This window comes from Trichosurus vulpecula, chromosome 6 (genome assembly GCF_011100635.1).
Source record: "Trichosurus vulpecula isolate mTriVul1 chromosome 6, mTriVul1.pri, whole genome shotgun sequence".
Taxonomy (NCBI): domain Eukaryota; kingdom Metazoa; phylum Chordata; class Mammalia; order Diprotodontia; family Phalangeridae; genus Trichosurus; species Trichosurus vulpecula.
Genome location: NC_050578.1, coordinates 87,883,420 through 88,027,598, shown reverse-complemented (window position 1 = coordinate 88,027,598; position 144,179 = coordinate 87,883,420).

The window sequence follows — 144,179 nt, the reverse complement described above, 5'->3', positions numbered from 1 at the left end:
TTGGTGAGTTTGGGAGGGAGATTAGGATTAGATATACAGATCTATATAATCATATGCATAAAATTTGTAATTGAACCCATAGGAGCTGATGAGATCACCAAGTTAGATAGTTTATAGTGAAAAGAGAGCTCAGTTACAGAACTTTGGAAGACACCCATACGTGGACATGATCTGGATGAAGACACAGCAAAGGAAATTGAGAAGTAATGGTCAGTCAGATAGAAGAGCAAGGACAAAACAGTGCCATGAAAACCTAGAGTGGACACAGGACTAATGAGAAGAAAGTGATTGATAGTGTCAAAGTCTATAGAGATGTCAAGAAAAATGAGGATTGATATAAAGTTGTCAGATTTGGCAGTTAATAGCTCACTTTGGAGTGAGCAATTCCAGTTGACTGATGAGGTCAGAAGCCATACTGCAGTGAGTTTAGACATGAGAGAAGTGGAAATACCTAATGTAAAAATGTAAACTTTAGGGGAGAGAGAGGAAGAGAGAGAGAGAGAGAGAGAGAGAGAGAGAGAGAGAGAGAGACAGAGAGAGAGAGAGACAGAGAGAGAGAGAGAGAGAGAGAGAGAGAGAGAGAGAGAAGTAAGTAGAAGGGATGGTCAAACCAAGTGAGCATTTTTGTCTTGTTTTGCTTTTAGGATTGGCAATACATGCACGTACTTGTAGGCAGAACAGAAGACTATAAATAGGGAGAGATTAAAGATTAGTGGGAGAATGAGTATTATAGTATAGAAGAAATCTGCTGGAGAAGATGGAATGGTGAGGGATGGAATTGAGTGAACATAGAAGAGTTTGACTTGGTAAGTGGAATGTCTACCTCTTCTCATGCAGAGGGATAAAGAAGGATATAGTACAAAAAGAAGCCTGAGTGATGGGCGATGAATGAAAAATAGAAATTTCTTGGCATGTGGCATCAGTATTTTCACTGGTATCAAATGAGATTTTCAAATTTTAGAATGAGGCAATGCATATTGATGGAGGAAGGAGAAGTTTGGAACAGCCACTGTAGCAAGAGTGGGATAGAAAATTGATTAAGGAAGTTTAAAAGGATTCTCTTACTGTAGTGAGTACCTATTTGAGATTATGTAACAAATTTTTGGTGGATCCAGTCAGCACGGTTTCATGATTTGCTCCAGCTTGGTTAGGTGGCATGCAGATAGAAGCAGAGGAAGCAGATGGTCAAAGTAATATAAGGTTCGGGTTTGGGAAAGTATGATAACAAATATACAAAGGACTCAAGGGTAGCAGATAATATAGAATTGAATTGATTCATCAAGTGATTGAGACAAAGAAGGGAAGAGAATGGAATTTCAGATCTCATTAACATAGAAGTGCTAAACTTGTGGGTGATGTCAAGATGAATAGTGTTATTTTCTCTGTACCTGGACTGGTGTGGAGGTCATGGGAACTGAGTATTGAAGAACTGTGAAGGTAGGGTATATAAGGGAACATTGCTATATGTATTTTGAGTCCTAGTATGAGGGCAGGAGTTGGGTTCAAAAGAAAGACTGTGAGCCAAGCATTGAAGGAAGGAAAATATTCTGAGGGTTGATAGATAATGGCCATTAGAATCTGACTAGATAAATTTGAATAATGTGGACCTCAGAAGAGGAGGGGTCACTGAGTGACTGTGGTAGAGATTAAAGTTATTACATCAGCTAGGAAGAAGAGGATTTCCAAACTACTTGGAGACTTCCCTTGTGGCCTCACCCTTAAATAAGCCTTTGACTACCATTTCATTTAACTTCCCCCTTGCAGTGTTTACCCTGAACATAGATGCACCACCAAGGGACTAGCTTCAGATCTTGATTAGATCACCAGCACTATCTATGTCACATCACTGTATCTTATTGCTAAAATGACTCCTTTCACTAGCTATAGAGATTACCCCAGTAAGAGCATGACCCATCTGTAACTCTGCAGGTGTTTGCAGTATCTGTGCTTCAATTTTCCTATCTCCCAATTTTGCTATTTGCTACATTGCTGGGCAGGCATGGTTGCTGCTGTTTGCTTATGATCGTGTTGCTTCCTCTACTGCCATGGCAACCCCTTTCCACCACAGCTTGCTGGACTGCAGAGGCATCATTTTTCTGTTGCTGTGGCAATTCTCCATGCCACTTGCTCTTATAGGATGGAAGATGCATTCTCTGTAACACTGGCAATCTGTCACAGGTCTGTGTATCTAGGAAAGGATGGGACTGATGCTTGATCTTCTTGCTCAAGCTCAGGTTGCTAGGGCTTGCTTTGTCCTCAATGCTGTTGACAGCCTATCAGGAAACTCCTTCCTTGGTTTCAGTAATACTGCCAGCTCCAGGTACTACCTTTCTGACCATTTGTAGGGTTTTCTTTACTGGCTACCTCATCTCCTGCAATCCCCTAAATGTCAGTTTTCCCTAAAGTTTGGTCCTCATTCCTTTTCTCTTCTTAGTCTACATTTGTTCTGTGGGTAGTCACATCCATTTTGATAGCTTCCAGTATAACCTCAACTCTATATTCCTAGCTATGATTTCCAGACTTGCATTTCTATCTATTCTACTTCATGGACATCTCCACCCAAAAGTCTCCCAGACATCTCACTCAACATGTCCAAAACTAAATTCATCATCTTTCCCCTCAGACCATCTTCTTCTGCCTTCCAAATTTCCCTGTTCATGATAAAATTAATTTTCTTTCACCTAGATTCTGAACTGCCATGTCATCTTTAACTCCTTCCCTCCCGCTCATAAAGTCATTAAGACTGGTCGGTTCTACCACTGAAATATCTCTCACATCTGTCCCCTCCTCTTCATTTCTACTGCTACGACAAGCTTTAATTACCTCTACATTTAACTATTAAAAGACGTCCCAACTGTTTTCAGTCATCTTTTTTTTTTCCAAATTAATCTCACAAAAGCCTAGCTCTGGTAATAGCAATAGCCTTTCAAGACACCTTTAGTCTATTACCAAATTGAAGTCAGAACTTTATCTCCAGGCATTCAAGAACGCTTTTGGTCTGTCTCTGATTTATCTTTTTAATCCTGTCACTCACTACTCTATGTAACCTATAGTTCAACCAAACTGTATAGATTATGGCTACTCAGAGCTAGGTTGAACTTGCTGGAATTTGAATTCCCACAGCATCATTTCTCCATCTGGAATCCTCTCTCCCCAGCACCACTTTTGATAAATCTTACCTGTCCTTCAAGACCCAGTCCAAATGTCACATGCTTTACTATTCTTTCTCTAGTACACCAATATAACTAACTTCCTCTTTTATTGTCTGAATTAATATTGAACTTTTTTCATATGTCTTTCAATGCATTTTCATGCTTTACCTTAGATCTTGTTTGTTTGTCTATCTTTTATTTTGACTATGAAATGCTAAAACCTGTGAGCATGAGGATTGTGTCTCCTATTTCCATATAACCCTTGCAAAACTTTAGCACAATTAGTACCATGTTACTAAAGATGAAATAAGAATTTGTTGTGTGGTAAAATAAATGACTGGAGAAGGAAATGGCAAACCAATCCAGTGTCTTTGCCAAGAAAACCCCAATTGGGGTCACAAAGAGTCAGACACAACTGAAACAACTGAACAATAAAAACAAAATGAAGAAATATCTTTGGAAAATAGGAGAATAGTGACTGCTCTAAATTTAGAGTAGAAGAGCCCAACAGAAATTTGCTACCCTTTTCCCAACTAGTGAGGGATTTTTTTGTAAAAAGGATTGGATTTTATTGTGTGATAACAGCTATTCAATGAAATTAATATTTGGAACACTGGCAAATTAAAAAAAATCAAAGGAGTAACACAATTAATTAAACAAGATTTGTCTGACAAAAGACCAGGAAGAATGGAATAGAGACTTAGCTAGACTTGAAATATGGGATGTTCTAAGTCAGTTTTGGTGAAAGATTTTATTTTATCATGGAATATGAAGAAACAGAGGGTATTTAGTGTAGAGCAGAGAAGACTTAGCTGGGACATAATTACTCATTTCTATTATTTAAATAGCTGTCATATAGAAAAGATGTCATATTTCTGCTTGCATCTGTAGGGAAGAACTAATAGTAACAGTCATAAATTACAAAGAGAAATTTACCCTTGATATAAGGATAACTTCCTAAAAATTAAAGCTACACAAAAATGGGCTGCCTTAGGAAGTAGGGTTTTTTCCCTCCTTGGAAGTCTTCAAGCAATTGCTATGAATTGAATGCCATGAGAAGTATCAATATATAAAACTGCAAACAATAATTTAAGAAGGAAGCTAGCCTGCAGAGAGCTTACTGTGCATGGAATCAAGGTAAGCCCAATAACAAGATCTATAGATAAAACTTGATTGATCACGGACATGAAATAGAATATATCTGCTTGTGTTTTTTTTAGTTATGAGAATGGAATCATCACATTTATACTCAACCATATCACTACTTGATGAGCTGTTGGAAGAGGCATTGGTGGCAATTAGGCAATTGCCTATTGCAATTGGTATATTGTAGAGGGGATTGTTTCTTAGGTATGGGTTGAAATATGTACTGAAGTCAGTCAGTTCAGCTACTTGTGAGCCTTCCATTTCTGCAGTTCTAGATTATGTGATTTGACTTTTATATGTCATGGTTCTTAATAAGATACCTCATTTTACTTGTCTATCAAGGGGTTGTGTTTTTCTCTATCATCCATCACATAATAATAACAAATATTCATCAGGGTTATGTCTTCAAGTAGCTATCCCAGGGTGTTCTGAGAATCTTACCTATATTAATATAAGCAAATGCTACCTCCCAGATGGTGAGTCTGATCTGTGGTGTTTGGTAGCCCAATATGTCACTGCAAAAACACCCAGTGATATGAGATAGAGACAATAATAAATGCATGCATAATTCAAGTTTTAGGAGAGGGTATATGGAATGAAATGCCAACTTATGGCCACTATAGCCAAAGGGGAAAACTCCATACATAGTTTGAATAGGTTTTCAAGAACAGCAGTTGAATAATTATGCAGCAATAAATGCATCATCTCCATAGTTACAGGCAAAAGGTAGCAATAAATAAATTTCACCAGAAGTTCAGCACTCTGCCTCATATGCTCTGAGCAACTACAAGGCTATTAAGTTTGAACATTGCAAAAGGATACAGCTCTATCTACAGCTCTATCTTCGAGCTTCAGGTTTCTATAGGTGTCCAAGATAGTTTATGTAGGAGAATAATTTTATATAAATGGACTAATCATCATCTAACTTTTATTGTCCTTAAATGCTAAGATAAATTTGACTTAAGGTTGATGCCACTATACACATCTGTTAACAATGCAGAAGTCTGCATCTGTAGCTTTTTTCACAAACACTGACAATCTAGCCTATCTTCCTTTCTGTAAAGGGGTTTTAAGTCAGTCACTTCATCTACTTGTGAGCCTTCCTTACTCTTTTCACTTCCCTTTATATTTTCATATTATTTATGGTGAAGTTTGTGCAATAACTATAGCTGAAAAATTCTGCCTAAACCAGAATAATATAATCCCATAAGATTTAATACTCTTTTTTAATGTGGCTTTTCCTTTTCCTGATCTTATTTGTTCCAGGGCTATCTCTCAGGTCAGTTTTCATCAAAAGTACTGTTTCAAGTCCAGTAAAGTTCACAGTTATTGATTTAGCCAGGGTTTTGTGACTTCGACACAGCAGTCACCCAGACAGCATTTTTCTTATTTCCAGAGATTGTAGTCTTAAAGAACACCTAACACAATCTTCAGCATCATCCAATCTGGAGTTACATTCAGTCATTATTCTGTGCCCCCTCTTTGTTAAATGTGTTTGGTAGTTTGCAGATGAAAGAATCTGTTCTGATTTTCCTTCCCACCTACACACAGAGAGTCTTACTGAGTGCTTATTCTCTGTGGCAGAAATGCTGGAGGTCAATTAGTAATCTCAAATGGAAACATTCCCAAAGACAAAATTTCATTTCAGAAAACCAGTGAGTTTTGTCAGCAATGAAGGTAACAAAGACTTCAGGTACAGATAAAGTGGCAACTAATTTTGTTGACAAAAGAAGAATAATTTGTATGTGTGTGTGTTTGTCCTTACGCATGTTTTTAACAAGTAGGGAAATTAGCAACTAAGTTCTGAAAGTATTCAAGGATTGCCACTATGGACACTTCATCTATTTCTTTTCTAGGCACCACCAACTACTCAGTATGGCGTGTGCAGAATAGACAGCTAGATTTGGAATCAGGAAGACTTAATAACTCTGGGTTTCAGTTTTCTCATCTGTAAAATTAAAGGGTAGAACTAGAGGATCTTCCAAGGCCTTGCAAAATCTCAGTAGCTGTTCAAAGAACCTCTTTAATGTCTTTGATCCTGTTCACTCTACCCACACATCAAGTCTTGAACATGACACCAATAGGGCAGGTAGGTGGCATAATGGATAGAGCATTAGCCCTGGAGTCAGAAGGATCTGAGTTCAAATTTGACCTCAGACACTTATTAGCTCTGTGATCCTGGGCAAGTCATTTAATCCTGTTTGCCTCCAAAAAAATTAAATTAAAAAAAATCATGTCACCAACTTCCCACCTCTACTGTCAAGGCTGATTATTTCTTAATGATTGTGACCCTTGGAAAGGATTCCAGTTATTCTTTTTGCCTTACTTTCTAATTCATCCTTTCAGAAGTCTTCTGAAAAGTCCTTAACTGACTACTCATAAATGTTATTCCTCTACCTTAAAACTTTCAGTGTCTCCCCAGTACCTATGCAATATGCAATAAAGTACATATTGGCTATAATTACATTAATTACCCTCCACAAATTTTCTAACTTATCTTTCCAGCTTTATCTCAAACTGTTTCCCTTCAAACTTTATCCTCCAATAAAACTAAGCTACTCTTCTTTCATTCCCTAGTCTTTCTTCTGCTGTAACCTTGCATATTATATTCCATGTATGAAATGTACTCCTCCCTATCTTTTCCTATAAAAATCCATCCTTTCTTTTAAGAATTAACTCATTAAACTTACCCTCACCTGTTACATTCACATTCCCATCTCCAGTTGAAAACCATTTCCCTGGTCTACTTTTATGTCCTGGTGACAGATTCTTGAACACAAGCCCCAAGATTGTCCCAGTTACAGCAGGAAGGATATGGGAGGTTGAGGTTTATAACTGCCCCCATCTACATGGTAAATAAAAGTTTGTTAAATGTCATTGAATCGACCTTTACTTACCCATCTGAACTTCAGTCTCACTATTCCCAAGACAAACTTTCTTTCCAGAACATACTTCCTGATGCTATGCTCATTTTGCCATCAAGTCTTTTCTCCTATTCACCATTCTTGGGATATCTCCAATTCAATTCACTTTATTTCATACCCACTGCATACAAAGAACTTAGCTAAGCGCTGAAAATACAAAAACAATTGAATAATCTTTGCCCTCAAGAAACATACATTCTGTGAGGAGATAAAACATATACACACATAAGCAAATACAATTTGAGAAGGCAGAGTGTGCTAACGAATGGGGCAATCATGAAAATGTTAAAGGTAGAACCTGAGATGAGACCTAACAGAAGCTAGAGATTCAAAGAGGTGAGGAGGAAGTACATTCCAGCCATAGGGCTGTAACCATGCAAAGGCGCAAAAATGGGAGAGGAAATGTTCAACATAGTAAACGTCAAAAAGGCTAGTCTGGCCAGATCGGAGAGAATGGCTGGGAAGGAATGAAGGAAAGATTTATCAAGTGCCTACCCTTTTCCAGGCACTGTATTAAGCACTTTATAAATAGCATCTCATTTGATCCTTACAACAACTCTATGAGGCAGGTGTTATTATTATTATCCCTATTTTACAGTTGAATAAACTGAGGCAGACAGTAGTTAAGTAATTTGCCCGGCTCCACTTAGCTAGCAAATATTTAAGGCTGTATTTGAACTCAGGTCTTCCTGACTCCCGACCTAACACACTCTATCTTTCCACTGCACCACCCAGCGGCCCCCAATAATAGCTAGCATTTAGATGGTACTTTGTTTACAAAGCACCTTACAAATATTACATCATTATAGCCTTAGAGTCAAATGCTTGTTTTGCCCTCACTTTTATGGATAAAGAAGCTGAGGTAAATGAAGAGGAGGAAGAGGAGGTTAAGTGACTTGCCCAGGGTCACACAGCTCTAAGTGTCTGAGGCTTAATTAGAATTCAAGTCTTTTTTCTCCTTGGCCCACAATCTATCCATTGAGCCACCTAGCTGAAAGAAAGACTGGACGCAAATTATGCAAGGAGTTAAATGCAAAACATTCTTCCCACTTTGGTGCTATGGAAGGAGTAATATATTTGAAGTCAGAAGTCTTAGATTTGAATCTCAGCTCTTCCATTTACCAAACATGTAACCATTACTTCACCACCTTCAGCCTCAGTTTCCTCATCTGTAAAATAAGTTCATCTAAATGACTATTGAGTACCCTTTTACCTCTAACTGTATATACAGTGACACCAAACCCTGTATTCCCTTTAAGGAGAGGATTCATATATAGATTGGTAGATAGATATATAGATATATTAAGCACTTAATCTCTATAAGGCTCTGTGGTAAGCACTGTGCTAACCCTCTATCTCCATAATTTTTCTCCGAATTCCAATTTGTAGTATAGAATCCAAAAGACTTATAGGTTGGGTAGTGGACAGAGTTCTGGACCTGGAGTTAGGAAGACCTGAGTTCAAATCTGGCATTAGAAACTTAAGTCACTCAACCTTTGTCTGCCTCAGTTTCCCCATCTGTAAAATTCAGATAATAATGGCACCTAACTCCCAGGTATGTTGTGAGATAATAATTGTAAAGCACTTAGCACAGTGCCTGGCACATATTACACACTATATAAATGCTAGCTATTGTTATTATCTTAAAAAATAATATTGTATATGGAGAGATACAGAGACATAAATGAGGTTCTGTGTGTTCTTAGTTATTTGTATGTGTGTCTGTCTATCTTGCCTTTCCAATTAGTCATAAGCTACTTAAAGAAAAGGATCATGTCTTATATTTCTTTTGTAATCCCATAGTGTCTGGTACAGCTTGAGACACATAGCAGGAAAATAGACTGTTGAATATATAAATGAGAGATTTCCAAAATGTTGAAATAGATTAATTGATCCATTAATTAATTGCTTCTCAATTACTAAGAACTTTTATTCCATGCACAAGACTGATTAAATATAGTAAAGTTTATTATCAGAAGTTTGGCCACCTTTGGTCATGATGATTCATGAAATAGATAAAAATACAAAAGAGTCTTCAATTCAACGTACCTCTTTCAGCTTCTACCATGACACTGTCAGAGTAGTGGAAAAGGGAACCGAGGATTATAAGTCAAGTTACATTGTCTATAAATATTGTCAACATGTGATTTTGTCTGATGACCAGTAGCATTAATACACTACTAGAGAAACTGGACTGCATCCATATTGACATTCTTCTTGTAAGTGAAACCAGAAGATATAAAGATTTATAAGTTAAAATGAGGAAAGGGCTCACAAGTTCTCCTGAGAGAGGTAGATAAAAGAGCTGGCAGAGTTAGTTCCATCTTATGCCTGAAGGCAATAAGAAATATCATATCATGTATGTAAAACTCTCATAGACCTTTTAAAGAAATCAGAAAGTAGGCATGCAGGTTGTAGTTGCTTATGTCTTTTTGGTCAATATTTTGAGGTCTGTGCTCTTTTGTTTTCTTTCCATAATATTCCACTTTGAGATACCTTGAAAATGATTCTTGATGCCTGTAAAATCATGTCTGCTTCAGCAGATTTATTCTAGGTGAATTTTTGGGGGGGGGGGCGGGGGAGTCCGGTTGCATTTTCCAACACAATGCCCAGCACGTAGGAAGTACTTAATGTTTTTTGCCTTTTGCCATTGACACCTCTTCCGATAGTACATTAAATAGTGATACGGTAGAGTACAAATGTGGCTATTCCACCCTCATCATCCATGAGAATAGATAACTACAGAAACACAAATAACTATCTTCTATTTCATGTCTGCAGTGCTTCAAGCTTTATCTACAGATTTTATCATCTGGCTTACCTTCATACCATGCATGTAAGCATTCTACAGGCTAGCTTCCTCTTTAAACTGTTATTTGCACTTTTGTGAGTTGAAAAAAAAAAGATTAGCTCCTCTCCTCTTCTCCCCTACTTCCTATCTCAAACTCTTTTCACACAAATGTTGGAAAGAAAAGACTTTCTACATTAATCAGCTTAGTCAATAACATCTATGTAAAGGAAGATCTCCATTTGTTTTGGATATCTTGTCCCCATTATTTATGTTCCAAGACTAGATTCCTCTCTTCTTGTGAATAAAACTTATGCTTCCATTATTTATTCTCCTAACACTTCACAAATCTTTTAAGATTGGCTGAAATTAAAATGACTTGTTGCAAATCAGACAGGTGAAAGTGAAGGTGCTCACTGAAGAATATTGCAGACATTACAAATGATTTGGAGATGATAGTCATTCAGTTGATTAAAGTAGGTCACTAGTGACAGGATTTTTTAAAAATGGGTTTCTTTTAGAAAAATCACTTGTTCCTGTCCAAATTTTCCATTTATATAACCAATGCTTGATGTGCTACCTTTGAAATCCTTTTGATGTACTATTATTCCCCTTTTACCTAAACAGAGAAAGTAATGCGTAGTTTTTGTTCTTTCCTCCCCACCCCCAACACACCATTGAGATGACTGTTGGAAGAGTCTCAGAGTAGGTTTAGGAGTCTAATTATTAATCAAAATAACTAGACAGTTGCTGAAGTTTTAGTTTACTTTGTACTGTGGAGACACGGGCTAAAGAAACCACTACATGAACAAGCAATCTTATATAGCTGGAGGTAACACAGAAGCTAGCAATCTAATCCTCTATAACAAGGACAAGTCCTGTATTGGCTATAAAGTAGCAATTTGTATTGGCAATGATCATTGAAAAAATACCTGTGTGAGAAACATCCTTTTTTCCCTAAAATACATGAAGATTGTGTATATGCATGTAAAATTAATATAAATAAATACATATACTTCATTTTATACAATAAATATGCTCTTGAAAAAATCTATGTATGTTGATTTATATTTTAATTCTACAAAGGGACCTTTAATGGTAGAGCTAGCAATTTAAAGAAATAGTTGAAATATAAAGAATTATTTTGGAAAGAGAATAGCCACCTTATAATATTCCTTTTAAAATATAAAATATTCAAATTACGGGTTTGCTCAGCTTGGTGCAGAACTGCAGTGAATCAAAATCTAAAATTTCAAACTGGCAAAAACACTTTTGTCTCAATTATCTTTTTTATTTGCTTAAGTTATTCAGATAGGACCCCCAGTCTGCCCTTTTTAATGGGTCCAGGTTTCAGCAAACAAATGTTTTGGCAGATATGTTTTGCCCCTTTTCAATTTTGCTTCCAATATTGCTTATTTCAACATGTTTTTGTGCAGGTGTTGAGTAGGGAATTTTTTTTTCTCCCCGGGACGAAAGAGTCTGGACAAAAGCTCTGAGCTTTGACTTAAGTCTTAAAGCTTCAAATCAATGCCAGAATCAGAACCCAAACTCAGGTGGATTGAATCAGTTCCAATTAATTTACGATATGACAAAGTTGAAAGCCTGTATCTGATGTAGAAAAAATAAAAATAAAAATGAGTTAGGCATATGGATTTTCCACAACGTTTTGTTGTCTTAAAAAAACCCTAATCCTTTCTGGACCTCAGTTTCCCCTTGTGTAAAATGAGGAGGTGACAACAGATGATTTCTAATGTACCTATCATTTAAAATAATCTGAGCCTGGATGTTTCTGTTAGAAACGGCTTGGTTGGAAACTTCACTCTCCTGTAAATGTCGTTGGTTGTAAGCTGTTACCGTAAAGCTTCAAGCCGAACAGGACATATTCAGTACAGAGGAAAAATAAAATAAAATAACGTAAAAAGGTTTGTTTTTTACCCTCCTGCCACAGCGTGTTCAGTGGATTATCTTTTTTGATTCTAATTAAGCAGTAGCAGGAGCGAATGAAGCCGGTGAAGAATTGCACGTTAGAGCAATCTCACAGCAGCGTTCTAGGAAGACAAATTAACCAGTGGCCTTAAATCTCTGAGCTAGACCTTCGCCTAGATATCAATCAATGAACAAGTATTTACATAGTCTGGATAACACCCTGGTCCATAAGTTGAATCAATAAAGTAGCACTGGCAGGCAGAGAAAACAGTTTTCTTTAAAAAAAAATAAGTAATCCACTTCCCTAACTCTGCTTGCTCGGGGTGAGTTAACTCCCCGATTGCCCAAGCAGCACGATGGTTTTTGCTATCTTAAAGTAAGCCTCTGGTCTTGAAATAAGCTTCCATTCAAGGTTTGGACCGATCATAGGAGTGAACTGCGGGTGAGGGGCGTGGTGGTTTATTTATCCATTAATCCAAATTAACTCCTTGTGCTCAATCAGCAACAGACGGACACCTTTGAAAGCTCGGGGATGATTACATTTTCCAATTACAAAAAAGTTATCTTTTATGGAAGCCAGTGGCAGGGGCATGCTGTGAGGAAAAGCAACCAGTCCTGAATCTACTCGAGCTCTGAGAAACTAAACGCACCAGCACCTACCTGCCAGGGTTGAATTTGGCCAAGTTGACTGAGACAACACTGTGAGAACTATTTAGGAGAGAAGACAAAACCATAAAGGAGCCCCACAACTGCGGGGTTTGCTGATTATTTTGCGCTTGCTCCATCCATTCTTTGAGCACTGTCTCTCTAGTTGAAATGACAAAAAACAACAAAAAAAAAAAAACAAAAAAAAAAACAAAAAAAAAACATCAGAAAATATAGAGTAGTTGAGTCAAACACTTTTGTTCATAAAATGTTTTTTTTTTCAGTTGGGCCTGGCTAGAGAAAATGGTCCAGAGACCTGTTTACTGTACAACAGCTTAATTTTACTTACTATCTGAATAAAGCCATACTTTTCTAATACAAAACCCTCCCTTGGGACTCCCAGGATGCTGAATGCTATATCCTATCTCTCTCTTCCAAATGGCTGGAGACTTGTTTTAGTTTTTCTACTAAGAGCTGCCTCTCTTTACTGTCAAAGTGTGTTAATATATTATAGAAGCAATGCTCTTTATTTTACATCAGGAGAGAGAATTTTAAATCCCAGTTCTGTAACCCTAGGCCTGTCACTTGGAACTCTGGTCCTTAATTTCCTCATCTGTAAAATCAGGAGTGTGGCTTTTAAGGTGCTAGCCAGCTTTAAAATTCCATAGTGGCTCCTGTTTATCTTTTCTAACATTTGCTTCTGTGTTCTAATTTTTTTTCTTCTATTACTTTTCCTTATGTATTTTCTGAAATATTTTGCTTTTAGTGAGAGTAACTTAGCTTTTATAATCATAAGACAATGTCAGAGAAAGAATATTGCGGTTAGAGGAAGACAATTTGGGTTCAAATCCTGAGTTTCCTATCTATTTTACCCGTGTGACCTTGTACAAGTTATTTAACCACTCTGGGCCTCAGTTTCCTCATCTATAAACGGACATGATTTTATTAATTTACTTCTAGTAACACATAGGATTTTAGATCCTAGGATCTCCAGGCAATGAGAGTTAGTTGGTCAAAAGAACAGTCACAGTATGTTGTGTGTAAGCTTAAGGTCTTTGACTTATCTTGCCCATTGTTGCCTCTGTTCAGAAATTTCTTAATTGCCTTAGACTTTCTTTTTTTCTCTTTCTCTCTCTCTCTTTCTTTTTCTTTCTTTCTTTCCTTTCTTTTTCTTTCTTTTCTCTTCCTTTCTTTATTTCCTTCCTTCCTCTTTTTTCTTTCCTTCCTCTCTTTTTCTTTCTCTTCCTATTTCTCTTTCTTTTTCTCTCCTTTCCTTTCTTCCTTCCTTTCCTCTCTTTCTTTTTTTTCTCTCTCTTTCTTTCTTTTTCTCTTCTATCTGCCTTTTTAGAAACTGTGGCTGTTTTTCTGTCTCTTTTAATTTTTGCATTTGGTACTTACTTCAGAGGCATCAGACTGTTGAAAAGCTAGTTGAAAAACTGAGGAATTATATTACAATTAAAAATAATGATAAAGAAAAAATCAACAATTCAGTAATAACTTATTAAATACTTACTTTATTATTATTATTATTTTATTAAGTACAAGGCTTTTTGCTAAGAGGTTTTGTCTTTTAAGAGGAAAATGTAATCCTCTATATTCAAATGCAGGAAGGTAGAGAATTTCTTGTACCTACATAAAGCCCCAGAACCCTAAATATTTTATATTCTATATGTTTATGTGTATCCATTTGTAGATCCATAAATATACATTTGTATTCATATGTACATAAACACACATATCTTTGTGTATAAAATTTGTTGTTTTATACATTTAAGATAACTTTCTAATCAAGAAACATTTTGAGCAGGTTGTGCCTTCCTTTCCTTTTACAGATCTAGGAGAATTTTTAAAATATTGTAGATAAGTTTTCTGTTTCCTTCTGCTCCCCCCACACACATTATCAGAAAATTTATATACAATGCTTTGATTAGCAGCTTTGTCCCCATTAACTAACAGGCAAACTGGGGATCTAGATATAGAGTGATTTCCTGTAGGCAATCAGACCCAGGGAACACAGACTGCCAGACTCCATAACCCCCAAAGGGTATGCCACCCTTTTATGTATGTTAGTATTTATATGTATAATACCCAGGATCCATAATTATTATATTTCCCACAGCATAGCATTTGAACAGCTATCCCTCGAGTCCACCCTGACCAGAACAGAATTATTTTCTCCGATGCTACAAAGCTTCGGTGTAATTGCTAGCAACGGCTGCTGCATTCTCCATAAACCTGATGCTTCAGAGGGAAAGCTAATGCCATGTAGGGGAAACAATACAGCACTAGGGTTCAAGTCTTGGGTCTGACAGTTTCTATCTGTGTAACCATGGGTAAATCAGTTAATCCTATCTGAGTCTCAGAGTCCTAATTATAAAATAAGAAAATAAAGCCTGTGCTACCTACAAGTAGTTGCTTTGTAAATCTAAAAGCATTATAGAAATAGAAGAGGAGAGAGAAAATTTTTTTCCCTTAAATATATAAAAAAGGAACATGGAAGATCAGATGCCAGATCTATACAGATCTATATGGTCTGTAAATGTCAGAATTCTAATGATAAAAATGAATTTTTTTTTCCCTACAGTGGAGAATAAAATGTTTTAGAAATGTGTATGAAATGATTTCTTTTCTCCTAAGGAAGCAGAAGCCGAGGTGGAAATTTTTTTCCCCTCTTTAATATTCAGAGTCTGGGAATTACATACACAAGTGAAAAGCATAAAATCAATTTTATAATATTAAACACCCCCTGTTGCCAAGTGGTTAAATTAGAAAAGGTTTGTGATAACTCTAAGGGATAAATGTCACTTACAAGAAAGTAAGTTTTACCTTTCAGTAACTGAAAAACACAATAATTAACTGCAGCCACAGAACTGAGAAGGTAATGATACATCTCCAGAAATGTCAGTAATTAGCAAGGATTTCTAAGGCAGTAATCAAAGGATAATGCAGAAAAATGACAATAATCTTCTGCCACTGGCTTGAATAAGCCAAAACTGAAAATATGATCCATCTTGTCTTCAAGAAAGTATGTAAATTCATACCGACTTTCTTGGCAGACCTTTACTTTAGATTAATATTTGTGTAGCTATCACAATGTTTTTTTTGTGTACAATTAGTGATGACTTGTTCTTCTGTCTTCCTAATGAAGTTCTGTTGACACATCTATTCTCAAGGTTGATTATTAGTTTAAATAAAGCCTTATGACTAGATGAGAAATGTCATACATCAAAGTAGTGGCTAGTCTTGGCAACTTGGTATGAAGTACAAGATGTGAAATCCAAACTTTATAAAGAAATCCAAAACACTCTATTTTATTAATGACTGACTAATGATTACAATCAAAGTCTGGTAATAACAAACCTTTACTTAACATAAAAGGATGGCCTTATTTGAAATAATGATGATGGACATCCACTTGTCTATCTACACTCTCCAGTGCCAATCTCCAAGTGTCCTGTACCTAGTGAGTATTAAAGTAATAATCCATATCCAACAAATATAGGGAGAATGACTGGACCATAAGATAACTGAATCCAACACTTTGGCTTCATACTATTGGGGCACTAATGCATTTAACTAATCTCTTAAACCACTGCCTTTAGGAATATGGATGCAAATAGAAATTCAGATAATGGCTCTGTCCTTGCTTTTGCTTGTCTTGTGCAACAGTCAACATTTAGTCTTAAGAAAATGTGTGTACACAATCTCCATGAAAACAAATCACTATATTTTGTGTTCATTTGTATATGGCTGCAAAGACCAATGTATGACTCAATTGTTATTTTTTAATATAATAACATGATTAAAAGGAAAAAAAAATATGTGCTCAGGTTTACCATCCCATTTCAGTTTACCAAATTTAATTTAAGAAATACCTATTATGTTCAAGAGGACAATGTGCAAATGCAAACTACAAATACAAATACAAAACTACAAATACAAACAAAAAAGAAGATTGAAAACTGATGTATTTCCTCCCCTTAGAGTTTAGTAGAAGGATGAGAAAAAGATTAAAAAAATTCTCATACAAGTTAAAATGGGATAAGTGCATAGGAAAGGAAAAGTAGAGAAGCACAAAAGATGTGAGGAGAGATCACTTCTACCTAGAAGAGTCAAGAAATTCCTCCTGGGGAAGGTGGCAGCTGAGCTAAATATTGAAGGAAACAGAGTTGACAAAAGCAAAGCCAAATGTCATGAGAGCAAGAGAGGGCAGGTAAGAGGGGAATAATTGTAGTAGTCCCTTTTGCCTAGAAAACAGAGTACACAAAGTCAAGTTGTATGAAAGAGGGATGAAAAAGGTGGATTGAATCCAGAAGGTAGAAAGCACTGAAGGACAGATTAAGTAAGGAGTTTGTATTTTATAATCTAGGAAATAGGGAGTCCTTGATGGTTTTTGACCAGGGTAATGATGTGTTCAGATTTACTTTGATCTGATTTACAATGATTTAATTTGGCAGCTGTTTAAGGAAGGATTAAAGAGAGGAAAGGCTAGAGGTAGATCATAAGGAAAAGAATTGGGATGGTAGCATTGAAAATGGAAAGGAGGGAAATGGTATGAGAGATATGGCAGCATCAGAATCAACAACACAGTTGCTACTTATAGAGGCAGGAAGCATTTCTAACATTTTACCCCCAAAAGGGAGAGATGACAATATTCATTATAAAAATCTGAACTGCTTAATATTAGGGATGAGAAAAGTGGCAGTGTTTGGAAGAGGAGAATATAATTAAAATGAAATTAAGAATGATATAGAAATGATCACTAATAATGAAATCTTATAAGAACTACTGAAGTGAGAAAAGTGAATATATTCTTAAGTTTTATGTAACAGAATTTGGAACCACTTTAAGGTTTTCAACTAAGAAATGAAATTCACTCCATTAAATTTTAGCTAATTATCTAGATTAGAAGCCCAGGAAATCTTAATAACACTTTTTAAACAATGTAGCACTTAAACACATTTAGTAATGTATCTTATTAAGTCTAAATAACATGCTATTAAGACACAATTAAAAAAGTGCAGCTGAATTATTCATTAAAATGAGGTAGATATCTAGTACTTTGGAAACTATGTCTTGCCTTTGTTTCCAGTCTCTAAGGATTTTTGATTTTTCTTTTTTGCTCAATTGATACATAATCACCAAAAGGCCCATCTATCCCCTGCTAATTAATGAGTGCTTGAGAGCCAATATTCTGAAGATATCTCATTTTGCTAATTGTGTCATCTCATGAAAGTGTAAAGCAATTCAGGATTAATGAATAATCAGTGGATAATATTGATGTTTATCCTTGGAGTATCAGTCCCTTTAGAGATTGGCTCCTAAACTAAAAGAAAAGAATGTTGTCTCATGGTGACTGTGAGGTGGGACTGAGAATCCAAAAAAGAAAGAAAAGTTCTTCAGTATTTTAACCACCCACCAAAAAAAGTGTAAGGAAAACAGTTTAAAACTGTTCAATAAGCTTGTTAACACTCTCTTCAAATGCTGTGCTTAAAAAGATGGTGAGGAAAGTGATACTAATACTGTTAGAAAAGTATTTTGGAATTTTTGAAGGTTGCCTTCGGTAAGAGGCACCTTTTCCCTGGCTTTTACCTAGATTTCCCCACTAAGAAGTTATGGGCAAGCAAATACTCTACCTTTTGGCTCCCAGGTGGCTTTATTTCTTAAAGGAGGCAGTTTAGCTAAATTACACTTAAGATTCTCCCTATTTTTGAAAGTTTTTAAAGAGACATGAAAGAGAGAGAAAAGATGGAGAAGAAGAAGAGAAAATAGGGGAGAGAAAAGAAGGAATAAAAGAGAGTCAATAGAAAGAAAGAAATAAGGCAAAAGAAAGCCAAAAAGGCAGAGAATAGAGAAAAATTGGAAAAATAGTAAATGAGTGAGAAAAATTACAAGAAAAAGAAAATAAAAAAGGAGAGGATGGGACATTAAGAAGAGTGAAAAGAAAGAGAAATAGTGTAGTGAGGAGAGGGCCAAAAAGAGAGAAAAGAAGGATCAGAAAGGAAGAAAAATGAGTTTAAAAAGAGAAAGAGAAGGCAGCAAGGAAAATGTACAAAAGAGAAACAAAAAAAGAATAAAGAAGATTAAAAAATAAGAGAATTGAGAAGGAGAGAAAAGAAGGCAAGATGAAATAGGAAGATAAGAGAAAACAGTAGAAAAACAGAGAACAGATGGACAAAAGAGAATTTTCTAAAAATTCAGTTAAAAAAGATGGACAGATGGACAAAAGAGAATTTTTTTAAAAGTTCAGTTAAAAAAAAAGACCAAGAAGAGAAGAGAACAAGGACAGTAGGAAAAAGATAAAGGCAGAGACAGCAAAAGAAAAAAAGGAACAATAAGAAAAATGACTAGGGAAAAAAGACAAGGACAAAAAACCAAGGACAGAAGAAAAAAGGCAAACCAAAGCAGAGGAAAAAAAAGAGATGATAGAGGAAGGAGAGGGAGAAAAGAGGATAGGAAAAATCAGGTAAAACAGAAATTAAGAAAAATAGTTTATATTCCAGTCATCTGTCAAAGTGATTTTCCTACAGTACCAGTCCAATCGAGTTACTTTCCTACTCATTAAACTGCAATGGCTTCCTACAATTTCCAGGATCAAATAGAAAATCCTCTTTTTGATTTTCAGAGACCTTCATAACCTCCCTTCCCCACCATTCCAGTGTTCTTATATCTTACACTGTCCCATATACACTGAAATGCAGCTATTCTGGCCTCCTTGCTGTTACTTGAAGAAGACAATCCATCCCCAGACTTTGGGCATTTTCACTGGTTGTCTTCTATGCCCAGAATGCTTTCCTTTCTACTCTCTGCATGCTGAGTTTTGGCTAAAATCTCATCTTTTGCAGGAAGCTCTTCCCATTCTAATGCTTTTTCTCTCTTGATTATTTCCCATTTATCCTGTATGTATCTAGGTTGTACATAGTGGTTCATATGTTGTCTCTCCCATTAGACTGTAAACTCCTTTGAGATCAGGGATTTTACCTTTCTTTATCCTTAACGTAGCACAATGCCTGGCACATAGTAGTTACTCAATAAATGCTTATTGACTGGCTGATTTATTGATAATTAAGACAAAAGAGGAATAAAAGGAACAAAAACATAAAAAAGAGATAAGAGAAAGACAAATTGCAAAAAAAAAAAGAAATGGTACTTTAGAAGGTAAAGCAGAAAAGGAGGAGAGAAGGCTAGGAGGGAGAAAGAGAAAAGAGAGGGGGAAATTCAAAAGAACAAAGACAAGAAATAATAATAAAATGGGCAGTTAAAATAGAATAAAATAGTGGGGAGAGGAAAAGAAAGTGAAAATAAGAAAAATGAGCAACAGAAGAAAAAGAGGAAAGAGTTAAAAACAAATAAAAGGATGGACAAAATAAAAGAAAAACAAAAACAGAGAAAAGAGAACAACAGAGAGAGAGAGAAATGGAAAGAGTTTAGAAAAGATAAAAACCAAAAAAATTTAAAAGTACATAGAAAAAAGAATAAATCAGAAAAGGGAAGAGAAAGAAGAAAAGAGATTTTTTTAAAAACCAAAAGAAAATAGAAGACAAAAGATAAAAGGGTAAATAAAATAAGTCAAAGATATAGAGAGAGAATGAAGAGAGAAAAAATAAAAATTAAATAAGGAAAAGAAGAAGGAAGGGAAAAGAAATGACCAGAGGTAAAGATTAAGAATAAACTGAGAAACTTTCTGGAATCAGAAAGGGATTTTGATTTTCTCTGCGGCAGCATTTTCTCTGCTTCGTGACTGTTTCACTCTGCTTTGAACATATGGCACAGAAAATATCGGTCAGAGAACACCTAGTAAAATACCTCTCACTGGTGAATGGGTTAAAAACTCAAAGCAAGATTATCCTTTTAATTATATCTAAAGGCATAAATAGGGCAAATATACTATTATGATTGTCTTGAATTCCGACTAAACCTATCAGGGCATTGTGTTTACTGTCTTGGATGAAGTCTCCGACTGCACCTTTTCTCGGGAAGGTAATTTTTCTGAGCCGTGTTAATTGTCCTTAATAACTAGTACATATCCTGTCCTATTGCCCCTGGTTGGTGGGGGTCTGACAAGTCTGATTCCAAAAGGAGTGGGTTACAACAGGATGAATTAGGAAGAAAGCATTTTAATCAAGGTCTGGGGGATAAAATCAGGATTAGAAAAAGGCTGTTAAGGATTAAGAGAAAGGTGCTAAAATGTACTTTCTGTAGGTTTCTTTAAAATCTAGCTTTTCTCACTCTCAAAAAATATATACTAATGTACAATGTAGAATATATTCTTTTATGTATTTACATATACATATTAAAATTAAAGTGCATTAAAATACAAATTTTAACATAGTATTTAAGATCTTAGAAATACTGAGAAACAAGAAACTGCTTTGCATTAAAATCATGAGCTCTAAAAGACTGAAAAGCCATCAGGATCCAGAGAAATAATAAATCTCTCTCTTTTTTAATAGCAGTAGTTTAATTAAATGATAAAGCCCTTAACAAACAGGAAAATTTCAGACAGTGGTAGAGAGCAAGGTTTATGATTGTTCTATAGACTAACCTTGGGAATAAACATTTCATTTTCTGTGAGCTTCAATCCTCAAGTTGCTGAAGGAGCCTTTAGATTTCATTCGCTCTCGTCTAGTGCAAAGATTCTCATCCACTTTATGTTTGTCAAAAGAATTGAGCTGTTTTCCTTCAAACATTAAAAAAAAACAAGTAAAAAACAAAATCTTGTTAATTTGGGTGGATTGTTAAGCCACATGATAAAGGATACTTAGGGATACTTTGGGGTTGGGGTCTCTGCCCAACATTCCTTAAATCCTATCTAGGAGATTTATTCAGAAAGACAGCCTTTGATATAGACTCCAAGAGGGACCATCTTAGCCTCACCACCACCCCATTCCACTCCCCCTTATGTGAGGATATCTGCTCTTGTGCTAAGAGTGGGCACTGAATAGACCCCAACCAGCATCCTATGGAGCTGGAGAGAGAGAAAAACTCTATAAAGGAACTGTTTGTGGTACCAGACTACCTTGGCTTGCCTTTTTCAATCTTTTATTATCTTGTAGTTGTTATTACTGTTGCCAATGACACTCTAACCACATCAGCATCCATATTTTTAATAACAATAATTTGTGATGTACATTTGCTAATGTAAAGTTTCTCTGGTTTAAAAATCTAAGGAAAATTTCTAACAGAAACAACCTGAGCTCAGAAGCCACTTGCTGCATTTTATTTTTCCAGTGCTTCTCTTACCTAAAGCTAGATGACACTGTTTCACCAGGAGATCTGCCTGCTGTTCTACATGAGAGGTTGCTGCTTCTTTAAGGCAATTTTTTTAGCTGAGAAGCAACATGTTTTAAAGATTTTTTTTCCTTTTAAAAAGTTAACTTTGAGAACAAGTTCAAGAATGACTCAGCATCTGAGCCAACTTTCTCTGCAATGTTGAGATCAGCCATCTTTGACTCATAGAAGCTTCTAGAGAAAGGAAAAATCTAGACCTGAGCATTTTACACATGTACATAAACAACCACATACGCATGCAGATTAAAGAGAGGCTAAGTACTGCCTTTTCTTCCCCACCCCTCCATCTCTCATATTGTTTTATTTCTTTTTCTAATTCTATATGATATCCTATTTGTATATCAGAGATGTGTTTGCCGGTCCTGATGAATGTCCTGGACTTTCTGTTCTGCAGAAGCTGAGATTAGAGTTCAATATTTAATTTCTCTCCTGCTTGTGCAGATTGTAGCTCCATGTTTCAGAGCTCATCTCTCAGAAGAAATACATTAAATCTTTTTTCTCTTCTCTCTTTATCTTGATCAGCCAGAGACTCTCTCTAGTATATGTATGTGCATATGTATACACACATATACATATACTATATATATGTATATACATACATATATACACACACATACATGTGTATGTGTGTATGTATGCATATACTAAAGTCTCGATGACTGACACTTTGGGAAAAGAGACCAAGGAGGTCCCAGAAGCCCAGATTACTAGTCACCAAATGTGCATAAACTAGCCAATAGCTAGGAAAATAATGATAATAGAATTAATTAGTGTTAAGATAGAGTCTGTCTCAAATCCCATTTGTGGGAGGTTAATTACTAAACTTCCCCCCTTAGACCTCATTATAAGGCAGTTTCACCTGTAAGAGACTCAGTTCCATAGCATATTCATGAAAAACTAAATGTATTTCCCCTAAAGAAATGGCATCTTGTGCTAAAGACTGCAGATCTTAAAGTAGTAAAGAGTATGCATTTTTAAAATCATGATTCTTCATTTTTTAAAAAAATGGTAGTGGTACATACTTAAAGAGAATTTGGAAAAAAGGTCTGAGGGTCCTATACCTGCCCCTTTGCCCATGGCTAATAGTACAAAATTATTTTAGGTTTTTTCTTAAATTCCTTTTTTCATCTTTTCCTCTTTTCTCCCTTTTCTTCTTTTCTTCCTCTTTTCTCTTTCTCCCCTCTTTTCTTTCTTTTTTCTTCTCTGCCCTTCCTCTTCCACTTTTCTCTCCCAATTTCCTAATCTCTCTTTTTTCTGCCTTTCCTTCCTTTTCTGTCTCTTTTCTTTTGCTTTATTTTTTTCTTCTTTTTCACTTTCCCTTGATTTTAGTCTTTTACTTGATAAACAGAATGAATTCCAGGATGATTCCAGAGCTTCACATGAAGGATGAAAATTACAAATCACTAATAATATCTTCCCAGCAATATCAAAATAAGTGTCAAGTTCTTTCGGGTATGAAAGTTCCTGGTCAAACCAAGCCATGAAAAGCAAATTATTGTATTCTGTTGCAACAAGAATATAAGCTGCTCTCTACCTAAGGCAGATGGTCTCTCAGGCTTAGGGTCCTCTTTCTTCTAGTACGACGTGCCGGCTGCCTCTCGGCTGTTTCCTTGACTGTTAAAATCAGATGAGACTGATGTACAATATGCATTATGTTTATCTCAATCAAACAAAAGCAAAAACTGAGGAAATCATCTGAATAATTCAAGTTCCCAAATTTCATTTTTGTTCCAATAATCTGGATGCTCCTTATTTGGTAGGAACCCAATAAGTTCTTATTGATTAATTAATTTCTAATATTTTGTTCTCAAATTATCTGAATTATTGCCTCAATTCCATATTTTATTTTTGAGCAAAGTAAATGTAAGCAATAATATGCCTTAATATAATAACTTCTGTACCAAACCTATTTTAGTTGGTAACACATATACAAATGTATATAATCATTTCTTAACTTCTTCATTTTTTTCCTTCTTCCTTCTCTGAGAATTGTATTTAAATTCAGGAAAGAAACTTAATTATCACTCTCCTATCACAGCAAAAACAATAGCAAAATTAACTGTAGCTTCATGGGTGAATTAGATACCAGCTGCAATACCAAGAAGGTCAATTTCTTTGTGTTTTCTGATAGAATGCTGTCTGTATCACAGGACACTGCTATTAACAGAGTAGATTGATTTGTGATTTAAACAAGGAATGCTTCTTATGTTTAAAAAGCTGTGATATTTGATTCTTTTGGATTTTAAATACAGATAGATGAATTATAAATATTTGAAGCATTCTAATTCAAATAAAAAATATTTGTTGTTGGATTTAAGTTACAAAGAGGCTCCTGCAGGGGAAGAAACCAATACTGAATTTTTAAAAATATTATTTCATGAAAAAAATTTACACAGCTATGATATATATTTATAGTTCATTAAATTCACTAAGTTATGTTAAAGGGAAAAGTAAGACTTCCTTCATGAAATCGTACTTTTGCTACCCAGGTTACTAGTACCTATATTTTATCATCTTCTCAAATCTTATGATGGTGTACTACTATCCGCTAGTTTAACAACAACAACAATACTTTTCCCCGCAAAAAAATGCAGGGTAAAAATTCCAATCAATGTGCTATGGCACTCAGGTTTACATAAAACACCACACAAGTAACCAGAATCAGATTGACTTCTGTTATGGCCAATTTTTGCTGTGGTTTTATTCTGGTAACCCTAGACTCTAAGACATCCTCAATTGAAAGAAGCTACCAGATTTTTCTATTGACACTTAATTTTAACTGTCACAGCAGCAAAACCTGTCATTTTGGTTACATACAGACTTCAGTGAAACTCTGTTTTCCCTCACCCACCTTTTCTTTCTTTTTTTCCTTTTCTTTCTTTCTTTTTTTTAATGTGACATCTCAAAGCTAGAATTGTTCATGTCTTCAATTGATAGGTAAATTGTTCTGGAAAGCTGGTATATCATTCATTCTTTCAGTTCTGTTCTTTACAAAGTTATACATGACTAATAGTAATAAACCATTACTATCAGAGTATTTACAAAAACTTGATTGTGGGTTTTTTCTTTAATTTTTCTTATTTTGTTTGGAGAGGTTGGAAAGATTTGCACAAAACAATGTAAGAGATTGAGATTTCCCTGTCTCTGATTCTCTGATCCATTCTTTTGTATGGAGGAGTTTTAAAATGAGATTAGACATTTTTGCCAATGTGAACAGGCCTCATTTTTGTAATTATATGTGAGCAGTTGCTAGTTCCAAAATGATGCAGATTTTTGTAGGATGGGAGAAAGGAACTTTGTTCTACTGATGGAAGGCAGAGACTTTAAATCAAGGATAAGGGTAGTTGACAGGAATTCATTAAGGTCTCAGAATTAACAAGGTAAAAGGACAGCTGGGCCCTATAAAGCAATGAGCTCATATAACTGCTTGGAGGAAATAAAGAGGCTTTTTACTGTAAAGATTGCTCAGTTTGAAACTGACCTTCCAGGGTAGGGAGCTAGAAGTCTCTGTATGGCACATGTCAGAAATGGCATTTTCAGTGACACCTGGTCCGGTCACCATCATCACACACACACACACACACACACACACACACACACACACACTGCATTTATGAATGACTAATCCTGCTAGTGAGATCCCCTGTCTACTACCACACTCTCCTCATCAGATATAAAGGATGGGATCTTAAGGCAGAGTATTTTCATGCCCTCACTTGTGCAGTACAAGTAAGAGGTTGGAATGTTGGTACCAAACTTTTGAGAGGTTTTATACCCCCAGCTCCCAGAGTTCTGTGATCTCTGACATAGCATTTGGAATTGGAAGGGATTTAGGCTGAGTTCAGTTCAGTTTCCTCATCTGTAAAATGGACAATATGACCCCTGAGGTCCCAGCTGTAAAACTGATATTTTAGGATATTCACCCAATATCCCTCATTTTATAAATGAGGGAAATGAGGCCCAGAATAGTGAAGTGATTTGCCCAAAGCTACCTAGCCAATAAACAGTACAACAGGCATTTGAGCACTGGTCTTCAGACTCCAAAAACAATGCTTTGTTTCTTATTTATCATGCTGCTTTCATCGTACCTTTGAGAGACTAAAGAAAGGCTCAGAAGATATTTTGAAGAATGCATTTGTCATTGATCTTGTAGTTACAGAGTAATTATAGCCTAAATCCCTCTGTCTTCTCCCTGCCTAAGATCCCATAGGATGTTCTAGCATGCAAGGCTTTCCAAGGGAGTTAGGCAATAGGAAGGAATGGAAAGTCTCTGGGAAAGGTCCCTTAGAACAAGACTCCCCCAAACTACATTACTTTGTCACAGAGGTCTCACCAAGTACTTTATGTGTCTCTGCTACAGAGATCTAGCCTAGTATACATTTTATTTCTCTTTTAAGTACCTCTCATCCCCCTCCCCAATCTTACCCACGGATGTTTCATCTAGCTTTCTCTCTTTCCTGCCCTCTGTTCTTGCCTGTTTCTTTCTGGCACAGCGTTTTCACTCAACACATTCTACCATGAAAAGATCTCACTTGGAAAAAATTCTCTGTCATGGATGTTTTACTCAATTATGTTTTTATTACAAAGAGATCTCATCTCTAAAGGTATCTGTCCCTCTTTGTCTCTGTGTCTCTTTTTCTGTCTCTGTCTCTCTGTCTCCATCTCTGTCTGTCTCTGTCTCTCTGTCTCTGTCTCCCTTTCTCCCTCCCTCCCTCCCCACCCCTCTCTGTTTTTGTCACACACACACACGTTGCATCTAGCATACTGTCTACCTTGAATCTTGTCTAGCAAAGATAGAAGTCGGTCATAGAGATTTCTCTCAAAACTCTCTACTCCACAGAGATCTTATTTCTCCATATGTGTCATCACTGTCTTCATCTGTCTCTGTCTGTGTGTCCCTCTCTCTCCTTTAGCTTCCTTTGCCACAAAGGTGTATCACCTCAGTTTCTTTCTCTTCATTTTTTTATGTATCTGTCACAAAGGTCTCACTCCCATTGGGGGCCATCTTCAGTCCTGATCTATATTTGCCATTTGACTTGGATGGCTTCAGAGGAGATAGTGAGGCTGGTGACCTTGCACAGCCCTCCCTCACTTAAATCCAATTCACTTGCAAGTCATGATGGTCTTCTTTGTGAACAAACAACAAAGGTCATGAAGAGGTCTCAGCTCTGTCTTTCTATGCTGGTCTGTCCCTATCTCTTTCTCTATCTCCATCTCTCTGTTTTTTGTGTCTTTCTTTCTGTATCTGTGTTTCTGTTTCTCTTCCACAGAAACCTAGTGACAAATTTTTCTCTATCATTACAAGGTCTCAACAAGCACAAACATTTTCTTTGCTACAAAGGTCTCACTCAGCTCATTCTATCTCTGCTATAGAGAATTATTTGTTTCTTTCTCTGTGTCTGTGTCTCTCTTAGTCTGTTTTATGTCTCTGTCTAATCTATCTCCCACTTCCTTTGTGTTTCTTCTTGATTCTGTCTCTCTGTTTCTGTGTATCTGTCTGTCTCTCTCCGCCCCTTTTCTCTTTTCTTCTTCATCTCCTCAATTTTGATCTGTTCTCTGCAGCCTGTTTCAGATTGAGAGTGTCTGTTTCTTTCTTTAGGGCTACTTGCAGTTGTTGATGCCTTCCTGCCCCAGTAATACAAACCTATCTCTTTGACTGTGTCACTACACAACACATGAGGTTCTTGAAATCTACTCTTGACAGTAGAACCCCATAAGAAGGTAACTTTAGATTTCCAAGAACTTTAAATCACTTTGATCACCACATTGTAAAGAGGCAACTGAACTTCGTAAACAAAGACATGACTTTGATGCATCTATAGCCAACAATTCAACCACATACTGCCACCCACCCTCAATCCTGTATGTTCTCTTATCCTGCAACTGTTTGCACTCTACTAACCCTCAATCTACGATTACTCCCACTATGTACCTTCTCTGCTCAATTCTCCTAAGCAGTCAAATGCTATTGGAAAGTAACGAATCTGTGCCAACCAGATATTATTTAATATCAGGTGGGCCTTCATGATTCTATAGCAAACTTGTTATTTCTTCCTCAATTAACTTTCTCTCTTGCTACCACAATAGTTATTCCAATATTTCTGTTTCCTCAATAAGCCATTTCAATCCTTAACCCCACTTCTCTCTCTGTAGATAGTCTAGCCTCCTAACTTACTGAAAATAGAGAAATCATGTTTCTAGCCAACCAAACTAAACTACTGGTTCAGGCATGGGGAGTGTGCAGCCTTAAGGCCACATATGGACTTCATAGGTCCTTAAATATGGCCTTTTGACTGAGTCCAAATTTTACAAAATGAATCTTTTTATTTTTATTAATACATTTTTTGTTCATCTTTTATATTTTTGTTTTATTTTTTGAAATGAACATATTTAAAGTACCAAAGAATAAAATAAGTTTCAATGAAATAATCCTCCCACTGACTGGCACAATTAGAACATTAGTAAGGCATATGGGCAAAATTGGTGGCTGCTATGTTCATTATTTAGTTCTAACTTCCCTTGCCTAACTGGCACCACTACCACACCCGCCAGTTGACAAGAGTTTATGGGGGTCAAATACGCCAGTGTGTTATCAGCTTTTGACAATGGTGCACTGCACTTCTGTTTGAAGTGGGCTTTATGAATAGTTGCACAGCTTGATAGTATTTTTGAAATGTATTTATTTATTTTTAATTTTCATCATTCACTTTCATAAGATTTTGAGTTTCAAATTTTCTCCTTACCCCTCCCCTCCACCTATGCCAAGATGGCATGCAATATGATACAGGCTCTACATATACATTCATATTAAACATTTTCACATTAGTCATGTTGTAAAGAAGAACTGGAATCAGTGGGACAAACCATGAGAAAGAAGAAACAAAAATAAATAAAAGAGAGAGAGCAAATAGTATGCTTCAATCTGCATTTAGACTCCATAGTTCTTTTGCTGGATGTAGATAGCATTTTTCATCGAGTCATTTGGAGTTGTGTTAGATGCTTACATTGCTAAGCAGAAATAAGTCTATCAAAGCTATCTATAGTGTTTTTTTTTAATTCTGTCTGCTTAACAGCCTGTCATGTCAAGGAAGACCAACAGAATGCTGAAGGAAGAAAACATATATTTTTAAAGAGGATTAGGAATTTCAATATTATCTTGTTTCTGCTGAAGATCAGACAATATGCTTGTTTTGTGATACTGCATTATCAACATTAAAGAATTCAGTGCTCATCAGCATTATAACACTCATAAGGACCATAGATATTTTAAATTAGAAGGAGAGGTGCAAAAGGTTATATTGCAGCAATTAAAAGATGAAATGCAAAGACAGTTCTTTCAAGCAGCAACAAGACCTAGAAATAATTGCCATGGAAGCAACTTATAAAGTAGCTTATATACTTGGGAAAAAAGGGAAGTCATTCAGTGATGTAGAAATTGTGAAAGAATGCATTGTCAAAGTTGGATGCTTAGATCCTGATAATGTTTCAAAGTACAAACAGCTGTCTCTTTCAAGGAGGACCATAACTGATGAGCAGCATGAATTGGCCTTCAACTTAACAGAACAACTTTATGCAATACTTCAAAAGGAAAATATGTATTATTCAGTTGCTTTACATGAATCAGCTAATACTACTGACACAGCACAGGTTTCATACTTCATTCAGGTCATAAAAGAAGATTTTCTTTGCTATAAAGTTACTCGCTTTGGGCACTCTTGTGAACAGAACACAGGGAATAGATATCTTCAACAACTTTCAAGATAAATGTTAAGAAGTTAGACTGAATTTGATAAGTTTAGTGAGTATATGTACAGATGGTACATCTTCCATGACAGGAAAACATGAAGGGTTTATTGCACAGATTTTAAAAAAGTATTAACATATTCAGATGCTCTTTTCATTGTATCTTACATCAGCAAAATCTCTGTGCTAAAGCTATTTAAGTGACATTTTGCAACAGGTTATAAGTATTGTTAACTACATTTGTGCAAGTACACAGCATCATCAGTTTTGTAACACACTAAAGTCGAACGTTGAGGTAGTCAGTGTGGATTTGATCATTCCAAAGTGCATTAGCTATCAGGAACAGGTGTTAGCCAAAATTTTATCTTTGCAAGAACAGATAGTTAAATTTTATGAAGAACAGATTCAGCAATATGAATTGTTGCAAGAAAATTTCTATAGGAATGCTGCATTTCTGTGTGATGTCATGTCAAATCAAAATGACTTGAATATTTCTTTGCAAGGTAGAACTAAGTCTATATATGATGTGGGGCAAAAAAAAATCCAAGCATTTTGAAAAAAGCTATCTTTTTTCAAAACACTTCTTCTTCAACAGGAAATTTCAGATGAACATTTTTCCAGTTAGCAAAGGTTTGATGAGTAGGATGATATATGTGAATAATTTCAAAAATACACAGCTGTTACAGACCTATTAAGTAGACTAATTAATTAATTGTATTCACTGATTTTGAGAATCATGACATCACACTCAAATTAGTATTTCAGCCTCACCTAGTTGATATCACCGAGGCACCTAAAGAACTACAGATAGAATTTATTGAGCTCTCAGTAGATGTCATTTTAAAGTCATTGTCTGACACTAAGAAAGATCCAACTGAAATATGGAAAAATGCAGTAGAATACCCATGCCTCCAGCAACACATCTGAAAAATGCCTTCTTTCTTTTCAGCCATTTATTGCTGTGAGTTTACATTATCCTACCTAACCCAAGTCAAGATGCCTTTATAGTCACAAATGACTAATACCCATCTAGAGGATCATCTGAAACTGTGGACCTCCATGCTGCAAACAAATATTCAAATGCTTTCCAACAAAAAGCAGACACAAGTCATTAAAAGGTTAGTTAACTTTAAAATTAACAAATGGTTTTCATTTTTATTATTAAGTACATAGTAGTTAGATTTTTACCAAATAATGTACATTTTTAAGTATATCTGATTGAAGTTTCTTGAATGCGGCCTTATTTCATTACAGGTAAATATTAATGTGGCCTTCCAACATGAAAAGGTTCCACACCCTTGTACTAGTTACTACCTGAAATTATCACTCCATCTTCCATGTCTGTAACATACACTTGTCTCATTCCTACCTCTCAGGATCCTTGTCTTCCTTCTTAGTTGAGCTGCCACCTCCTGTGGAAAGCCTTCCATGATCTTCTTAGTTGAATGCTCTCTCCCTCCCCATGTTACCTTGTACATATTGTATCCTCTTCCAAACACCCAAAATGTAAATATAAGCTCTTTGAAGAAAAAGACTATTTCAAGTGTCTTTGTAGCCTCATTACCTAGCACAGTGCCCTGCACATAGTAGGTGTTTCATAAGTGTTTGTTGAGTTGTTGAAAGAAACATAAGCTTGTATTGTCATACATAATAACTTATAGAATGCTGGAATTCATTTATTCATTGAATAAACAAGATGGGGGGAGGAGGATCAAAAAGGACTTTCTACAGAAATTGGCATTTGAATTGGGCTTTGAATGATGAGTAAGAAATCAGCTTGAAGAGAGGGGAGGGAGGATAGTCCGGGAAGAGGGAACAGTGTAAACAAAGCAAGGAGACAGCAAAGTGTTCAGAAGACAGCAGGCAGTCCAGTTTGACTGCAGGGTAGAATGTGTAGGAAGAGTAATATGAGATAAACCTGAAAAGGTAGGATAATTCAAGATAGTGAAGCCTTGCATCTAAGACAAAGAATTATAAACCTTAGTTGGCAAACCTTAAAATTAGTTAGGAAATGTGAGCGAATTGAAAGACGTAATAAGTCCTTAATAAATCTTTGTTAATTGGTTAGTCGACTATTGCATTAGCCTTTCATTAGTCTCCCTGTTTCTAGTTTTTCCTCCTTCCAATCTATCCTCCTAGAGGACTTCCCTATGAATCATAACTATCCTTAGCACAGACTCAAAAGCTGAGACTGAAGGAACACCAACCAACCTTGCTATGTGTAATGCTTAACCCCAAATCTCCTCTTGATAAGTAAGCAAATCTATATTAAATATGATTTTTCCAGCAATGAATGAAGGCATTTAGCACCTTCTGGTTTGGAGAAAAGGAATGATAATTGTCTTCAATTGTCTAAAGGGATTCAAAATAATCAGAGTTTAAACCTGTTCTTAACCCAAAAAGATATAACGAGGAACACTCAACAGAGTTTGCAGAGAAGAACTAAGTTCCCATTTGTGGGAGGTTTTCGAGTGAAGGCTATTTACTTATTATGGACTTTGTAGAATGGAATTTGATGGTTTCTAACATCCCTCCCAACTCTGAGAATTCTGTGATTCTATGGGACCTAGAGTATGAAAGGCTTTAAATGCCTAGTTGAGAATTTATATTTTATCCTAGAAGCAATAGGGAGGCATGGAAGATGCTTCAGTATAAGTATATCTATATACACATACATACATACATGTATACACACATGTATATACATATATACATTATATATATATAGATAGATAGATAGATAGATAGATAGATAGATTTTTTTTAAAGAATATCAACTGTATTGCTGGATGGGGGAATGACTAGAGAAGGAAGGAAGGGAAACCAATTAGGAAATGATTTCATTAATCCAAGAAAGAGATTATGAGGTCCTGAAATAAGGCTGTAGTATATAGCTCTTAGGAAAGGGCTTAAGGAAAGAGATGCTGTGGATGTAGCTTAGACACAATTTGTCAACGGATTTGATGTAAAGGTTGAAAAAAGAAGATTTAGGTAAGGATCTCTCTCCAATTGTAAGCCTATCTGTCTTGTGGGATAGGAGTTCTATCAACAGAAATAGTAAATTATAGAACAATCGAAAAAAGGAATGGAAGGGAAGGGAAGTGGTGTTCTGAACATGTTGCGCTTGAGAATATTATAGGACACACATGGGGAGATGTCCAACATGCAGTTAATAATGTGGAATGAGAATTTATGGAAGAGGTAAGGGCTGTAAATAAAGATTTAAAAGTTATCAGCTAAGAGATTAACTTTCAACCCATGGAGGGTGAAGAAATCACCAAGGAGAGGTAAAGAGAAAGGAGACTCTGAAGTCCTTAAGAGAAGGGCTTATTTGAGGGGGTGGGGTGGATTGGCCTTTCTTTGTATCCCAGAACAGTGCCTGGTGCATGGTAGGGGATTAAGTTGAGCTGTTTGTCTGGATGTCTGACCATATTCAGTGAGCAGGAATACCATGATCTTACAAAGGACAATGATAAGGAATACTCAGACAGGTAAGAGGTGAACAAACATAGAAAAGTACCACAGAAGCCCAAATCACCAACTGCCACATCTGGCATCTCCACTTGCATGTTCCATGGGACTGTTAAACTCAACATTGCTAGCAGTAGAATAGAACTTGTTATCTTCTCCTCTAAATACACACCTTCTCCTAATTTCCCTACTTTTGGCCAATCATCTTTGTTAATAAACAAGAGTCACCCTTTACTCCTCATTCTTACTTATCCTTTCTCCCATATCCAATCAGCTGCCAAGATTTGTGAACCTTACTTCCATTGTATTTATATAGCCACCACTCTTGTTCAGATCAACCTTGTCTTGACTATGGTAGTCTCCTAATTGGATTCTTGGTATACAATCTCTCTCTCCTCTCCTCCATTTTTTGCAAAGCTACCAGGTCCCCTGCTTGAGCAGTCCCCTGCTCAAGAAGCTTCCATGATTTGCTATTGCTTTCAGGATTGAATACAAATTATTCTATCTAGCATTTACAGCCCTTCATTCTTTGGCTCCAGCATCTCTTTCCAGACAACTGTCATATTATTCCTTCCAATGCACTATTTATTCCACCCAAACTATCCTGTTTGATGTTCCCTTTACATTGCATCCTTTTCTCTCCCCTGTCTTTGCACATGTATGTATCAAATATTCCTAAAATATTCTTTCTCCTTGCCTCTACCTCTTTGAAACCCAGCTCCTTTCAAGGCTCAATTCAATTGTTATCTCCTACAAAAGTGTTTTCCTGATTCCCTCAGATGTTAGTTCTCCTCCCTCCCTGATTTTAGTTTGTATATATTTTATATTTAGTCAACTCTGTACATGTTTTTACCCCAGTAAAATATAAGTGAGCTCCTTGAGGGCAGGCACAGTTTTGTTTTTGTCTTTGAATCACCAGCATATAACATAGTGCTTAGCACATAGCACTTAAGTAATGGATGTTTATTGAAGTCAAGGGAGCAGAGAGTATCCAGCAGAAGGGGGCAGTTGACAGTTTCAAAATTTGCATACAGGTCAAGAAGGGTAAGAATAAAAAGAAGGGCATTACATTTATCAATCAAGAAATTGCTTGTGATCTTGTATAGAACAGTTCCAGTTGAGTAATGGGTTGTGAAGCCAAACATCAAGGGACTGATAAGTGAAAGTAGAAGATGAGGAACTGTAAGCAATGAGTATACATAATTCTAGGAGTTTGAGAATGGGAGAAGAGATATCAGAAGAGACCTCAAGTGAATGGCTAGGTGAAGTGAAGATTTTGTGGGCAGCAGTTAAGTAGCCATAAGGATAAAGAGAAATTGTAAAAACAGGAAGGAAATAGCATGATTGGTGAGTGGTTATTAACTCTCAGAGTAGATGGAGGGAAGAAGATCAAGAGTACCAGCCATTATAATTAAACTCATGGGAGCTGATGAGTTTAAAGAGAGAATGTAAGGGCTGGGGGTGGAAACTTTGAAGTTGACCACATTTAGTGGAGAGGAAGAAGATGAAGATTAGGCAAAGAAGATTATGAAGAAATGGACAGGCAGGAGGAGAATCAAGAGAAATCAGTGTCAGAAAAATCAAGGAGAGCCTTTGAAAAGATAAAGGCCACCTCTCCATCAAAGATTGGAGCAACAATGGAGAAAATGAGACTGTTAAAACTTTTTTGAGGTGCGAAGTAGGGGAAAATTCAATTTCATTGCAACTGAAGCAGGAACTGATGATGGATTACCTCTATTTTCTCAGTAAAGTAGGAGATAAAGTCCTTTTATAAGAGGGAGAAGGGGAAGGAGCTTTTTAGGGTGTCTGAAGAGAACTTGTTTGCTTGGGGTAATAGAGGAAGGTTTGAAGAAGTAGTAGGTAAGACTGAAAAAGCACGTTGGAGAGTGGCAAAGACAAATTTCATGGAATCTGAGAATACTGGGGATGTAAGAGAACTTGGAGATCACCTGATTCTAACCTCTTTTATTTTACAAATAAGGAAATAGAGGCCCAGAAAGATGAAGCACTTTGCCTAAGGTGACACAGGTAGTGAGCAGTGGAGCCTGTTTTACAAATTTGCTTTGTTCTACAGGACCATATAATGGCCCCTGGAAAACCTTTTCTCATTTCCAATGAGTAAACATCATTGTGTGGACCCCTACAAATTCTAGGCCTCATTGTTGGTGACTGATTATTTGGGTTACAGCAGACTCCTGTCAGCTAAGAGGTCCATGTATGGGGGAATTAAGGCCAGGTATAAGGGCTGGACTTCGATTTTATTAGTGCAGGTAATACCTAATGCTACCAACCAGTTCAGGTCAGTAGCTTCTGATCTTAAAAAGAGTTGACTAAATGTTAAGTGACTTGCCCAGAGTCATTTGACTAGTTTGTGTAAGAAGCTGGATGTGAACCCAAGTCCTCCACACTTGCCTAGGGAAAATCATTTCCAGCTAAAACAAAAACAAAAATCTAAACTCTGAAAGAAATGTTTTAAAGTTTCTTAATAAGTAAGTAATATACTACCATTCCTCCTAACCCCTTACCCTCCACCCCCCATGCCATTTAGAAACCTTGGTGTACTGGACATAATGCTAGATTTGGAGTCAGAGACTTGTTTCAAGTAATTTACTAACAGTGTGACTTTGGGCAAATCATTTCCTTTAAGCCACAACCATCTATTAAATGATGGGAATGGACTAGATTCCTTTCCTTCCCCCTCACTCCCCATTCCTCCCAACACATACTGCTAATGCAATCTTGTAGAGATGATTATCTCCAATTTACACTGTATATGATTTATAATAATAATAGGTAGCATTTATATCATGGTATCAGGGTTATAAAGCACGTTACAAACATTTATATAAACATAACATTTATATGGTAATTTAAGTACTATATATAGTGCAAAGTACTTTACACATACCTCAACAACTAAAGGTAATAAATGCTATTATTATCCCCATTTCATTGATGAGATAACTGAGACAGACAGAGATTAAGTCACTTACTCAGGGACATATATCTGCTACATGTTTGAGGCTGAATTTGAACTAAGGTCTTCCTGACCTATTCACAGTGCCATCCTGTTATATGTGCATATCTTTTTTGGCATATTGTTTACCTTTATTTTCCTTTATCCTTCATCTTCTCAATTGTTGTTTTGTCACTTAGGAGGTTGATTTTTTGAACCTTAATACAGAATTTTTTATTTATTTCAATCATATTTCACTTTTAAACTCTATTAGTCTAGTGTGTCTCTCTCATGCAAAATATTAGATAGCTCTATGAGCTTTGTGATGTCTGTGACTTCATCCAACTCATTTGTACAAATATTAAATAATATAAGCCAAATGAGCCTGAAGCTTTCCATTAAAATTGTTCCTCCAGGTTAATTTTGCTTAATCAATGACATCTCTTTTGGTCTAATTATATTCAGTCAGTCCAAATTCCACCTCCTTGAATTACCATTTAACCACATCTCTCCATTTTCTCTTTAAGGCTATCATGAAAGACTTTATTGAATACATTACTGAAATCCAAATATGCTTCTGATTTATGAGTCTAGTAACTAGATGAAAAATTTTTTGTGAGGTTAATCTGATATGTATGACCCACCAGTTCTGTCTGAATGATGACTGCTCTCTCACTTTCCTATGAACAATTTTTGATCTATCTTTTCTAGTCAAAGGGTCATTCTAGTTGTTTAAGAAAAGAGAACCAATATAAAAAGAGTTAAGTAGTTCAACCTTCTTTCCATCATTCTTTATCATGAGTAGAAAGTAAGGAGAGGAAGATTTCAACTGCCTGTCTTAAAAAGTTTTCCAATGGTTAGAGCTGGCCAATAATGGAATTGCCTGTCTTGAAAGATAGTGAGTTCCCTGTTAATTGAGGGCTTCATATGAAGTCTGGTTATCCATTTCTTTAAATTAATGAGGAGATTCCTGCTCAGATAAAGATAGTACACTTCTAGCCAGCCTGTCAACGACCCTCCCTTCAGGGTATGAAATCATTCTTTACCAAAGAGATTCCCTTCACTTAACCTAACATGGAGACCTGTTTCTCCCTATTATATAGAAACCCTTGTCCATCAAAAAAGTATTACTATTTATAAACACTTTTTTTAACAGAAGAGAAAGAAAAATTCAAATGAAGATATTTTATAGCATTAGAATCAGAAGGGACTTCAGAGGATAACTAGTATAGAGGCAACTAAGTTGGGACACTGAGCAAGTAGGTAGCACAATGGATAGAGTGCCAGGGCTGGAGTCAGAAAGACTCATCTTTCTGAATTCAAATCTGGTCTCTCAGTTGTGTGACCCTGGGCAAGTCACTCAACCCTTTTTGCCTCAGTTTTGTCATCTGTAAAATGAACTGGAGAAAAAATGACAAACCACTTCAGTATCTTTGCAAAAAAAATTTTAAGAAACCAACAAAAATTGGGCTTATAGAGGGTCATAGAGGGTCAGACATGACTGAAAAATGACTGAACAGCTGAAAGATGGGCAGTGGATTGAAGGTAGACCTGGAGCCAAGTAGACCAGGATTCAAATCTGGCCTCATTCACTTGCTAGCTGTATGACCCTCTGCAGGTCATTTAACCTCTGCCTCAGTTCCCTCATCTGTAAACTATGGATTATAGTAATACTGTCCACCACCCAGAATTGTCATAAAGTTAAAATGAGAAAATATTTATAAAACATTCTGTAAACCTCAAAACACTATATAAATGCTAGCTGTTATTAGTACTCTCACCCATACTTGAACAGAAATCATCTCTACAGTGTTCTCAACATCTGGTCACCTAACCACTACTTCAAGGCTTCCTCACAAAGGGAAACTTTCTAGGCATTCCACTTTGGACAGCTCTAATTTCTAGGTTGCTCTCTTGTGAACACAATTGTGACTGCCACTTTACCATGTTTAAGATCATAGATACAGGGCTAACATAGACCTTTAAAGTCATTTAATTGAACTCTTTCACTTTTTTAGATGAGGAAACTGAGGCCCAGAAAGATTAAAGTATTTGTTAATGAACCCAGTGGTTATACTTAGAGTTCTATGTTTTGGAACCAAGCAGAACAAATCCTATCACACTATTCCATGAAAAAAACCATTCAAATTCTTGAAGATAACTATCATATCCTCATCAAGTCTCTCCTTCAAGCTAAATAGTCCCTTCAGCAAGTTCTCATATGGTATAATTTTACAGTCCCGCACCATTTGAGAGTCACCCTCCATTGAAATTTGTCAAAATCTGACTCTTCAAGGAGAATACCCAGGGAGCCCAAATCCCCAAGGGGCTCCACTTGGATGGAAACTTAGAAAACCAAATATATTCACACTTCTTGAGGGCAGGGATCATTTTTGTCTCTGTTCAATCTTTTGTCACTTTTGTAGACTGCAGCAGAGTGCTGAGCTTGGGAAGAGATGTTCAATATCTTCTTTTGAATGATTACAGACAAGGACAGTGATATTACCTGGATTGTCAGGATTGATTCCTTCTTAATACGTAGTGCTTGAAAAAATTCTGTGTGTTTTTTTGTGCAGTCTAATTAGCACAACCTATTTTCTTGGCAGTGATAAATACCACTGAAGCCTTTCTACTGGAACAATTTGTCAGCTATTTTCTTGATAAAAACAAACAAACTGTTAACTATGCGAAGAAACTTAGAGTCCCCAAGTATAGAGAATTGATTTCCTGGCTACAATGTGCCATGTAAACCATTATCCAGGAAGTCATTGTAAATATGCATTACTTGGATTAACCAAACCTACCTTTTGCAAGCCATTGCTATAACTACCCAAACAAAGTACACACAGCCAAGTTACTCCAGCCTCCCCTGTTTGCCAAAGACTGGAATCCCCAGGGAGTCCAAATGGCAGTTTCTCTGTCCTGACCTTTGCAAGTAAAGCAGTATGCCATTTCTAGGGAAGAGTTGATTGATACATTTGCCACAAAGTACAAATATCAGCCAAACTCAGCTCACTGAGCATTTTACTGAATATTAACGAAACAATATGTGACTGCCAGAGATATGGCTCATCCATCTCTGAGCCTGCTGCTGTCAGCAGCAGACACAAGCCCACCCTGATTAAGTTTCCATTAGCTTATCTGGTGTGCAAATTATTTGTTCTTTATTTGCCTGAAAGGAAAAAAAATGAATCATTATTTGGCAGACATAGCCCCCTGCTTCACTGGTCTGCATAAAGGACAGAGACCCAAGAGCTTCACCTTGTTTGCCTCTATTCTAGGTATAACAGAAAAAGAAAACAAATGAACAAAAAAAAATGAATTTCACTTTATCCAGCTTGCTAAAGGTGAGAAGATGTAAAAAGAAGAGAAGAAAAGAAAACAACTTCTTCAGTGCTAGTAAGATGAACATTTCAATGGGAGTCAATCTTTTAGAGGGCAGGAAAGGGTCTCACAAGAAAGTTCTTCATTATTTTCTTTATAACCTCTGTGAAAGGGAGTATAGATCTTGATTCTCCTATCAAGACATGGACACCTTAGGAGAGCAAGTAGAGCAGAATTGGAAAGAGGATTTAGAATACTGAGACTGAGAAGCAATTCAGACGCTTATTTTCTGGTCCAAAAGACACCTGAGCAGTGGATGTAACTCCAACTGAGAGACTCTTTTTTCCATCTTTACACATATAAACTAAATGTATATATTGTCAAAAGGTGAGTCTATCCTTTTTCACTAAACTTCACCCTTTCTCACTACCACTTATCTCAGAAATGTTTTACTCACTCTTTCTTCCCTGTCTGTGCAACTCTTGGCAATTCATTTAACCTCTCAGTGCTCTAGGCACTATTCTAAGATTATAAATTGTTGAATTGGTAGAAGGATTGTCCTCATCCTGAAGTTCCCTATAGATCAATGAAATCGCCACTCCAGTCACTACCCCCAGACCCCACCTTACTCATCAACATTATGCTCCTTTCATTTCAGTCATACTTGTTTTCCTGCATACTCCTGATTTTCAGAAACTGTATCCCATTATTGCATACTCAGAATGCTCATATAAGTTCTTGATGTTCATTTCCCAAACAGACAAAACAATAATATTATATAAATCTGTCCCTAAAACGATCAGATGCTTTGTCGCAACAGCTAGTTAAATGTGGAAAGGCTCACCACTAAAAGGATAAACCTTAGATAACTATTTAGTATGTCAACCTATGAAACAAATAAAAGTAGCCCTCAGTCCTCTGTGGCTCTTCTCCCTTTCTGCAATGACAGTGGCAAAGTGTTCAAAAGGGGTCAGAGGATGCTAAGAATTAAGTGTATGAGCTCAGTGGCAAAACATTACAGAGAAGGATAAAAGATTACTAGCAGCATTAACTCAGAAAACAGCAAAAATCTGTGAAGGAGAAAATAAGCCTGCAGAAAGATTGGTGTGAAATTTAGCTAAGCCAGATCATCCTGAGTGCATTTGTAGATGAAACTGGAAGGAGGACAACAAATAGACATGAAATGGAACAAATCTGCCGGTGTTTCTATGGCAATTGATTCTTGTCAGCTGGAAGAGTGTAACCACTACATTGGACTCCATGACCTCAGTATCTGAAGTGGAAAGAGGACTTAAGAAGATGAACTCAGGAAGAACAGAATAAATACACAGGAAAAAATGTGCTGTAGGCAATAGAATTTTATGAAATCTTGGAGATCAATTTTCAAGCTATTCAAAAGAGGTGATAATTGAAAAATAATTTTAAAAGCATGGGTGGTATTCCCATGTAACAGGCAGCCAAGGAAGACATTGGCAATTACTAAACCATATACATTCTTTTTGATCTTTACAAAATCTATATGAAAATGGTCTACAGCTGTGTGGAGAGTATCCTTGATGAAAATAGAAGAGAACTGGAAAGGCTTTGCTAACTACGTGTTTCAGCATCAGTTGACTAAGATGTGTAGTGAATATACTGTCCCATTGTCTTTGTTTTATTCATTATAAAAAAAGCATTATATTTGATACTGTAATACCTAGTTCCACAGGGTGTATTCAGTTAAGGTATCTTCATTGTATAAGTTAAGATCACACAGGATGTTATGACAGATGCATCAACAGAGCTTTGTTTGACCATGCTCTCACTATCAATATCAAGCAAAGGATCACATGTGGAGACATATGGTCTAAAAGATGTTCACAGGCATCATGGAATATGTCCTCTACAAAGTTCAAATGGAAGTGAGATTCTCTTATTCAGATATTTTTGTTTGTAAATAGCATTATGTTAATTTCAATGAATTCTAGGACTACTATGAGGGCTGATCAATGAAACCCACAATCTAATAAATGACATTCAAAAAATCAAGTAAATGTTCATAGTATCATAGGATTATAGGTCATAGGGTTTGTAGGATCATATTTAGAGCTAGGAAGGTCCCTCATGGCTAAGTTGTCCAATCTCTTCATTTTATAAATGAGGAAACTAAGATCCAGGGAAATTAAGTGACTTACTCAAGATCATACATAGTAAAAGAGGCAAGATTTAATCCAACACCTTTGGCTGCCAAAGTCCACAAAGAAAGAAAGCATATTTTCCAAATTATGACATATATTCAGATCAACAGCTCACTATGTCAATTCATTATATTAAATGAGTGCCAGACAAATGAACACCTGAGCTGAGAATTTAATAGGAGGAGAAGATTAGATTTGAGCACATTAGCGAAATTGTGCTGGGCTTTCAGTGAACTCGGAACTTCCCTCAGTACCCCAAATTTGGGGGAGAGGTTTTCAAATCAAATGAATCTGAGGACAAAAGCTAAGAGGAAAAGGACATTGTCTTCTGTCTAGTCAAACTTTTTTCACAAACACATATATAAATACTCACATACATACATACATGCATACATATATATATACACACACACGTATATCCATATTCACATGCACATAACACTTTTGTGTGCAAATGAAGAAATATATTTTGTATGTTGCCTCTACACATGCTCATGTGTTTATAGCAGGTCTGTGTATTTATGTTATATGTCTGAAGACATTTGGGCCAGAAAAATAGAAGGCAATGAACTTTTTTTTAAATTAGTTTTTTTTTCCTTACTCACATTCATTTGATTGGCATGACATAGAAGATTTGGAGAGCTAAGGGAAGTCATATGTATGTTTGCATGTATACATATATATATATATATATATATATATATACGCATGTGTGTGTATATGTGTGTGTGTGTGTATATATATATATGTACCTACATGTATCCATGTGTGTATTGTGCCTTTATGCATATAAGAATATATAATCTATATAAAGAAATTTGGGCTAGGAAGGTGGAAGAATATGTGTATATATGTGTGTGCATACACACACATACATATATATACACACATGCATTTTTATGTATATCCTATATTTGACAATGAATCTAAGAGTCTGTGAACTACCCTATTTTCTTATCCGTAGTAAAGAATTTATAAAACATGCATGCAAAAAATTACCATGAAAGTTATTGGCAACCTTCCCAATTACATAGTTCAGTGCTTATGTCTGTTACATGGTATTCCCATTACATTCAGCTAGCTACATTCTGTGCAACAACCATAGTATATCACACATGATGACAGCATGTATGACCACATTGCAAAAATAAGACCAAGACAATAAGCCTGAAATACATGAAGAAAGAAATGTGTATCTGTATATATCAGCAGTACCTGCATAACATTGCATGCTAAGATATGTTATAGTTAAACCATTTAGCTTTCCCTTAAATTAGCCTAATAAATGAGACTAGTGTTTTCATCATTAATTAGCTTATCTCTAATGTAGACTATTTTTATGTATAATATACAGTATACACACATATATGTAATGTTACATATAATATGCAGTCCACATTAAACCTGAAGAGAAATTGCAGAATATGTGTATATGTATTCACACACACTCATTTACATACATACATCTATATCTATATCTATATCTATCTATATCTATATCTATATCTATATGTGTGTGTGTGTATGTGTGTGTATATATGGGTCATTTGATTTATATGTTTTACTATCTAATTTGTTGTTGTTACTCTGTTACATTTAATGAATATTAGTTTAACTGGATACACCTGAGGGAGTGTAGGACTGAAGGCAGGGACAAAAGTGGCTAATAGAGCAACATAGAGACAATTCCCACACTTGGGCCAAGACTAATGTCTCCAAAATATGAATGGGAAATGCAGGGAGAGTGCGTAATCAGGAATGTCCCCAGGGAGCTTTGAGCATGGTGGTCTTCAGGATATCGCAGGAGGAGGGCATCCACAGTAGTTTTGAAAGAGTGTTCCCATTAGGGCTTCTGGGTCATCTCTGTTCTAAGCTTAAGGGCAGTTTCAGGTAAATGGATGAGTTATAGGTATAGAGGTGCTAATCATTTAGGGTTCCCAAGTGAAAATAAAAGTACAAGAGAGGGGTATCAGACAGGATAAGAGTGCATGGTTAGGGCTTAAAGAGTTTATTGGGTTCTGAAAGATTGATTTCAGTTCTATAGAAATGATGTAAGATTTTAATTACATACAAAATATTCATCATATGCAGTCCAGCAACAGGCATTATCTACCTACCTGACCAGCCATTCTCCCATTTTCCCTAAAGCAACAGAAATAAGTTTGATAGCTATCCAAGTAGTGCCTGTATGTCTGCTACAACCCTCTGAGTTTGTGGATAATAGAAGCTGACTCCTGGTAATCAACAGACTAACTGGCATACAGTTCCAGTAGCATGTATTCCCTTTAAGGGCAGAGACTATACAATTTTGTATTTGAATTTCCAGAGTCTGGTACAATGTGTGGGAAATAGTAGATGCTCAATAAATGCTTGTTGAATTCAGAGCTTATGAATGGCACAGGCTGTCTACCAGCAACCACAGACCTCCGGGCATGGAAGCTATATACAGAAGCATTGCTCCAACATCTTAACAACTCTACATGATTTCTGGCTCACAATTAAGTTATTATGTGCATTCCTGGTGAAATGCTCTGTCACCACCAGGCTGTTAGTTATATTTTTCCTCTCTTCTGTTGAGATTAAAAACTTTATATAATTAAGTTTCACTAGTTTAATAGTGTTTATATTCTCCAAATACGCAGCATAGATTGGTAATACTTTCCTTTAAAAGGATCAAACATTAGTTTCACATTTCTTATTAACATGGGCTGCCATTTTGGCCTAGTAGAATCTATTTCATATAAGTTCTAGGGTTTTCTCTTGACTCAGGTTTCAAAAGCCATAACATAGTACTTTCACAGAAATAGATCAAAGTACCTTGGACAGCACCAAGTGCTTTTGGGGCCATGTGTGGGCTCAGTTACACTCTAGTACAGTATTCCATTTCATAGCTCAAACATCTACCATTCTCTTAACAGTAGAACACCTTCTGGGAAGTGAAGCTCAGTTCCCAGGAGCTACTCCTTTGCTCCTTGGCTTGCACAATATTTCCTAGCCCTTGATGTTACTCTTGCTGTTAATTTTCAAAGAAAACAGACTCAAAAGGGATTGACTCAATGGAACAAAATTAAACAAACTCTAATGGTAAACTTAACATTGGAAATTTCAGACTTTCAAGTGTAGTTTCATGCAAAAGAGACAGAGCTCCTTTGGTGTTACAGATTGCCACTGCCACATCTATGAATGTCACTGTAATGCCTATCTCATGTGATGTATGGGATAGATTGTCTGCATCCACATTAGTCTTCCTTGGCTAATTCACAAAGAATTCACTGTTGGCAAGTGCTACACATCCCTATCAAGGAACATCCAACTTTAATCTGTTCAGAGTATGTCAGTGGATTGTTGTCATTCTCACTGTCAGCAAAGTTATCTACCAGAAAATGAGACAGATTTCTTGTGACAATCATTTTCAGTACAAAACTACTTCCATGTCTTCCAGTGTATCATCATTCTGCAGTACGAAGGGCTTACCTGGGTCTTCATAAGGCAGAACTGAAAGCAACTGACCAAATTCTTGAAAGCATGCTTACATTCCTCATCCCAACAATCTCCAAATGGTGTTATGGGTCAGACCACAATGACCTTCCTTCCCCTGCTATTTTCAGATCTTCTAAACCAGAAACCCATGAATGAGATCATGGAGAGGTTTAGCAATAATAGCATAATTCTTCACAAAACTTTCAATAATCACCACCAAATTCTAAAAATGTCCTTAGTTCTCAAAGATTCCATTGGATGCAACTAGCTGATGAGAGCTTCTATCATTCTTGGATCAGTGTTCATGCTCTGCTAAAACACTGTGGGACCCATATACTTGACAGAGGGTCTGCAAAACTAACCTTTGGCAATTGACAGATTAAGATCAAGATTTTAGAGACAATCTAATACTTTCATTTGACTTTCTCTATTTCTCCAAACCTTTCCAAAGACAATGAGGTAGTTTAGGTTGACCAAGCATACCATGTAATTCATTTCTCCAAGCACCTTCTCCATAAGCTGGTGAAATGTGGCCAATGTCTCTCCATATTTCTCGGGAGCATGTAACTGAACTAGTAGAATTCTGCTGAACAAATAAATGTCTTGTCTTCTTTTGCCACTGGAAACTGAGTATATCCCTTGTGTCAGTTTAATGTTAAAAACCAATAGGTGAGGAAAGAGTCCAGAGCGTCTTAGACTTGGGACATGTTATATGAGTACATTTTAATTCTCTTATTCAAATTCTGGTAATCTATACATATTTATATCTTTTTGTTCTTCTTCCTTAATTACACTATGTGCTCTAAGTACAGATTATGGGATTCTGTGATAATTCCTTTGACTAACATTTCCTTCAGGTATTCTTTAAGATCTTCTGCCTCTGAGGATTTTATTCTGGAAAATTTTAAAAGTTACTGAAGTGTATTCTGTGTTGTTCCTTAGCCACATTCCATATCCCACTCATGCAATAAGACTCAGTCAGTTAGTAAATCAGTCAACTGAACATCAAGCATTTATTAGGAGCCTACTTTGTCCCAAGCACTGGGAATTCAGAGAAAAAAATAAAATATTCTTCATTCCTTTTTTAAAAATATTCTTCATTCTTAAAGAGCTTAAATTCTTTTGCATATAGGTAATATGTATGTATATAAATATATAAAGAAGAGCTACAACATAATTTAATATAAGGTAGTTAGTGCTGGAAGGCACTAGTACTTAGAATAGGGGATAAGGAAAAGATTAGTGTAGAAGGTGATGCTTGAAGTATATCTTGAGGAAAGTAAAGGATTCTATGAATTGGAGATACTAGAGTATGATGTATGAAGAAAACACCAGTCTTTGACCTGAGTTCCTTCCTCAAAGGATCTTCCCATTTTTTAGGTAATAGAGAGCCACCAAAGTCAAATCTCTCTGGATTTACTGTTCTGTTGGAAGATTTAGAATGTTCACTCATCTGTCCTTCTGATTTCCCTGGTTTCCTTTCACCTAAAAGTCTACCTCTACAAGATGCTTTCCTTCAAGGATTATTTCCAATTCATTTTGTCTATGTATACAAATACATATACACACATACCTACATATATATATATATACCATACTATATATGCATATGTGTGTATACATATACATATATATGTATATATACACATATACATCTATATGTGGGTATAAGTCTATATCTATCTGACTGTGCACTCCTTGAGCACAGGGACTTTTTTGACCTTTCTTTGTGTCCCTACATTGGTAAGCACTTGGTAAACCCTTAATATTTACTTGTTGATATATTTTGACTTGTATTCTAAGGGGAGGGGGTGTATTCCAACAAACCCCCAGATGATAGAGGCATGTAGGTTTCCCAAAATCCTTTGCATATCTGAAGGAAGCACAAAAACTCCCAGATAAAAGGACCTGGGCATTGTGTTCTATACTCCAGGTCTTTGTCTCTGCCTTTGTTAGGTATATGCGATCACAATAAATCTCACAATAGTGGAAGGACTTCAAGAACCAGTATGGTAAGACTCAGAAATCAAAGAATTAGGAGGAGAACCTTGAGAGCTCAAAATTGTATAAATTAAAATAGGAGAACATATCTAGGGGGAGTCGGTCAGCAATGTCAGTTGATTCCAAGAGTTAAAGAATAAAAGGGTAATTTTATACAGAGGATGTTAATAACTTTGAAAAGAACTGTTGGAGTAGACTGGTGAGAATTGAAACCAGATTACAAAGGCATAAAGAGTAAATGAGTGATTAAAAAAAGTGGAGACTGCATTTCCTAGAAATTTTCCAGTGAAGAGAGGGGAAAATAGAATGATTGATTGAGAGGACTGCAAGATTAAGGGAGGTTTTTATTTTCATATTTGTTTTTGTTTTTCAGAGAAGACATGAGCTTTTTTGTAAGCTTAGGGGAAAATCAGTAAAGAAAGAGAAATTGAAAATGTATGGAAGGAAATGCCTGATGGAGCAAGGTCACTGAGGAGTGAGGGAATGGGCTCAAGGGTACAGGGGCAGGGGTTAGCCTCAGCAAGACTGAATTTTTCTCTGTGACTAGATAGAAAGAAGGAAGAGAGTAAGGGTCAGGGCATAGAGAGATTTAGTGTGTGAGGAGGGGAAGTTGAGAGAGTTTTTGTTAGATGACAGTCAGTAAAGTGAGAGCTGAAGTCATCCACTAAGGGTGAAGAAATACGTGTGGTATTGGGAGCATGAGGGAAGAAGAGATCAGAACAGCCAGTGTAGGAAATATGATAGAGTCAATAAGAGATGAATAAAAGAATTGCTGTAAAGCATTATGGGCCCAATTAAGTTTCCATACCATAAGTTTATAGTGGAATCCTTTATCATGAATTCATTATTTCCTCCAGCAATATTTAGCTTCTTGGAAGTAGACATAAAGAAGCAGAAGGTATGAGTCCTTCAGTCAAGGATGAGGATGAGAAGAGCAGGGACTGCAGAAGGTCACAGGGGCAAGAGATTTTTCAATGACAGAGGAAAGGGCATTATTGGATTAGCTGACCATAGATTCAAGACTGGTTAAGAATATTGCCAAAGGTACAGAATTAATGATAGAGTTAAAATTAGAGCCCAGTTTTCAAATGTACATCCTGATTACGAGTCTCATACTATATTCATTTTAATGCCTGAGAGGAAACCTAATGTCATTGATCCAGTGCTGGAATTGGAATCAATAAAATTTGGGTTCACAGCCCACTTCTGACATATTCTAATTGTGTTCTAGGCATTTAACCTTTCCAAGGGTCAGGCCATTTCTTGTAACTTATATAAGTTACAGACTCCTATAAAAAAAAATCCCACAATCTTAAATATTGATCATAGATTTAGAGCTGGAAGGAACTTTAAAGGTCATTGAGGCCAACCATGTCATTTTACAGGTAAAGAATATATGATTATATACTTGAATGTATACTCAGTTCACAATCATTGGCTGCAGTCACATCCCATCACTAGGTAGTAGTCATTCAAAGGAACTATCCTTTGAAGTCATATACACCTACCTCTGCAAGAGCATCAGAAGGAGCAGAGATTAAAAACAGTAGTCAGAAGCTAAATTGCTTTCATACCAGTGGAATCATAAAGAGAGTGTCATGTCAAAGTGCCAGCCAAAAGGAGGTTATGGAATCAATAGGAAGTATGCATGCTACAGAAAGCAGGCAGGTTTGGAATGTGAAAAAGACAAAAATCCCAGGCTGGAAATAGAAAAGCTCTTTTAAGGAGAGCACAGGGCCAACAATAGAAATGGCAATTGCTTAAGCTTAGGAACTAGCTCCAACCTTTTTTATCTAATCTATTACTTTTCTAGATCCTATGTTCCAAAGATTTGTTTGTTATTCAAACTTGAAAATATTATTATAAATGGTGATTTGGTAATTCCACAGACCTTCCACAAAAGCCTTCCTTGTTTCTAATGAAACTCAAGACACCAGAAACACATCTCCCTGTCTTGGTTTTAGTGTTTTCTCTTTACCCTACAGCCCTCTCTTCCCCATGCTCACCAACTGGCATCAGGGACATGACTGTACCTCTACTTATGCATAAGAGAAGGCACTCCTATATTTTCCTAAGTGGAAAAAATTTCTGTAAATCAATCCCTTGGGAGTATTTTAAATTGCACTTAAAGGATATTAGGGGATATCCTGAAATAGAACTATTTAATCCTTATTCATAAATCCACTGTTCATATAGATTATATAAGCATTTTACACACATACACACACATTGATTCTCTACATACATATAGACAGATATCCATTGATAGCTATTTTGTAAATATCTATGCATGCATATGTGTGTGCATATGTCAAATGTCTGTGTATTCATATGTGTATATATTATATATACATGCAGTGTAAAATTTAACTTAAATCATATGCAAAACAATAAATATTCATACTTGAGTGAAATGGTTATTTGTAAACACCTGATATAAGTTGCTTTTTAAAAAAGGTAATGTTTGATGTTTAATAAAAACTGAAAAAAAAGTTTCTCCAGTGTATCCATTCAATGCTAGCATATCTGTATTGTGTATACAAACATAAAACATACACACAGAGAGACGTACACACATCAGACCTATGATTTCATCAGTGTAGGGAGATCTCAATGATGAATTTTCACTATCAATGAATATTTTTGCCTCTTCTGCAACTTATTGTCTTAGTTGTTAGGATATTTATATGTTTAGTGGATTTCCCTGGGTTATGTGTCAGAGGCAAGATATAAACTCTGTCTCTTTGTACATTTTAGGAGAAAAGGAAAAAGAAACTGGAAAAAGAAATAACCAAGCATGAAGTTGTGAGAGTACTGGATCTGGAATCAGAAGATCTGGGTTTGAATTCCTGTTCTACTACTGTATCTATATTCCTTTGGGTAAGTTGTTATATCCCCTCATGCCTCAGTTTCTTCATCTCTAAAATGAGGAGTGCAGAGGAGATGAACTTATGTGGTTCCACCAAGGTCTGAAATGGTCCTGTGGTCCATTGGCAGATAAGCATGAATGCTGTTTGGCTCAACACAAATTGGGAGAAACATTCAGTTCTAATTCAAACCATTAGCATAGTTAGTTTAGATTTCAGATGAGTAGGATGAACCTCTGCCCAAGTGGAAATTAGTTTTGCTGGCTTTCTCTGCATCTCTGGTTCATAAAAGCCAAGTTATCAAAGCCTGAAGTCTCACAAGCATCTTCTAATGAGTTTCATTGTTTTCTTTATGACAAATCCAAGTATGTCCACATTTGCATTGCTACTAAACCTCTTTAAAGTGTGTTGACATTTCAGCTGGTTTTAAATGCATCTCATTTCATTAAGAAGCCTGACTTCCACCCCCATTGCCACTATTTTTACTGAAATACCTCATATCACATTTCTACCTGTAAATCAAAGTGTAGCAGTCAGATCAGCATAATGGTCATTCAACTAGTTTTTATTCCTCCCACTAACAGAGGGGTTCAATCAGGGACTGATATATACCTCATGAACTGTTCAAATTCTGCTGCATTCTTCTATATTAAAGCAATGGAAAATGAACAGCAGAAACTTAATCGTAAATAAGTACTTTGCATTGCATATTATAAAGGTTCCTTGCTATGTGTTCATAACTATATTATTAGTGTGTGTTTGTGTGTGTGTGTGTGTGTGTGTGTGTGTATCTATGTGTGTATCCAGCACCATAAGGTTAGGCTGCTTTACTTTGTCTAGTCTGGTTCCAACTGACTTCCATTCTTCTCTTACAGCAGGTTTTTTGTTCTAATACAGGGCAGTAGATATTGTTTGGTTTGGAATTTCATGCCAAGACAAAGCAGGCTGAACCAATAGTTGTGCTCACAGCTCTAAAGTTACTTCCATTAGAAGATCATAGGGTCCATTAATTAGTGTAGAAGAACTAACTTAAACAAATCATTTATCCTTGAGAGTATACACTAGGGCTATTCTACCTGGAATAGAAAAGACTTCGCGATGATGTAACAGTTGAATGCAAGTATTCTCACGCAGAGACTAGATCTGCCTCTCAGCAGTTTTTGCCTTTTGCTCCTAGTTCTGGACTGTAGGGCCAAGACAAAAAGAGTTCAAGTTATATGGAATACATAAGGATTAGACTTATTCTTCTTAGCTTCAGAGCCCATCAGTAGGAGCAAAGAGTAAAAAAAAATACTAAGAGACAAATATAGGCTTTGTGTAAGTAACATAAGTTTTAATTATGATAATTAGAACTTTCCAAAAGTAGAATAGAATTCTTGGTTGGTGAGGTTGAGGTTTCTCCTTCACCATAGGCATGTTTTCAAGAAGGAGCTATATGACAGGCATACTTGAATGATGTGGCTTTGAGGGGATTCCTGTTCATGTATTAGTTCAACTAAATGATCTTTGAGGTCCCCTTCACCTCAGATATTCTGATTCATACATAATATTATATATAGTAATATGTATACATGTAAATAATATATATTTATATATGTAAATGTATTTCTTATATTTGTGTGTGTGTGTAATATTATTGAGTTGTTTCAGCCATGTATGATTCTTCATGGCCCCATATGAGGCTTTCTTGGCAAAGATAGTAAGTGATTTGCCATTTCCTTCTCCAGTTCATTTTACAGATGAGGAAACTGAAGCAAATGGTGTTTAGTGATTTGCCCCAGGGCACAGAGCTAGCAAGTGTTTGAGGCTGGATTTGAACTCAGGTTTCCCTGACTACAGGTTCAGTGCTCTTATCCACTGTGCCACCTAGGGGTATATGTGTGTGTGTGTGTGTGTGTGTGTGTGTGTGTGTGTGTGTAAAGAAGTACAATTTATGATTTTGCTATTTGTTCCTTACTGCCATGAATAACAACCAGTATTTTTTCTTTAGCTATAAGCCAAAGGTTGCATGAGTGTGTGTGTGTGTATTTATATATATATATATATATTTATATGTGTGTGTATGTATATACACACATATATGTGTATATATATGCATACATATATATACATACACACAGAGGTATACCTATATGTCATATCTGAACAAAAACTTCCGTTTAGAATTGGAAATTTTGAGGACTTATATACTAGTACATAATAAAGATAATGTAGTCCAGGGGCAGCTAGGTGGTGCAGTGAGTAGAGCACTGGCTTTGGAGTCAGGAGGACCTAAGTTCAAATCTTGCCTCAGACGCTTGACACAGTTACTAGCTGTGTGACCTTGGGCAAGTCACTTAACCCCAATTGCCCTGCCGTCCCCCCTCTAAAATTAAGAGAGAAAGATAATGTAGTCCAAGTAAATTTTTTTTCAACAAATATTAATGCTTTCCATGTATAATATGAAGCCTATGGGCACTTTAAAAGCTAACGAGTTATTATTCTGAGTGAATGATTAAATGAAGCATTTATTAAGTGCTTCCTATGGCAAAGTACTGTGAAATGGCAGGGATGCAAAAAGGAAAGACAGTCTTTGCTTTCCAGGACCTTGCATTCTAATGAGGGAGACCACACATGTGGAAGATTTCACTTGTGAGTCAAATTTCCCCTTTGTGGGGCAGAAGTAAAGCAGATAGTTTTGCCATTTCCTTAATGTCCAAATATTAATAAATAATCTGAACCTCCACTAAAAAAGTTCATTTAAAGTGTCATTGATATTTAGGATTGTAGGCTTATATAGACTTACAACTAGATACTACCTTAAAAGTCTTCTAATCTCATCAATAATTTTCCATTTGACAAAACTGAAATCCAGAGAGCTTATAAATTGCCCATGGTCAGTAAGTGGCAGAGCCAGCCAGCATTTAAAATTGGGCCTGCTGATTCCAAAGCCAACCCTTTTAATTTTTGCTAAATCAAGTTTTACCTCTACAAAAGTCATTGGGTACATTATCATGGCACTCAGAGCAGCCCATGTTCTTGAAAGATATGCCAGTTCTGGATAGGATCTGACTGATCCTACCAAACTCCAAAGGTGTTGAATTCATACCCAGGGGTAGGCTCTGTCATCAGAGAATCAGCCCAAAGATGCTCAGAGAGTTTCATCAACATAAGTTTGACCACCAGTGAACTCTGTATCATTCTATATCTATACCTACATCTACATGTGCATCTCTGTCTAATTCTATATTATCCATACACACACATACGTGTTTATATGTATACACACATACACATATACAATATATACATAAATACTTACATATTTCTAGGTCTCTCTATATGCATATGTACAGATATATAAAATATATGCATACAGGTATAAATGTACACATAGATGATAGAGATAGAGATAGAGATAGAGATAGATATTGTGGAGAAGTTATGACCTGCTTTAGTGGAACCATGTTGATGTATCTTTTGGAGTATTAATAACACACCTTGAGGTCTACAGATTTACAAAATAGGGGGTGAACAGTAAAAATATTTATCATCATCTGCACTTCACAGAAAGTGAAAGTGAGAGCCAGAGAGGTCACAATTTTGGAAGCCTTAGTTTGCTTTAGAACATCTGCCCCAGTGGCCCAGATGTCCTCAGCGGTGAGTTAATAACAAACTCATATAGCTTACTATATCTAATTGGCCTTAGACCAGCTAAATGTAGCTGGTGTTTATATATATGTGTCTTACCTTCCATCCATGGAAGACTTGTCCTCTGTGTCATTTTCTTTCTAGTCACCCTGCTCACTTCCCTCTTCCCAACCAACCATAATTAAATCAACAGAACCATTGCTTCTGGAAAGGGTGTATCAATTGTAATCAAGTCAATATTGCTATTATTTCTGAAAATGGCAAGTCAGTTTATACCAATGTGGCTCCAACATCCCAGTGATTTTGCAAACCAAACTATCCTTTCCTAGCCATGCTTTCCTTATGTGTATAGAGGTAGGCATGAAGCATGAATAAATGTGTATATATATACATATATATGAATATATGTAATTGTGTGTATATGTACATATGTGAGCATATGCACACATATAGTCTCCCCTTATCAGAATTTTAGAATCTAAGCTTCATGTAGGGAGGGGCAATTCGTCTTTTGTATATATATATCTCCAGTGCTCAGCACCATTTTCATATTAAACACTTGATGAATCAAGTCAGAGAACATTTATTAAGCAAACCACTAGAAATACAACTGCAAGGGACAGAAACACCAACCTGCCCTTGAGGACTTCCATTCTTAATGAGGAAAGAGAACACATAAGAAGAAACTAAAAAGGGAGAGGAAAGAAAAGGGAAGAAGGTATTTTGTATCCTGAGGTGTAATGGCAAGCAAAGTGGGACTTTTTGTTTTGCTCTTTTTTATTTTGGAGCTCTAGTTCTTCTCAGCACTAAGGTAATCAAGTGCCTTTGATTGAGACTTACCTTTGTTTGAATCAAGAGTCTTTGATTAATCAAGAGTCTTTGATGACCTACTTGTCACATGAGTTCGATTCACATGGTTGTGATGCCCTCTGTGGGCTGACCCTGAAGAAGGGCATATATACTCAGAGGTTAGCATTTTGCTTTGGGGGCTCAGTCATTGGAAGACTGTTCTTGTGATTTAGCCAGAAGAGACTCTGGGTAGCTGTTAAGGAGTCACCCCACCCCTGCCTTTGAAAACCCAGATGTTGGTGCTTCTCTCTCTGGTTAACTATGATAGATATTGCTATGGACAGTTAGAAGCCCTGTATGCTGATCTGTGCTATTTGCTCATTTTACATAATTTCTGCTTGTAAGTTCTGTTTGTGTTTTCTCTGAAGTTCAAGGTGTGGACTTTTTCCCCTGAACTAAGTGAGTGATATGTGTATGCTTAATTAAAGTGAGATTGTAAACTCCTTAAAGTTGCTTTGCTTAGAAAAGCATATCAAAGAACTTGTGCTAGCAGCCCTCCTGTGTTCTGGTGTTATTGATTTTACACGTTCACAGCAGCTGCTAGTAACGTTGTTACATAAGGGGGTTGGGCAAATAAAGTATGGAGAGTTAGGAGTTGAGCCTCTACAGTCATGAAGACATGATTGACTTGGGAACTTTCTTTAAAATGGAGGTTCTGTAAGCAAATGAAGAATCAAAGAAAGGGGCTACAGAGCAGAGTATACATCCAAGGTGAGAAAACCAGTGGTAAAGTGAACTTCAAGGATGAGAAGGGCATTCTGGTATGATGAAGGAAATCTAAAGAGTCAGGAGTGAAACTTGAGGAGGAATGATTACTACTATTCATTCATTCATTCATAGAGAATTTAACATACCAGGTCAGATCAGAGAAGCTTACTTGGGGCTTTGTGAACATGTATGTATTTTTAGTATTTTGATAACTGTATTTTAATATAATGTGTTTCCTTTGTAATCCTATATATTTTATTTGATGCTTTTAAAAACTTTGTTCTGAGAAGGAGTCCGTAGGCTGCACCAGACAACCGAAGGGACATACAATAAATACAAAAAAAGGTTAAGAATCTCCATCATAGGCAGGACCAAACCTAGGCACCTGAACTGAGATCAATGCTCCTCTGACCACTAAACACACTAAAAAAACCATTTAACTAATGCAGAAATTTAGGAAAGTAAACTAACTCTAGGTTTAAGAAAAGGAACAAAGATTGATAGAAATAAATTAATACTCAAGGTGCCTGAGTCATGGAAATTCATTAGTGGGAGAAGGATAATATGAGTCATCTTTGCATTTGTTCTTACCCGGTTTGCGTTCCTTCCCTGGGATTTACTATATTTCATTAGTTTTAGATTCTGTGTGGTCATTCAAGGTACTTTGTTCCCATGGCATTATATCCAGAGTAGCCCAACCGAGACTCAATCAAACCAGAAGAAAAGTGTGAATTGTATATTTACAAAAGACCTGAGAGAAGAGGTTGGTGTGAGATGATTAAAACCAATAATTTTAAATGTCCAGGCCTGAAATAACCATTTTCATGACTGTCCTGCTTCTGTTTCATTCATAAGTTTCTGTTCTTCTTATTTATTACATCTCAAAATAATATTTAATTAGTTTCACAAATACTCCCCTTCTGGGTAATGTCATTTTCTGTTCATGGTAGTTGCTTTTTGGGTAATTTCATCTGTCCAATTTTATCGCAACATTTACCTTGCCATAGGGAACAAACATTGTTTATATGCCAGAATATATATCCACCATTAACATTTACAAACCTTAAAAATTATCTCCAAAAATGATTGACTATCAAAGAGAAAAATTTTCTTGTTATTCCTAGGGATACACGAAGATGATAAACCTGCAGGAAAACTGATAGCCTAGTTTTAAACACAGGAAATAATGTTAGTAATCCCATTTTCGGATTGGGGTGCAGATGTGAAGAACAGAATATAGTTTCTCTAGTTAAGTTTCCCATGTTTTTACACACCTAGTGAATTCCAAAGAGCAAAAATTTCCAAGTTGTATCCAGTGCTGACCAAGATATATGTTCCAAAAGACCACGAAAGAAGGGTTACTCACGGGATGAGAAGAATTGGTTCTGTTGTCTTACTCGTACTCCTTCAAAAGTACTAACATATCCTATCCAAGAGCTACCCTGAAAGTTCTAAAAGAATTTATCAATGCGCTAATATCTCATTGCACAGGAGAAATCACAGTTTGTGTGGCGACAAAATAATACATCACTTTCTATTGTATTTGGAGGTGGCTGTCCTGACAAACCTAAGGATACATACTCACCTAGAATACTGCCAGCCTTGTGTTCTTGGTGATTTCAGATTGGTGATCTATCAGTTTGTATATTTGTACAGATTTGTTTTGCTGAAGATAAATTTCATTCCAATTTTACTTCCACTTTAAGCTTGTTGTGTGACATTGCTAGCTAACACTAATAAAAATTGCTTAGGGCACTTTCTCCTAAAGGAACTTTTAGACAGCAACCCTCTGGAAATGACCACAGAATTTTCATGGATAACTATTTGAATATGTTAAAAATGTTGCTTATGAATTGTACCAAACTAGATTCTTTTGCCCCTTCTTGTCTTCCTTGAAGAGGTAAGGAACTATGGGTATGTAATACCCTATATAATGGAGGACTTTTATGTATTGCTTAAATTTGATGAACTATTGCTATTACTTTTTTCCTTTTAATTCTACATTAAAAGGAATGGTTCTCTTGGAGGAGGAAAAGGATTATGTGGAGGAATGTAGCCAGTGTAAAAACAACAGACACACACACACACACACACACACACACACGCACACATTATATATATTTAAAGAAAAAAGTAGTTTCTAAGTATATGGAATTCAGTGATTTAAAAAAAATATATGTTCTGTTCCTTATATTTTTGGTATAGTAAAATGAACATAAATGCATGTTGTTTCTCTGTAGTGGTGATATGAGGCCATGTGATACAGTGAATAGAGAACCAGCTTCAGAGCCAGGAAGACCTGGATTCAAATGCTACCTCTGACAGATATTGACTTATTACTTCCTCCAGGCAATACTCTAATACTCTGTGATTGTTAGGATTGGCCTATTTCTAGGCTAAGAAGGTCCTAAGTGACAGAAGTGACTCCATGTTTGGTGACTGATTGACACCTATATATCAGGAAATTCCTACTTTCTAAATATTTATTGAGTAGGCTACTTTTACACAAGGAATGCTGGGCTCCTCTGATAATGATCAGTTTAGCACACTTCATTAATTGAGGTATGCAAGGTAGCAAACTTTTCTAATTATAATGCCTTTGTGGATTTCACAGGGTAGATCACAGACCAGACCACCAGCTGACTAATTATCCCTAAGATCTTCCTCCCACTCATTCACTGTGAATCCACTCAGCACTAGCACTCAGATATAAGGGTAGAGAGCTAGAGATATGGTCTCTCAACCAAGCTAACGATTTCATAGTTTATCTGAGCAGGCATCTGTGCCCCAGTAGGACCATAGGACTGGGGACCTACACCTCCACATGCCTCTGCATAATAAACTATGTGACCAATGATCGTTTGAGGATCCCTTGAGAGCTTAATATTCTTTCTTGGTCCTTTACTTATGATCTCCTCAAAGTCATAAACACAGGTATCCATTTTTGTATTGGTAGACATCGCCTCACTGGTAGTTCCCTCTTCCAATGAAATCACAGTTGTCCCCACCACTCATAACCCCTGCTAAAAAACAGATAGGATACATAATATGTTTAGCACTTTTCTTGAGAGAAAAAGGAATAGTGGTGACTTCACTCACATAGGGAATTGTCGGTGTGGAAACATCCTCACTGACACACATAAGCAACTCCCCTGTAATTTATGGCCTCATAGAGTAACTTAACTAACTTACCTGCTATGTGTGTCAGAAGCAGGGCTTAAACCCAGTTCTGACTTTTCCAGTACTTTATGATTCAAAAAATATTTTCCTCACAATAATCCAGTAGGCAGTATGAAAATTATTATCTTCATTTTTAGATGAGGAAATTGAGGCTGGAAAGGTCACCCAGCACCCAGCTGGTGAGTAGCAAAGCAAGGACAGAAAACCAAGTCTTCTGAATTCAAATCCATTGTGCCCTCTATTATGCCCTGTTGCTTTTCCTGTTGAAGAGACTGAGGCTTCTTCACTACTTTGAGTAATTCTATGCTAATTCAAGAAATATACACTAATTGGATTGAAGAATCAGTGAATATTAAATGCTAATATTTTATACATTGCTCCAATAATAATTTTTTAAGCTCCCAAACTAATTTATCCCTTTAACTCCTATTTAGAGAAAATGCGTTGGAGAGTATATTATAAGTGAAAATACTTGAGGCATAGAAGAGCTTATCTCACAAGCTATAGATGTAGAAAGAACTTTAGGGATAATCTAGTTCAACCCCCTCATTTACAGACCAGAAAACTGAGGCTCAGGGAGATTTTCATTTGCCCTACATCACATAGGTAATAAGCATCAGAGGTAGGCCTCAAACCCAGGTCCTCTGACTCCAGAGCCAGTGATCTTTCCCCTGTATTTCACTGCCTCCTGAGGGGAAGAAATCTAAAAACGAGTTATTTTCACTGGCATGAAAAGTGATTGAGATTATGACATGGCCAAGGACCACCATGGGGAATACCCTGACACCCTGGATGTAAACCTTCTAGGCCACAAGATGGAACACTTGCTGGCAAGCTCCATAAAAGGCTTTCTCAGAACCAAAGGTGAAGTCAGTCCAGATAGCTATTGCCACCGTGGCTGTAGAAGTCTAGATGGAAGTAGTCATGGAGCAGGTAGATGCATTCCATAGTACATCCTTTAGTACATCTCCCTGAAGCTTGGAAAGTTCTTGAGGTAATAATCTCAGATGGGATATTAGAAACATTTGAGAGAAATAGTGGGGACCAAAAGTTAGCATGACTTTCTGCCAGGATTGGGATGGTGATAGAGAAAGAACCAGCTTGCAAAATACAAGCAGAAGTGGTTGTAATAGTACTAAGCTGTAGTAGTGTCTGGGTACCAGGGCTGCTTTGAAAGAAGCAATGAGGTATAGAAAGAGAACTGGTTTTGAAGTAACTTGGGTTTGAATCCTAGATTTGCTACTTATTTGGTATCTCTGTGACCTTGGACAGGTGATTTAACCTCTTTGAGTTAGAATAGGAATAAATAGGTGATCTTTAAAGGTCATCACCTAAAACCTTTCTTAAGCAGTCCCACCAGGATTGTGTGAAAATGATTTGGACTACAGTCACTTCAAGATAGAATCCATCTTTTCTCTAGGTTCACCTCCACTGATTCACATTAGGTAAGGTGACTTTGGCACCAGCTCAGCTACACTTTGAGTTTGGTTTGAGTTTAATTAAGAATTTTGTGCCTAATGCAAGTTGGGGTTAGGGGCAGAGCCAGTGGGGTCTGGTGTTAGTGTGGGCTGGTGGTGATATATGTAATATTGTAGTTATTTCATCTGAAGTACAATGCCCAGATAAAGGAAGCCTATTCTAGGATAGATGTCTATACTCTTGAAGGATACCACTAGGTGTAGGGTGGAGGTATACAACCACAAAGGAGAGGAAAACATCCCCAAGATGGTACTTTTAATGCACCCCGAATTTTAACAATCGAAGTCAATGCCTTGATTCCCCCATCTTGCTCTGATTAAAGCAAGATTATCCTTTAATCTGATTCATAGCTATCTAGTATTCCAGCCCAGCAAAATCTTCAGTTCATGCAATTAAATGCTAATTTTGGGTTATCAAAATAGCTTTTTATCTGAATTGCAAAATAATCCTACTGTCCAATGAGCTCTCCCAGTTATAAAGTATATGGATATGTAGGAAAACCACAGTTTTCTAAGTGGCTAAAAGCCCAAATTTAACGGAAGTTACATACAAACCACAGCATTCATGAAATAAAACACCTCACATCTGGAAGAAACCATAGCAAGCCAAATGGGAATTGGGCAGTGATCCTAACAAGAATATAGTATACTTTTTTCCCCTCTATATTACATTCCTGTTTGGTTTCCATGGGAACCTATGTTTATAAGGGAACTCTTGAGTGTATTTACAGCAGGGAGTTGCTTGTTTTCTCTAACTCGGGGAATAGAGAGAGAAATAGAAGGAATATTTGCAAAACTGTCTTATGCTGTCTGCCAAGTTCCTGGGATGTGTTGAGAGTTTGCTTAATGGTTTTGAAAGTGTGTTAAGATTGTTGGATCAAAGTACCATGTTTGTTACAAAGCATTGTTATTGTTATTATTATTAATGTAGAACAATTCTGAAGGAAATACAGAGTAAGTTTTAGGGAGAAAAGTGATGGACATTTTTATATTTTCATGGACAGTGCTCACTGATCTAAGGATTTTTTTGTGTTTGGGTGAGGAGGTTTGTTTTTTACTACCATACTTCATTCAATAATGGAATCTTCAAGGTAGAGAAAAAAGAGATTAACTTCAAATGTGAAAAATGCTTCTCACATTTCCCAAACGCTAAGACAATAACTGCACAACTCAGTGACAGATTAAAGGCATATTCTATAAGGAACACTGGGGAAAAAAATCACTAACGAGGGTAAGAAAATCTTTAGAACTCCTCATAATGAGCTGAAGAAGCTTCTACCAAACTCAACATTAGAAAACACCCTTCATATAGGCATCAGGATAAAATCAAGAAGCCAATTCTGTAAAGATGGTACAATAAATTGAAAGCTATAGGTATGCTAAGACAGGACATGGACCCGAAACATGTTCCATTGGGCAAATATATTCCTAAAACATGTGGCAAATGTAATAGCACTGAAGATTAAAGGTGTTAGGCTGTGTTCAGTGTATGTAATTTTGAAAGTCTGTTTGAAGTAGTTTGTGTGGTAAGTAGGAATGAGGCAAATTAATTGAATTGAAGTCATCAAACTTTCGAAACAAATCCATTTCATTACTCTAATTGCATGCTGCAGGTCAGGAGAATTTTATACATTTGTGTTTGAGGATAGCTCAGGCATGAGATCAAAACATCCAGAAATAAGAATACAAATCTTCACAGATATCTGAGACAGGGTATTTGATTGAAGGAATATCTACGTACAGTGAAAGCTTGATAATCTGACACTGTAAAAGCGGCCTCTCCTTGAAAACTACTAAGATTACAAAATAGTAAGACTTTTAGGAATTTGCCAATTTGGGAAGCCAACAGCTAAGGTATTTTGGCCCTCTCAGGAATATCAAAGCAAGCTGATTTAAGTTACAGTTTCTGAAATGTAGGCACATAGCACATTGGTTAACTGGCACACAGTATCCAGCATTATTTTTTAAACACAAATGTGCATGTCCCAGGAGAGAAAGAGAATATTCCACTAAAAACCCAAGGAATTAAATTTCTGCACTCAAGATATGCATGTCTGAACACTTCAAACTGGATAAATGTTGCAAAAGGCACCTTAGAAGACTTTACATATGTTAATTATAGTCATCAAGGTTTACAAAACTTGTCATGTCAAATCTAAGAGTATTACAACATATAGAGCATCATTTTATTAAATTTACCTTTCAACTGTAAAATGAGGCTCCAAATTATAGCAAGACAACAGAGAATCAGCCATTATTCTTTTCACATCTGGGTTCAAAAGTATTAAAAAAACTAAATAAAAATGTTCTTGAATTCAATACAAAAATACAGTATGCAGAATTCAATATACAATCATGTACCTTTCTTTGGTTGCCAACTTCCTTGCTTATAAAGGTAGAATTCTAGTTTATTTACTGGTCCTACTGGGTGTGTTTTTAAAATGTAGCCCCCTACACACACACACACACACACACACACACACACACACACACCACACTTCTACATAAGAAGCATTAAAAATAACTTTAGTATCTGTAAAGAAAGTAGACAAGTATAATACATAAATTTATCATGTTGAAAGGTCACCTTGTTAAAAGGAAACCTCCATGGCTTATCAATTTGGAGGGTCCTATCAAAATGGAGCTACAAAGCACCATTTTTTGCCATGATATATAACAATACAACTATAGGCTTAAATAATTGACCATTGGTTAAATGGAAAAATTCAGTTCCTCTACATATCTTCTAGACCTCATTAGCTTAAGTTATATTGCATCTCCCCAATAGTACTGAGTACAATTATGCACTTCATTAATTGGTGAAATGCCATACAGACTCACTAAGGAAGTGATTCTTTAGAGGAGAATAAGACTACCTCTTCAAACAATACCTATTTCTGTATCTAGGCCTCAGTTTCTTCATCAATTATGTGAAGGGATTGGACTAGACTAGATGACCCCTCTAGACCAATCCAACTTCAGATATATCATCTTTTGCCATCCTCTGTTCACTACCTTGAAGTCATATGGTTATTTAATATCTGAATAGTGGATGGCCCATTAGAGGATGCACCAAAGCCCTGGTTGTTCCCTTAAGAGTTAAAAAAGTCCTTTCCTTAAATTAGATTGTGTAGTTAATGATATAAGCTGCCCTGCTTTGACATAGAGAAGCAATTTACTTTGGATTGCCTCAGAGGCACCAAGCATTTCCCACAATAGAGAATTTTCTGCATTTCTAAACGTGATCTTTATGGTAAGCTGTTTGGCTTATCAATGTCATAATCTATATCAGTATTCCTGAACAGTAGCATATTATTAGGTCAGGATGACAGCCTCCACCTCTAGAGGAGACATCTACATCAAGAATATATCTAGCTATTGTATTAGTTAGCCAAGAATATTGAAGGTATTTGTCACTTCTGTAGCTCTGTAACCCATTTAATCATTGTCTTCCCAATTGTCTTTCCCCACCACTAATTGTTAAATTCACTTTGGAACAATTTACTTTAACAACAAATTACCCCAGTCTTAGGAAGAATGAAAGCAGAAAACAAGCTTTGACATTCAGCCACAAACTTAAAAGTCACCAAAGAGCTGGAGTTTTTGACATTGCTCAGAAAACAAACAACAAATATTTTTCTGTCATTTCCCACTCCCTCACTGCCTTTTAGAGAACTTAATTTTTAAAAAGATGATTTATTATAAAGTCAACTTTTAACCTCAACAAAACAAATTAACCTTACTTTGAAAACATTGCATTTGAATGAATGTCTTTCATCATACAAAAGAGCCATAATAACTTGTTGATCACTCCCTCCATTCCCTTCAATTTGCTTTGGCTGTTTGTCCTTATACATCTTCCATTTTATTTAGTCCTATTTAATGTGTAGTCTGCTCTTTTGGTTCTATATTCTTTCATAAAAGTCTTTCTGGCACATATATTTATATTACTCATAAACCTTTGTTGCATTAGAGTATTCCATTATACTAATATGGCACAATTTATTTGCTATTCCTTAATTGTTGAACATTCAGGTTGTTTACAGGTTTTTTGCCGATACAAATAATGGTGCTATAAATATATCTGAACAGAAACAACAAATATTTATTGAGTGACTCTTTTTATCCAGACAGAGGTCTAAGCACTACTGGAAAAAGAAAGAAAGAAAAGGAAAAAGACAACAAAAAATATAGAAAGAAGGGCAACACTCAGCTCCAGTCCTGGAAGAGCTTTTAGTCAATTTGGAAAGATAAGGTATGCATATGTGAAAAGTTAGATAACTATGTAAGAACCAAATATATAAAAGCAAGAAATGTCACAGCAATAAGATATTGCAAAGAAACAGATTTAAGCTAGATGTGCGGGTTAAACTACCCAACAATTAAAGCTGTCCAAAAGAGTAATGGGCTGCCTCAGGAGACAGTATCTTCCCTATAGCTGGAGGTTTTCAAGTGGAAACTAGATGACCACTTATTGGAAGTGTAGAGAGAATTCCTATTCAATTACAGGTTTGACTAGCAGGCTTCTAAAGCTCCTTCCAATTCTGGGTGTTAGTGATTCTCTGATGGTATCTAATGACTGGTACAGTAAATGATATAGGGGAGATAGACACACACACACACACACACACACACACAGAGACAGACAGACAGACAGACAGACAGAAAGAGACAGAGAGACAGAGAGAGAGGGAGGGAGGGCGGGAGAGATGGAGGGGGAGATGGAGTGGGAGAGAGAGGGCACCATATGAAATGGTTAGGGGTGGGAGAGAAATTTCAGAGAGGAACTGAAACATTAGTTAGACCTTGAATAACAGGTTGAATCTGTATCTTCCAAAAGTGGCAGGAACACCATTCCAGGGAGGTAACAACTTGAACAAAGAAAAAGAACAAACCTAAATGCATATGATATGTTTAGAAGATAATGAATAGGTTAGATTTGAATAAAAGATTTGTGAATCAGTGTATTAGAGAGCTTTGAATGCAAAATATTGAGTTTAGATTTTTCGACATTAAAGAGCCATTGAATATTTTGTTTTGTCCTGTTATTTCTGTAGTTAATGGTACGGTGTATGTCCTGTTTTAAGAAAATCAATTAAGTAGCATTTTGCATTTTGGATTAAAGAGAGTAGAGAATGTAGAAATGGAGACATTTTTTAGTTTTTTCTTTGGTCTCTAATGAGCAGAATTCAAGGCATTCAATTCACAATTCTGGCTTATCTAATCTTTGGTAACTATAACAAAAATATATTTTGAATGAACATTATCTAGTCTAGTGATCCCCAAGGTATACATGGAAGAACTCTAGGGTTTGCAGGGATCAGAGGTTTTGTAAGATATCAGCAAATGCATAGGCAATTCCATACATCAGTGAACATACTTCAGCAAGCTGAATAAATTTTGGCTCACACATATATTACTGTTTTCATATGTTGATGTAATAAATAAAATATAAATTAATTTAAAAGTGTTAATGACTTCATAAGTTTTTTTTTTCTGTCATAATGTATTTTCCCAATCAGTAAATACTAATGATGAAACTATTATCATGGGGTCCAAGAAACTTTTTTTGATATTAAAAAGATTTTCCCTATTTTTAATCGTTGGGAACTTCTGGGCTAGTTGAGAGAACACTGGGCTAGGAGGTAGGAACCTTGGGATTCAGTTCTTGCTCTGTCTCTAAGTTACCATATGACCATAAAAAAGTCATATCATCTTTCTAGGTGTTAGTTCTTCATTTATTTGATGGAGATAATAATACCTGCTATCCCTTAAAGAGATATTGTAAGAATCCTATGTTTAGGAAAGAGCTCTGAATAGGAAAAAAAATCAAAGAAAAGCAAAAAAATCACACAAATATGTGGTAATACACATTTAGCTTTGAAGAATCTGGTGATCCATGAAATAAATACAAAAAATTCAGCTAATCATAAAGTGTAATATCCATGAAATTCTGTTTCAGCATAATTTAGTAGCAAAATGCATGACTGGGCCAATTCTTGAAGAGCGACCCAAGTGTATAATCTACAAATACTAATTCAAAAGATATGTTTGTGGATGATGGATCCTGGTGCACCTCCTCCCTTGGAGTTTCCAAGAGCTTCAGGGGCTCTCTGAAAGTACTTGATGGAATCCTGGACAGACTTCTTCAGTACAAGGTCACCGTGGGCAGCCTCTTAGCACAGCTATTCTCTCCTGCTCCAGAATTTAAACCTTGAAATTGACAATTTACTCACTTTCTTCTCATGCCCCATCTTCATGAGTTATTGATTCATAGTTCAGCCCATTCATACTATCTTTAAGTGAAAGTTTCCACTTATTTTGATCTATCTTATTAATATTGAGCTGGACTTTACTGTTACCCAGAGCAATATTATCTTTGAAATAAAGTTCTTGCTCATAGAAGTGAAATTGTATCTTCTAAGCATTACCTTAATCAAGATGATGAAATTTGATGAAAAGTTTAGAGAAATCATGGAGGAATGATGTAGGATAATTGTAGAAACCCATAACTATTTAAATTTTTATGAAGTAATAGTTTGAGGAAAACAGTACTTTCAAATATTATGAAATTATCAAATATTATCCAAAGTTATTATCCAAAAGTTCCCTTTTAGAAGTTCTCCTGCTGTCCTTACTTCCCTACCTTCTCTGATACTTCTGCTATGTCATCTTTTCCATTCATCAACAGAACATTATTTTGTCCTATTATAGTACGATTTTAAGTTCTGATCTCAGAACCCCTGAATCTTTCAATATCTCATCTTTCAATATTCACCCATCTTAGATCCTCTGTGCCACTGAGAATTTAGCTATCTGGAAGATGACACTTGGATGATATCACTATTCCAACATCATCCAATCAGTACTTTTTTAGCTCTGCTGCATGAAAAATTAGGTGGTTAGGGGAATAAGTAAGGTAATTACGTTGCTTTCAGCCCTCCACATTTCTCCCAAGCCTTTCATCTTGTCTCTTCCTGCTGACTGATTTTTTTTCAAGTCATTAAACTGATTCTATTAATTATATGGATGTTTTTGTCACTAACATACTATGCCTATTGCTTTTCTTTAATGCTTAATAGCACTTTATGGATGTCGGATGGATAATGAATAGGTCCCTAGGGAACAGTGTATTATTCCATGTTATTGCTCAGTCTTTTGTATCTGAGAACTATAAATAATAAAAGAATTTAAATGGAAAATAAGTTCATAGAATTGGAAATGTTACATGACTGACCTTCTGTTCCACCCATGGCATAATCCTAATAACAAAATGTTTACCCTAGGAGGCAATATGTATGGGATTAAACTGCTAGGCAAACAAGGTGACTAGAAATAACTAATTTGTAGGTATCTTTCAGGCATGTCTATTGAAAATCAAAATGTATAAGTTTGATTTCCCCCCCAAAAAATGTTTATGAGATGTACAGAAAGTATAAAGCATTCATGGAGTAAAATTGATTAGTTAGGTTAGACTTCATGTCATAGTGAATTATAAGAATTTTATTAAAGTTTTTGTTTCTCTTGTTTTTTAATTTTTGAAAACCATCAGACACATGTGAAAATTAATCACTTGGTCATTTTTGGTGGGTTGCGTGGAGAGTGAGTGTTTATATCAATATTTTCCCCAAAGAAATGTCTCTTAGAGAGAAAGGTGACATAAAGAGTGGAAAGAACTCTGGAGTCAAAGGACCTAGGTTCTGGTCTCAGCTTTGTACCCAATTGCTGGTGAAATAACTAGAAAGTGACCTTACATTACCCTAAATCCCTTGGCTTCAGTTTTGTCATCTCAAAACTGGAGAGGTTGGACTAGATTAGAGGTGTGGAACACCTGATCTGCCTGCTGGACCAGATAAAAATATAATTGGGAAATATTTAGCAAAATAAATCAAAATAGAGTAGAATATAGATGACATTAAAGTGTGGTTTCCTAAGTCAGTATTGGTTAGCAATATTCTTTAGTGCCTCCTGTTTCTATTTGAATTTGATATCACTGGGCTAAATGGCCTTTGAGGTTCCTTTACTTATCTAACATTCTGAGTCTGAGCATGACTCAAGGAAAGATCATTCGAAGATTATACCAGAAAAGCAAAGTAAAGCAACAAGCTTTTAAGATTCACTCTAATCTCTGAGAGAAATAGTTACATAGAATGATCAAGAATAAGACTGATTGGAGCAAGAACTGGATTTGGAGATCTTAGATTATGCTACTACTGTTACTGAGCAACCAAACCACTTAATGCTCCTTGTAAGTATCTTTCTTAAAGTGACTGTTAAGGATTTTGTTATAGTTTTAGATATGAATTTAAAAATAAACAGATCAGACTTCCAGTACTAAGATGGCAGAGTGAGGAAGGAACCCTCTGAAGCCCTCCCAAATTCCCCTCCAAACAACTGAAAAACCACCTCAGAATTGATGTAGGAGCAGGGAAGCAGCTTACCAGCTCTGCAGGAAAATTCTATCTCGCTGGGGTTGGAGGGGAGTGAAGTACAAGAGCAGCAGCAGCACCAACCTCATACCAGGGGGCCTGCAGCAAGGCTCCAAGACTGGGGCAATGCACCAGTGAGGCCAAGGCCTTCTGCAAACCAGCAGCCCCTTAGGCAAGTGAGCAGTCTGTGCAGTGTAGCAAGGCCCCAGTCCAGCATTCCCAGCACAAGCCACCAGCAAGAACTTCACCCAATTATTGACCAATAGTAAAGCTCCCCCAGGGCTGGCCAACAGTGAGGCCCTGCCCCTGGGGCCTACCAGCAGAAACCAGCTATATTTTCATAGGAACCCACTAGTTGGGACCCACCCCTCGGACAGATCAGCAATAAGATTCCTCCTCCAGGGCCATCTGCCAGAAAGACTCTATTACCATAGCAACCTAGAAGTAGGGCCCCACCCCTAAAGCAGAACAGCAGCCAAATCCCATATCCAGAGGAGGCCAATAGGGAGGGCCCACCCACCAGTACAAGCCAGAAGGGAAGCCTGCCCTCCAGAGAAAGCAAGCAGCTAAGCCCTGAAGCCCAATGAAAGCCAGCAGTAAGAACTAGAGCCCAGCACAAAAAGCTTGGGACAGTGCAGGACCAGAGACCAACTCTCACAAAAAACCTCTAATTCACAAAAAAGGCAGGAAAAATGAGCAAAAAACAAACAAACAAACAAAACTAGCTTGACTCCAGAAAGTTACTATGGTGATAGGGAGGATCAAGGCATAAACTTAGAAGAGGACAATAGTGTCAAAATGGCTACATGTGAAGCCTCAAAGAAAAATGTAGTTTCATCTGAGGCCCCAAAAGAATTCCTGGAAGAGCTTATAAAGTATTTTAAAAAGCAAATTAGACAAGTAGAAGAAAAATTAGGAAAAGAAATGAGAGTAGTGCATGAGAATCATGAAAAAAAAAATTGATGGCATAGGAAAAGGCATACAAAAATTTACTGAGGAAAATAAATTCCTAAAAAATAGAATTGGCCAAATGAAAAAGGAAGCACAAAAGCTCACTGAAGAAAATAATTCCTTAAAAATAAGAATTGAACAAGTGGAAACTAATAAGTCTATGAAACATCAAGATATGATAAAACAATTTTTTAAAAAAATTAAAAATAGAACAAAATGTGAAATTTCCCGTTGGAAAAGCAACTCACCTAGAAAATAGATCCAGGAGAGATAAATATAAGAATTACTGGACTACTTGAAATCCATGATAAAAAAAAAAGTCTGGACAATATCTTTCAATAAATTATCAAAGAAAACTGTTCTGATATATTAAAACCAGAGGGCAAAATAAAAATTGAAAGAATCCAGTGATCACTGATTAAAAGAGATCCCAAAATGAAAGCTCCTGGGAACATCAGAGCAAAATTCCAGAGCTCACAGATCAAGGAAAAAGTATTGCAAGCAATCAAAAAGAAACAATTCAAATGTCATGGAGCTATAGTCAGGATTACACCAGATTTGGCAACTTCCACATTAAAGAACCAGAGGGCTTGGAATATGATATACCAGAAGGAGTTAGGAACACAATAAAAAAATCACCTCCCCAGAAAAATTGAATATAATCTTTCAAGGGAAAATGTATATTTAATGAAATAGAGGACTTTCAAGTCTTTCTAATTAAATTGCCAGAGCTGAATAAAAAAAATTGACCCCCAAAATAAGACTCAATGGAAACATAAAAAGGCAAAAAAGAACCAAGAGAGAACATAAGAAATACAATAAGGTTAAACTGTTTATATTTCTACACGTCAAGATGATATTTGTAACTCTTAACTTTATTACTATAAGAGCAATTAGAAGGAATGTATGTAGGCAGAAGGCATGGATGTAAGGTTACTGTGATGGAATGATACCCCAAAAAACAAAATAAAGGGATCAGAAAGAAAATCACACTAGAGGAAGAAGGGGGAAGATGGAATTGGATTAATTATTCCACATAAAAGAGGCATGAGAGACTATTATAATGGAGGGGAAGATGGGGGTGGAGTGGTAGGCAAAGCTTAAACCTTACTATTCTCAAAATTGGGTCAGAGAGGGAATAACATACATAATCAGTTGGATATAGAAATCTATCTTACAATATAAGAAAGTAAAAAGGGATGAGGATAATAGGGGGAGAAGGAACTGATAAAAGGGAGGGTATATTGGGGAAGGTGGTGATCAGAAGTAAGACACTTGTGAAGAGGGAAAGGGAGGGATGTAACTGAGAGAGGGGGATGAACAAGTGCAAAATAACATGGAGGGAAATACATAGTTATTATCATAACTATAAATGTGAATGGGATGAACTCACCCATAAAACAGAAGCAGATAGCAGAATGGATTAAAAACCAGAATCCTACACTATGTTGTATACAAGAAACACATTTGAAGCAGAGAGATATACACACAGGGGCAAAAGTAAGAGATTGGAGCAGAATCTATTATGCTTCAGCTGAAGCAAAGAAAGCAGGCATAGCAACCATGATCTCAGACAAAGCAAAAGCAAAACATAGATGTAATTATAAGAGATAAAGAAGGAAACTCTCTCTCTCTCTCTCTCTCTCTCTCTCTCTCTCTCTATATATATATATATATATATATATATATATATATATACACACACATACACACACACACACATATATATATATATATATATATATATATATATATATATATATATATATATCTTGCTGAATGGTATCATAGACAGTGAAGTTACATCAATACTAAACATATATGCACCAAACAATATAGCACCTAAATTTTTGAATGAGAAGTAGAATGAGTTACAGAAGGAAATAGATAATAACACTGTACTAGTGAGCGACCTCAGCTTTTCCTCCTCAGAACTAGATAAATCTAACAAAAAATAAACAAGAAAGAAATTAATTGAGGAAATAAATAAAATTCTAGAAAAGTTAGATATGATTTATCTCTGGAGAAAACTGAACAGGAATAGAAAACAATATCCCTTTTTCTCAACAGTACATGGCACCTACACAAAAATTGACCATGTATTAGGACAAAAACATTACAACCAAATGCAGAAAAGCAGAAATAACAAACACATCCTTTTCAAATCATAATGCAATAAAATTGCACTCAATAAGGGACAATATGATAAGAGATTAAAAATTCATTGGAAATCAAAAAATATAATCCTGAAAAACAAGTAGGTCAAAGAACAAATCATAGAAACAATAATTTCATTAAAGAAAATGATAACAATGAGATAACATATGAAAATTTATGGGATGCATCTGAAGCACTACTTAGGGGAAAATTTATATCTCTAATTGCTTGCATCAATAAAAGAGGAAAAGCATAACAATGACTTGACATGTAACTAAAAAACTAAAAAAAAGAGAACAAATTAAAAACCCCCAATTTAACATAAAAATCAAAGGAAAGATTAATAAAATTGAAAGTAAGAAAACCATTGAACTAATAAAACTAGAAGCTGGTTTTATGTAAACAAAAAACAACAAAAAATAAATAAAGCATTGGATAATTTGATTTAAAAGAGGAAGACCAAATTACTAGTGTCAAAAGTGAAAGGGGCAAATTCACCACCAATGAAGAGGAAATTAAGAAAACTGTTAGGAGCTATTTTGTTCAATTATATGCCAAGAAATTTGACAATCTAAATGAAATGGATGACTATCTAGAAAAATATAACTAACCCAGATTAGCAGAAGAAGAAATAACCTCATCTTAGAAAAAGAAATTGAACAAGCCATCAATGAACTTCCTAAGAAAAAAATCCCCAGGACCAGATGTGTTCACAAGTGACTTCTACCAAACATTTAAACATACTAATCCCAATACTATATAAACTATTTGGAAAACTAGGTGAAGACAGAGTCCTACCAAATAACTCTTATGACACAAATGTGGTGCTCATACCCAAACCAAGAAGACCCAAAACAGAGAAAGAAAATTATAAACCAGTTACTCTAATGAATATTGATGCCAAAATGTTAAATAAAATACTAACAAAGAGATTACAGCAATATTTTACAAGTATCATACACTATGACTAGTTGGGATTTATATCAGGAAAGCAGGGCTGGTTCAATATTAGGAAACATATCAGCCCAATTGTAATAGCAAGCACCCTAGCATACCCAGGATGGTCTGCTAGCACAGATTCTTCGATCTACTTTTAAAGGAAAAATTGCTTTTAAAGGGATAGGCAATCTTACTTTAATCAAACATATATATCATTCACTTAGTGCAAGGGAAAGGTCAGAACCCTAAATTTAGAGACAAGCAGAGAAAATACAAACAGAGAAAATAGCTCAGATCAACAGACAGGGCTTCTAACTGTCTGAAAAATTGGTACAGATCAACAGACAGATTTAACTGTCTGACCAAGGCAATACATACATAGTTACCAGAGAGAGAAGCACTAACATCTGGGTTTTCAAAGCCAGGGGTGGAGGGGGAGCTCCTTAATGGCTACCCAGAATCTCATCTGGCCCAATAACATGACCACTCCTCTAATGAGTGAACCCCCAAAGTAAAACCTCATCCCAGAGTATATATACCCTTCTTAGAGCCAGAGGACATCACAACCCTTGTGACTCTGTGCCTAATTAGAAATTAGCAAAAGGTATGAGCCTTACTACAAGCAAGCTTCCCCCTTAAGGCAAGTCCCTCATCCAATGGGCTCCATATGAGGCCTATTAATGGGCAGGGAAGATCTTCAAATCCCATTAACATTATACCATTTGACAAAACCAGCAGAAATCATATGATTATCTCAACAGATGCAGAGAAAGTTTTTGACAAAATACAACACTCATTCCTGTTAGAAACACTAGAGAGCATAGGAATAAAAGGAGCTTACTTTAAAATGATAAGTAATATTTATCTAAAACCATCAGCAAGCATTTTTTTGTGATGGGGATAAGGAATAAGCCTTCCCAATACAATCAGGAATGAAGCAAGGATGTCCATTATTACCTCTGTTATTTAATATTGTACTAGAAATGTTAGCTACAGCAATAAAAGAAGAAAAAGAAATTAAAGGAATTAAAATAGGCAATGAGGAAAAAAACCTATGACTCTTTGCATATGATATACTTAGAAAACCTTAGAGAATCCTGAAAAAACTACTTAAAATTAACAACTTCAGCAAAGTTGCAGGATACAAATTAAGCCCACATAAATATTCAGCATTTGTATATATTGCCAACAAATAGGAAGAGAAATTCCATTAAAAATAATATAGACAGTATCAAATAATAGGGATTTGGTCTGTCAAGACAAACCCAGGAACTATATCAACACAACCAAAAACACTTTTAACACAAATAAAGTCAGATCTAAGCAACTGGAAAAATATTAATTCTCATTGGTATGTCGAGCCAATATAATAAAATGACATTTCTACCTAATCTATTTATTCAGTGCCATACCAATCAAACTATCAAAAATTATTTTATAGAACTAGAAAAAAATAATAACAAAAATAATCTGGAAGAACAAAAGCTCAAGCATATCAAGGGAATCAATGAAAAAAAAAGTGAAAGAAGGTAGTCTAGCTGTACCAGATTTCAAGCTGTGTTATAAAAGTGGTAATTTTCAAAACAATCTGCTGTGGACTAAGAAATAGAGTGGTGGATCAGTGGAACAGTTTAGGAACAAACTACATTATAGTAAATGACCATGGTAATCTAATATATGATAAACCCAAAGATCTAAGCTTTTGAAACAAAAACTCATTATTTGACAAAAACTTCTGGGGAAATTGGAAAACAGTATGGCAGAAACTAGGCATAGACCAACATTCACACAGTATACCAAGATAAGGTCAAAATGGGTGCATGATTTATAAATAAAGGATGATAGCATAAGCAAATTAAGAGAGCATGGAATAGTTTATCTGTGAGATTTAGGGATAAAGGAAGAATTTAAGAACCAAGAAGATATAGAGAACATTAAAAAATGTAAAATAGATAATTTTGATCACATAAAATTAATTTTGGATGTAGAAAGGGATGTGGGAAAACTGGGACAATAATGTACTATTGGTGGAGTTGTGGAATGATCCAACCATTCTAGGAAAGCAATTTGGAACTATGCTCAAAGGCCTATAACTGTGCATACCCTTTGATCTAGCAGTGCCACTGCTAGGTCTATATCCCAAAGACATCCTCCCAAAAGGGAAAAGGACCTATTTGTAACAAAAAGTATTTATAGAAGCTCTTTTTTATGGTGACTAAGAATTGGAAATCAAAGGAACATCCATCAATTGGGGAATGGCTGAATAAGCTGTGGTACATGATTTTAATAGAATACTATTGTGCTATAAGAAATGAAAAGCAGGATGATTTCAGAAAAAAAAACCTGTAAAGATTTAATTGAACTGATACATAGTGAAATGAACAAAACCAGGAGAAAATTGCACACAGTAACAACAATATTGTGTGATGAATAACTGTGAATGACTCAGCTATTCTCAGCAATACAATGATCCAAGACAATCCCAAAGGACTAATGATGAAGCATTTTATCCTCCTCCAGAGAAAACACTAATATTGATTGAATACAGACTGAAGCATGTTATTTTTTACTTTATTTTTTTTCTTTTATTCAAGTCTTCTTGTACAAAATGACTAATATGGAAATGTTTTACACAAAAAATTTTCAAAAATAAACAGGTCAATATTATAAGGAACAAGGGAATGAATTATTACTTGTGGAGGAAGAAAGGGAAATGACATTTTTAAAACTATGTAAAATACACATCCTTGATCAAATTGGATAATAAAAAAGAGATTCCTTTACCACAGAAAGACGTTTTGTATCTACTTTCATTCAATATTTATTAAGTGTATTAACCTCCAACTAAATTTATCTTAAAAGTTAATTTAAGATCATCTTTTATGGCATTTGTTTCTGTCACCAAAACTAGTATGACTGTCCAAAGAGACCAGTAAGTATAATCAATAAGTATAAATATGTCCTGAACTTCTATCATATAGTAATATCTAAGAAATTGTATGCCCTTTCCATCATCACTGATTCTTTCTTTAGGTAGTTATTGGGCTTAGTGGGATACTATAATCTTTAACAAAGTTGCAAGTGTCACTAAAAGAGAAGAATGCTCAAAATGGGGAAGAAGAGGCTAGATTCCAATAAAGTATATTTTCTTCTATTCCAAAGGGTTCTTAAGATATCCATAAGACCAAGGGAGAGAACTGTCCCTCTTACATTATCTTTGCTTGTGTTTGCTGTACCTTGTTACTTGTTAGTAGCTTATTCATATCAACAGTTGTGGACTGATCCAACACTTTACAAAACAGCTTTTAATAAAGTGTTTGGAAATTTATAAAAAATAATTTCTCTCTTTAAAAAAGTTTAAGTTAGTTACATTTACTTTATGAGAGTTGACCCAGAAAAAGGGAAACACTTCCATTTTTAAAATAGAAAATTCTCTTATATTGACTCCCAGGAACTACTCAATATTAATTAATTATCTGATCAGCATTCTGTGTGAGCAGAATATGGGTGCTTGTGATGACTAATAGGACTATACTGGAAGGACATAATAAGCATGTGACAAGGGGGAATTGAATTCCTCATAGAATAGAATGAAATAATAGAATTGAATATAAACTCCTGGAGGACAGGTAATATTTACTTTTGTTTTTATATTCCCTGCATTCAGCATACTAACTGGTACACAGCTTTAAAAATGCTTATTATGGCTGGCTGGCTGGCTGGTTGGAAAAACAAACTAAATTACTACTCCCCCCAATGAAAACACAAATGAATGAAGACCTGAACTCATTAAAATCACATTTGAATTGTCTTTTTTTTAACTTAATATAGGCACAGTCAAAAAAAGGAAAATTGTAAACATGTTCGAAACCAGATCTGCCTCATCTTTTGTTTAAGTTGGTCTCATTTGGCTGAAGTGTACTTTTCTACAGTAATTCTCAGCCATTCCTGGCAGGGTTGATGGTAGTTAGAGATTGTTTATTGTGTTCCATAGCTGACATTTCAGAGAAACGGGGCTTACAATTAACCGTACCCGATCCTTCAGTGGTATTCATTAGATGGAAAACATCTCATGCTATCAATTTATATTTCTAGAAGGTTATGTTTGGTTTATGCTTGTAAGACTATATGATCATAATATCAGAAAGAAGATTAGTATTTCTCATTTTCAACCAAATGACAATGCTGTTATATAAAGAAGCACATGATTCAAAAGCTAAAGATAATAGGACCATATTACACTACTGGTAGAGCTGTAAATTGGTGCAATCTTTTTGGAAGCAACATGGCATTATATAACAAAACCTAAAAAAACTGTTCATATACTTTGACCCAGCGATCTCACTATTAGAACTGGACCCCAAGTATATTACTGACAAGGAAAAAAAGGATGCACCTGCACAAAAAATATTCCTAGTAGTATTATTCATAATAGCAAAAACCTCTAAATAACCCATAGGCCAACCAATTGGGTAATGGCTGAGCAAATTGTGGTATTTGCATACCATAGACTATCCATATTCTAAAAGAAATAACAAATTTGAGGTGGCAAAAAATCCAGTGACATATATGAATTCATGTAAAGGGAAGAAATCAGAACTGAAAGTAGTGTACAACTACAGAAATAAGGATAATTTAGTAGCAATGTGTATCAAATCCAGAAAAATACACTAAAAGGAAAAATAGAAATATGACACTGAAACAAGCAAGATATTTTGATTTTGTTACTGTCTTGTAAAATTAATATCTACTTAATGAACACATGAAGTGGTAGAGGTTTATGGTTTCATTTATAATATTTTGCTTCAGTTTATGAGTTTGAATGTTTATTTTGATAGGCAGCTAATAAGTTCATAAAAACAAAGATAAAATAAAAAGACTTTTATGGCTAGACAAGATCTTAGCAACTATATAGTCCAATTCCTTTTCACATTTAGGGAAACTGAGGCAAAGAGAGGAAATGACTTGCTTTAGATCTTATGAGTAAGTGGCAGACTTGAGACCCAAACCCAATTTTTCTGATTTCTAATCCAGTCTTATTTCCACTACCCCATGCTGCCTCTAAATTCAGGCTTTCCAAAAACATGTAAAATTTTAAAATTACATCCATCTTCTTAACACCTACGCAGTACTCTCTGGAACACCTATTTACACATGAGAGTTTGCCAATGTAACCACAGGAAAAAAAATGATTAAATAAATCCTCTTACACCAACTTCTGGGGGCAGAGAGAGGCAATGTTTTATACTTTCCTCCACTCAATATTTTGTTTTGTCAAAGAATTTAGTCACATTTTGGTGCATCCACATGTGTTATTATTTTATTTCTCCTTTTACATGTTCTTTTGGTAAACTGCATCAGTGACAAGTGAGGCATTTAAAAGAAATAGCAAAGAGGATTTCATGTTTTGTCACTCACTGATTCGGAAATAGTAATCTACCAACTTTCCAACTCTCCGTGTTATTTACTATAGCTATTGATAGTTGCAGAATTGTCTGTGCCCATAAATTTTGAATTAGAATTGTAAAAGTGGGATTAGCCATTCCTTACTTTACAACCTAAGCATTCAGCTGCAAATTAAAAGCCTTAAAAAGAAAAAGAAAAAGGGTTTTCATACATTGCTTTGAAATTCAGTGCAAATGTAATGTCTGGCTTAGGGTAATATTTCTGAGCTTTGGTTTCCTCATCTATAAAATGGGGATAATAATACTTTCTGCCATCTACTTCAAAGTAATGTTGTGAAAGTGCTTGTAAACTTTAAAGTATTATGTAGATATAGATATAGATAAATTTGCACCTATCTATCCATATACATATGCCCTATTGTTGTTGCTATTATTATCAATTATTATTATTATTATTATCAGTATTGTTAGAAATATAAATTTGTTGTCATATTCTTAACCTGGTTTCTATCCTAGCTGTTCTCTGATGCTGCTCTCCCTGAAGTCACTAATGGCCTCTTTTACAGGAGCCCATTAAAACATTTCATTCTTCTATGCAGTTTTAGACATTGCTGGCCATTCTCTCCTTTTTAATGCTTTCTCCTTCCTTGGATTCTTCTCCACCACACTCTCTCCCTTTTCTTCTCCCACTTCTCTGGTTACTTCTTTTCTAAATAGGGTTCTTGTTTCACCTCTTCTTGCCCCTGAGCTTGGGGCAAACTGTGTCTAGTTTCAATGCTCTCTCTATAAATGTCACTTGCTTTTTCAAGTCTAGTAATCCTTAGTAATTTCAAATCATCACTTCTATGTAGGTGATTCTCAAATCTTTTCTTGTATTCTCTACTCTACACTCCACTCCCACATTTTCAACTGCCTAACAAACATCTTCCCATGAAGTGTCCTGACTTCCTCTCTAATTCAGCCTATAAAAATTGAATTCATTTTTCCTCCTCATGACATTTTGCACTTTTTATCTGTTTTTGCTGATACTACTATTCTCCTAGTCATCCAGACTCACAATCTCTGTCATCTTTGAGCCTTCCCTCTCCTTTACCTCCATTCTTTAGTCATAGAATCACAAGCTAAGATCACATGATGTTGATTTGAAGCTTGAAGGGACCTTAGAGGCCATGTAATCCAACTGCTTCGTTTTCTCATTTTACAGATGAGAAAACTAAGTCTCTTTGAAGCGAAATGACTTGCCTACCATTATATAAGTAGTAGAGGCAGCTGGGTTGCTCAGTGGATAGAGCACTGGGCCTTGAGTCAGGAAGTTGTTGTTCTTTGTTGGGCAGTCATGTCTGACTCTTTATGACCCCATTTGGGGTTTTCTTGGCAAAGATACAGGAGGGAGGAAAGGAAGGAGAGAGAGAGAGATAAGGAAAGAGAAGAAAAAAAGGAGGAAGGAAGGAAGGAAGAAAAGAAGGAAGGAAGGAAGCAAAGAAGGAAGGAAAATAAGTTGCTTTTATTTGAGAAAAATAGAATAATAGGAATGGAAGGAATCTTGGATATCACCCAGTCAAACTCTTTAATTTTTAGATAAAGAAATTGAGGACTAGATGTAGATAAAGGATAGAGATAGAAATGAGAGTGATAGATGTAGAGACAGAGATACATGGATGTGTATATATATATATATATATATATATATATATATATATATAGAGAGAGAGAGAGAGAGAGAGAGAGAGAGACAGAGAGACAGAGAGAGACAGAGAGACAGAGAGACAGAGACAGAGACTGAGAGAGAGATTTTGACAGTTTCAATATGTTTTGTATTCTTGTCTCAGATAATTCTTTTGTTTTTTTTTGTCTTATTTCCAAGCAAAGTGGCATATCTCCTTAGTACCTTAAATGTGTGTGTATGTGTCTGTGAATGAGTGTGTGTATATGTGTATAATGAAAACTTTAGTAGTATGCATCTCAAGGTGCTTAGAAGAAATACTGTATATGCATATACACATATATAAAAGTAAATATAAGTATTTCTCTGAAGAAATCTAATATGAATTTGAGCTATCCAGGTAGACCTGTGGCCACGTAGTTGTATATATACTTTCTTCTTAGATTTCTAAGTTCCTAGTGGCAATTTTAGATTCATTAAGCAAGATATTTTTATTATCTATAATCAAAACACAAATATCAGCTCATTGTTTGAACCACAGGCTATACACATGAACTGCTATATAACTATGTCTCTTCCATCTGACAAAGACAATTATGAACCCAACTGTAATACCTGAAGGTTATTGTTATTAAAATTTATCATATTATTATAAGCCAATTTTCCTAGTCTATGGAGATCTTTTCAAAAAACTTTTAAGTCAGTCTTCCATAGTGTTATGATCTTGACTAACTTTGTGTTCATATGTACCTTTGATATTCATATTATTTATGCCTTGATTTAAATCTTATAAAAATGTTAAATAGTACATATCCAAGGCTATCATATGGGATCACTGTATTGCCTTTGAAGGTAGAATTGAACAATAGCAAATGGACATTCAATACTGACCTTTAAGCTCAACAGGTCCATAAATCATTTTTATGACTATGATTAAAGACCTCCTCAGGTACCGAGCTCATCATATTGTGGAGCTAATTCTGCATTGTCACAGACCACATCTATGGAAAAGAAGCTCCTTGCAGATCTATCAGAGGTTTGAGTATACTACCAGTGACATTATATCTGTCATCTGAGGACAGGACTGGCTGATTTCAGGAATGCTTAGCAACATGTTTACCATGATATGATAAATGTTTTTGCCTTAACTATGAATTAAGTTGCTGTGGTAAACTGATGTAGTTTATCAAAGCAACAAGTTGAAGGAGAAATAATAAATGGCACTAGTACACATATCCTCAGCCATGTGAAGAGGTTGCTATCTGTTTCAGCGGAGGACCTACATAGTTGGATGAATTCATAAGTCCTCAAATTGATTTGTCTTTTCTTGGATCTTTTATACCACCCTTTTTGGATCTCTCTTATGAACTCCTGTGATAGTATAACAAACATCTATTTTGGTAACATTTTTTGCACTGAATTGACTTTGCTCAAAATATGTTTCCTTCTGTTACCAGGCACCCCCTTCCTCTATTAGAATCTTCTGTTACTAGAAACTTCTATCTTGCACACAGCTTTGCCAGTTAGTATCTCCATGCCTGTTACATGAGAGGTGGGGAAGTGCCTATATAAGTCTTCCCCTCCTTCGCTTTCTTATGAAATCTGTGGAATACTCAAGCCTCTTTGGAATACTCAAACTTTCAAATGCATGGAGTGACCACAATCCTAGGAGTACCAAACCCTGTACCTAGGAATTGGGTAGATGAGGGCTTAGTGTAAATGATCCCAAGGCCAAATGGTAACCTCTTGTAATATGGCTTCCATGTATCCATGAAAGCCATGGTCTATATGTCATTGATTCTGAAACTCTGACAAAATCTATGGTTTAATCTCTTCCATGTCCTTCTGTTTCATTTTGGAAATACAAAGTGCTGCCCCAGTTTGGAGCATTAATATTATTTTAATGTTCATCCTTTGTTTCCTCTCTCTTCTTCCTTGCTTCCCACGGCCCTTCCTGCCCAATTTCATAAGTTTGCCTTAATTGCATCAGTGAAAGTCACATTGTTTTTAGTGTATAATGAGTGATGTGAGTCTTCTTGTGTGGACCCCATTAAGGACTCCCCAAAATAAAAAAAAACAAGAATTATTGTCATTTATCTTTTTTGACTCAGTTTTCTCATCTGTAAAATGTGTTAGAGAAGGAAATGGCAACCAATTACAATATCTTTGCAAAAAAAGCCCAAAAGAGGGTCACAGAGTTGGACTGAATGGAAAAGTAACTGGATGACATATTCCAGGTAGTGTGCTAGAAACTGGGAAAGTAAAAAATGAAATAATCCTTGTCCTCAAAGAGATCGCATTCTAGTTGTGGGAGGAAAGTAGATAGATAGATAGATAGATAGATAGATAGATAGATAGACAGATAGATAGATAGATAGAAGATAGATGCAAAGTGATTGGGGAAGGGGGAGAGGATAGGAAAAGACTTTTGTAGAAAGCATTGGTTGAGCTGAACCTTGAATGAAACTAGGAATTTGAAGTGATGCATATAAGAAAGAAGTGCATTCTAGATATGGGAGAAGGGCAATATAATGGTCTAGACATGGACAATGGAGCAAATTTTATGAAGAACAGTTGAAAGGCACTATGGCCTGATATAATCCATTATAAATTTTATTATAGTTATTTGTGCATTTGTTTTATCCCCACCCATTAGCTTATGAGCATCATGAATGCAAGGGCAAAGTCTTGTTTCATCATTATATCCTCAGCATCTAGCACAGAGCACATAACAGGCAATTTTTAAAAAGAGATTTGTTGAAATGAATTTATTTAAATAATTATTTAAAACATTATTAATATGATATACTTGAGGGGTAAAAGCAAAATTGATTTTCCAAGCATGATTAAGTAATTTAAATATTTGCATGAAGTCAATCACATTGGATCATGCAGACAGTATATATTTGCATAGTTTGTGTTTTTTTCAACCTCCGAAAATGGAAGCTGTCAGGGAAGTCAACATTAACATCGGCTACTTCTGAGAGCATTTGCAGTAGATTGATTGTTTAGAAAAGCAAGTGTGCTATGTTTGCTCTGTGTTCTTCATATTGTCACCCCAAGGTTGCTGTCAGGGTCCTTGGAATGCATGATGAAAATCATTTTCCAAAAACGGAGACTTTTTCATGTTGTTAATACTCTAATCATTTGAAACTCAGAACAGCTCTTTAGACATCTGATGTGCTTGGCCCTCTTGTCCTTGTAAGAAACTAAGCTTAGGGAGTTATCCCCTTGGTTTTTTATCTTTTTATATAATCATAATTTGAGGGGTGGGGGAAAAGATGGGATTCATGGGGGCTGGAGTTTGTTGAAAAATGTAATGTTTTTTGTTTGTTTCTGTTCACTTTTTAACTTCAAGTACCTTGATTTTAATTATGTATATCTGTGTTTAACTTCACGGTGAATTAGGGGATCATTATTAGATATCTCTGATGCTTTCCACTTGTGTAAGCTTGAGAAAGTCACATAACCTCTCTGGGCCTCAATTTCCTTAACTGCAAAAGAATGAGTTGGACTAGATGGCTTCCATTTCCCTTACTATGAATCAGCTTGCGCATATACATTTTGGGGTATATTTGTTTGTTTTTGGATAAATGATTTCATTAGTATAGGGAGATATGGATGAGAAATTTTCTTTACTATTGCAACTGAGCACCTTTTCTGCAATTTATAACCTTAGACAGTTGCCTGGGCACTGAGAGATTATGTAACACTCACTGATATACAGCTAGTAGGTGCCATTGGCAAGACTGGTATCCAGGTCTTCTGACTTGAGGCCAGTTCTCCATCCATTATATCAGACTGCTTTTCATATACTTAGAGGTCAGATAGTACCTTTAAGAGGAGACTGGAGTTGTAACCACTCAAATTACTTATTTGTACTGGCTTAATTTACCAGACCCTTGTCAGTTCACCCTATCATCTTATACAATAGGATTTAAAAAGTAACACACAGAAATTTAACACCAACCTCCTAGCAATACAGAAGTTATTTTACAGTGTACTTTAAAATCAATAAAGTACTACCCTAGGGTATTATCATGGAAGGGAGAAGTGGAACCTGGGTTGGGGAAGGATATGTGAAAATAAGGTATAAATTCCATTAGCTCTTTTCAAGCTAGAAAATCTTTAATATAGTTTCAAAGACAGACTATGTCAGCCATCACAGGACCAGTCTATCTCATTTGAAAGAGGTTCCTCTCCTAGTTGACCATGAGGTGATGAATGCTTTGGTCACAGCAACTCATGGACATCATCTTTTAAGTTGGAGTAGTTGTGATCTTGAATTGGTGGACAGATGACCTGTGTTGACAAAATGATTGATTCTGGAGATATTTATGTATGAATAGCAAACGGGAAAATGGTCAGCCTTCCCAAAATAAATCATTTCTAGATGTATTCCTTTAGTGTGCACAGTGCATGCAAGCAAGTATTTGGACATGATCAAAATTTAGATGACAAATGTCCACATTAAAGTCCTTTTCCAATGCCTCCTTATGGTATAGACATGAACCTAGCTTCTCAAAGACTAAGCCAGTAGAACACAAACTCTTATGGCTTTTGCAAAGTTGGAAAGGCTTTGAGTACATACCTAGCAAAAAAACAAACAAACTGGGTTATCTGTCATTTGAAGGCAAGCTTGAATAAGTCTGGAGAGTCTCATTACCAGATTAGCTACAAAATTGTGATATTTTTAAGGCACAAAAGCTCTTCTGGACTATTTTTTGTTTCACAAAAGGATTGTAATGTGTCCGCCTATAGAAGGTATCCACATAGATGAAATCACAGAAGTTGAGCAATGGAAAGATGCTCAAGGGCCATCATGAGGAAGTGTGGTGCAGTGGGAAGAAGCACTGGATTAGGAACTAAAGGACTGGAGTTTAAACCTTATGTTGATTTCTTATTACCAGTGTGAGCATAGGCAAATTTATTAACTTTTCTGGGCCTTAGTTTTCTCATCTATAGAAATGAAAGGGTCTGACTAGATAGCCATCAATCTATGGCTATGTGATTCAACCCACACTTGAAGAGGAATATGAATTATAGCATACTAATTTTTAGTAATTGTTTATGGTCTTTTGGTTCTGCTTATTTCACTTTGCATCATAGTTAACAGTCAATAAATATTTATTAAGCACCTACTATGTGTCAGACTGTGCTTAGTACCAATTCACATGAATCTTTCCATGTTTTTCTATTATTTATATTAATAATTCGTATTACACAGTAGTATCATAGTAATACACTAGTGTTTATTTATTCAGCTATTCTTCAGATTGATACCTACCCGCTTTGCTTCCAGTTTTTTGTGATCCCTCAAATGTATTTCTATGAATATTTTCATATATATTGGAATTTACTTTTTATTCAAACCTCCATGGGGCATATATTCGATGATGAAGAGCAATTTCTAAACTATTCTCTTATATTGACAATTGTTTTTCTCTCATTTAATTCCAATGAATCAAGATTCAACCAAAGGCATATTATGATGTTTCATGATGGAATGGAAATGGCCCTAGTTTCTTGAATGTGGTTCAGGAGCAGCACACACTATGTGTAATTCTACCTTATAAGAAAGATGATGAGTAAGGTTCTAGATGTAAATAGTACATACTATTTAAGAACCAGCCTAGCTAAGTACAGAGAAGCCCATGACCAGTTCCTCTAGGTCAGGGGTAGGGAGCCTGCCACATGTGGCCCTCTAAGTCCTCAAGTGCTGCCCTTTGACTGAATCTAAACTTCATAGAACAAATCCCTTTAATACAAGGATTTGTTCTGTAAAATTTGGACTCAGTCAAAAGGCCGCACCCAAGGACCTAGAAGGTCACATGTGGCCTTCAGGCCAGAGGTTCCCCACCCCTGCATTAGGTAATCAATTCTTTGACTGTGATAGCCCCTGAAACAAAGAAGAATATAAAATGGTATTCAGTTCTGTGCATCTACCCTTTGCTTCTAGTGACAGTAGCTTTATTGTATAAAGGGCAGGAGGAGGGTGCTGAGAATTACATAGTTCTAAAGATCTACTGTAGACATTTAGAGGCAGCTAGATAGTGTATCTTTGAATGTTTTGTAGGTACTATAGCATATAGCAGCCAGATTTACAGTCAGGAAGATCTGAGTTCAAATTTGGCCTGAGACACTTAAAAGCTCTGTGACCCTGGACAAGTCACTTCACCCTATTTGCCTTAGTTTCTCATCAGTAAAATGAGCTGGAGAAGAAATGGTCAACCACTTCAGTGTCTTTGACAAGAAAACCCTAAATGGAGTCATTAAGAGTCAGACATGACTGAAATGACTGAACAATAACAATAGACACTTAACTATTGATACAATAAATAGGAGATATTTGTCCAGCAATCAAGGTGATAAACTAATAGAGGAATTCAGTTAAAATAATATTAATTCGGTAGTCTGAGTTCTGCCCAGCAGCACCAAGTTCAACAAACCTTATCCTTTCAATTTGTCATTCTTCAAATATTTGAAGAGAAAAATTATGATATCTCAGTCTTCTTCTCCAGGTAGTATCCACAGTTTCTTCCACTTCTACTATACTATAATGATCTTGGTCTAGTTTTGTCATCATCTTGTCATCCCTTCTCTGAAAGTTTCCAGTTTGTCAGCATTCTTTCAAAATATATGATGCCTAACCTGACATCTCTCTAGTCCTCAGTTTCCTCATCTTTCAGATAAGGGAGTTGGATTATATGAAATTTTAGGTTCCCTCTACCTATGAAATTCTGAGATTCTAAACTCCTAGAGTAGTTAGTTTATGTAACTTCTTAAAACCTTCCTGTAAAATAAATCAGCATCTGGGGAGACCTCAGAGGTCACTTTGTCTATCTTCTACCTGAAGCATGATTTTATTCTGTCTCATCACTCTTTGAAAACTATTCTATCTGTTAAATGAGGCAAAAAATAGAATTCCCCTTTCACTCAACTGGCATGTCCTCTATGATAATTCAAGATCTCTATGGATCTGGTATATCACCAATGAAGATTTCCCTCCAAAAATGCTGATTGTCATCTGATCTGTGTGATTCTTGCCTGTGCCTCGTGTTCATGTTCACTTCTGGCAATTAATGTATCTGAGAAGTAGAGAAAGCCCCAGCAGCCACTTCCCCAAATTGTAATGAAATTCTCTACCCCCTATTCTTTTATCACAAATGAAGAAATGGATGGCAGCTTGTGGCCTTGGCATTTTAAACCTGTCACTTTAACATTATTCTTTAGAAACACTTCCCAATCTCAAGGGTATGATTCTAATTGAAACTGTGACATTTTACACTAGAATTAACATATATACTACTGTTGTCTCTACTTTGTAGCTAGGGCTACCTAAGAGAGTTAAATGAAGGAGGACTGCCTTCACTGATTCTCCAGTGACTTAAAGCAAATGACTTATCATTCTGGAGTGCCAGAGGAACTATAGAGAATTGAGCATGTAGGGGCTAAGTCTTTACCATCTAGGCTGAGTTGGTGAGGTTCATTTGAGCATTGAGCATATGGATAGGATTGCTACCCATCTATGACTAGGTTTTTAACACAACACAGCTAAACAGCTTGTTACATGGCTAGTCCACTTACTACTGGGGCAAATATAGAATTTAATGATTTAAATCATTAAAATCATCAAAACAAATGAGGCCACTCAATCTTTTCTCTCAATCTAACATCCTAAATATATGATGCTCTTTTCCCCCCAGGGCAACACAATTTTTTTTCCATACTCTTCTTTGCCATTTAAGCGCTGACTCAAGGCTTACTTATCTCTGCAAGATTTTTCCTCTTCTATAACTATATGGTTATTTTTTAAGTGCTTGCCTGGAGTCTTTTATAATACAGGAAACTTTTTTCAAATAGGCTAAGAAATAGGTGCTCTTTTAAAACATATCTTGTAGATTTTCAACTATTTTCATGGAATTGGAATTGTAGAATTTTCTACAATTTTCTGTATTTTTATTCTAGTGGCTTTTACAGGACATAGAGTTCTGGACTTAAAGTCATAGCAAACTAGATTCAAGTTCTTCCTCTGATACTGTTAGTTGTGGAAAAATGAGGCAAATCACTTAACGTTTATGAACCTCTGAGAGGCTCTTCATCTATAAAATGGGTATAATAGCATTTGTAATACTTATCCCCCCCCCAGTGTTGTTGTAAGATTCAAATAAAATAGGTATGTAAAGTATGTAAATCACTACATGAATATCAGTTCCTGTATTTTCCAAGTATTTGTATAAAAACGCATAGAATTTTGATGAATATAACTCTCCCTTGTAACAAGGACCTCAGACTAAATATTTCTCTATTTTAAAATAAGAAACAAATGCAGCACTTATGATATTTCCACATGATACAGAAGTCCGTAATCAGAGCTGAAACAGGCCTAATTAGTTTGAGAATGTAACTCAGGCTTTGGAACTCCAAGTGATTAAAATATCTATTATTAAAGAGGAATGAAGTAAATAACTTTTATGGAAGCAATATCACTGTCATGAAGAAAAATGCATAAATTAGGCCATCGTTCCGGGTGTCTGACATCATTAGAGGATTTCTGCAGCTCAAGATGTGGGAATAGGCATACATATAAATAACACTTTACATTCATTTAAAAGAAAACTGAAGTCAAAGGAAATTTTACAGATAAAAACTTACAGTCCAGCTGTTTTCATAGGATTATGTTTCCATAGATCAGACTTATTGCTGAATGGGACCTCAGAGGCCATATAGTTGAACCCTCTCATGTTATAGCTGAGGAAACTGAGTCTAAAAATGGTTAAATGACTTGCCTAGAATCAAATAATTAGTGTCAGGAGTAGGATTTGAACCTAGGTCTTCCAGGCTTCAAGTCTACCACTATAACCATAATACATAATACTGTGGGCTCTCTCTCTCTCTCTCTCTCTCTCTCTCTCTCTCTCTCTCTCTCTCTCTCTCTCTCTCTCTCTCTCTCTCTCTCTCTCTCTCTCTCTCTCTCTCTCTCCTCCCTCTACCAATCACTGCTTGTGTAACCTTGGAAAAATCACAACCTTTTTGAGCTGAGCCTTATTTTTCTCACCTGTGGAATGAAAGGGTTAAAGTACATGGCCTCTGAGATTGCTTGCAATTCTAGATCTAGGATTCCTTGAGCTTACATTCTCTCCCTCCTTCTTTCTCTCCTCTTTTAATTCTTTCTCCCTTCTTTTTTCCTCTTTCCCACTTCTCTTAGAGAAATACACTTTGTTGGGAAGCAAAGGTAGGTGGTCAGAAGTCAGAAGACCCCATGGTTCCTGTTCTTTGGGCTTCCTTATTTCCCAGCCATAGCAGATTTGTTATTTAGAATGCATTCCTGGTTGTTAATAAATATTCAAGCTTTGACTTGCATTTTCCCTAAAAATTGTTTTCAATTTCTTCCTGGAGTGAAGTTTAAAAAAGATGAATGAGGTGTTTTCAATAGGATACTTTTGGTAGCATCGTTATGTTGGGGCAAATCACATTTGAAATTGTCTTTTAGAAATAACATTCCTAAAAGAAGCTTTTTTGCCCTACTATTATAGCCAAGGACTTTATTTCTGTATCACTCAAATGAGCTTGATGGACAAAGTTGTTCTTTTCATTTAGTTTTTGTACATTAATTGAAGTATCCTGAGTGCATGCCAAGCTTATTACTTTTTAAAGTCTTTAATGCTACAGTTAGAATATAATGAAAACATTATCCAGAATTACTGGGAATTTATGATACACTTTATGTACCTCTTGTTCATTTAATTAAATGCTGATGAAAATAATAGCTTATTATCTAAAATGTGTACCTTAGTAAACTCACACTGCTGCTATCATAGCTGATTTAAATATAATTTAATCATTTTAATAATATATTGAGAATGCCCTCCTATCTGAAAGTGAAGCATCTGGCATAGAGACTTACCCAGAACAGGCACTTTAAATATCATTCTCCTACTCCCTATTCTGACTGCTACCCAACTAGATCAGGTCCTCATCTTCACCCAGAAGTTCTATAATAGTAGCTACCTAAAAGTCTTTCTTCCTTCCACACTCTTTCCCTACTTGATGCTTTACATCACTACAAGACTTCCTTACACATTGATCTGGTCATGTTGGTCCCCTCCTCAATATTCTCCAGTCTCTCCTTCTTGTCTATAGAATATAGTTGCAAATTCTTAGCCTGACATTTAGGGCCCTCAACCATTTGGTACAACTCAACCTTTCCAGCATTGTTGTATGTGAATCCCATACAGACATTCCACTTGTCTACTCACCATCCTCAATATATACATTGTTCTTTGCTACTCCTATGACCTTCCCATGCTTTCCCCTATACTTCCCACCAGTTGAATTTCCATCCTTTAAATGCCATCTTTTATAGCCCAACATAAATATTCTCTTCTTGAAGCCTTCCCTGATCCCCTGTTTGGTAAATACTTTTACCTCCCTCTTGAGCTTCACCTGCCACTTTGACTATACCTCTTATGTATTTTTTAGCTCTTTCTTATGTTATTGTTTCTTTTGTTCATGTTACAACTCATGACTAAACAGAAGCAAGCTATTAAGGGGGACAGAATCATGTGCTGTCCAAACTTCATATTTGCCCTGTACCCTAGCACAGTGTTTTGCATGTACTCTGGGCTTTGTGAATGTTTGTTGAATTATTTTGAATTGAATTGAATAAAAACATTGTTGAATGGTTTGGAGGTCTGTTCTAGGTCTAATTTCCTGGGTAACTACTTTTGTTGAGATGCCATGTTTGCTATTTATTGAGCTACAAGAGAATACTATAGCCAGAGAAATATAAAAGGATACTTAAAATTTATCTCAGGGAAAAGGACAGAAGAGGTAGGTAATTAAATTTAATTAGGTAAAGCCTTACTGGTAATTGGATTCTTGCTTGAACCCTTGCACAACAGACAGCATTAGGGCTTGGCAAAAATCTGTTAATTGCCAATCAAAAGCATAAGCTCACATCATATCTTGAAAAAATGACAAATAAATTAAGCCTTGATCAGGGGCCCCCGTCACAGTGAAGAAGCATGGCAAACACAAAGTTTACCACAATAGTATGTCATGAGAATTGGTCACAGGAGCCAACAACTGAAGCAATAAAGGACTGAAAGCTTGCTTCCAACAAATACGGAGGGCCAGAATTTTCCAATGAAGTATACTTATTTTGCAATATTTGTGTTTATGCTTGTGCTGAATAGCAGTTACATAGGCAGGATATGTGACTTTGTGTTCCTTCTAGAAGCAAAGGTAAAACAAGGATGGACAAATACTGTTCTACTCTTCAGTTTATCTGAGAGCATAAAAATGTTCCTGGAAGGAAAAGAAGTAATTTAGGGGGAAAACTAGAAAATTGATCCAGAGAAACTGAGGAAAATCCTAAATGATGCCAAGAAATTGCATGGAGGATATCACACAGAGAAAGAATGGAAGAAGGACTTCTAAATCTTCAGAGCTAAGTGATAGGTGTGGTGTCTCTTTTTGTAGAGGGCAGAGCTGAATCCTTTCTTCCAGGAGGTGGTAGATTTTTTGCTCTGTTGTTTAGTCATTTCCAATTAGGCCCAACTCTTCGTGACTCCTTTTGGGGTTTTCTTGGCAAAGATACTGAAGTGATTTTCCATTTCCTTCTCTGGCTCATTTTATGGATGAGGAAAATGAGGCAAATACGGTTAAGTGACTTGCTCAGGGTCACATTGCTAATAAGTATCTGAGGTCAGATTTGAACTCAGGTGTTCCTCACTCCAGGCCCTATCCACTCTATCCACTACACCATCTAGCTGCCCCAATATAGATCCATAGTCACTATCAAAAGTTAGCTAGTGATGCTCAGAGAAAGAAGAAATGAATAATAGTAGTTGGTGACTCCCTTGCTGAGGGATCTGGATGGGGCAATATGCCCATCCAGCCAAATAATAAAGGGATCACCTGTGTTCTGAGGGTATATATCCAGGACATTGCAAACAATACCAGGAGATCACATTTTGTCAAACATGAGTGCTGCCCAATTTGTGTGATTTGTGCTCAAATTATACAACTTGAAGGAACCTGGAAAAGAAAATTGGATATTAACTAAGCTCTGGACCCAAACTTACAGTGTTAAGGGTCAAAGGAACAAAATCAGAGCTTCAAAAGACAAAGTTGGGTTTGGCAAATAATAGTGAGTTCAGAAAATGGTATCTGAGTATAGAGATTTCTATTTTCTCTACCACAGCTTGAAATATAGTTTCTTGTCCAGGGATAGTGTATACCTATCAAGGATTTGTAAAAATGTGTTTGCCTTGAGTCTTGCGAATCTGATCAAGATGACTTTAAACTGAAGATGGAGAGAAAGGAAGAAAACTGAATATATGTATATATACATACATACACTTGCATATATACATATATAAACATATCTTATTAAGTCTCATACCACAGAAAGAAGCAGATATAAAATAAGAATAAGAATAATAGTAAAAAGGATTACTGATTCAAAGGAAACACTATATAGAAATAGAAATAGTTATAAAAACCAGGGCCTCATTTGTTTTAAACTCAAATTCACCAGTATGGCTAAGAAACAGGGGAAAATAGAAATCCTAATACAAGAAAGTAAATTTGTCTACATGAGTAGAACTAACACTTTTTAGAATGGTAGTGATGAGTGGAATATGGCTATGAAAGAGCATGCCTTTTTTTTTTTAAAGAACAGATTGGTTATAAGATATCATTAAAAATTAAGCCTTTTTTATTAAGATAAACTTGTACCAAGGTGCAGGAACCAGAGAGGTTAATCTTAGTGGAGGGGGTTGCGGTTGAGGTTTGGATGAGAGGAGAAAGAAAAGTAATATAATCATGGGAGGGTACTAAAGACAACATGGACAATGTAAGGAACAGTAAAGGAGTTTGGTAAACAAAAATCTGGCATGAAGACATGATGTAGTGTTGTTGGGGGACTTCAATTACCTGGACATCTGGTAGGGTTTTTTCTTTGCCAAAAGTAGAGCAGCTGGTATGTTCTTGACTTGTCTCAGTGATATGATTCCATTCTTTAAAATGGAGGGGAAGCAACAAGGGAAGCTGCTATTCTGGACTTGATTCTGACCAATGAGGAAGTCCTGGTTGCTGAAGTAGAAATGATGGAAACTGACTGCAAATAGCTACATTCTTTTAGAGTTCATAATAAGGAAGAAGATAAAGGCACACCCTGGAGTTCGATAGGGTGGATTTCAAGGGATTTAGAAAAAAAGATAGGTAGAATTCCTGTGATCTAAAATTTTACAGGCAAAATTAGGAAGTTCTCAAAAAATGAAGCTGAATATACAAAAAGAAATTATTTTATGACAAAGAAAAGAAAGAGCTTTCTAAAAAGACCAGTGAGTATGGACAAGGAAATTTATAGATGAACTGTATTTTTTAATGTAAGTTGAATATTTTTCAATGCTTTATAAAGATGTAAGCCAGACCATTTACAAAAAACATAATTTCAAGATCTTGTTTCTATAAAAATAATGCCATGAGTACCAAAACTAGATAATGTCAAAGAATACTGAGGATAACACAAAATTTCTTTTAGTTATGATAAGCAGAAAATTAGGGAAGGAATAGTATTCTTTCTTAATGTGATGTTAAATGATGAAAGTCAATAAGTGACAAGACACCATGCCATATAAGAATCGCTTAAGGAAAAAAAGAAGAAAAAGATATAGGAGAAAATGATTTGTGTTAAAAAGTTGGAAAGGTTTTTTTTTTGTTGTTGTTTTGTTTTTCAAAAGAGGATCAGTGCAAACCTAGAGCTAAGATAAAAAGTTCTTTTTGACAAGGCAGGAGAATAAAATTCTTGTCCTTTAAGCAATAATGATGTAGACACATATGGTCAAGTGAAATATCTGCCAGTAAAGGTCAGGAGAATGGGGAATAAGGCTCTGTACAGAGGTGCATTGAGGCAGCTATTTGATGAATTGATAACATGAGCATGTATCTAAGAGGTGATGGAGGACTCCTGTGACTTGTCAAGTCAGATAACTTCTGTTCACTTCCACTGATTCATAAGGGCAGCCAGAAGAAATCTTGGAAACTTCTAGAGATGGCAAAGCCCTGAGGGAGAAACTGAAGACCTTGAGAACACAGGTGATGTTCTCACAACTTCAGCCCACTGAAGCAATGACTTCAGAAGAGAATGGTCGATTTGGGAAGTGAACATATGCTTAAGAGGATAGTATTTGAAAATAGAATCTTGAATTTTTAAACAATAGCTCAATATTTAGAAATATCAGGCCCCAGCCCTGGGTAAGGGATGGAATGTCCATGATGAGGGCTGGTAATTAAAGTAACTGATCTTGTTGCTGAAGTAGAAACTAAGGGGAATTTGGATGCAAGTATCTACCCAACTGAGAGTTTGTGATAGGGAAGGAGAACAAAATATACCCCAGACTTTGGTAAAATGTATGTATGTGTATGTAAGTGCATATGTATGCATACATTTATGACTTCCAGTTCCTTTATTGTTTTATAAATCTATGCTGACATGCACAATATGTATGTAGTGTGCATGTATATATTTACTGATAAAGTGGCTGGTCAAGTTGATTAAGTTCCACTGTAAGCACATTGCTACACTGAAGGAATCTTTCCTACCAACAAAGTTAAATTTTGGTGAAGAAAGAGTAAATCTTGCAATAAGTGACACAGCACCACAAGAGAGCTTCCATGCATTAAATACAATTTGCTACAGAGAAGAAAATGGAACTATTGCAACTTATTATATAATTGATGAAGATTCACATATCTATCTATCTGTCTGTCTGTCTGTGTGTCTATCTATCTATCTGATGTTTTACAAATCTAATGCAGAGAGCTTTAAACTGAAAAGAGAATACTATGTATGTTTATGTGTGTGTTTCCATAAAACCAGGTATCATGAATTTGTAAGGAATAGTAAGAATAGAAATAGAGTAGCCCAGAAATTCATAGGAGACAAAATCTAAGAAAGGAGTTAGAAATAAATAATAAACAATTAATAATAATAAATAAAATAATAAATAAAAATAAAAAAAAGGAAAATTTGGCTCTATGGGTATAGCTAAGAATTGGTAGGATGAGAACTATGACTAAACATCTTGCTACTCTAGAATTTATTTCTCTTTCAGCAGCTGTCCTCACTTTTCTCCCTTTGCCAGCTCAATCTTATGTTAAACCAAGTCAATTGCATATTGCCTACTCTGTAATCCTTTGGGTCTATGTCCTAACACCTATCATGCCTTGAAAAATAAGAACTACAGGTTACCCCTACCATTCCCTTTCTTTGTTCCTACTCCCCTCCTACTAAAAAGCACCAGAAAAATCAGACACCCGTTCTAAGGGTACATTGCAAATTAAGTTCTCTCATTTCACTCAGTCCCTCACCGACGATTAATAATTTTTCCTCTCTTTTTGTTATTCAGAAATTTACCTTCTATTGTATAGAAGCTATGTTAAATCTTCTCCTGTCTCTTCAAATGCCATCCTTGCACTTACCTCTCAGCCAAGGGCATTACTTCCTATTTTAATTCAGCTCAATTGAATAAACATTTATTAAGTGCTAATTTTGTAATATACCAGACACTGTACTAAGTCTTGATACAAATTTAAAAAGACACTCATTGCCCTCAAGGAGATTACAATCTAATGGGGGGGAGGGTACAGAGACAACACACAAAAGGAAGCTGAAAAACAGGGGAACACCAGGAAGGGGCCAGATAGGACAATCCCTCTTTAAAGGGAGGCTTTGGGATTTTTTTTTAAAAATTTGTCTTTTTTGTTCTGTTTTCCAGCTTTCCAGTCAGATGGGCAGTGGCTAATAAGGGTACTGATGAGGTATGAGTACTTTATGAAGAAAATAGAGACCATTCTTCATACACTCCCTCTTCTCTATTTTATACCTCTGACAACATTCTTCATTCTCTCTTTCTTAGCTTTCTTAGCTTCTTGCTAAAGTCAACCCTTCTACTTATGCACTTGATTCTACTCCCTCCAGTCTCTTCTGAGACCTTGTCCCTTCAACTAATCATTTCATCATCCTGTGTAATAGCACTCTTATTATCTACCACAACTCCTAAAATCATGTGCCTAAATCACAAGTCTTAGCATGCTACTCCCATGATCCAGGATCATAAGTGGTTTCCTATTGCTTCTGGGATCAAACTCCTCTTTTTGTTCCCTTCACAAGTAGGCATTAGCTTACCTTTTCTAGCTTATTTTACTCCCTTCCACACAGTCTGTATTTGAGTCAAAATGGCCCAGTTACTACCCAGTCCCCTATGCCAAGCAAAGGCATCTCTTGGAATTATTTTCATCCCTGAAGACTCAGCTCATGGGCTGCTTCCCCAAGAAATCTTTCCTGCTCTGCCTAGTTATTGGTGCTTTTTCCCTTCTAAAAAAATAAAAACTACATACTTTTCTGTGGCAAGCTGTATCTCCTCTAGTTAGAGAAGGAAATATACTCCAGTATCTTTGCCAAAAAAACACCAAATGGGAGCACAACTGAAAAATGATGAACAACATCTCCTCTGGCAGAATATAAGCTTCTGGAGACCAGGGAATATTTTTGGTTTTGTTTTTGCGTTCCCAGAAGTTAGTTCAGTGTCTTATGGACCAGAGGTGCTTAATAGATGCTTTTTAGATTAGATTGGATTGGATTGTCTGCTAACACCTAGGTGGGATCCTCTTTATATCAGCTACTTCCTCTCAGTGTTTGGAGCAATTCCAAAACCTCAGAGAAAATTTCCTCCTGGGAAAGAAGATGAAGTCCAAAGTAGGAACCAAAAATGAGTAGGAACTAGTGCAAAGTAGAAAAAAGAAATAGAATTTCTCAGGGACACCAAAGTCCAAGAGCTTTGGTAGAAAAGTTGGAAGTGATGTGGAAGCTTTAAGCTAAAAGAGTCAGTATGGAATCAGGGTGCTAATGCTGCCCAAGGTGACAGCAAAAGTATTGTTTGTCTACCATAATATTTTTTTGCCAAAGCTCACTTTTAGAGAAAGGTACTCCCCAACCCTGTTCTGATATTCAGTCCCTCCTACTTTGCCCTGTTTTATCAATAATTCTGTGGGGATAGAAGAATCAAAAGTGGTATGGGATGTAGTCCCAGCCATCATATGGTTACTCTTACTGAAAAGGTAAGACTGACATTAAGAAAATATTTTCAGCACTGTATAGCAGAAATGTCAAACACACCTCCCACCCACAACACTCCCCAGCTTCCTGAACCAAATTAAAATGTAATTGGGGTCTATATAACAAGATGAATAAAAATACAATAGAATATAGATAATGTTAATGTGTGTTTTTTAAAGTCAATATGCAGCCCACAGGGATCTTCATGTATGGTTTAATGGCTCTCATGCCTATTTGAGTTGGATACCACTGGTGTACAGGACTAAGTGCTTAGTTGTGAAGTATTATGATCTATAAGTGGCATAATAACAGCTCAAAATGATAAAGAACCTTTCAAGATACTTTGCTCATAATAATCCTGTCAGGTAGGTAGTCCAATTATTGTAATCTATATTTTATAGGGGAGAAAAACAGAGGCTCAGAGGGATTAGGTGGTTTTTCTACAGTCCTAAAGCTAGCAAATATGAGAAGAAAGACCTCAACCCCATGCTATCTCTATAGGAATTCAAAGAAAAGAGAGATTCATGTTGATTGGAATAGTTAGAGAAACTTTATTGAGGAGGCTTGAAAAAAAGTGGTAAGTTTAAATAGACAGTAAGGAAAACAAAGACTATTTCAGGCCAGGAGAAACAGCATCAGTGAAAGCATAGAGGAAGAAATAAAGATCCTATGTTGTAAGGACAATGAGAAAAAATTAGCTTGAATGGAGAAGATGATGTTCGTCAGGAACTTGGGCTTCCTTGAGACATGCTGGCTTTCGATGGTTGGGGTCATAGAATCATAGATATAGTGTTAGAAGGGATCTAGAGGCCATCTTGTTCAAGTCCTTCATTTTACTGATGAGGAAACTGTAAGTCAGGCACGTTAACTGACTAGTTAATGGTCACGTAACTCATAAACATCAAAGGCAGAATCTGAACCTAGGTCTCCCTGACTCCCAGGTCAGTATTCTATCCTTTACCATGTTGCTTCTCCAAGTAGGCTTAAGGAAAAGGCTAGGAGATCTTTTGGGGTTGTTGTAGAATAGATTAAACAAAAGGATGTTTGTAAAGTGCATTTTTTTATATTTTAAAGGATTAAATAAATAAATCTCTTCATCATGATTATCTTTGGAAATTTCTAGTCAGTTGTGAGTTAGACTAGATGGCTTGTGAAAACCCCTTCCTACTCTAAAATTCAGTGTCTCTGTAATTGTGTGACCATTGGGCACCAGGTTTAGATATGTAACATGGGATTGAATTATAGGGAGGTTACAAGGGTAGGGTGTTGTTGGATTATGGGGAAACTTGAAAACTAGGTAGGTGTTAGATTTTATTTTGGAGGACATAGGAAGCTCTTAAAATATCATAGAGAGGATAGTGACATCAAAACGATATTTAGGAATATCAGTCAAGCAATAGCATGTGAGTACATTGAGGGGACAGAGACTATCGTCAGTGAAAGCAAATAAAAGTCTGCTTTAGTAATTCAGTCAAAGGTAATGAGGGTTTAGACTAGTGGGACTGAAGAGGAAAGGATAGATATGACAGACATTTCAAATGAGGAACCCATAGGATTTAGTAACTGATTGGATATAAGAAATGAACAGGAGAGATGAGCCAGAAATGACCCAAAGGATTTGAGCCTAGGGGGCTGGGAGAATGATGGTGCCTTTGACAGAATCTGATATGTCATAAGGGGAAGGAAGCGTGGTTTGTCTGAAAATATGATGAATTCAGTGTTCAGTTTAATTCAAGCAGCATTTATTTGGGCTGATGACATGTTTTGGACATTCTGAGCAAAATGATTGCAAGATATTCAAGTGAAAAAAAAACACAAGGCAGTTGGAGACTGGTGCTCAGCTGAAAGGTCAACATTGCAGATGAATATTTGGAAGTTCTCAGTGTCATGGTTTAATGAATGAAAAGGATGAGCTCTCTGAGGAACAAATGTAGGCAAAAAACAGACAACTCAAAAATAATAGAAGGAAAAACTTACTAAGCATTAAATAATTCCTACCCCTACATAATTTCTGAGTTGGTTTCACCCTCTGTTTTGCACCCTGAACTTCTAATCTCTTCTATTACTCCTCTTTGTGACTCTCCACTCTGTTCAAACTGGCTGATTTGCTGTTTCTTCTGTATAATAATGGATCTCCCATCCTCATGCCTTTGCCCAGAGTCCCCTGTGCCTGATATATGTTTTCTCTTCACCCACACCTCATGAAATGCATTGTTGTTGTTCAGTCTCTTGTGTCATGTCTGACTCTTCATGAATCCATTTAGGGTTTTCTTGGCCAAAATACTAGAGTGGTTTGCCATCTCCTTCTCCAACCCATTTTACAGATGAGTAAACTGAGGTAAACAGGGTTACGTGACTTGCCCAGGGTCACACAGCTAGTAAGTATCTGAGGCTGGATTTGAACTCAGGAAGGTGAGTTTTCCTGACTTCATGCCCACCACTTTCAAAGAATGTCTCAGGTGCTACCTTATCCATCAGAACTTTCTTGTTCTCCTTAGTTCTTAGTACTTTCTACCTCTTGGAATTATTGGTATATACCTTGCACGCACCCATCTGTATGCATGTCACATCATCCCGGTTGACGACAATATAAGTTCTTTAAGTTTAAGGACTATTGTGTCTTTGTATACCAAAGATGTCTCAGTGGAAGTGGAATCTGGTACCCGGACTTCTAGATCTGGAAAGAGAACAGAAGCTGAAGACAGCCAAAAATAGAGGGAGTGGAAAGGAGGAGGAGGAGAAGAGGATGGAGCAAGGCAAAAGCTAGAATATAGAACACCAAAGGTCAACACTATTGTATCATCGTACCTTCTATGCCAAGCTTATGATGTTTCAAGAACTACTTATCTATTTTTTTCTCATGCACAGATGGTTTGTGATATTGGGTCATAGTATCATAGCAACAGGGTAACATTTGTTTCATCCTCCATTGATCCTTACCCAAATGTTCTTCATTGTGATTCCTTAATTCCTTACTAGACTTTATCTTCTTGACATATAATACCACTCTTCCACCTCTTTTATATTTTCTCCTCCTTTTGAATAAGAGTGCAGGTCTTGGAGTTAGCAAGACCTGAGTTCAAATCCTGCCTCAGACATATAACCAGCTATATGACCATGGGCAAGTCATTTAACCTCATCATGCCTCAATTTCCCCATCTGTAAAATTGGGATAATATTAGCACCTACCTCACAGGGTTGTTGTGGTGCTCAGGCGAATTAACATGTATGAAGGGCATTGCAAACCTTAAAGCACAATATAATTTTTTTCTGTTCTTCAGTCACTTTCAGTAATGTCCAACTCTTCATGGCCCTATTTGGGGTTTTATTGACAAAGATATTGGAGTGGTTTGCCATTGCCTTCTCCAGCTCATTTTACAGATGAGGAAACTGAGGCAAACAGTATTGTGACTTGCCCAGGGTCACGCAACTAGTGAGTGTCTGAGGCCAGATTTGAATTCAATTCAGGTCTTCCTGACTCCAGGCCCAGCACTCTGCCCATTGTGCCACATAATAGCTATTATCATTGTCATAATTATTATTACTATTATTTTTATTATTAATGCTTTTATGCCTGGGGCACTGAAAAGTTAATTGATTTACCCAGGGTCATATAAGCAGTCATTAGCCAACACCATCTTTCTATTGACTGCTTCGGTACCCCCAGTGAACTCTCTAAGATAATAATTTGTAGAACAGTTGCTGATCTGTGTTGGTAGATGGAGCCTTAGTACCTTTGGATTTGTGAAGTTGATTTTTTGAGCCCCAGAGTAAGACTTTATATTTATCTCTAGTAAATTTAATTTTTATTCAATTGAGCTCAGTACTCTAGTTTGTCAAGATCTTTTTTGAATCCCAACTTTCATTTAGTGTGCTAATTATCCATCCCATCCCTGTATCATCTGCAAATTTGATAAGTGTACCAACTATGCCTATTTAGTTTATTTATTATGTATACCCTGTGCTTTTGTGTATAGTATGCCAAGGCTATAAATTTTATTGCTAGATTTTTCCCCTTGTATAATGTCTCCTGTATATTAATGTTCCTTCTTCTTGCTATTCTTCTTCCTCTCTTGTACCTGTTACTTTTTATGGTATATTTCTTGGCATATACATATGTACATTTTCTTCTCTCCACATCATTTTAAAGTTTAAAGCACTCATGATCAGGTTTTCAGGAAGATAGGTATATAGGTAGATATATGGATAGGTAGGAGGAGAGAGAGAGAGAGAAAGAGAGAGGGAGAGAGGGAGAGAGGGAGAGAGAGGGAGAGAGGGAGAGAGAGGGAGAGAGAGGGAGAGAGGGAGAGAGAGGGAGAGAGGGAGAGAGAGAACAAGTAGATGATGGAATATTTATCATTTTTTGTAGATAGCAGAGAGATAGATCTGGGGTTAGAAAATATCTTCACAAATATAATGTGAGAGAGGTTTGGTTAGATGATACTTCATATAAAAAAGATCTGATTGAAACATCTATATGCCTATATCTGTACAAATACATGTATAAATGTATGTGAAAGACAAACATCAGGTTTATTTGGTTCCTAAGAACACCCTATCCTTACAAGTGATGGTTCCAAACTACTTTTCTGAGAAATCATCTTATTTCTCTGCCATGTCAACACAAAGCTGAGGTGGCTGACCTCTACGTATCATCTTCTCATCCTTTGACTATTACTATGTGACCTTCCTAATAACAACTGCGGATCCACATCTTCATTCTTAGCAATCCAATAAGCTGTTCTCTCCTTAGAGAAATATCCTGTGTGGGTGTCCCCCAAGCCTCAGCCCTGGGTCCCTTTACCTTTTCCCACAATTTTTTCCCTCTTAGTGATCTCATTTGCTTTGATGGATTTGATATTTTGATATTATTGCTATTTAGTCATTTTTCAGTTCTGTCCAATTGTTTGTGACTCCATTTGGGGTTTTCTTGGCAAAGATACTTGACTATTAGCTTGATATAAGTAACTTCTAAATTTACAGATCAGACTTTAATCTCTCTCCTCAACTCTGCTCCTGAATCACCAACTGCCTGCTTTCCATTTCTGCTTAGATTTTCCATTAGTAATTTAAAACTCAATGTATCCTAAAAAATTAACTTTCTCCCTCCTCCAAAATTCTCTCTTTCTCTTACCTATCATCCAAGTTTATAATATTGGAGTCATTCTTGCCTCTTCCTTTCCTTTAACCTGAAATAGCCATTTAGGAGTGGACTTACTGATTCTAATTCCTTAGCACCACTCAGATAGCTACCTTCCCAATCCCTTAGCTAGCATCCTAATTGAGGCCCTTATCACCTCTCACGCTTACTGTTTTACTATCTTCCAAGTGGGTCTCCCTGCTTCCATTTTCTCCCTTCTCCAGTCCATCCCCCATAAAACAGCCAAAGTCAGATCTGACTGCATCACTCTCTTGCTCAAAAACTGTTAATGGTTTGCTATTGCTTCTAGCCTGTCATTTAAGGCTTTCCACAATCTTGACCCTACCAACCTTTCCGGCTTTATTTCATATGTTCCAGACAGGCTGCATTGCTTGATAGAATTCTATCTCCTACCTCCAAGCCGTCACATAAACCATCCAACCATGCCTAGAATGTACTCCATCCTCACCTCTGTCTCTCAGAATCCTTATTCTCCTTTTTTCCCTTTTCAGATTCTTTTTCTTCTTTTTTTCTCAAAGCAATTATTCCATACTTCAAAGGGACATTTCATTTCCCCTGATAACCTGGCAAATAGAAAAGAATTCCACAAGCCATTTCTCCTTTTCCTCTGAGAGAAAGACCACCAAGTACTTTATGCATACATAACTCTTATTTGGTGCTGGCAACAACACAAAAATGCAACAATCTCTTTAGCTCAGTGCCACATTCCCCTTGCTCTCTGAACTTACTGGAAGTGAAATCTTTAGTCCTTTACCATTCTTGTTTATTGCTTTCATGATTAGCTCTCCTAGAAACTACTATGGCAAACTGCCATACATTTGTTGCATTAGGAGCTCCATCAGTGGGGTCACTCAAGAAAAGCAAAACTAATCTACCATAGGCTTTCTGACTTTCTTCACAAGAATATACTAGTGGTTCAACTGGTTGGAAATTAACAGATACCTTAAAAAATCTGATGCAAAAAGAAAATGAATCTCCCTTTTTCTGTCCTCTACAGAAAGGCCTCAAACAAGAATCCAGGCAAATTTTTATCTGATTAACCTAATCCTGTGGCTTTGAGGTACCACCTTATGCTGAATGGGTAACATCAGTGTAAATCCCGTGCTCACCGTATGCATTCATTTTTTAGATTTTTCTTTATGTCTTTTCATGAATTCTACCCATGAAGATTTCCTCTGAATATATTAATATTTTGTAGGTTCCAGTGTAATGCTCAGAATGTCCATCAATATGGTCATCTCTTCCTACTTTTTCAGTCATAAATATCCTTGTTGAAGTACCGTGTACCACTTTTAAAGTGGAAGTCGTTTGGGGTAATGTATTACAATGTATCTTCACCAGTCTCTCTTTATACTGAACTTTAGATTACTTGTAATTTTGATTCTTTCAGGATCCTAGTCTTCCATAATTTGTAGTCATATAGCATCACCAGGCAGCTATTGATGTTAAAGAGATGAGGTTTTGTGGCAGCAGGCAGTTTGGAATCAGTCTAAGTGCTATACAATTTTCCAAATGATATAGAGCCTCATCGCCTTCTTCTCCATTCTGGTATCAGCACATTGTCCATCTGTAACACCTTTCAAGATACTTGCATAAATATATATGCGATATATATATATATATATATATATATATGTGTGTGTGTCTGTATACATACACGTATATATCACATACACATATATATGTGTGTGTGTTAATCATATACATACAACTATGCATTTTGTGTTTACATATGTGTATACATGTATGTATAGATACATGTATGTATAATGTGTGGTGGTTGTATGCATATATACACATTTATACACAAAAACATACAAATAGGGGCTGTCTAGATGCATAATTTCCATATTCTGAATGCACTATGATTTTCTAGTACCATTCTCAGGATCATAGGCTTATAGATTTAGAGCTAGAAAGGATATTCTTTAAAGTTATCTAATCCAATCTCTTCATTTTACACATGGGAATACTGAGGCCCAGTGAGATTAAGTGTCTCATTCAAAGCCTCTTAGGTAGTAAGTAATAGTTCCTGTGACTTCAACTCCAATCTACCGAATCCTGTCACATTGCACAGTTTTCCATGATTATAGATCAATCTCTTTCCTATCTGGCTATCACTTTGTATTTTTACTTCATATTTCAGGGCTTGGTATAGTTCCTAAAATATAGTTTGTCAGTGGGAACATTTGAAGACCCTCACCATCAAAAAGTGAGGTATCATGCTACAGTCAAATATGGAGAGAGAACAAAACAAGCAGCTGAGGAAGATCTGAGTTCAAGTACTGGGTCTCATACTTACCACATGTGTCCCTAAACAATTTACTTAACTACTCTGGTCCTCAGTTTCCTCATCTGTAAAATGGAAAAATAACAGCTCCTCCTTGACAGTGTTGTGAAGATCATGAAATGCAGTGCTTGTAAAGTACTTTGCAAGCCTTTGAGGGTTATATAAATACTAACAATTGGTATTAACCATCATAAAATTTGATCACAATTTCAGGCGAGCATTCTATCCCATCAAAACAGTTTTGAACCTAATTTCTATTGCTTCTATTGCTTTTTCATATTGCCTGCCTCTTTTAGATTTATTTTATCTGCACTTTACAAAAAATGATTCTTTCTACATCCTTAACTAGCAAAAAATCCCTTCTATAAACCTCTGCTTTATGAAAATCACTTTGGCAGCTCTGTGGAGAATGGATTGGAGACTGGAGAAACTTAAGACAGGGAAAACAATCTTAAGACTCTTCATAGTTCAAGGTCTCAAAAGTGGGGTAGTGGCTGCTTGAGTAGGATGGAAGGGACAAATGCAAACAATGTTGTTAAAGGAGAGAGGATAGTATTTGGCAACTGGTTATGGTTATTGGTTATGTGAGGTGAGTGAGGATGAGGAGTCAAAACTGACACAAAGTCTGCTCATCTGGATGTTGGAAAGCATGGTGGTGCTCTCAGCAATAACAGAGAAGCTTAAAAGAGGGGCAATTTGGGCTGGGGTGGGGGTGGAGAAAATATAGTCCTTTTTGTACATATTAAATTTAAAATAAGTATGAGACATCCAGTTGGAAATTTTCAATCGATAGTTGATATGAGATTAGAACTTGCCAGAGAGATTGGACAGAATGTATAGCACTGGGAATGCTCATTATAAAGATGGTAATGTTGATAAGAAAACTATAGAGACATAAGAGAAAAGGGTCTAGGGCAGAGGCTTGGGTTACATTCAGATTCTGGTGGTATGCTTTACAGCAAAACAGACAAGGATAATTAGACAGAAAAGAAAAGCAAGAAAGAGCAGTAGAACAAAAATCCAGAGAGAGAAATCCAGGAACAGAGCATAGTCCACAGTGGCAAATGTCTCTAAAAGGTTATAAAGGAGTAAGATTGAGAAAAGGCCATTAGATTTGGAAATTAAGAGGTAACTGGTATGTAGGTTATTTGGCCAACAAGACAGTGGGCTAAACATTTTCTTCGGTCCTCACAACCTCTAAAACTTCCTTAAAATAGGAACTATACACAAGAGATAAAACAATTTCAGCTATCTCCATAGTCTAGGATACCAAGAACCTGAATGTTGTTTAAAAAAATTATTGAACAGAGAAGGCTAATCCCTGACCCCTAATGTGCTCACCCCATATCCCACTATATCACCATGATGCACAAGCAAACTGACAGGCTCTCAAAAGGCCTGAACTCTACCTACTTCCTTTCTTCCAGTGCTATAGGAAACTGAAAGGCAAAAGTTTATTCTGGCTTGGACAAAAAGCATGACGGCACTGTTGCTGCAACAGAGCTTAGCCCGAGAGCCAAGGAACAGAAGGAAATGGAACACAACGCAGATATGGCTGTGTTGCACTCCAATAAGCTTGAAGGAAAGAACACAACATCCAGGTGGGGAAAGTTCTGCCCCTCCTAACACTCTTCCCCTACCCCCAAGACACTTAGGGCAAAAACTGAGGCCAGTGAATCTTAAATTGCCAAGTGTGAAAGTAAGCTGAGACAACTTTGAAGGCCAGCCCCAAAGAAATTGTAGTCAGATGGAAAATAGCCAGACAGTAAACAACAGACAGATGTAAGAAAATTAGACTGAAATTTGCCAAAGATCTCAGGAGTAAGAAAATTTTGTCAAAAATCTTGAGCTTAAGGAGATAAACCAACAGGAGAGTTATCAACAGAAGGGAATATGGACTCCAAATCAACTAAATGAGTCCAGATATCTATGAATAAATATTGTAAGACAAAGAAAAGTTAATCAATGCTTGATCAGAGAGAGGACCTGCGGTTTCCCAAGATAGCATGAAACCTCAGCAAGATGTTTCTGAATGGTTTAAAAGAAAAACAGGAATTATGAAAGTGGAATTTATGGAATACACTACAGAAATAATTGGCAGAATAGAAAAACATGAGTCCATGGCATTAAGGCTCACCAAAGAAATAAAATACAAATAAAAAGTGAAGGACAATTTGGAAAAAGAGGAAGCAAAAGTAGTAACATTAAAAGAAAGCATGATCACCATGTAAGCAGAATATGTTGATCTCAAAAGCAGAATTCATAGAGTGAAATTTGAGATTATAGGCTTTCAGAAGAACAATACAGGTCAAAAAGCCTAAACAACATAATGCAAGAAATCATACAAGAAAATTCTTTCTTAACTTCTGAACATAGAAAACAGTGTTAATTGAAAGAATCCACAGATAGCCTCCAGAAAAACAAAACAAAACAAAAACCTGTGCTGCAAACTTTAAAACAGATAGTGGTTATACCTAACAATCTCAATGATAAACAACAAATTATTCAAGTAACCAGGAGAAAGATTTTTAAATATAAAGGAATGGGAATTGTAATAACTTAAAACTAATCTGCACCCACCAGAAACTACAAGAAGAACTGGAATTATGTATTCCAAAGAGCAAAAGAGCTATAGCTGCAATCCAAGTTGATATACCCTGCAAACCTGAGCCTCACCATTAATTAAAAAAGATGGGTATTCAATAAAAAGAGGCACTTAAAGAACTCCCAGAAAGAAAACCAGACATAAAGAAACTATTTCTTTTCAAACAGGACAACAGAAATACAAGAAAGCTATAATAAACCCAGCAACTAAGGACATCATAAACAATATAACAACAGGAAAACTGTGAAGAAATGAACCAGAAACATTATGGACTAAAGACCACAACACTCAACCTATAAGTGAATTAATGTTTTTTTTAAATGGGGCTAAATTACAAAATTGGAGAGTGAATAAGAGGGGAGAGATGAGGAAGAAGATAGAGGGGAATGTGTATATATATATATCTATATCTATATATATATATATATATATATATATATTATATATATTAATCAAATCAAAAGTTAACAATTAAAGTGAAATAATTCTTATAGTCCCTCAGGAGGAAGAGATCCTAGAGGAGAATGGGTGAGGCAGCAAAATGAGGGATTCAAACAAGAAGAAAGGGGCAAATCTTGTTTCAGTGGTGAGAGGGGATACCACTGATGAATACTCCCATAGGGAAAGAGAAATAGTCTCTTAAGGGAAATTGGGACCTTACAATAAGTATAATCTTCAAGGATTTTGTATTTAAAAAGACCACTCATTCTCCTTTAGGAGAAGAGCAATCAAGAGTTCCTGGGGGCAAATGATAGTCAGGAGAATGGGAAGGCATAAGTTGAGGGAAGATATTGCATGACAATAAGGGGAAAATATTATGATGAAGACAAAGGTTAATATTGAATTGCATAATCAAAGACATATGAATATTGCTACCATGGGGCAATATTCTTTCTATCATCTGAAGAAACTGGTATTTCTAAGAATGAGGCACAATAGAAAATGGAGGCTAGGGAGTAGGTTCAAGATCTACAAGGCAAAAACAATAAAAATTGTTTAGAAGAAGGAAGCCAAAATATGTACCTTAGAAGTTTTAATTTCATGAAGAATACAGAAACTAAATAAGGTATACATAAAGACATTTCCAGCAGATCCCTTTGCAGAGATTGGAGGTCCATAAGTGTTGTACATTGCATACATTTAAAAATATTTTTATCACACGAGATGGCTTTCTGGGAGAAGGAAAATGATACTGGGGGAAATTGTGGTGATATAAAAACTTATTTTTAAAAAGTAGAAAAATCAATTAGAGGAGTAAAAGGATTGCCTTGCTCAAATAATAAGGGCCCAGTTGAGATTAAATAACCCAAATGTGTAGTAGACCTCTTCAGCACATTTCAAGAACTTTTCCCAGATCTGTTTTGCAGATGGAGAATAACAATAGAGGAACTGAATGATATAGGAGCAATCTAGGATTGGGGTTTAGCTAAATATAAGGGTTGATATGACAAAAGACAAAGGGATATGAGGATACAACACTGCATCAAGTTGAACTGACTGACTAAAAGGTTGAGGATGAGAAGGAAGAAAGGAGAAGCCTGAGCGAGTGTGATGGGGGATAGAAGGATTTCACATCACAGTAAGGATAAAGAATAGGTTTAGTAAGAATGAGGAACAGAGAGGGAATAAGAGGTGATGAACAAAGTAGCAATAAAACAGTTTTAGGTGATGACAAGATCAAGGTTTGCAATCCCTGTCCACAGCTGAGATGGAAAGTAGGAGAAGGTCATGAGAGTTAAGTACATCGAGGAAACTGGGATTTAAGGTACTTGAGAGAACTAAAATGTATGCTAAAATGCTCTACTAAGAGACCAGTAGTTGAGGAGGAGAATTTGACTGTGAGTCAGATACTGAACCCCTTGAGAAAGGAGTTGGCAAAGTAGTTAGAATGCTAAGCTGAGTTCAAATCCAGCCTCAGACACTCAGTAGCTGTGTGATCTTGGCAAGTCACTTAACCTTTTTGTATGCCTGCTTCAGTTCCCTCAAGTATAAAGTGGGGATCATAGTAGCACCTACCTCACAGGGTTGTTTTGAGGATAATATGAAATATTTGTAAAATTCTTAGCATAGTGCCTGAAATATAGTAAGTACTTTATAAATATAATAAATACTAGCTGTTATTATTACTGTTAAGATGTCAAAGTGAGAAGGAAAGGTTTTATAAATACCTATATAAGCATGTATGTACAGCAACACTTTCTGTAGTAGCAAAGAATTGGAAGGAAATTTGGTATCCATCAATTAGAGAATGATTGGCAAAGTTGCAGTATATAGGTGTAATGAGTATTATTATACCACTAAAGAGAATGAATATGAAGAATCCAGAGAAAGCTAAAAAAACTTGTATGAACTGCTACATAGTAAACAAAACAAGAAAAATTTACACAGCAACCATAATAAATAATAAAGAAAACAACATGGAAAAACTTCAGAATTCTGAGTAATGTACTCAATCAAAAAGTATTTATTAAGAGCCTACTGTGTGCCAGGTACCAGGCTGAATGATGGGGATACAAAGAAAGGCAAAAGACAGCCCCTGTTGCCATGGAGCTTATAGTCCAATGAGGTGAGCAATTGTGACAAGAGTATTAATAATGAAGCATACATATCATCTCTTATGAGTGAGGTGACAGAATATAGGTGGAAAATACATTATTAGATATGGGCCAATGTGTTGACTTTTTTATTAGTTATACTTCTTTGCTATAGAGGAGGACTTTATTGGTGGAACTGAGTCATCTCGGTATTGGTGAAGACTTTTAAGAGTCCCTAAGACAACAAGGAGATCAAATCAATCTCAACCTAAATAAATTATTCCAGGCTATTCTTGGGCAAGTTAAATACTGAAGCTGAAGATTAAATACTTTGGCCACATAATGAGAAGACAGGACTCGTTGGAAAAGACCCTGATTCCAGGAAAGATGGAAGGAAAAAGGAAGGGGGGAAGGCAGAGGATGAGATAGATAGATAGTGTCATGGAAACAATGAACATGAACCTGGACAGACTTTGAGAGATAGTGGAGTGCAGAAGGGCCTGGTGGGCTATGGTCTACAGAGTCACAAATAGCTGGACATTACTGGATGACTGTAGAACAACAAAACATCTCCGACCAGTCATGAACAAAACGAAACTCATTTTTTTTCCTCCAATCCTACTCCTATTCCAAACTTCCCAGATTCTATAGAGAGCAATAAAATTCTTCCAGTCATCCAAATTCCCTCCAAATGAGCCACCCTCAACTCCTTGCTTACTCTTACCCTTCAGAAAGTGCTAGTCCCTGGAATTAGGAAGATTTTGAGCTCAAATCCCACTTCCCACATGAACAATTATAGATACATAGATATAATTATACACACATATATACACACATACATATATATGTATATATAAACATGAATATATACACCTATGTATATTTGTATAGGTACATATATATATTTTTTTTCTCAGCCAGAGACAAATCACTTCTATTAGCCTCAGTTTCCCCATCAGGAAAATGGAGATACTAATACCTGCACCCCACAGATATGCTTGTGAGGCGCAAATGAGATAATATATATATAAAGCAATTTGCAAACTTTAAAATGATATATTATATATGTGTATGTATATATGTATGTATACTCACTTATTATTGCTTGAAGGATATATGGAAATTTTGCCTAAAGAAAAGCTTTAGAAAGGACACTATAGTTGTCTTTGTGTATTTGGTAGGCTGTCATATGGAAGAAAGATTGTTTAGTTTGACTCCAGATGGCAGATCTAGAAGAAATGGGCAGAATTTATGAAGTTACAAGGGGGCAGATTTAAATTTTTAGTAAGGAAAAACTCCATAACTTTTAGAGCTGTTCAAAAGTGGAATGGATTGTCTCAAGCAGTAGTAGATCTCCTTCTCTGGAGATCTCCAAGTACAGGGTGGTTCAGGAATGCAGTTGGGGAAATCATGTGCAGTTCTAGCTGGATTTGATCTCTGAGGTCCATTCCTACTTTGAGATTCTTTAATTCTGGGAGGATCCCTAATGGCACTAGCCATGCATGTGTAAATGATTTCTTAAGGTAGGTGATGTCTGACAGAATAAACCTCATCCATTTCATGTTGGTTCTCATCACTGTCACTCATAGAAAGTGACATTTTGTGACCTTACCTCTCAGTTCTGCATACACACCATATTTGGGGTCTGCAGCTCTGTCTTTGCTAACAGCAACCTACATGAAGGTCATTATTGCAATTTCCTTGACTGTTATTGATTGTGTTATAATATCCCGCTATCCAGAGACTACCCTTCTTGTGCCAAGCAACTTTATGCTAATCCTTCATCTCATCTTCTAGAAGAACCAATTGTCCTTCACAGCAATGTTAATGGCAGTATGTTCAATGAGCATGACACTCTCCCTTTCAACTTTATCATTTGTCAATAACAAGACTGAGCAGTGTCTGTATTCTTTCCTCTATAACTGCTAGTGGCTTCAATAGAGAAGGCTCAGATTATATATGCAGAGTGTTTTTCCCCTTTTTTATTTGGTTTCCCAAAGCCAGATCTTATTATCATTGGGAGGCAAGTAGAAAGATGCTCTGCCCATTTCATGGATAAATAGGCACATTCTGCCCTGAAGACTGTTATCATAAGTATCCAGTGTGCCATTTTCCTTTGTTATTTCCTCTGTCCTCTCCTGCTCCACTCTGTTGTACTCTAGGCAAGCACATCCTCTATCCACTCACTTATGATCACACTATGATTCTTTGTAACTATAGCTGTTTTCCTATTCTTTTTTAGGAAATGAGTGGACCTCACTATACAAGACTCATTATTACAGCATTGTTTGTTGATTTTTTTCTTTTCTTTTATTTATTTATTGGCTTGTTTATATGTTTGTTTGTTTATTCATTCATTTTGTTTGTTTGTTTGTTTCCTGGTGCCACCAGTCTCAGTATCCCCTGTGATAACAGGATGCACTCACCAAACCACTGAATTAGTGGTAGTAGTAGTGGTTAGTTGGTCAGGAGGGGCAGTTTGTGATTACAAAACAAAACATATCAAACTGGCTTTACGTCCTCAGGCTCTTGAGCCCTGCAATCAAACCAACTGAACCACATAGCTTCCTCAAAACATGATTGTTCCTGAAAGCTTTTCAAGGTCCACTGCAGAAGTTCCTGATGGCGTGGATTCTTCATCGCCCACTGTATCCCTATATTTTGTCTGTTCATGCCAGCCAAATAGACTAGAATTCTCTGGGAAGAGAGCATGTCAGGTATGCTATATTTCAAATTGTATTTACTGAATTATGTTTACTCAATGAGTCAAATTCTCTCTAATTCCTGTAATTGCCTCATGCAGTAGTATGTCACTCCATTGGAAGGGCAGCGTTACTTTTTAAGGACACTAATTCATTTTATTATACATTTGTTAAGCCCCTATTATTTGTCTAACACTTTACTTGGCTTTGGGAATACAAAGATGAAAATGTAAAAGTCCTTGCCTTCAAAGAGTGTAATGGGAACATTGGGGTATGTGTGTGGGGATAACATAAAAGTATACTATTATACCATATATGAAAAATAAATTAAAATCCATAAATTTTCACCTCGAGCAAATTGCACACTCATTTGGAATCTATAGAATTTGAGAGTTGGAAAGGACCACAGAGGCCATTTAATCCAAAATATACTTGTATAAGAATTTTCTCTGCATTACAAAATACTCAATGAGTGTTTGTTCAGCCTGTGCTTAGAGATCTCTAATGAGTAGGAAACCACAACTTCCTATGGTATCCCATTCCACTTTTGGATAGTTCTAAATTTTAGAAAGGTTTTCTTTACCTCATACATGAATGTGTTTTTCTACGACTTTCCTCCATTGCTTCTGGTTCAGTCCTCTGGGACTAAGCAAAACAAGCCTAATTCCCTATTCCATATATCAACATTTTAAATTCTTTAACGTGGTCTTATTCCTTCTAAGTCTTCTTGGTTTAGCCTAAAGAGATTCTATTCCTTCAATTGATCTTCAAATAGCATGAACTATGTAGATCTTCAAATAGCATGAATTTTCACCATCCTGGTTTCCCTTTTTTGGTCACTCACCAATGTTGTTATTGTTCTTAAGGCTTTTACTTTTTAATTTTGTAGTAGAGACCTGGTATAGTAGAAAGTATAATGGTTTTTCAATAGCTCTGCCACTTCTTTCCTTTGTGATATTGGGCAATTCACTTAACGTCCCTAGGCTTCAGTTCCCTATATCAGTAAAAAGGAGGAGTTGAGTTTGTTGATCTCTAAGCTCCATTCTAGCTCTAAGTCCTTGATTTTATAGTCCTATGATTCATTATAACTGTACTTCTCAAGTCTTATAGCCCAATGAATACAGATTCTTTCTAATACTTGCTTCCTTAATAACTGCACCTATTTGAAAGCATTTCAGGACCAAGGATAGAAGGGATGATATGGAAGGACTGGTAGATCACCATATCTTTTTCACACTCTCTTCTCTTTCAACTCTTATTTATTTTACCCTCATTTCCCAGTTTAAAAGATTGATAAGGGGTGAATATGCCCTCCTACCCTCTTCTTTTTCTTATGGGGGAAGAAATGGAAATCAGTTAGGTAGACACTGGTATGAAATAAAAAGGTGGGACAAGACTGATGAGAGTGCTGACTTGGAAGATACCAGAGTTTGTTGCCTTCTGAATTAGTCTGTGTGCTGTAGTTGGGGGCTGGGGGAGAAGCACTGGATTTAAAATCAGGGAGTTTGGCTTCCAATCCCAGATCTGATGCTTACTCTATGAGAGACCTCGGGCAAGTCACTCCACCTTGCTGGGCCCCACTTTCCCCCTCTGCAAAGGATTTGGAATAGGTGACCTACTTAATTACTGCACTAGGCAGAAAAGAACAACACCTAAGACATCTTCTGTTCCCTTTTTTCTGCCCCCCCCCAACTTTAACAAGTAACCTCATGGGATTGAGCAAATCAAGGTAGCATCACCTTGGATAGGTGCTCTATTCTGAGAATATTTAAAACCATAAATCAAAAACCCAAGAATCAAGAGGGTTTGCTGTATTACATTTTTGTACATTGCTCTAAATGATGTCTTTCTGGCTTGCAGAAGTTCCGGTACCTCCCTAAGCAGCTAATTTATTACAGAAGTCCTTCCTAGAATAGAGCCTATTAAGCATAATGGAATCCTAATGGAACTAACAACACTAGCAAAAGTGTAGTTGTGGGAAAAAATAATTAAAAGCACAGGAAATTTGTAAAATGAAAAAGCACAAATGAAACTCTATTCAAGGTGGCAGACTTGGAAGAATGATTTTACCCTCTTTAAAATATGCATAATTCCTAGTCAGAGAAGCGAGCCCCATGAGGTGGAAAGAACATTGACCTGGGAGTCAGGAGACTTCATTTTGCTATTAACTATATGACCTCAAGTAAGTTAGTTTCTACCTCTGGATACCAATTTTGTCATCTGTAAAATGAAGGGAGGTGAACTCCTATAAGATCCTTCTACCTTTTTTAGTCTACAAACCCTGGATGGTGAATCTGTTAGTGAACCAGATATTATTTTGCCTTTCCCCCAAACTATTCAAACTGATACAAATGACTGACTTTTCCAGCCCCCCACCAAATATCTTTCAAAGATGCTGATAAGAAGTGAGTGTAAAATTGAACTGAATTAAGTAGAGACAAAGAGAATGGGCTAATCCTCCTCCTCATATGCCATCTGTTGGTGACCCTCAAAGCCATCTGTTGGTGGGTCTGATGACTACTGTTGCTTCCCAAATTTTTGTGGCTGTTTTGTCAAATGGAAATGACTCCCTCACCCCCAACTCAACCCAACCTATTGGGCTGTTTAATAGCTCAGAAAAACATTCCCCTTTGGCTGAGAATGATTCATTTATAGCTTCCTTTTGAAGGGGACATTTGGACTAAAAACTTTGGCTGTATAATCACCATAAACATTGGCTGTGATTATGACACATGCATAACCATTTGTAAGCCCTTCAACTATTTATTTAACTTGGAAGAAAAAAGCACCTTCCACCTCAATATCCTCTTGTCCTATGCATATAACTCCCATTAAAGTCATTGAGAATTTCATGGAAAAGAGAATAAGACCTATTTTGCACTGTTTCTAAAAGCTCATTTTATCAAAGTAGGTGATTTTCTTGTTTTAAAATAAATTAGGTTTCAGCTCTGGAGAGTCAATATTAACTCTGAATTGCATGGATGGTATCATCATCGTCATCATCATCATCATCATCATTATCATTATTATTACTATTATTTTTTGCTATCCAGACTTGCCTGCTTCTGTGACATGGTAGAAATTGAGGAGGGACTCTAGTGTTTAAGTCCTTCATCCCACCCCTATTTCAATTAGTTATAATCGAAACCTACATGTCACTCAGGTTCAAAAAGGGCTGATGCTGTGCAAATTGTCAGCAGTTATTTTCACACAATATGAGTGGGTGTGTTAGCCAGAAATATATGTACAATCATTTCTCTGGCATTCAAAGCATCATGGAACCCAATTAAAATAAAAATGTTTTCAATGCCATTGCTTTCAATTACCAAAGTCCCACACCCTTGCTTATATATTAATGAATTTTGTTATAATTGTTTCAATATCTCCTTGTCAACTTTGTAGTTCAAGAACATTTTAAATGTCATTTAAATCTCTATCTGGAGAGTTTGAATGATCCCTTATTCTACATTTCTTTGGTTATATTTTCCATTATGTAGCTAAGGCCAGCTAACTGGCTTTTAAAAAATATGTTTAAAGTAGGTCACAACTTTCTTATTCTTCCTGTTGCTAAGGTTTTAATTCACATATTGGTATATTGTCCACCGAGTAGGCCATTTTAATTAGTTATTTCCTGAGCTTCTTGCTTGGCTTCAGTAATCTATATAAAAACTCAAGATTTATTCCCTTATTTATCCAAGGTCATGACCACCATGTAATTTCTTTGTTTGCCAGGATGAAGTAGTTCTAATGAGTTCAATTCTCTCATCTCTCCTTGGTGTGGGGAGATGGGAGGCTGTCATAAAGACAAGTAAGCATGCCTCTGGGTCCCTATGTGACGTTTTAAGGGAATTAGAATTGTGCTTCCTATGCACAGGCAGCAAGAGCTTCACAATAAAGCAAGAAGATAAATAAGAGTAGATAAAAGAAAGTGGGAAGGTAAAGAAAAAAGTAGGAAAAGATTCTGCTGGGGAATTAGCAATGCCCAAAGTATTGGCCGAAAGAAGCTATAATCTTACCAGGTTAACAGAACTAGCTGGTACCCTGCAGGCAACGTAAGCAATTGGTGTTGAGATTTTTGAAGACTACTAGAGAAGGAACTTCTTCAAAAAATACAACCTTCATGAAGCATTGGATTACAGAGGAAAGAATTCAGGCTCAAAGGTTTGTAGAGATAGAGCTGGAAGGGAAAGTTCATCGTGTCCAACCCCCTCATAGTGCAGAAGAAACAACTGAAGCACTCTGCGGTTACGTGTATTACTCAAGGCTCCACTAAGGCTAATAAGTGCAAGAGCCAGAATTAAAACACATTTTCTGACTCCAAACCCACCAGTTTTTCTGCTACGTCATGCTACCTAACACTGAGCACCTACTATGTGCAATACAGTGTATAAAATTAATGAATTTTGTTGATTTAATATTCTGTGTTTCTATCAAGTTTTATGTTTATTCTTCCTGTTGACTGTCTATTTCATGACCACAGATAGTCATTAATTCAATAAATATTACAGAATCAAAGAACAGGAAGGGACTTCAATACCCATCTAGGTCAACCTATACAGAGAATTCCCTCTCTAATACATCTAACAAGTGGTCCTCCAGCCTTTGCTTTCAGACCTCAAATGAAAAGGAACCCACTGCTTCCTGCAATGCATTCCACTTTGGGTAGCTTAAATTGTTAGGAAAGTTTTCTTTACATCAAGTCTAACTGCCTTTTTTCCCCCAAGTGCCCTTCTGTAATTGAGTGTCTATTATGTGCAAGGTATGATGCTAGGCACAATAATACTCATGCCTTACCCGTGTTTACAGTTGAATAGTTATTCTTCATAGTTTACAAAAGACATTCACATATAATCTTATTCAGTTTTCACAGCAACACTGTGAAAGAAGCAGGGTAGGCTTTGTTATCAATCATCATTTGAGATATGAAGGACCAGGTTTAGAGAATTTTTCAGTTTCAAAAAACGAATAAATATGAGTAATAAGACCTGAACCTGTCTTCTAATTATAAGTCTAGGGCTCTTGCCAGTTCACTATATCTGCCTCCCTGTGCATCCTTATTCACAGACCCTTTTATTGGTGTGAAAACTATAACCCATGTCTTCTGATTGATAGTCCAGGATTTTTTTCACTATTCCTCATGGACTCCATATGTCATAAATTTCTACCACTGAAGGAAAAAAACACCATTGACTTTGGGAAACAAACACCTCTCAAACTATATGAGTTTTGGTGGATCACTTACCCTCTCTGAGACTCAGTGTCCTTGTTTCTAAAATGAGGTTGTTGAACCAGATGATCTCTGAGATCTCTTCCAGCTCTAAAATTCTATGTTTGTTATTTTGTGATATTTTATAACAATCACAAAATACAAACCAACTATTTGGGACACATTTGGGACCATTTCTTCTTACATTTTCAAAGTTATAAAACTATCAAGGTCTCAATTAGCTTTTGAGAACTTGTTTTTTACAGCTGGGTTATAGCAACAGTAAATGTGTCTTATGGATGTATCACAAACTTCAAAAAATTATTTTGGGGGTAAAACACTTAAAAAAGCAAAAGAATATAATGTATGCAAAAACAGTCACTAGCTTACATTTAGTGTTTACATCCTTAAACGTATTACGTTGTGCTTTCTAAAATGTGACAAGTTGCTTGAAAATGGCTGCATTTATGATGGTAAATATAAATTCAAGGCAGAATCATTTATTCTTGCCTCTGGGAAAAGTATCTAGCTAATAATAATATATCTGGGTTAAGAACATTTGAGATTAATCCATTCAAGAACACCAAAAAAACATATTTTAGATCACCTATCCCAATGGTTAATATATAGGAATATCACCCCCTCTCTCCCTACTTCCAAAATCAAATATGTCAGATTTATATGTACTCAACTTTCTAGAATAACCACAAACCTGAAAGCACTTTAAAAACTTTCTGAGACCCACAAAAATAGCTTTCACAAAGCTCATGCATTTTGCTTCATTTTATACACAACCAAGTATCTACTTCCCTTGAAAACCTTCACTTTTACCATAGGTTACAATCAAAGATCAATTGAAGAGGAGAAGCTACTGAGAAGTGATTAGAAGGGAGGTCTGGGAGGGCAGTAGCAACATATAGACTCACAACTGTGAAAATTGATAGCTGAGAAGTTAGGCAGCCAGCCACAGTGGAGGACACAGCTGAACCATCAACTGAAACATCACAGCGTAGTAGACTTAGCATCTCTGGGCAAACAGCCCTCTATAACTCAGTAGGCCCATAGGTCACCAGTGTTCAGAAAGATAGCCAAGGAGGTAATTTAACAGTAAAACAGTCTGAAGGAATTCGGTAAAATGGGAAACTAAGTCCTACAAATTTACTACAACTGTACACATTCTCTCGAGGGAGGAGAACAGAGTTACAATGACTGATGTTTATAATAATGACCCTGAGTTATCAATAAAACCTTAAACAGTATTCAATAGGCACTAGGCTGGAAAATATGTAATGCATTTATGAATATTTCCTTTTTTAAAATGGTTAAAGCAAAAACAAAGTATTAAATTTCAATTTTTGGAAAATCTACTTATCCAGAACATCTAAAGTTAGATAGCTGGATACTTACCAATGTTGGGTAAATGAAGGGTGACTGTAATACCTTGGGACTTTGCAAGGGCCATGGAACTGGAAAAGATCTTAAAAATTATAGAATCCATTCATTTCATTTTATAAATGGAGAAATTAAAGCTCTAAGAGAAATAATTTGACCAAGACAACATAACCTAAAAGTAGTAGAATTTGGATAAGAACCCAGGTCTTTAGAATCTTTGTCTAGTGAGCTTTTTGCAACATGAAGCTTTTCCCCTTAACTAGTGATTAAATACATACATATCTGTGTATATATATATATGTACATACACATATATGTATGTATATATACATATATACACACACACAAATATACATGCATTTATAGGTACATATATAAATATTTGTGTGTATCACATTTATATAACCCATTAAGGCTTTCAAAGCACTTTATATACAAGAGTTCACTTAATTTTCACAACAACCTGAGCTAGGCCCTATTATTATACCCACTTTACAGGAACTGAGGCTCAGAGAGAACAAGTGACTTATCCAGTTTATAAAACTATTAGGTGTCAGAGGCAAGACATGAATCTGTAGCATCCTGATTCCTAGACCAGCGCAATACTTGCAAAACCATGTAAAGTGAAGGCAGTTTAGAAGCAGTTTACTATGACCTAATGCCAATTGAATGTGGTTTCATGAAGGGGAAGAAAAGAGAAGGGAATATGTATTTTTATAGTTCTTACTATCTTCCAGACTGTGTGCAATATGCTTTACAAATGTTATCTCTAACTTTTCCACATGGTCATAAAAAAGGTAGTAATCAAGACTGCTACTAGAAAGTCTCTCTGACTTTCTATAAGCTGTACAAAGTTTCTTGGCCGTGAGCCTTTCTTGGCACTGAAGGTTAATGGAAAGAAAATTGCTACATTGCCCTTAATGTAAGCCCATTGCTTCTGTAGGGAACACGAAGAGAATATATTGGCTGTAGCTAATCACAACATGGAGTTACATGGAGGTTTCAACAGAGAAGCACAGAATATCAGAGTTAGAAGAGACCTTGAGACCAACTATTCCAACTTGCATCTGAATAGAAATTCTCTCTAGAACCTCCTTAACAAGTGATTGTCCTGCCTCTTTCTGAAAACCTCTAGTGTGTGAGATTCCAGTGCCTCCATTTACAATGTATTCCACTTTGTATAGCTCTAACTGTTAGGAAATTTTTCCTTATACCACTGTTACATTGTTGATGGAGTTGTGAACTGATCTAGCCATTCTGGAGAGCAATTTGGAACTATGCCCAAAGGGCTATAAAAATATGCATACCCTTTGACCCAACAATACCACTTCTAGGGTTGTATCCCAAAGAGATCACACGAGTGGGAAAGGGACCCATATGTACAAAAACATTTATAGGAGCTCTTTTTGTAGTGGCAAAGAATTGGAAATCAAGGGGAGGTCCATCAATTGGGGAATGGCTAAACAAGTTGTGGTACATGAATGTAATGGAATACTATTGTGCTATAAGAAAGGAGGAGCAGATAGACTTCATAGTAACCGGGAAAGACGTGATCTGATGCTGAGTGAGGGGAGCAGAACCAGGAGAATGTTATACACAATTACAAACACACGGTATCTGTGAGGACTATCTTTGACAGACTTGGCTCTTCTCATCAATGCAAGGTTCAAAGATAGCTCCGAAAGACTCATGATGGAAAAAGCTATGCACATCCAGAGAAAGAAATATGGAGTCTGAATACAGATTGAGGCACACTATTTGCTCTCTCTCTTTTTTTCCTTCTTTTTTGGTTTTGTTTCTTCTTTCTCATAATTTATTCCATTGGTTATAATTCTTCTTTACAACTTGACTATTGTGTAAATAAGTTTAATGTGAAGGTATGTGTAGAAGCTATATTGGCTTACATGCCACCTTGCAGGGAGGAAAAGGAGGTGGAGAAAATTTGGAACTCAACTTGTGGAACCAAGTGTTGTAAACTAAAAATAAATTTTAAAAAAATGTTTAAAAGGAAATTTTTTCCTTATATCATTCTGCAGCTTCCACACAGTATTCTGGGGCTGCCTCTGGGAGCTAAAAGAACAAGTCTGGTCTCTCCTTTATCTGATAACCCTTCAAATACTTGAAGACAACTGTCTTATCCCCACCAGATCTTCTCTTCTCCAAGCTATACATACTCAGTGTACCTTCAACCATTCCTTTTCAGAATGACCACCAGTCCCTTACCAATCCTCAGGATACACTCCAAATTTTCAATACATTCCTAAAACATGATATCTAGTAGGGTATTAGCAGGGAAGAGCACAATAACCTCATTGTGGACTCTGGAATATGTCTTAAAGCAGCTTACCATCAAGTTAGCTTCTTTGATTGCAGAATCACACTGTTGAATCAAAAGAACTTGAATACTCTAAAACTTCTGAGTCTATTTCACATGAATTCATTTATCCATAGCTTCCCTATCCTTTACCATTGTGGTTGATTCCTTGAACCCAACTGTAGAGTGTAGCATTTATCCCCATTACATGTCATCTCATAGGAACGCTCCAGGCAACATAATAATGGTTACAAATCCATTTAACAAAATGGTCTTCTAGCACTTATTACTCTATCTCACTCGGATGGCATGAGAATAATTGTCAAAATCTTTGCTGAGTTATGTCTCTACTGTGTCAATAGCATCTACTCAGATCTACCAAACTATTCTTGCCAGAAAGAACAAAAAAAGCATTGCATATTTATATAATTAATTCCTGTTTAGTTAGTTTGGCCACCCATCAAGTTTTTAATCTATCTATAATTTTCTGGGATGTCTCAATGCCTTGAAATTCAGCCTTTTATTTTTTTTAAATTATGGAGATCTTTTGTTTTTATGTCTCCTTTATTTCCAAATCTTTCCCCTTTCTAATCCTTGTCAATTGAGCCATCTCTTGTAATAGAAAATGAAAAGAAAGGGGGGGAAAGCAGTCCAGCAAAGCTAACCTACACATCAACCATGTCTGACCATATACACAGTGTTCCAAATCCATAGTGATTCACCCTTCCCAAGGAGGGAAGAGGGTGCATTCTCTTGTCTCTTGGTCAAGGTTGGTCATTATAGAAATTTAGTCTTTCTAAAATATTTCCAAATGGATAAAAAACCTTTATCTTATCATTTGTTAGAACTTGATCTTTAGCACATTATATTGTATGACATGGTATATTTTAGTATAAGATAGTGTGGTGAAGTAGATAGAGCCCTGTATTTGGAACCAAGATTACCTGAGTTCAACTTTTCAATCTGACATTTAATACATGTGGGATCATAATGGGAAAATTGCTTCACTTCTCTGAGTCTCAGGCCCTCATCTATAAAATGGGAACAATCTAAGTGTAGTATCTATCTCAGAGAGTTACTGTGAGCTTTGTATGAGATGACACATCTAAAGTGCTATATAAAAGACTACTTTTTATTATCATTTAGTGTCCTGAGTAATTTAGCACAGCAACTGTTCTGGTAATTTTTTTTGCCTCTTTTCTAACTATGTATTTTTCTTCAGAATAAATGTGCCTTTGAAATATATCATTTTCTGGGACTGACACGAAGCTATCTGATTCCTCTTGGGAAAATGTATTATGTGATTTAGAGGTATTTTTCTTTAGGAAACATAGTAAGATTTTCTTGCAGAGTTTGTTGACTTAGAAAAACAATATACCATCTGATTTAATCAAGCTCATTTTTAAAAGGTTAAATGTCATTCTGAACTGTGCTCTCCCTGCACTGTATTATCTTATTTTGAAGATGTGAGACTAGCATCGATAAGCAGGTTTTCATCAGGCAGTTGATAACACCCATGCAAAGCTGGAAATACAAGGATATGAACTTGACTGCCTCTGGGGAAAAGATAATTCAACTTGTGAGATGGCCAGCATATCACCTCAGCTTAGGTGCAATGGGAAAATGACAGTGATGTACCACTTTCACTCCACAGAAAGAGTATTCTTATTAGTAACAATGATAATCTTTATTTTGGGGAGGAAGAGATGAAAAGTAACCCAAGTGTAGTTCAGACTTCAGAAAAAAAATCTCATTTTATCCAGAGGCATTGATAAACTTGGTTATTTATATATACAAGATATTGATAAAAGATAAGGCAATGTTCCTCCCTTATGTAATTCCCTTATCATCTCTGCCCCCTTACCCCCCAGGATTGAAGATGAAAAACCAATGTCACCAACCACTCTCACAGTTTCTTATTGGTTTTGGATCTCAGTGGGGGAGCTAAAATGTTGCTCAGCTGAAATCCTAATAATAGCTTCTAAAAAGTAGTATGTGCAGTGGCAAGTGGCAGATTGCCTGAAACCTGTGGTGTCTTTGCCAGTAATCTGATGTCAGAAATATTAAGGTGATGTTTACTTTGATAGGTAAGGGTAAGACACAGTTTGGTACAGAAAGCTTCTTTGAATCTCTGAATCATTCCCCGTAGGGATTCATAATTGTTTGCAATACTCTACCTAAGAAATCACTGTTCCTTGCAAAGTAGTTAAGAAATCCCATTTTAATAAAAGTGAATTGGGGAGTTGGGTAGGAGTGGGACAAAAATGCTTTTCTTCTTTTCTCTTCTTTGTGAAATAGGATGATAAGAATGGAAAGTGTGTGGATCTTCAGGTAAAGAAGAACCAAATGGAAATTCTGCCTCTGAGATATATGTACATATACACACACACACATATACATATAGACATAGACATACATGTGTACACACACATATATGTGTGTATATATACATATATATAGATATAAGTTTTGAGAACATAGGCAAATCATTTAAATTATATGAGCCTCATTTTTTTGAAGAATAGTTGACTAAGAAAAAGATCTCTGAGTTCTATGATGTCCAAATGTGGAACCTCTCTCCACCAGCAAAAATCTTAATCATTCCATCTCCCTTCTCCATGCCCTTGATTAGGCTCTTCTTCATGGGTGAAATTTACTCCCTTCTCACCAAGCCTCCCTAAATCTCTAGTTTCTTTCAAAATTCAGGTTAATAGTCACCTTCCTAATTTTCTCCTGTCCCCAAATACTGTTTTCCCTACAAAAATCTGTTTTGTTGTAATGTCCTTATTTTGTCTAGTTTTTACCTATATGTTTACATGCCATCTCTCTCAAAGAAGGTAAGCCACTTGAGTATGGAGGGATATTCCTATTTTTTTATTGTATTCTCAGCTCTAGCATAGTTCCTGGCTAAACATTTAAGAATAAATAATGAAAACTTACTGATTACTAGACCATGACTTAGTAACTGAGTCAGGGAGACATATAGAAGTTAAATGATTTGCCCACAATCCCAAAGCTAGTTACATGTAAAAACCAAGTTTTAAATACATATTTTCCTGACTCCAAATCCAGCATTCCATCCATGACATCAGACTTCCCCATCATTCAAATAGGGTTAGTAATATCTGGGGATACTTATTTCTCAGAGTTTTAATAAGGATCAAATCAGGTAATATAGATAAAACATTTTGAAAACTTGAAAGCATTTTGCCAACTTTCAAACTTACAAAATATCAGCTATTGTTATTTATTATTTATGCCTACCCTGATTGCCAGAACATATGTACCCCATCACTGAGAATTATGCCCTTGAGAACATATCTGGTATTTGTGGTTTTGATGATGGTTTTCTGCTACTGGAAGGGGAAGGAGATAGCTTGGAGTAAGTAGAAGTAGGAGTTTAGGGAATGGGAGTAAAAAGACAATTAGGGACCCTAGAATTGTTTTGGGATAGCCTTCTTCTAGGTATGTATCCATTTGTTCATTCTTTAAACAACAGATTTTTGTACCAACTGGAGATACAAGGATGAATGGGACCTCAATAAGAATTGTCATTTATATGTCATTTGAGTATGCAATAAATATGTTATTACTCTCATTTTACAGCTAAAGAAAAGAGGTGACATTACTTAATGAATAGAGTGTTGGAGTTAGAATCAGGAAGAATTGAATTCAAATCTTGCCCCCCCTCCACCAGGTTTAAGTCACTTCTATTTCTCCAAGCCTAAGCAATTCTCTTAAGACTGCCTGTAAACCATAGTGGTGGGAAGGAGCTCCCACATCAAGGAATCATAAATCTTTGAAACAATGGCTCAAGGACTTTGAGGGATTTGTCTATGGATATTCAGTTAATCAGTTCCAGAAGTAGAACTCAAACTCAGGACTTCTGATTCTGAAACAATGATCATTTCCCTAAAACATATTACAAGGATTGTGGTTTAATGCACAAATAATTCTAGCCCAAAGAGAAAATAGAATGATTCACAGGCTCTTTCAGAGGTCCTAGAATATATTAAGAATCCCCTTCCTGTACCAAGCAAGTAGTTATTTACCCCTGGCTTGAACCCCTCTAGGAGAGGAAAATTTATTATCACTAGAGGCTGACCATTTCATTTTTTATTTTATAACTCAAACATGGGTAACTTTTTCACATATCTAGAACAGTCACATAATCTGACTGTTTTGATTCTCCATTAGAACCATTACTCTTGATTGTATACATCGTCTGGGATCAAGCAACACAGAGCTAACCCTTCTCGCATGTGATGCCCCTCAGATACAGCTGCACTGCCCCTCTGAAGTCTTCCCAGTTTTAAGCATTCCCATTGCTTTCAGCTGATGCTAACATTGCATGATATGGGAGCACTTCAACATCCTGGTTGTCTTCCAAAAATTTCACTTCATTTTACCAACTTCCTTCCTAAACAGTGCTTCCATGAACTAAGTACAACAATACTGTAGGGCTACCACCTCCTTCTTTCTAGATATTTTTTTCAGGGATTTCTTTGGTACAGGAAACCTCTTATGAGAAAACCCCCTTTATCAAGGCAGTTAATGAATTGGTCAACAAGTATTTATTAATTGCTCTTTATGCTCCAGGCACTTCACTAGGCAGGAGAATACAGACACAAAGATTAAATAATCTCTAATTACAAGATTACATTCTAATAAAGGAAGAATTCAAGTACATATAAAGTATATACAGCACAAGTATAAGCTAGATAAATGCAAATATAGCATGTCCCAAAAGTCTTAGTGCAATTTTAAGCCTTTATAACTCCAGAAGTATGTTATAAACTTCAAAAAAACCCAACATTTAAAAGCTTGATTATTTAATTATTTTTAAAATTCATGGTATGTCTATAAGAATCCTCTTTCTTATAAGGGGAATTTTCTTCTTCCTTCTCTTGTGGACTTGAGTTCAGGTAACCAGAGAACGCAGTTCACTTTCAATGTTTGCCATCTTCAATCAGAGGTACTGGGAAAAACTTAACATTATTTTTAATTCAAAATTCATAAAACTGAAAAAGTATACAAAATTTAGATTATTAAACTTTCAAATTAGGTTTTTAGGTTCATAGAATTTACATTTCTGAAGTTACTGAAGCTTAAAACTTCACTAAGACTTTTGGGATACCCTTGCCATGTACAAAATATTTAAATACAAGGTAGTTTGGGAGGACATGAGCAGTGGGAGACATCAGGAAATGTTTCGTGCAAAACATGGTTCTTGAGCTGCATCACGAAGAAGAGAAGGACTCCAAAAGGTAGAAGGAGAGAATATAATCCAGGTATGAGGGCATGGTCAGTGCAAAAAAACTGAGGCAAAAGATGCAACATCATATGACAGGAACAGAGAAAAGGTCAATCCAGATATTTCATTATATGAGAGAGAAAGTAATATAGGAGGGGCAAATTTTGCATGGGACCAGGTTTTAGATGTTCAATAGAGAAGCTTAAATTTTATCCTAGAGGCAATAATAAGATATTGGAACAGGTTGAGGAAGGGAGTCACATGATCAGATCTATACTTAAGGATAATTACTTTGGCAGCAGTGTATATAATGGACTAAAGTGGTGAGTAACTTAAGGCAGGGAGACCAGTTAGGAGGTTCTTGTGATAATCTAGGTGAGAAATAACCTGAACTAAGGTGGTAGCTATGTGTGTCAAGAGAAGGGGTTGGATGAAAGAAGTGTTGTGAAGGTAAAATGTAAGATTTGGTAATTAATTGATTCATATAGCATATATGCTACTGGGATGTTAGAGTCTAAATGTGGTGGCTCTATGTCATTGATGGAAAAAGGTATTTAGTATAAAAATCCTTATAAATCTTGCCCATTTTGCATTCATTGCCCATCCAGTTTCATCCTTTAATACCACTGGAAAGACTCTGCTTAGTTAGGTCTCTTACCAAGTTTTCTCTAAACTTATTTTCTCACCAACATTTCTTACTATTTAATGGGACATAGTATCCATAATCTCTCACCATTCTTCTCTGTCAGATTTTCAAACTGGTTTAAATCCTAAATTTCCATTGCCTCTGGCTGCCATATCTCTCTGCTTGACAAGCATATTGATTGTTTACTGGCTTATGTGGTTTCTAAGCTCTTTTGTTCTTATTCAGTCATTTGTTTATGTGGGTTAAACTAAGAAAATGGTGATAGGTTATATCAGTGTCAGTCTGTTATAAATCAGTTTGTAGTTGCCTTAATTTCACAAGCTAGCTTCTTACTTTCATTCATGTTTCTACTTTGGTCTTGATTTTGATCTTTGCTTTTAAAAGCAGGTAGTTTTACTGAACAAAAATGGCTAATTTAGACATGATTTCTCTATCAGTATTCATTTCATATCTGTTCAAATGTAACTGAATTTACTTAAGTGATAACCTTTGGTGATGATGATAATGATGATAAATAGGTGAGAGGCTTCAGTATGATCTACAAATCTTTGCTCTCTCTAATTCTCCTGAATTGTATTTTCTAGTATTTTTTGCCACCTTTCCCTATGCCTCCCTTGCATTGAGGGCACCAAGTATTAAATTGTATCTGATATACTTTGAGTAATATTTCCTAGTTCTTTACAGAATTCATCTAACTATTCATCCTTTTCAAACTGCATTAGTGCATAAGCTTCAGTTATATTCCTTGTAGTCTTTTTGAAAATACTTATTATGTGTACTATTGTACAAGATGTCCAAGTATCCCATAAAATTCTATCTCATATTGCCTTTGTGTGAACAGTTAAATATATTCAACCAAATGCCTTACTTTCTAGTGGAAGGAAAATCTATAAGCTGGCTGTTCTTCCAGCTAAAATTTTTTTATTGTATTAATTTATAGCAAGAATGTCAAGATTGATGTGATTCAGTTCATCCAGTAGTTTGTCCTCTCATTGATCAGTGAACAAACATCTCCCATTTAAAATACCAAAAGCTCAATTAATGTTTACATGTGGACTAAAAACAAGTAATTCTTAGTTCCTTCCTGCCCCTCATTTCCACTGCTTCGTTGTCATCATGCAGAAGTAAAAGGGTAATAACTAGCTAGCATTTGTGTAGAAATAAAAGGGTACCACAAAGGAATGCAGTCTAGTTAGTATTTTACTTTATTTCACAGGTTGTCAGGATCTAAGAATTCTTTACCAAATGGCTAGCCTAATGATGATGAGCTTCTTCATATTTTAAAAATAAAATTTTATTGGTATATATTTTTTCTTTTATCACTTAAATTTCCCACTGTACCACCCCTTCTACAATCTCACACAGAGGCAGCCCATATAACAAGGATGTACAAAAGAGAGGAATAAGAGGGGTAAAATCACAAAACTAATAAATTTGAATTCCAGATGTGAAGTGATGAGGGCCTTCAACACAGTGGTGGCAGTGTCAGAAGAGAAAAGCAGACATATACAAGAGATGTTTTGAAGGTAAAATCAACAAGCATTGGCAATAAATTGGATATACTCCCACAGCTGGGCAAATATCACTCCAACTCTATTTTCTCAAGCAGAAAAGTAACTAATTGATATTGTGGTAAGGAAACTTTTCAACCTTATTTTCACTTACCCTCAAAAAAGTTGCTCTATTCTATGCAAATAGCAATGGCTGAGCTGGCTAGAAAAGGCTGAAAATTCTATTGACTTCGGTCCCCTTTTGTCCACCAAACATATCACAGTTTGTTCTCTTCTAGGTTTCTGCATTTCTTTTGTGTTTTTCATTTGATTTTCATGGAGATTTTAGTCTAAGGGAATACTCTGAGAGTAAATGCTGTAAGTTGATACTTCTATTCCCTTACATCCATTGAGCATCAGTATCCATACAGGAGTTTACAGGGAACTTTAGAAGGGTCACTGAGTTAGGAATTACCAGCTGTGCATTGTAGAGATCTTTCTTTCCATAGTGATTTCAGAATTTACAACATGGCTCTTTTCTCAACCTGGTCTCCTACCCACTTAAATAAGAAAATTAAAAAAAGAGATTTTTGTGGAATAGTTCTATGTTGCTTATATAAATAACACATAATTTTTATGCTGTTTATATAACAATATATATCTCTATGTTGTTCATATAGAATCAGGAATGTACTCTAAATAGCCCCCATTTCTTAATAATCTTTTATGGATCAATTCATCAATTTAATTTTAAACTCTTTAAAACATCTATTTAGATTTTTAGCCTCTATATTCTCTTGGCATATTAGCTCTCATGAAATCATTGTACTCAATTCAATCCAAGAAATATTTATTAATACCTTACATGTCCTTGGAATAACAAGTGAAAAGTGAGAGTCCCTGCTCTCAAAGATTGACATTCTGGGGGCAGGGGGTGGGGTGGGCAGAATAAAACTTGTACACAAATAAGTACAAAGTAAGGAAATTGAGGAGCAAGAGGGATTCTGTAACTGGGATGGGGAAAAGGGAGAATTCACCTAGGAGCTGGCCCCTGAACTGAGCCTTGAAAGAAGACAGGAATTCTGAGAGCTGGCTAGAAATACACTTGAACTAAAGCACATCCAATCTCCAGTGGAACCTGCGTCTTCCTCCTTAACATGGGACCAACCTGCTAGGCATTTATACTTTCCCTTTCTCCTAAACAGAGGATCACTTGAGGAGAAAGCACAACTTATATTTGGAGTCCCTGGGAAATCTAATTATTCACTCTAGTTACAGCTTCTGACTTTCTCTTCATTAATATGCTATACATGGCCTTCAAAAATTTAAAGATTTGAATCACGTCACCTGTCACTTTCTATTTTTCTGTCCCCCTTCTATACCCTCTTAACACCTATTCTCTACCCAGTCTTTCCTATCAATTCATATCCTCTTCTCTAATGAACCTTGGATATTCTCTGGCAAAAGAAAGCCTAATTATTTATCAAAAAGGAAGAAACAAAGGAAAGATATTAGAAGATCTAACCTCATTTCAATTGAACAAGTATATGTTGAGAGTGTCATCCACACTACAAGAAGTTTCATGGAATACAGTGATTTTTTAAAAAGACATCATTTGTGCCTTCAAGGAGCTTCCAATCAAATAAAAGGAATTACACAACTACATAGATTCATAATGTGAAATAGGACATAATATAGAAGTTGAACAAAAATGTCAAAAATTTAATTTGAGCCAGAAGCCATTACTAACTGAAAACTATCCAAAAGTGAAATAGTCTGCCTCTGAAGGTAGTGAGTTCCCCATCATTAGAGGTCTTTAAACAGAGGTTTAATTCTCACTTGTCAAAGATATAGTTTTCCTATCAGGTACAAGTCTTTTCAAGCTCTGAGTCTCTTTTATTCAGTTTATCTACATTTGATACAAACCCAAGTTGCTTTGCATGATTTATGAAGTTTTGGGGAGGGGGTTGTTTGTTTTTAACAGAGGTGACTTTGTTATAAAAGAGCTTCATTAATAGCAAATACAGAGGATTCATTAATCAAAGTATCACAGTAACAGAGAGATTTTTGTGTTGGCTTGGGAGAGAAATTCAGGGAAATGACAAAAGGAAATGTTCAAAACTGTGACTTCTAATGGAGTGAATTGCTGAAATGTTGTTTCTGGGTGCAGGAGTTCTCCTGGTTCCTTCAGGCAGTCCTTCCTCCTGCAAAATTCTGTTGATTATTGTTGTCAATCTTTTGATTGACTTCAGTAGACTGGAAAGTTTTCTGTGTTAAATGGGATAACTGCAGGCAAGGAAGACAGAAGAGATGTTTTGAAAAATCTCACAGACCAGCTTCAAGCCTTAGCTTATCCCTTTTGTGCTGGGAAGCAATAAGCAAAGAAACTTGGTATGTGGTGATGAAGAGTTAGGTAGCTTGTTTTAAGCAAAGGCATCAAGTGGCCTTGGAGGCAAAGCATCAGGACTCTCAGCGGTAACTAACCCTGCCACAAGTGACTAACACCAATAATTGCCTCATGACACCAGATCAGAAAATTTCAGAGTTGGAAGGGATCTCAGAGGTCATAGATCACTAACTGGTCTGGAGGCAGGAATTCTTTCTACAATATGCCTTCTAAGTGGTAAGTAGGCTTCTGCTTAATAAATCTCCAGTGTCAAAGAACTTATCTCCTGAGACAGACCATTTCACTTTTGAACAGCTTTAATTATTGATTCTAATTCTGTTTCCCAAATTCTGCCTCCCTCTAGCTTCCACGTGTTGGCCTTCACCTTTTCAACGTGGTATCTCTTCATGTATTTGAAGACCATATCATATTCCCTCTAAATCTCTTTTTCTCTAGGCTATACATTTGTAGTTTCTTCATCTTATATCAATGGAATGTGTAATTTTTGTCACCCAAGTTCTCTGATTCCACATACAGCACAATGAACTTCTCAGTTGAGGACAAGTTGAATTTGAGATGTTGGAGAGATAGCCAAGTAAAGTTAACTAGCAGGTAGTTTAAAGACAAGTAGGAATTCTAGAAGAGTGTCCAGATCTGAAGCACCAGTATTTAGCACCAAATAAAGACATGTATAGTTGAAGCCACAGGAGTGGATGGGATCTACGTGGTAGAGAATGCAAAGGGCTTGAAAAAGACCAAGGACAAAGTTTTGGAAGACATCTGCATTTAGGGGGCAGAAAGAGGACAAGTAGCTAACAAAACAGAAAGGAAGATGAAGGAAGACTGCTCAGAGAGGGGAGAAGAAAACCTATATAGTGCTGTGCTATAGAAGCCAAGAGAGACAAGAGTTGCTTAAATATTTCAGGACAGAAAAGAAGGTTCAAGAAAAGGCCATTGAATTTGGTAATGAGGAAGTTATAAGTAACTTTTCAGGGATCAGTGTAAATGAAACAGTGGGAATGGAAACCAGATGGTAAATACCCAAAAAGTGAATGGGTGGTAAGCATGGGGAGGTGGTGAGTTTAGATTACTCTTTTGGGGAAGTTTATCAATGACAGTAAGGCCAGAAATAAGATTGTAGTTTAAGATTATGGCAGGTGAAAAGAAGACATTTTCTTCCCAATTTTTCCTCTACCTGTGCCCACATATTTGTCAATTAAGAGATCATTGGTAACTTTGAAGAAAGCCATTTCCTTTGAGTGACTAAGTTAGGAGGCAGGATTCAAAGAGCTGAGGAATAGTGAGAGGAAAGAAAGTGGAGACCACAGATATAGAAAGATTTCTCTAGGAATTTGGTTGGAAAAAAAGAGAGAAGAGATAAAGAAAGATAGCTTGAGAGGACAGTAAGGTCAACTGAGAACGTTTTATGGATGAAGGACATATAGGTATATTTTAGGCAACAGCAAATGAGGAAGCAGATAAAGAGAAATATAAGATTAAAGAGAGGGAATGAATGAGGGAATAATCTTCTGAGACTAGAGAGGATGAAATCAAGGATAAACATAGAAGAGGTGGCCTTGACAAGGAGAAAGGGCACCTCTTTATCAAAGACTATCATAAAGGAGGAGAAAATGGGGGAGGGAGAGCTTCTATTTTTATGAGAGGTGGTCCTTTGCTAAGAGGGTGATTTGGGAGGCTTGAGGAGAGAAGAGAAGATTTCAAACAGCCACTTTGGGGAGTGGGATAAAGAATTCATTGTTGTTGTTCATTCATTTCAACTGTTCCCAATTCTTTGTGACCCCATTTGGGTTTTTTTTGCAAAGATACTGGAGTGGTTTGCCATTTCCTTCTCCCCCTTATTTTCCACATGAGGAAACTGAAGCAAACAGTGTTAGGTGACTTATCCAGGATCACATAACCTGGCACTCTGTCCACCTAGCTGCCCCAAAAGAATTCATTAAGAAAGACTAAAGGAATTACCTTACTAGAGTGAGGACCCACTAGAGTTGAGAAAATAGAAGTTCTGAAAAAATTAATCAATTTGCCCATGGTCACACAGCTAAAACTTGAGGCAAGTTTTCAAACCAGGCCTTTTAACTCCCAGTCCAGTTTTCTACATGCTAGTACTGCTTCTCAACATATACATTAGTTCTCTCAGTAATGTAAAGAGAAAGATGCTAACTCAAGTCTGCTGCAAAGAATAATAATTAGCAAATTGTTAAATTGTGTTTCTTTTCTCCCCAATGCTAATTGTTTAAGTAACACCTTTTGCTTTCATTATGACCAGTGTTTTATGAATCCATTCCCTCCTGTGAATTCTAAGACCTAGGCAATTCAAACATATGTAAAGTGGAAATGTACATTCTAAGGGCAAAACACTTTACCTAAGAAAACCAATAATTACTGTTGAGAATGACGCCTTTGACAAAAAGAAAATGTACAAATTTACTATACATCAAATCTCATGGTAATTATTGCCATTGGGGATTCTTTGAATTCCTTTGCCATCAGGTATTTTCTTTTTTGGAGGAGGGGACATTGAAATTGCCTGAAATAATTGTGCCACAGCTTGCTGTTTGAAAATCCTTTCTGTTTGTTTGTTTTGTTTTGTTTTTAAATACAAAAATTTTCATCCTAATGGTATTTTTAATGAGATTTGGCTTGTAATTGTTCTTTCCTGTTGAGAACATAAGCCTGAGTCCAGCTTTTAGTCATTAACATACATATTGAAAGCTAAAAGTTACCATTATCATGTTATTTCTCATGGCAGAGCCTAAAAGCCTTATTCTGAGCAGAAAAAAAAAAAAACTTAGAAAAGGAGTTCCAGGGTGTCCATACCATCAGAAATAAAAGAAACAAGGCAACTTCCCAGTTCAAGAATGACCACAAAGGGAAGAGATGTGAATGCCAATCTCCTTTTGCCTTCCACACAGTGTTCACCTTCCAGTGACCACCAAGATGCTGGGGCAGTATCAGGGGTCCTTCAGGAGACCCTAATTTCCACTCGCTGGGTAGCAAAGTATATTATTATGGACTATACTCGCCCCCAAATGCATGTTCTTATTGATATGCTCAATCTCCTTTAAAATCCCAACAGGTCACCTTTATATGGCACTTTAGTCTATGAAATATTTTCCTATGAGGTAGCCCTACGAGGAAGGTCGTATCCCTGATAATGCCTCCTTTCTACAGAGAAGTGAGGTGACTTACTCAAGGCTATACAGCTAAGAAAGTGTCCAAGTTGAGACAGAGACCTGGTCCCCTGATGTCAGATTGAAGGGTCTTCCCATCATAATACATTGCCTTCGCTGAACTTTTGGTAAAGAGGGATTTAACATTTTTTTCCCTTTTAGACAAGCGAAAACAGTAAGTCAGAACTCAGGTTTTCAAAGCAGTTACCTACATTAAAATACAGTTTCTCTTCCCTAGCCAGATGGCTAAATGTCTCTGGAAAGCTCTAATCTACTGCTTCTTGCTTTCCCTTGGGTGTTAGAAATGCTCTCTGAGTGACTTTTTGAAAACATAACTTTTCAGGAGTCAAAAGAGGACAATCAATGCCTTGTAAAACAGACAGGAATCCATATACAAAATGATCAGTTAGTCTGATTTAAGAGGTAAATGAAAACTGCAAAAAAATTGCATTTGATTTTCCATTTTGCAATTGTGGTACTGGATTTATACAAAATGCTCTTACAGCAGAAACAGCTCAGACTTTGAAATTGTTATTCAGATGCATTAAGTGTATTATTATGAATACTGATATTGTCGTCTGGATGATGGGTGATCTTTTTACGACTGCACATTGTTCGTGACAAAAGATTCATTGGGTTTAAGATTATCTTATTTAAAGAAGCAACAAGTCTGACCTCTGACCCACCTCAGCCACCGGGCAAGTTGTTGTGCTCTTCACAGCTAGAACAGAAGTGAGCAGAAGATTAAATAGGTTAAATATCCAAATTAGAATTTAGATGAAGTATGTCTCACAAAACATTATTTGAATAGGATTTCCTTGATTTTAGAAGTTCAACTGAAAAAAGCCCTTTGCTCTTTTATCAATTCTGAATCTTTAAAAACCAAAAGAAATATAATTTGGCAAATGTCTCAGGCCATGGGTTATCTCAGTTGTTTCAAGAATGACACCACGGCTATGAGGCAATCATTTGGCTCATGTTCACTGGTTAAGTTTTCTTGATCTCAGGTAACTATCCCATTAAGAAATGAACCGTTGATTCCAGGAGAGATGGCAAGAGTTGGTACAGATGTATTGGATTCAAGTAGACCTGGCTGTGGACCCTGCGGTAGGCATTGAATGTGATCCCAGGCAAATCACATAACTTCTCTGACTCTCAGTTTCCTCATCTGGATAAACGATACCTGATGCACCCCACTCCCCACTTTTTTGAGTTGCCAGTGAAGTAATGTTATGTCAGGCACTTTGTAAACTTTAAAAGTGTCCTATAGAGTAATATCATTCATAATGATAATATTAGATAGTATAGATAATAATTAGATAATACAGAGTAATATTCATAATAATATAAGCATGGTAATGTATAAGCACTGCAACATTAACAAATTACCTTTTGTTCATTCTCATTTGCACCTTACAATCACATTGCAAGGCAGGTGCCACAGATATTATCCAGATGAAGAACCTGGGATTCAGAAAAGTTAATGGCTTAAAAATTAAGATCTAGAACTGTAAGGGATCTCACAGGCCATCAAATACAACCTACTTATTTTAAAGATGAGGAAACTGCATCACAGGGAGGTTATGGGACTTATCCAAGATCACAAAGACTCTGTCAGAGGCAAGATATGAGACACAGTCTTCCTGACTGGGAACTCTCTCTCAACCATGCCATAACAAAGTCTCAGGATAGAGTGAGAAAATGGGAATGGGTTGGCCACAACATCCGTCACTGCTACTGCAAAAGCAACTCCTAAATCCAATCTTAATTTGGCATTGTCATCCAAGGATAGTGCGTTTTCTTTTCTGCCATCTTTATAAACCAAGTACTTAATTTAGCAATCCATGACATGGAAAGTGTCCCTTTGAAATATGTTACAACTTGAGAGGACTCTGTTCAATTTTGAATTTCCTTTTTATTTCCTCTCTCACACCAAGATGTCTCTTGTCTTTGCTGAGCTAAGCTGCATTTTAACTCTCAGGATCTACAACAGCCTCTATGTCAATTAATCATTTTCTGATCATCTTCCATTTGCCTCATGCCTTAAGTTTAACTTTCTTCCTCTTCTGATTCGAAGGGTACACCAGAAAAAATTATATTAAGGCATAATAATATCATATTTAACATTCAAACCTAGGTCTCCTAATTACAGTTCTGGGTCTTTTTCCTCTATTACACATCAATAAACCTGCTAGCATTCTTATTTTTCATCTCATATTATAGTTCTGAGGAGATGTAACTAAAGTATGGCAAAGGGAGCTTTGGCCCAGAGCACAAAACTTGAAAATGTACTCTGTGCACTTATACTGTTTCAGTAAAAAACATTTCATCAAGTTAGCATGACTAATTAATTAAAAATTGAAAGCTATCAGGCCTCCTTCATTGCGGATGAGTTCATCCCTAGCTCTGCCCTACGCTACTCTCATCCTTTCACCTTCCTGGAGTGTCTGCAACACTCTTAGTGTATCTCCCCCCATAGGACATTCTGTCCCAGAGTCTCTTTCCACTTGCAACTGAATTTATCTTTAAAATATACATATTTAAGACTTAATTTTAAGCTTCTTGTTCCTAGGTATTTTGTGAACCTTGTCCCTGATTACCAGATTCCTTAGTTCTGGTTAACTATATGTTTGTCATATCTCATTATAAACTGGTTGTTGTCCTCCTCAGAAAGGACCAAAATGACATCACTATGTTAGAGTCAAATTACAGTATGTCCAATATGATGTCAAAATGCCCTACCACAGGTCAGACACAAATAGTCTATGTGAACATTTGCGGGGTGGGGATTCTCTAAATTGACACGTCTAGCAATTCTTTTGAGCTCCTTCAATTCTGCTTCGGTCATAGGGCACAGCACCTTCTCTGATCAGATCATGCCATGCTGGGTGGTCCTGTGCCGGTGTCTCCCATGTCACACAATCAATTCCAAAGTTCTTAAAAGAGACCTTGAGAGTATCCGTATATCACTTCTTATGACCACCCTGTTAGCACTTGCCCTGTGTGAGTTCTCCCTAAAATAATATTTTTGGAAAGCTACGTTTGGCATTTGAACAATATGGCTATAAGCTTCATGAGGGCAACAGTATTTTCTTATCTAAGCTTTTTATCTTCCCTAGTAACTAAGCTATACTTGTTTAATATGCATTGGTCACTGGAATTGAATACACTGCAGATTCAAGACCAAGCTGTTCTCAGGGTCCCTGCCCTGTAGATATTTTATGTTTGCAATCATCATACAATGAGATCTTTTGTTACTTCCATAATAACCTTGGGTTCAAGGCAGAAATGCTTTTTACAATCCTATTTTCTAGTGATGAGTGCTTAGACAGATTCAAATAAATATTGAGTCTTTCATCCTTGTCTCTGAGTTTTGGCCTTATTAACTTAGTGTATGTGCAGATGCTCCAGGTATCATTTGACATCCCAGGGATAGATAACAGAACACAATAAATTCTACATATTATTCAGCGATGATATGTAATCACTGGTTGTCTTTTCTCAATAAAAAATAAATGAGAGGGTTCTTGTAGTCTATGTTTAAGACACTTCTCTTTTATTGCCATTGGAAAAAAAATGCCCTTTGAAAGTACACTCCACATTCTGTTCCGCCCCCTCCCCACCAAGCTATTGCAAATGCAAGACAGTACTTGGTAAATAGAAGCTGTATAATTAGAGCACCTTCTCAGGAATGTGAGAGTTTCAGAGTAAATCTTTTCCAGCAAAGAACTTAATCAAAAGTCAGAATTATTCTTCCAATGGCTTTGTGAATAAGCTTGAAAGCAGGGAGGAAGTATGGTCCAGTAGAAAGAGCAATGAATGGGGAGCCATGAAATCCTGAGTTAGAAACTCTGATCTACCATTTATTACGTAGGTTAATTTGGGCAAGTTTTCCACCTCTGTGGGCTCCAGTTTCCTCATCATAAAATGAGGAAGTATCTCAGGTCTCTTCCAGTTCATGCTCTTCTCCATGCTTTGCAAGCCCTCACTTATACCTTTCACAAAGGGAGGGAAGTATGCCATTGAACAAGACAGCATTTTGACCAGTCCAAGGCTGTGGAGCATCTGCAGTTCTGCTCTCTCTCCTTTTCCCCATCAGGGAAAGGGGAGAGAAGTGATTATTGCCCCTGCAAATTCTACTCACTGGACTATGCAGACATATTTCTTGCTGTACCTTCAAAGAATTGAGAGAAACTCTTCAAACAGTGGGTACTGGATGAGTCAGACTCTCCTGGAGCATAAGTTACTCCAGAGTAGTGAGGCAAGTAATTCTGAAATCTGCATTAACTCCTCAGGCTTCTAGGGTACCATTAATAAAGTATTATTCCAAGCACTAAATTTGCAGTTCTCTAGTGAAGTGAAATTTTTAAAGTTTACCTTCCCAAGGCATTATGTTACTTCGGGCTCTATCTTACACACTAGGACAATCTGTCTCAAATATTTATTTGTTATTGGATTACTTATATTGAATTTCTATACTTATCCTTCCTCCAGAGACCTCACAGTGCTATACAGAGAACTCCAGGTACTGTAAATAATTGAAAGGGATAGAAGGATAGAGAGCAAAAGAGAGACAAAGAGAGGGGCAAGAAAGGCAAGACAGGGGGTGAAAGCGACTGGGAGAAACTGAGAGAAGCCCCCACGGATGAATAACCTAAAGAGCCCCAAATGTTTTACTTCATCCCCAGTGACCCCAGTTTTACTTATTTCCCAATCTTTTCATTTTTTTCAGTTCCTTACAGAAGAGCAATGCTTATTTTTATATGGTCCACTAGTTTATATCCCTCCTGGCACCAAGAATTTTACCTCTTTTTCAGAAGGCAATTCAATCTTTGAAAGGAGGAATGGAGAGAGAGTGAGCCTTTTCAAATGAACAGAAAGATAGATGGCAATAGCCCAGCAATGTGAGAGTCTAGTCTTTCTCTCTGACACAACCAGGGAATCAGGGAGTTCTAGCCACTGTTCCCAGTGGCCTAGGGAACTTCAGTCATCTATTTCTTTGAATGTTAGCTTAAATCTCTCTGTCTGTCTCTCTCTGTGTCTCTCTCTGTCTCTCTGTCTCTTTCTGTCTCTCTCTGTCTCTGTCTCTCTGTCTCTCTCTGTCTCTCTGTCTCTCTCTGTCTCTCTCTCTCTCTGTCTTTCTCTCTCTCTCTCTCTCTCTCTCTCTCTCTCTCTCTCTCTCTCTGTCTCTCTTTCTCTAACCCCCTTCCCAGAGATTTGTGATCTATCATAGCTCTTCATCATTGCAAAATCTAATTAGCTTACTCCCTCCTTTCTCCTCCAGATCAATCATTAAAGCATCCAAAACGACTCAGTAAGGACACAATTATAGGACCCCTCACTTGACTCCAAGTTGACATTGTACCAGCAAAATTACCTACTGCTCATTCCACAGCCTATATGCCTTCATATCCAATAACAAACCATGTTCCTCTAGTTTCCTTTGAAAATGTCATAGAGAGCCTCATCAGACTGCTCTAAATTTATGTAGCCAGTGCATGTTCTTTATAAAGACCACACTGACCTTTTAAAAACTTGGGAGAAGAATTCTCATCACAAGTTGGCTTTGGGAAGTTGTACCTTTTCATTCTAGTTTACTTGATATTTGTACTTTGGAGATGATTTCATTTAGCACCAATGGAAGCCACTTCTTTTTGTGGTTGACATTGGAGATGCCCACCAGCCTGCCACAGTTGCCACCGGGCTGGCCATTTGGAGATGTGCTGCAGTGACAGGCATTTCTTTCTTTTTGCATTTCCCCACTCTTTCAGCAGGCAATTCAGTTGTTGAAAGGAAGAGAAATGGAGAAAAGGAACTTTTTTTCAAATTAACAGAGAGATAGATGATGATAGTCTCACTGTGTGAGAGTTGAGTTCTTTTCCTAAGATTGCTAACATTTTACCCAGATAGAAAGAGGAGCTGTGATCACATAAAAGTTAGACAGCTGAAAATGTTTTCCATTGTGGAATCACACACACACACATATATACATACATACATACATATATATATATATATATATATATATATATATATATATATATATATATATATATATATATATATATATATATACACACCAATTATTTGCGTACCAATATCCAGTCCTTGAGTCCCTGGCCATTCCATTTAAAGCACATGGTAGAACACTGTTCTGATTTTTTTCCTGTAGTGATAATAATTCTGACCTGCCTCCCTCCAGGAGGTTGCAATATAAGATAGTTACTAATTTTGACAGAGAAAATATACATAAACATGTGCAGATATATTCCAAAAATTATAATTTATTACAAATGAATTAAATATGCAGAACATTTCTATAGTTGGGTTTTTTTTATTAAAGAATAAATGACTTCCAAGTATATGAGTGTTGTATATATACTCATAGGCTAATTGTAATTTAACACATCAGAAAAGACCTACTTGGAGTGTGAACTCCTTGAAAGCTAAGACTGTCTGAATTTTTCTACTTGTATCCTCAGGGCTTAACAGAGTGCTTGGCACTTAGTGAGTGCTTTTAATAATTTTTAAAAATTAATTCATTCCATTTTGTGCTGGGATGCAAAAAATATATAAAACCAACTAGCCTCACAGAAAATAAATTCCTTGAGAGGAGGGAATTTTTCACTTCTGACTTTACATCCCAGGACCTAAAGCATGCCTGGCATATTATAGACCCTAATAAATGAATATTGATGGAGGGATAGTTCCTACCCTCACAGAGAGTCTCATCTGGATTTTATATTTTTTAAAAAATTAGAAAAAAAATAATAAACTAAATTAGGTAGTGATAATGATCTGATCTCACCACCAGGAGTTTGCTCCTCAGATCATCTCCCCTCTCATCTTCAGTCTCTATTTAGTTGCTAATTCTCTGCTGCCTACAAGCCTAGCCAAGTCTCACCCATTCTTTTAAAAAAAATTCCCTTGGCACAATCATCATCTTTAACCACTTTTATACTGTTTTTTTTTCCTTTTCCCTTTCTTTTTTCATTAACCAACACCTAGAAAACATCTTCTATACTTTATTACCTCCAATTCCTCCTTATCTCTTCATTTCTTATCTCCCTCTAATCTGACTTCTCCCATCAGTGGGAGTGAAACTGCTCTCTCCAAGGTTACTCAAGATCTCAACTACTAAAAGGGTTGGCCTGTTTTCAGCTTTTGACTTTTCTGCAACTTTTGACACTGTCAACCATATTTGACTTTCAGAATCCTTCCCTTTCTTCAAAGCTCAGCTCAGGCTGCTCCTTCTTCATGAAGCTTTTCCTGACACTACCAATCCCTCCCAACCCAGTATATAAGGCTTTCTCAAATTATCTTGTATATATTTATATATTGTGTTCCCAGGTAGAATGTCAGCTACTTGAGGGCAAGCACAGTTCTTTTTAATCATTCTATCCCAAGAAGACTATTTAGAAATATTCAAGGAATGAGTTTTTAAAATGTTTTTTAAAAAAGGAATGGGGGAGGGATTTGAATATATTCAGTACTCTATTTTTTAGTATTTTTCATGTATCAATTTACTCTATTAGTTTAATATTTCTTCGTTAGTACATCTGTAAGAAGTGTTATTCCTAAAACTGAATAGCTTTCATGTCTTTTTATAGTCCTCCTCCTCCAAAATGCAATAAGGCAATATGTAGTTGTTTTTCAGTCATGTCCAACTCTTTGTGACCCCATTTGGGGTTTTCTTGGCAAAGATACTGGAGTGGTTTGCTATTTCCTTCTCAACCCCATTTTACAGATGAGGAAACTGAGGCAAACAGAGTTAAGTAACTTACCCAGGGTCTGAGGCCAGATTTGAGCTGAGGAATATGAGCCTTCCTGACTGCAAGCCAGGCACTCTGTCCACTGTCCCAACCACTTGCCTCAATCAATCAATAAGCATCTTTTAACATGCCTACTGTATTCTAAGCACTGTGCTCAGTATTGAGGATGAAAATTAAGAGAAAAACAGTTTCTACTCTTAAGGAATTTATATTCTAATGAAGGACAAAACATACAAATAACTGTGACATATAAGTTATTTCATATAAAATAAATTGTACACACAAGATATGTATTTGCATACATATACATATAGATATATACATGTACATATGCACGTACACATGTACATATACATATACACACAAAATAGAGAGAGTAGATACAAGGTAATCTCAGAGTAGAATGCACTAGCAACTTAAAGGAACCAAAAAATATTTTCTCCAAAAGGGTGACCTTTGAGCTGAGTCTTAAAGAAAGCAAGGGAAGTCAGGAGGTAGAAATTAAAGTGGAGAATTATGGTCGTGGGGGATAACCAGGACAAGGATACAGAGATAGAAATGGAGAGTCCCTTCAAGAAATAACAAGTGGTCTAGTTTTTCTGGATTTGGGGTATTTGAAGAGACTAAAGAAGAAGAAGCCTGAAAAAAGAGGAAGGGGCCAGATTACAGAGTCCTAAATGTCAAACAAAATCTACATTTTAATTTAGAGGTAATAGGGAGCCTCTACAGCTTCTTGAGCAAGGATATGACAAAATCAGATCAATGCTTTAAAAAAATCATGTTGGCAGCTCAGTGGATTGCAGTAGGGAGTAACTTGAAGCAAGAAAACCAGTTAGAAATTTTTATAGAAGTCCAGGAAAGAAGTGATAAGGTCCTGAAGTAGGGTGGTGAGTAGAGGGAAGAGAACATAAGAGAAATATTGTAAAGGTAGAAATAACAAGATTTTGCATCAGATGGGATGTGTGTGGTGATTGGGAATGATGCTGAGGTTGTAGCCCTGGTTGATCAGGAAAATGATGGTGCCATAGACATTAATGAGGAAAGAGATGGATTCGGGGTGGGGGGAGGGACAGGGAAAGCAGTGAGTTGTGTTTCAAACAGAGCTTGTTTGAGATGCTCCAAAGGTAGTTGGGGATGCATGACTGTTCAGGAGAAAGACTAGGGCTGAATATATAGATCTAAGAATCATCTGCATAGAGATAATAAATGAACTCATAGAAACTGATGAGATCTCCAAGGGAGATAGTACAGAGTAAAATGAGAAGGCCCAGACATTTTGAGGTGACCACCACATTTAGTGGACACAACATGGATGAAGAATCAGCAAAATAACAGTGTCACAAAGATCCAGAGAGGACAAAATATCCAGGGAGAGAAGGCTGTCGATAATATCAAAGGCTATGGAAAAGTCAAGAAGGATGAAGCCTCAGCAAAGGCCCTTAGATCTGGCAATAAATAGGTCATTAGTAACTTTGAAAAGAGCAGATTCAGTTAAATGATGAGGTTGGAAGCCAGATTGCAGAATTTTTAGGATAAAGTATTGCTTTCAAAAGGAGTTAGTTTTACCACAAAGAAGAGGTGAAATACAAACTGATGACTTAACTAGGGGTCATAAGATTAAGTAAATGTATTTTTAAACAATAGTTGAGACATGTGAATGTTTGTAGACAGCAGAGTTGTGGTTGTGGTTTGTCCTTTGTTCTCAAAGAGGACCATAACATCAGGGAGGTGATAATATGACTTGCAATTGACTTTGATTTGAGAAGGGCTGTGCAAAGTCACCAACCTCACTTTCCCTTCCAGAGCCATCTGGGTCCAGTGGCCAGATATTGATCAGGACAACTGGAGATGGACCAGAATGTAGTAGGAGACCTTGACTCTTTTAAGCTAAGGTCTTTTCAAGGGCTCACTTTGAGTGAAGCAATGCCCATTCAGTGAATAGACCTCTTTAAGAAGTGAATCAAGGGATGGCCCCTTTAATAAAAAAAATCAAACTGGGAGGGGAAAACCCTCAGGGTTGCTGGCCAAAAGAGAAGCAGTTACTATTTACATTCACTCTGAACCAGAAGGGCCCAAAAAATAACCATTAAGTGGTGCTTGGGCAGGAACCTATTGTCCAATCCATGAGATCCAGAGTAAATTGTGTTTAAGGCCTGGTCTTTGAGAAAGAAATCTAGCCAGTAAACCTCAAGTTAAGTAGGCAGCTGTCAGCCGTCAAAAATTTCCCTTCCTTTGGGCAGAACACTCTCAGATAAAGGAAGAGGAGAGGAGAAGAGAGGATATGAGGAGCCCAACTTAGGAAAATAGAATGAGTGGGGATGATAGTGAAAGAAATCTGCTAAAGTAAATGAGATAGGATGGGATCAAGATTGCATGTAGAATGGCTGACCTTGGTCAGGAGAAAGGCTACCTCTTCCCCTGAGACCTGAGTGAAGAGGAAAACATTTGAGGAAGGTGTCTGAAAGATGTGAGAATTCCCTCCTTCCCTCAAGGTGCTCCCTACTCCAAACCGTTGAGCTGCCATGGCAAAATTGCTTAAAGCATTAGTCTGACCTTGTCACGCCCCTACTCAATGAGCTACAGGAACTCCCTGTTACCTCTAAGTTAAATTATAAACTTTTAGACATTTAGAGCTCTTCATTACCTGGTCCCTTCCTCCCTTTCCTGGCTTCTTCAGTCCCTTCAAGTACACAAATCCAGCAAAAGTGGCCAACTCACTATTCCTGTCTCTGAATCTTTGCACTGGTTGTCCACCGTGCCCCTCTCCTCAGCTGAGAGGCTAGAAAGAAGAGCTATGGTTGACTTGAGAAGAGATAAGGTTTCAAACA